Genomic DNA, 121,896 nt, shown 5'->3' on the forward strand with positions numbered 1-121,896 from the left:
CAGCAGCAACATTATGTTTGTGACTTTTTTTAAGAAACAGTGGATTTATGATTCAAGTTTTTTTAAGTGATATAAGTGATTTAAAACTGTCCATATTTTCCATTACCTTCTAAATTCTGTATTTAACTCAATCAATGGAACTATAATGGCCAATATAAAGGTAATGTTTCAACCATATACCTGTAAATGCAATTGCATAAACAAAATGGTAACCTTTGTACACCAGGAGATGGCAGCATAGTTTACATTTTTAGAGCCTATGAACAAACAGAACTCCCAGACCAATGCTGACCACCACTGCCTTCACTGGACATAAACCTGTAATGAACAGATCTGATCCATGCAATGCTGTCTTTTCTTCAGACCACATCTGGAAGCTTCATGCCATGTAACTGACTACAACAACCACTAATCCTTTCCTGGTTTATTCAAGAAATGTAACCTCTTAACCACCTTTAAATCCACACTGGCCGCTTTGCTCAATCTGGATTTTAGATTATTACCATCCGTAGACTTTAATGAGATAATGGCAGATGGATTCCTTCAAGAGCTGAGAACAACTTTGGATTTTTTCTTTGTGGGCAAAGGTTTCCTTTTTTTTCCTTTTTTCCCTTTTTTTAATGGTGTGATGAATTGAGAAATTAATGTTCACTTGAGCTTTTGATATATAAAAGGTCATAGTAATATAAGAATATCAGAGCTGAAAACGTCCTTGTTAGTCAAAGAAAAGCTTTTATAGATACTAGGCCCAGAAAACTATCATGTTTGCATCTTGACGTCATTGACTGACAAAACTCCGCCTCTACAGAATAATAAGCATGTGTAATTTAGTAGCCCCGCCCACTGACTCATGGAGCCGTTCAAATTGCGCTAGCCAACAGCAGTAACCAAGCCGAAGAATATAGCAAGATATTGAGGAAGATCACAGTCGCTGCATAAGCTTCCTTCAGATCCTAGTATTAGGAATGTATGGTTGAACTTCCTTGAAGTTCCAGCTAATGTGGGGAAGACATGGTGTTCAATTAATTTCACTGCGGAATCGTTTGTAAACAAATCTCAGGTCGAGCTGGATTTCCAGACATTTGATATTAAAACGCAATGCTATTTCTTCTATATTGGATTCGACAGGAGGAATGGTGCAACACACTTATGTGAGTAAAACGTGTTTTTTATATGTAATAGTATTGCATTGTTATAGATCGTTTTGCTTTTATTTGTACGTGTCTAAAAAGAACATACGCTGTATGGACAATGCTATCTGCTATTCTCTCTCTTGACTTGACATTTGACAGTGGGTATGCCCATCAAAACCCAGCGTTTTGAAGAGAGCCTGAAAAACAGTGTAGAAAATAGCCTATTACTTATTAGTTATGATGTTTTTGAATGTAAAAACCACACAAACGTCATTAGTTGACCTCAGACAACAGTATCATTTTTTTTTTAAAGCCAGTTTTTGACACGTTTAAGTCACTGTTGCAAGGTAGGTTTATTGCAACATGGTACTATTCCTAACAGATTGAAAACATGTAAAAAGAATTGAAGTGGTTGTTACAGAAGACAGTAAAACGACTTAAAGGGTTAGTTCACCCAAAAATGAAATATCTTTCATTGATGACTCACCCCAATGTCATTCCACACCCATAAGACCTCCGTTCATCCTCGGAACACAGTTAAAGATATTTTAGATTTAGTCAGAGGGCTTTCTGTCCTTTGAATGTAAGTGAATGCCCACTTGCTGTCCACGTCCAGAAGGCAATGAAAATATTATCAAAGTAGTTCATATGTGACATCAGTTGGTTAGTTAGACTCTTTTGAAGCGTCGACAATACATTTTGGTCCAAAAATAACAAAAAATACGACTTTATTCAGCATTGTCTTCTCTTCTGTTTGTTTTCAAATCTCAAATAAAGATTCAAACGGTGGCGAATCAGCAGATTAATTCGTGATTCATATCGCCAATGTCACGTGATTTAAGCAGTTTGCCAGTTTGACACGCAATCCGAATCATGATTCATGACCGTTTTAATCTTTATTTGAGGAACACGGAAGAGAAGACAATGCTGAATAAAGTCGTATTTTTTGTTATTTTTGGACCAAAATGTATTGTCGACGCTTCAAAAGAGTCTAACTAACCAACTGATGTCACATATGAACTACTTTGATAATATTTTCATTGCCTTCTGGACGTGGACAGCAAGTGGGCATTCACTTACATTCAAAGGACAGAAAGGCCTCGGACTGAATCTAAAATATCTTAAACTGTGTTCCGAGGATGAACGGAGGTTTTACGGGTGTGTAACGTCATTGGGGTGAGTCATTAACGAAAGAAATTTCATTTTTGGGTGAACTAACCCTTTAAGTTAAAGCGGTGATTGATTGCCCCTTTTTACATGTTTCTGAAAATAAGTCTCTGATGTCCCCAGACTGTGTATGTGAAGTTTTAGCTCAAATTATTTTTATAGCATGTTAAAATTGTCACTTTTTGAGGGTGAGCAAAAAAAATGCCATTTTTGTGTCCCTTTAAATGCAAATGAGCAGCTGCTCATGGGGCGGAGTTTCAATAACGTCAATAACTGGAGTCGGACAATAATGGAGAGACTCAGGAAGAATTGACAAGATGCAGAATGTAGCAACATGACATTTATTTGAATGGTTAGTTGATGAATTTATGTAGCTGATGTGGAGTTAACCATCTTTTCATTGATTAGCATATTCTGTCATGACAATCTCACCCCCTTTGTTGCGTGTTCCCGGGGGCAGGGTTTATGTACATTTCAGGTTTAGTGATGTCACTAACGCGGGAGTAGTGTTGTCAAAAATATCAATATTTCGATATGTATCGATACTGGAATATCTGAAACGATACGAATCTCAGTTTTTACAGTATCGATACCAGCTGCGCTCTCCTCTCCGACCGAAAGAGTGGACACACACCGGCATATTCTCACTCAGCCCGGGTAACCTCTCAAAACGGCGAACGCGCATTCTGTTGGACTTTTTCCTCATCACAGTGTGTTAGTGTTAGTGTGTGATCGGTCAGAATTTCGCGCGGGATTGCACATAAATTAATTCTACTAATCCCAGCAGATTTCGTGCTCACATCTGAAGCGCACACACACATAGCCTACCGTAATAAAGCCACCTCTGACATGATACAAGTGCAAACATTTACTTCTTTTTCCATCTTATTATTGGTCAAATACACTCAAAGAATTATCAGTGCACATCTGGAAGAGTATTAACGTAAACACAGTCGCAAACAGTTCAGGAAGAACGAGTAACAGGAACAGTGTTTAGGATCCATGCGTCTGTTAGTCTTAAAGGGACCGCAGTCATTTGTTATTCAAACTACAAAAAGACAAACGATCAACTGCTCTTGACTGATCAACTTGTGTAACTTTAATAGTTTCATCTGTAACCTATTACATTTTTTACAAAGAACATTATCCAATGTTGTTTTAAATGTAATAACTATGCATTTTTTTTAAATTCAGTTTCTTATCTGAATGTTAGACCTTCCTGAAAAAATAAAGCAGGCTATTTAATTTGTATCTTTTATTCTATTATATTTATTTGTGCTATTGTTTGTAATCTGTTTATTTGTTCTTATTTTATTACTGTTTACTCGTCTTTTTAAATTCAATTTACCATTCGAAATCAAGCTTTCTTGTGCTGTGTGTAAGCTATTGCAACAATTACCCCATTGTAATAAATACATTGAGATAGCAAAAATTTGTGAGATGATTTTAATAGTAATTGATCAATTGATCAATAATTGTTCAAATCAAAACGATGCCCGACCCTAAGAAACATGCTGGTCATGAATTTTTAGTAAAAAATAACAATGAATAATAACAAGTTCTGTTGACATATTAAGCATCTTATCTTTTTTAATTTTTTTTACTGTGGTATCGATTTAGTATTGATATATCGATATTTTAGTCTGGTATCGTATCAAAGTCATAATTTTGGCATCGTGACAACACTACACGGGAGGAAGCTCAAGTAGTTCCTACCAGCCGTTTCTATAAAATAAAAGATCTCCTTTTGCTTTTAACATCAACAGCAACATCACCAATAACTAAAGTTTAAAAAGTTAAAACATAAATCAACCATCCCTTTAATAGGGTTTTTCCTTTTTAGCCTAATGTTTTTGTGACATGACATCCATCTTCTCATGTCAGTTATTTCCTAATGTTTCAACTAATTAAAAAGCCATATAAAAAATATAGCTCCTCATTTATCTTTTAAATTTTTAAATGGAAGACCAGTGGCAGTCCTGGGTCACATTTTGCTCTTAAAAAAGATCTCAAACATCAGCTTCTCAGGAAAATGTTGTCTTCTTGTCACTCAGCTTCAATGGAAGTCAGCGAACCGTAAAATGGGCACAGACCAGTCAAACTGCCACAGAGTTACAGAGAAATGTGCAGCTAGCCCGTTGCATAAACCGTTAAGACTAGTCTTACAAGTTAGTCAATTGTTTTGACTGGAAGACTGTTCCTAACCTTTTTTGTTTTGTTTTTGTTTTTTAAGTCAGTTACATAAAAATATAGACTGAAAAGTAAGACTGCCTCTTGACTGACTGCCTGTGGGTCAAACTAGATCTTAAAAGGGATAGGTCACCCAAAAATGAAAATTAGCCTATGATTTACTCACCCTCAAGTCATCCTAGGTGTATATGACATTCTTCTTTCAGACAAATAAAAGCTGAGCTACGTTAAAAATCTCCTGGCTAATCCAAGTATTATAATGGCAGGGATTGTAGCTCTGTTTTTTGAAGTCCATTAAAATGCATCTGTCTGTGTGCTCAACACGGCTCCGGGAGGTTAATAAATGCCTTTAAAAGTAAATTAATGCATTTGTGTAAGAAAAAAATCCATATTTAAAACTTTATAAAGTAACAATTCAGCTGATTGCCTTCCGTATTCAGATTATGGAAAAAATTGTTGAAAGTACCTCTGCATTTCAAAGGTTTACGCTCATCCATAGAAATATATAATAAAGGCTAGATGTCTTATGGCGGAGTCACCATCTTCATCACCGGTGGCCATCTTGTCACAGGCAAGCTTTCTGTCGGGCTCTGTGGAACCTGATGTAAGGTGAGTGATCTGTACGAACATAAATACTCTTATCTCGCTGAAATCTTGATGGATTTACAAATGGTTTGGTATCTTACAAACGGTATTAACATTGCTACAAATCTAGATGCTTTAACACATTGAAATTGCAGCTTTTCGTTTAGATAAACGACTTAATCGTGCAGCTTGTGTATCACGGCTAACTTACGTGCACGTTATCAAGGCTGAGACCACAATCGAGCTGTTCAATTATATAGGTTTTATTGACACCAATAACGATTTAATGACAACCAATATTTTGTCTATTTAAAATAAACTTAGTTTGTCTGTTTGTTTGTTTGTTTTTTAATACAAATTATTTTATTATAATAGTGATATTCTATAATATATATATAAGACAAGTAGATTTTTTGAAGGGACAAGTGAAAGAGAATTTTACTTGCCTGACGGACAAGAGCCTGATTAAAACAAAAAATAACTAGCGAATCACCAAAGTGCAAGAATGATTGTGCATTAATTTAGTGTAAGTGGGGATCGATAGTGGATGATAATATATAATTAACTGAAGATAACAAGGTCAATCTGTTAACGGTCGTGCAGCCTCTCGAGGAGAAATTACAACACTACGTTAGTGCCTTTAAGCCATTTCCTGAATACCATCATGACTGAAAATGACACTGATTTCATATGACAGCTCCATAAACAATTAATTAACATTCACTTACATTTACATTCACTTAAAGTCACTTACATTTTTAGATGCAATATTGAGTGCTTTTGTTCTATTTCAGCAGCGAAAATTGTTCACAGCAGAACTGTAACGCATCTCACAGCAACAAGTGTGTTACGGAACGATTCAGCGTTTGAATGAATCGTTTAAATGAACGACTCAATGACTCACTCTTAAGACGGTCACCTGCTGCCACCTACTGGAGGTTTAGTTTCATGTTTAAACATACTTTCCAACATTTCTTTTTTATCTATTCAAAACTACAAATTTCAAAACATTATTTAATGCAGTTGTCATTTTTTTATTTATTTGATTGGTAAAAGCCCTTAATGTTTTATTTTAATGTAATGTATTGATCAAATTTAACAATATAAAATTAAACCTGAAGCATAGCCTATATTTAATAAGATTAGGAGGAAATGCCCTTTATAAAAAAAGAATTTCACAAATTTGAAATGGTTCAATAAAATATATATATATTTTTTTTAAATCACAAAATATGCAGATTTAAATATGTCAAAGCTGATTGAACACTGGTGAGAATATTGCTTCATAATAAATTATATTTACAACACACACACACACACAAAATAAAATAAAAAATCTAACTTTTTTTCCAGACAAGCAAATTTTTTACTCTTACGTTCACACACGAAAATGCTTAAGGTCGAGCCCTGTATATATATATATATATATATATATATATATATATATATATTATATATATATATATATATATATATATATATATATATATATATATATATATATATATATATATATATATATATATTATATATAATTTCTCATGCTGCCATTCGGTACACAGTTTTAGTAGCCTATATATTGATTTAACAAATACCTATTTTATTGCACCTATCTGTTCTGTTCAATGTTACTTTCATATTGAAGTCCATGGTTATAATTATTCATAAATATGTAGTGTCATCACTACATCTCTGACATTTATAACAAACGAAACAGTTTGAAAATCGGTTGAAAATTGAGCAAGTTATGGCTATTTAAAAGTACATGCACCATTAAAACACACTGTTACGAGTGAGCGAGCTGCCTGTGATAAGTTGTGGACGGCGACCTCCATTGGCCAACAACGCGCACGAGACATCTAGCCTTTATTATGTTTATCTTTCTGCTCGTCAGACATTGCGTACGCATCTTGAACTCTGAGAAAGCACTTTCAACACTTTTCCCATGGAAGGCGATCGGCCAGAACTTTAATTATAAAAAGTTTTAAATATGGATATTTTTGGATAACAATTTGCTTCAGAAGGCCTTTACCAACCTCCCAGAGCCATGTGGAGCACGTTATTTGACGGACAGTCGCATTTTAATGGTCTTCAAAAACAGAGCAACAATCCCTGCTATTATAAAGCTTGGATTAGCCAGGACTTTTTAAATATAACTCTGATTGTATTCATCTAAAAAAAAGAATGTCATATGCACCTAGGATGACTTGAGGGTGAGTAAATCATGGGCAAATGTACATTTTTGGGTGAACCATCCCTTTAAGTCACTGTCTTAACATAAATTAAATTGCATGTCTTGTTGCACAGATCCAATCTTCTGACCATATAGGATTTTTTGGCCCACCTATTTATATTCACTTTAGACATGACTGGTATCGAATTGATATCTGTGTTTGCATTCTGAAGTGAAATAAAGTAGTGCTGTAAGTTTACTTTTTTAATGAATTTGAATGAATTAATGAGACAGAGCAAGCAAAAGCGGGTAAGTAGCCAAATAGTAAAGGTTTTCGGTTTAATTATAGCAAAGCTATGAAACCATTGCTAAGAAATGTGAAGTTCAGTAGTGAAGCTGTTTTATTTATAAAACTCACGGGGCAGAGATTGAAAACCAGCTCCTGAATATTTCAGTGTGCACAATTTCTTTACTTTATAAAGTTTCCATCTCAATTTAAAAAAAAAAGCGAGTGAGCACATACAGGCACACCTGTTTCATAATACAGCATTAAAAAGTTTTTGAGGGCAAACGTGTAAAACTCACCTTGGGGTAGCTTGGAAGTCAAAGGGGATTCATACACGTGTAGACATAGGTCAGATGTCAAGATATTGGAAATGAATCTGATTTAAAACCACATTTAGAAGTGGCTCAGATCAGATGCGGAATCTCGTACAGATTTATGTTAACACGTGTGCAACAAATTCCAATCTGTGTCAGTGTAAATGCAGCTATAAAGGCAATGTTTATGCGACTGGTCCTTGATGCCACCCTAGAAAACCCTGTCACCATGAGCGATCATGAAAACAATATTTAATGACAGTTTTGGAATAATCAAAACTAATATCACAAGTTGAACTCAAGCTTAATATAAAAACACAATGTTAAATGTTACAGCTTAAAGATGTAGTTAAATGTGACTTAACAATAAATAAAGCAAATGCTAAACACACTGACAGCAGCTCATTAAAAAACTTACTTAACAGCTCTGACAAAAAACATCAATATGTTCTTGTAAGCTTGCACTTTTTTTTTTTTTTTGCATACGAATTCTGATTTTTACACTTCAGCTGTCATTGCCCTGAGGTGGCTGTCAAGTTTTGCTTACATTATTTGACATAATGAAAAGCTGCCAAAATCTGTGTGCGCAACCATAGTTACTTTAAGCATAACACAATAATTCAAACCACATTCATTGAATGATAGTTCAAGAAGATCAAATAGCTAGCATCTTATTTACTGGTTGATGACTTCTATGAAGCTGCATACCTTGCCTTCTATTCTCACATAGGTCTGGAAAGTATCTTTAAGTGACAGCATCTGATTAATGCTATGCAGTAGAGATGTATTAACCTCTCTGCCTGTATTCAGGATTTACAGACAAATCATTCATCACCTGGCAAATTAGTACCTAGCGGCTGTTATCTTTCAGGGAGGTCTCCAGCATGTCACTGCTTTCCATCGCATTCAATTTGACTGAAGCCGGATTCACACCATACGATTTTGGCCTCAATTTAGCTGTCTGAGGCAAATGCTGAGATACCTAAAAGATTCCTCTGATCCTAGGCCAAAATCTGAAATCTTTGATCTTAAGTTTAACATGTTTACCGACAGCCAATTAATGACCATTGCAATCAAATTTTGGCAGTATCAGAATGTTTTCTGATTTTTTATTTTATTTGAGGCTCAGTCCTATAGTGTGACTTCTCCTACGACAACCGTCAAATCAAAAACCAATAGAAGCGCCGAACCTGATGGCACAATTAGTGAGATGACAACAAAACTTTTTTTCAGTTTGCTTTTAAAGATAAAACTTACACCAGTGATTGTTTTTGTTTGCTAGCCACCATTTATATGCCATTTCTATTTCTATCCCACATGTAAATGCTCCTCACATCACTGATCATGTCACAGATAGGTGGCGTAACACTCCAGACAAGTCTTCTTGTGTGCGTTTGTTTTTAACACATCATGACTGTCATACAGTCTGATATTAATGACAACTGAGATCCTGGAAAGTATCTCAGTGTATATCTGTAGCCACTCATGGCTACAGAGTGGATCATGTTCTGACAGTCTGACAAGCAACAGTTGTAAAGGACTATTAAAAACTGTATAGTGTGAACCCAGCTTAAGGCCTGACAGTTCAGTCTAGGGGAACAGATGTACAGACGTTTTTCGGATGAGATGACACTGTTCTAAAATTCCACATTCACACAGATTCGGTTGTTTGCATTTTCAGGTCCCCAAAACAGTCCCCAAAAACTTAAATGAAAGTTTTTCCTTGTTAGTTGACAGGGTCGTGTAAACTGCCTCTGAACTGGAAGTTTTAAAGTCTCAAACTGTTGACCTTCCTCCAAAAGACAAAAGACATTTTTCCTCAAATTGCTAAAAATGTATAGTCTATTTGGATATTTCCTTTAATTTTCCCTTTAGAAATGAACGGAAACTTCATACAAATTACCGCTTTAAAGGTGCCTTAGAATGAGTTGAAACAATATGTTAAATTGGCTTATTTCGGTAGCTCACAGCACACAGCAGTTCAGTTGTTTAGTGAAGCGGCTCGTGAGTCCTGCCCGTCCTGACAGTACACAGACCAACTGAATGACACTTTAAGCAAAACATCTCAAATGGAGATTGCTAAAATGCAGCTTGTTTATTGGTGTTTTCAGATCATCCGCGTGCGAGAGAGAGCTTGCGTGCATATGGTTGCCAGATTGTACGTTTAGGTAAATCACCGGATAGTATACGTTTTCTTTTCACAGAAAAGCTCTGATTGAGGGATTTAAATTACTGAAATCTGGCAACCACAAGCACAAACGCTCTTCCTTCCCTCAGACAAAACCAAAACCAGAGATGACTCGTATTTTTTCGTCAACGATATTGCATGTTTATATAACGTTTAGTCACAATGTAGGCTACGCAGTGACTGTGATGTAGGCTACTCTGAAATACAAGCATGCAAAAACATCATACTTAAACTCTCAAAAATATGAATATATATACAGTCTTGTTCAAAATAATAGCAGTACAATGTGACTAGCCAGAATAATCAAGGTTTTTAGTATATTTTTTATTGCTACGTGGCAAACAAGTTACCAGTAGGTTCAGTAGATTCTCAGAAAACAAATGAGACCCAGCATTCATGATATGCACGCTCTTAAGGCTGTGCAATTGGGCAATTAGTTGAATTAGTTGAAAGGGGTGTGTTCAAAAAAATAGCAGTGTGGCATTCAATCACTGAGGTCATCAATTTTGTGAAGAAACAGGTGTGAATCAGGTGGCCCCTATTTAAGGATGAAGCCAACACTTGTTGAACATGCATTTGAAAGCTGAGGAAAATGGGTCGTTCAAGACATTGTTCAGAAGAACAGTGTACTTTGATTAAAAAGTTGATTAGAGAGGGGAAAACCTATAAAGAGGTGCAAAAAATGATAGGCTGTTCAGCTAAAATGATCTCCAATGCCTTAAAATGGAGAGCAAAACCAGAGAGCCGTGGAAGAAAACGGAAGACAACCATCAAAATGGATAGAAGAATAACCAGAAAGGCAAAGGCTCAGCCAATGATCACCTCCAGGATGATCAAAGACAGTCTGGAGTTACCTGTAAGTACTGTGACAGTTAGAAGACGTCTGTGTGAAGCTAATCTATTTTCAAGAATCCCCCGCAAAGTCCCTCTGTTAAAAAAAGGCATGTGCAGAAGAGGTTACAATTTGCCAAAGAACACATCAACTGGCCTAAGGAGAAATGGAGGAACATTTTGTGGACTGATGAGAGTAAAATTGCTCTTTTTGGGTCCAAGGGCCACAGGCAGTTTGTGAGACGACCCCCAAACTCTGAATTCAAGCCACAGTACACAGTGAAGACAGTGAAGCATGGAGGTGCAAGCATCATGATATGGGCATGTTTCTCCTACTATGGTGTTGGGCCTATTTATCGCATACCAGGGATCATGGATCAGTTTGCATATGTTAAAATACTTGAAGAGGTCATGTTGCCCTATGCTGAAGAGGACATGCCCTTGAAACGGTTGTTTCAACAAGACAATGACCCAAAACACACTAGTAAACGGGCAAAGTCTTGGTTCCAAACCAACAAAATTAATGTTATGGAGTGGCCAGCCCAATCTCCAGACCTTAATCCAATTGAGAACTTGTGAGGTGATATCAAAAATGATGTTTCTGAAGCAAAACCAAGAAATGTGAATGAATTATGGAATGTTGTTAAAGAATCATGGAGTGGAATAACAGCTGAGAGGTGCCACAAGTTGGTTGACTCCATGCCACACAGATGTCAAGCAGTTTTAAAAAACTGTGATTCACAGGATTGCTAAATCCCAGAAGAAAAAAAAATGTTTGTTCAAAATAGTTTTGAGTTTGTACAGTCAAAGGTAGACACTGCTATTTTTTTGAACACACCCCTTTCAACTAATTGCCCAACTGCACAGCCTTAAGAGCGTGCATATCATGAATGCTGGGTCTCGTTTGTTTTCTGACAATCTACTGAACCTACTGGTAACTTGTTTGCCACGTAGCAATAAAAAATATACTAAAAACCTTGATTATTCTGGTTAGTCACATTGTACTGCTATTATTTTGAACAAGACTGTATATATTTTTACAAAATGAATAGCCTTGTCAAATGACTGTAAGCAACGTATCTACAGTTGTATTTTGTAATACAAAATAATATTAACATTTGTCATTAGACACACTATTTAATTTTGTATGGTACTTGGTGTTTCCTATTGTTACTGTACTAGCATCTTGTGTTATCTAGACAATGCTGTCTCTCTAAAGCCCCTTTTACACTGCGATTCCGGCAAATGCACGGATAATGCGACCCAGCATTTGTTCCCGGGCCGCTAGATTTGGTCCATTCACACTGCCAGCGAAATACCGTAATATGTGCGCTTTCACACACAACCCGTAACGGTCCTGGATCGAGTTGACACGTGACATCCTGATGTAACGTATAATGGCGAGCGATCTCAGCTTCTCGACTTGTGTCCAGTTTGCGCACATTTCTGCTTGTTTTATTTTAGTTTCATTTGTATACGAACACTCTCTGCGTTTAAAACATCGACTAGCTCTTCTGGCACTGCAGGGTTGTATTATTGAAAAAACAAGCTCTAGGAGTCGCACGATAACTATGTACAAGTTACGGCATTAGTTTTGGCTTTTGTTCACACAACGCTCGTCCCGGATCGAACCCCGCAATGTTACTAGGTCCCTGACCCGGGTTCAGTTCGGTAATCAATTCCAGGACGAAGTTGCTTTCACACAGAAGGCGACCCGGCAATGTGCAGTGTGAAAGGGCCTTATGAAACTTTCAATTTAATCAGAAATTGTTTAAACAGTCAATAAGTGGATAAAATCGCTATTTACTGCTTGCAGGAATACAGTTGTAATTGCCACTTTCAGTTTAAGACGCTGAGCGAAGCTTGCTTGATATGGGCCAAACAAATGAACGATCTTGAATAAAATTCTTGTGGTATCCGATTATAATAAACATCAACCATGACTGTTGACAGTTTTTATCTGTGGGAAGGGTAGAAAGCCTGAACATGACATGTGTGTCCATGATCTGCTGTTTTTGCTATCCTCGAGTGAAGTTTGTTTACCTGCAGTCTCGATGATTCGGCTCCATCAGTTCTGCCTGACAATGCACATGTTTGGACAGATGCAAATGTTGGGGGCATGCATATAAATTATCCCTAATGATTGCGTCACGGTTGGCATTATGTTGAGAATTACTTATTTTTCTGTGGTGATTTTCATGCATCAGATTTACATAAGAAGTAGGAGGCAATGGTGTTTGAGACTCACAGTATGTGATGTCCATGTACTGACAGACATTTTAATTGCATTTTGTGTCTGTTAAGAGGCACAAAGACACCCTTTACGTGTATGCCCCCAAAGCTGCCGTTTTAGCTGGGGGGGGGGGGGGGGGGGGGGGGGGTTACTCCGCTCCGCGTTGCCTTTAATTCCGCGTTGCAAGAACCAATCCGGTTCGTTTTTTTTGTTTGTTTTTGTTTTTGTTTTTATAGACTGTACTCATAAAGATATAACGATCAAGATAAACGTAAAAATTCGCCGGAGTTGTCCTTTAAGGTCTGGATAGATAAAATGCTAAGCAAACAATCAGTTCTCCTAATCATTACTGGAGAAACAGGCAGGAATCTGAGCGACTTAGACAAGGGCCAGATTGTTATGGCAATGTGCCTTGGTCAGAGTATCTCTGAAATGTAAAGGTTTGTGGGTTGCTCTCCCACTTGTGAGATTTTCTAACAGTGGTCCAAGGAGAGACAAACCCCAAACCAGTGACAGGGTGTTGGGCACCTAAGGCTCATTGAGGCACAAGGGCTACTAAGGTTATATTGTCTGGTATGAGCCTTCAGAAGGTCTTCTATTGCAAAAATATTTGTTTTAACGATGGTTATGGGAGGAATATTTCACAACACACACATTTCGCATTTCACTCCTCTGTGTATGGGACTGCGTAGACACAAACCAATCGGAGAGCCTACTACAATGGTCATTCAAACATCTGAACTGGACAATTGAGCAGTGGAAGAAAGTGGTTTGGTCCAATCGATGATTCCCCTTTTCTTTTACAACATGCGGACGGCCGTGTACGCGCTTGTCATTTACCTGGGGAAGTGATGGCCTCAGGATGCACTGTGGAACACCATTAAGCCAATAGGAAGTGTGATACCAGGCGTCTTGTAGAGTCCATGCCTCTGCGGATCGTTGATTAAGATCCAAGGAGAGGCATTTTTGGCACTTGAAACTGAAAAAGTCATTTTTTAATGATAATGTGGGTCCTTTAAATAAATGCAATTTCATATAGCTTGACAAATCCTGTCCACACTCTATATCAAACTGTCCTTAAAACATTGAGCATAATTTTAAACTGTTCTCTCTTTATACTGTCCAGGAAGTGCTTCTGATGATTTTAAAAATTAACGAATGAGGTTTTCCAGAGGAACTCAATGTGCACTCCAGGGCTCAGTGGCATGGCCACCAAAAAAAAACAACAACAACAAAAAACAACCAACTCACCATAGCCTTATGGTCAGTGCCTAATTCTGAGTGCCATTTAGCTCTAAAAAAAAAAAAGTACAATTTCCACTCTTATGTGTTGTCTATGGAAGATAGGCTAAGTTTTTGTTGGCACTGTTTAACAGGATTGAATGTATGGGAAATGTCATGGTGGTAGCCTAGCTTAAGTAGACTAGACAGCAGTTCATTTGTCAAAATGTGAAGTGAATACCAGTCCCTAATAGTGCTTTAGGGGACTCTGCTGATCTGAGCCCTAATTATGAACAATTCCTCAATGATTATGGGATCAGTCACAGTTTACTTGTTTGTTTAATTTCTTATCAAAGATACAGGTGAAAAAAAATATTATTATAATATTATCCATTAAAAAAAAGCTTAGAGAGGACATAAGCCCTGGATATAAAAAAAAAAAAAAAAAAAAAAAAAAAAATTCCTAAAAGATTCCATTCTCAGTTCTCAGCGGGTCAGAGTGTTGTCCCCAGAAACAACAGTGATAGAGACCAGGGCTTTTGAGGCTGCTATTAGCGACATATCCTCTAATGTGGACCTCACAACCCCATATTGAGACATGTCAACAGCAGAGCACTTATTTAACTTCTGTGGGAAGTGGGAGTCAAGGATGTCTTTTCAGAGATCATTAAGCAGTGGATTGCTATTTATCATTAACCCTCATGTTCTGCTTTTATGTTTAGGTGCCATAAAGTAGTCTGGCACAGAAATGTCGCTTCTGTTTGGGGTAAATTTGGCCTAAAAATAAATAAAAATTTCATATATAAGTATACATAATCCAGAGAATCCTAAAGGCCTGTAATAATTATAAAAAAAATTGCATGCTTCATATTCATGGTACTTCAAATATAAGACATTTAATAAATAATACAGTAATAAAATACAATTTGGACAATTACTAAAGCATAAACCCAGTGGTTTTCAAACTAGGTCGCATAAAAAAGGAGTAGTCATGATTTAAGAAAAAAAAATAGTTTAGTGTTGTCACGATACCAGACTAAAATCCCTTGATACCGATACTAAATCGATACCACAGTAAAAAAAAGAAAAAAAAAAGAACTTATTATTCGTTGTTTTATTTTTTACTAAAAATTCACTTGGTCAGCATGTTCCTGCCCTGGTTTTTGACCATTCCCTCCTCTTATTGCTATAATAACTACATGCCCGTGTGAACTTCCTTACAGAGATCACATTATCAATCATGTTATCATTCACTAACCTTTCACTTCTCAACAGGTTGGGATGACCAAAATCTTATTTCATGATATGAGTAATTTCATATTTTTTTAATGTAATTTTATCATTATAATATAGATTTTTAATTGTCCATCCATCCATCCATCCATCATCTTCCGCTTATCCGGGGCCGGGTCGCGGGGGCAACAGTCTAAGCAGAGACGCCCAGACTTCCTTCTCTCTGGCCACTTCCTCCAGCTCCTCCGGGGGCACCCCGAGGCGTTCCCAGGCCAGCCTGGAGACATAATCCCTCCAGCGTGTCCTGGGTCTTCCCCGGGGCCTCCTCCCGGTGGGATGTGCCCGGAACACCTCCCTGGGAAGGCGTCCAGGGGGCATCCGAAATAGATGCCCGAGCCACCTCAGCTGGCTCCTCTCGATGTGAAGGAGCAACGGCTCTACTCTGAGCTCCTCCCGAGTGACCGAGCTTCTCACCCTATCTCTAAGGGAGCGCCCAGCCACCCTGCGGAGAAAGCTCATTTCAGCCGCCTGTATCCGGGATCTTGTCCTTTCGGTCATGACCCACAGCTCATGACCATAGGTGAGAGTAGGAACGTAGATTGACCGGTAAATCGAGAGCTTTGCCTTACGGCTCAGCTCCTTCACCACAACAGACCGGTACATCGCCCGCATTACTGCAGATGATGCACCGATCCGTCTGTCAATCTCCCGTTCCATCCTTCCCTCACTCGTGAACAAGACCCCAAGATACTTAAACTCCTCCACTTGAGGCAAGAACTCTCCACCAACCTGAAGTGAGCAAGCTACCCTTTTCCGACTGAGAACCATGGCCTCGGACTTGGAGGTGCTGATTCTCATCCCCGCCGCTTCACACTCGGCTGCAAACCGTCCCAATGCATGTTCAAGGTCCCGGTCTGAGGTTGCCAACACGACAACATCATCTGCAAAGAGCAGCGATGAAATCGCGTGGTCCCCAAACCGGACACTCTCCGGCCCTTGGCTGCGTCTAGAAATTCTGTCCATAAAAATTATGAACAGAACCGGTGACAAAGGGCAGCCCTGCCGGAGACCAACATGCACCGGGAACAAATTTGACCTACTGCCGGCAATGCGAACCAAGCTCCTGCTCTGGTTGTAAAGGGACCGTACTGCCCTAAGCAAGGGGCCCCGGACCCCATACTCCCAGAGCACCCCCCACAGGGTGCCACGGGGAACACAGTCGAATGCCTTCTCCAAATCCACAAAGCACATGTGGACCGGTTGGGCAAACTCCCATGAACCCTCCAGCACCCTGTGAAGGATATAGAGCTGGTCCAGCGTTCCACGACCGGGACGAAAACCATACTGCTCCTCCTGAATCCGAGGTTCCACTATCGGCCGAATTCTCCTCTCCAGTACCCTGGCATAGACTTTCCCAGGGAGGCTGAGGAGTGTGATCCCCCTGTAGTTGGAACACACTCTCCGGTCCCCCTTCTTGAAAAGAGGGACCACCACCCCGGTCTGCCAGTCCATAGGCACTGTCCCCAACCGCCACGCGATGCTGCAGAGGCGCGTCAGCCAAGACAGCCCCACAACATCCAGAGACTTAAGGTACTCAGGGCGAATCTCATCCACCCCCGGCGCCTTGCCACCGAGGAGCTTATTAACTACCTCGATGACTTCAGCCCGGGTGATGGACGAGTCCCCCTCCGAGCCCTCAGCCTCTGCTTCCTCAAAGGAAGACGTGTCGGTGGGATTGAGGAGATCCTCGAAGTATTCCTTCCACCGTTCAACAATATCCCCAGTTGAGGTCAGCAGCTGCCCATCTCCACTGTAGACAGTGTTGGTAGGGCACTGCTTCCCCCTCCTGAGGCGTCGAACGGTTTGCCAGAATCTCTTCGAGGCCAACCGATAGTCTTTCTCCATGGCCTCACCGAACTCCTCCCAGGCCCGAGTTTTTGCCTCCACAACCGCCCGGGCTGCCGTCCGCTTGGCCTGCCGGTACCTGTCCGCTGCCTCAGGAGCCCCACAAGCCAGCCAGGCCTGATAGGACTCCTTCTTCAGCTTGACGGCATTCCTTACTTCCGGTGTCCACCACCGGGTTCGGGGATTACCGCCTCGACAGGCACCGGAGACCTTACGGCCACAGCTCCGAGCGGCCGCGTCGACAATGGAGGTGGAGAACATGGTCCACTCGGACTCAATATCTCCAGACTCCCTCGGGATCTGGTCGAAGCTCTGCCGGAGGTGGGAGTTGAAGATCTCTCTGACAGGGGGTTCAGCCAAACGTTCCCAACAGACCCTCACAGTACGTTTGGGTCTGCCGAGTCTGTCCAGCTTCCTCCCCCGCCATCGGATCCAACTCACCACCAGGTAGTGATCGGTTGACAGCTCCGCCCCTCTCTTCACCCGAGTGTCCAAGACATACGGCCGGAGGTCAGATGAGACGACCACAAAGTCGATCATCGACCTTCGGCCTAGGGTGTCCTGGTGCCAAGTGCACTGATGGACACCCTTATGCTTGAACATGGTGTTCGTTATGGACAAGCCATGGTTAGCACAGAAGTCCAATAACAGAACACCGCTCGGGTTCAGATCAGGGGGGCCGTTCCTCCCAATCACGCCCCTCCAGGTGTCTCTGTCACTGCCCACATGGGCGTTGAAGTCCCCCAGTAGGACGATGGAGTCTCCAGTCGGAGCACTTTCTAGCACCCCTCCCAGAGACCCCAAGAGGGCCGGGTACTCTGCACTGCCATTCGGCCCGTAGGCACAAATGACAGTGAGAAACCTATCCCCGACTCGAAGGCGCAGGGAAGCAACCCTCTCGCTCACCGGGGTGAACTCCAACACATGGCGACTGAGCTGGGGGGCTATAAGCAAACCCACTCCAGCCCGCCGCCTCTCACCATGGGCAACTCCAGAGTGGTAGAGAGTCCAGCCTCTCTCGAGAAGTGTGGTTCCAGAGCCTAAGCTGTGTGTGGAGGTGAGCCCGACTATTTCTAGTCGGTATCTCTCGACCTCCCGCACAAGCTCAGGCTCCTTCCCCGCCAACGAGGTGACATTCCACGTCCCTAGGGCCAGTTTCCGTGTCCAGAGATCGGGTCGTCGGGGGCCTCGCCTTCGACTGTCGCCCGATCCACTATGCACCGGCCCCTTATGATCCCTCCTGCAGGTGGTGAGCCCACAGGAGGGCGGCCCCACGTCGCTCTTTCGGGCTGAGCCCGGCCGGGCCCCATGGGGGAAGGCCCGGCCACCAGGCGCTCGCATACGAGCCCCAACCCCGGGCCTGGCTCCAGGGTGGGGCCCCGGCTGCGCCATGCCGGGCGACGTCTCGGCCCTTGTTTTTAATTTTTTCATAATGGGCTTGTGAACTGCTCTTAGTCTGGCCCGTCACCAAGGACCTGTTTGCCTTGGGAGGCCCTACCAGGGGCATAAAGCCCCGGACAACATAGCTCCTAGGATCATTCAGGTACTCAAACCCCTCCACCACGATAAGGTGACAGTTCAAGGAGGAGATTTTTAATTGTATCTTTGTTTATTAAAAATAAGCAAAAAAGGCAAATTGCAAACAATATGACACTTTATTTTGAAAAAACTTTATTTTTCAGCATTAGGTCTATTTAACAGTAGCAAGTCAAGTAAAATAAATGATCAAATAAAAAACTGCTTACTTAGTCTTCACTCTATAATTTAACTATACACTGATTCTTAATAGATATATTTTAGTTATTTAGCCAAGCATGTGGTAGTTTTCTATTTTTCATTGGTGTTTGGTTAACATTAATCACACAGAATATTAGGTCTGACTCTGGCTTAAGACCTGGACGGATCTAATTATTACCTCAACTGTAAACGTTCACTAAAGACATCGACTGTGTTTACCTGAATAATCGCCAGACCGTGCATTTTTACATATTTTTGACCATTCAAACCCAAACAATAATCCGCGAAAGAACTGAAACGCGATTGCATGTTGTCTGAATGGCGTGTGTGTGTGTGTGTGTGTGTGTGTGTGTGTGTGTGTGCGGTTTGGGTCAGAGTCAGGCAGAGCGAGCATGTCCCGTGCCGCGCTTTTTCTTCTCATGCTCACATATTTCCGTTGCTTTCTTTGCAATGCGCTTTGCGTATATATTTAACTCTTCTACTTCCAATGTTTAGTGAATGGGGGAAGCAGAGCTCTGCACACACACGTCCTGACACCTAGTGTCACACATCGACGCAAATTAAGAAATACAGCTCATGTTAGTGCTGTCCTCCTTAAATTACTGGTACTAATACAATTCCATATCATACCATAGTAGCAGGGATTCACAATACTTTTCTAGTACCGGTATATCGTGCAACACTAATTTAGTTACATAAAAAATAAAATAAAAATAATATATTTTAATAAAATGTGTCTATAGGCCTATATAAAAGGACTAAATATGCTAAAGATATTTGCATTAAATAATTAACATAATTAACAAAACTAATACTGTGTGAGAGTGTGCTGCTGAGATTGGTTCATTTTTGTGAGGTGTGGCATTTCACTTAAAAGAAACCCAGACGCCAGAAACCACATCTTGTTTTCTTTATTTTAAAAATGCTGTTTTATTATAAGTGTACACAAGATGCTCATTTCGGTTACTTTTCCCGACTGACAACTGATGCTCATTAATCGATTATTAACGGTTAACTGATAAGATTATAATATTAAATTGGCATTAAATAAAAAATACAATTGACGAGTGTCTGTGACCCGTTAAAAATACTTTTTCCACGGGTTTATTTTACAGTGCAAACAGCAGAAAATACAGAACAGCTCAACAGAACTGCAGCATTTTTGACAACAAAGAAAAACAGAATAAAATCATATAAATAAAAAGCATGAAATACATAGGCCTACAAATAAATAATTACCTAATTAATATGACAAAACGAAAATACACTGAATCTGTTTGAAGCTTTGAACAACCTGAATAGTTCTTCGTCAAATGAAAATAGCAGGCCTACCACAATCCACACCCTGACTTATTTTGTAAAAAGTAACATCCTAAACGACCTGACCTGATTACTCTTAAGTGTGCGTCCTTACATGACGTGACAGCATGCGCCGCGCTCATGTTGACAAGAGAGGAAAGTTCCTTTTTCTGAGGGGTAAAAATTTTATTTCATAAGTTATGAAGATAATGTTGGAATAATGACACAGCGTATATTTCCCCAGGCAGTTTTTACTTTAACTGCGCCTGACAGAAGAATTGATTTTTTTCAGAGATGATTATTACACTTTAAAACAATTAAATAGCTTACACAATGCTGTAGTAGTCCTGGTGGCCATTAAGAGTTGATATGGCTACAGTAAACACATTCCAGCTGCTGGAGAAAACAGCGTTGACATTTTTGATGCGGCAGACAATCTGCATGTCACAAAATGATTGCAATTGAAAGTCATCACATGTAAACACCAGATTAGTTTAGATAACGTCTCATGTAAACAGTCCACTAAATCATTCAATCGGAATGACAAAAAAAGTGTGCTTGTAAACGTGGATAGTATCCCGCAAAAATTATTACTGTCCATCACTGACTTGGAGGAGCAAGTCCTACATCACCAGACTAATTTGCCTAATCTTCACGGAACTTTAGATCGTGGTGGAAACGCAGACAGTAGCAAGACTGGGGGGAGAAAAGTTCCTGTAAAAAAAGTTTCTGGTACAAATTGTTCCGGGTAATTTTGGTGGAAACGGGGCTATATAATGGTAAGGAACAATTTATTGTATACTGATGATGACACACAGAATGTCATTGATCATTTCACAAATTCACAGTTCACAAATATGGCTAGCATAAAAATATATTTAACTGCAGTTTATCATGGGCAATTGCACTATAGTAAGTGAGAGAAATATCCATCATACACCGACATCATTATGCATGACACACTGTCTGGCATTTGACCCAAGTAGTAACCACCACAGAGGCACCAGTAACTCATGACCAGCCCCCATATGTGTGATGCCGACATCACCTATGCCCATCTTCCTTCCACACTCATAGAAATCACTGCCTCTTAATCCTTAAGGCCCTTTATTCTTTTGCAGCCTGTGCTCAATTTCAAAACACATTTTTGTGACTAATAAGAGGCCTTCCACCAGGTTTTGGAGAGTCTCTGAACAATAGTGGAGCAAATATAGACATGATATTGCAGATTATTTACACAAACAGAACTTTTCTGCAGCAGGTTTTTTTTAAACTAAAAGTATTAGGTTGCATTGCAAACACTGATTTCTAGACTAAATATGTCATTTAAAATGCATTTATAATGTCTAGATAACAGATGACACATTGGACCTAGAAATAATGTTAAACAATACACTCACCTAAAGGATTATTAGGAACACCATACTAATACTGTGTTTGACCCTCTTTCGCCTTCAGAACTGCCTTAATTCTATGTGGCATTGATTCAACAAGGTGCTGAAAGCATTCTTTAGAAATGTTGGCCCATATTGATAGGATATCATCTTGCAGTTGATGGAGATTTGTACCACCACCGTACCACCACATCCCAAAGATGCTTTATTGGGTTGAGATCTGGTGACTGTGGGGGCCATTTTAGTACAGTGAACTCATTGTCATATCCAAGAAACCAATTTGAAATGATTTGAGCTTTGTGACATGGTTCATTATCCTGCTGGAAGTAGCCATCAGAGAAGTAGCTCTAAGAGGCCTAAAGTGTGCCAAGAAAACATCCCCCACACCATTTCACCACCACCAGCCAGAGTCCTGCACGGGTCCATTTTTGGAGACCCGCCCCCGCCCGTACCCGCAAGGTTTAGCACCAGATCCGACCCGTGACCCGTGAAAATATCAAAATTAAATCCGTACCCGCCCAGACCCGTTAATATTTGGCCCGTTACTCGACCCGTGCCCGCAATAAATCACACACGCTAAAACATTCAAATTAAAATGCTTTATTTTTTATCCTGCCCCTCTCTCAACATCAACAGCGTCATGAATGGGCTAATGAAACAGGCAAAAGTGCCTTTAAAGACTCATTGTCAACAATTTCATATAGCTACTCCACTCACCAACTTTACTTTTACTTCATCCATTGCTACTCCTGCAACGCTCGCTTCATCCGCGCTACGAGAGGCATCAACAAAGGTTTCAATGTCGCAGTGATGGTGACGTGATGGGTCAAATGGCATATCGTTGTTGCGTGTGTGTGTGTAATGATAATTTGGACATAGAAATTGTAAAAGCCTACAATATGTTCGATGGGGGAAGAGGGAGGCGGAAACCGGCGAACATTTAAAAGACTTTAACCAAACAAAACGAAAGTAACGTGGGCAGCCCCTCATAGACATCTGCCAAGCGCACACACATAATAAAAAGTAAACAACTCAACGTCAAATCCAGGTGTGGTGATCTCTCGTCCTTCTATGCTTCCGAGCTCCCTCAGAGGACTCGAGACCGGTGTGGCTCGCAGGTGACGCTCATTCACAATCACGCCCTGGTCTCGCTGTCGCTCTCGCTCTCTCTCTCTCATTCACTTTGCCACAGAAATATTGCACATATTTTTCATCCGCCCATACGCGCAACTACCCGCCCGCACAGAGTTAATTATCCGCCCGCATCCCCGCCCGTGAATTTTATAAATGTCACAATCCACCCGTTTTAGACACTTTTATGCGGGTACCCGCGGATACCGACCCGTTGCAGGACTCTGCCACCAGCAGCCTGCACAGTGGTAACAAGGGATGATGGATCCATGTTCTCATTCTGTTTACGCCAAATTCTGACTCGAACAGAAATCGTAACATTGTTACACCATGCAAATCGTAGCCGCTTTTTCCTATTTGTAGTGGAGATGAGTGGGACCCGGGGGGGTCTTCTGCTGTTGTATCCCATCCCAGAGTCCTGCAACGGGTCGGGTACCCACGGGGGGGGGGGGGGGGGGGGGGGGGAGGGGGGAAGAAAACCATTTGTTTGGTAAAAGTCTCTTAAATGTTCGCCGGTTCCCGCCTTCTTCTTCCCCCATCGAACATATTGTAGGCTATTACAATTGCTATGTTCAAATTACCATTACACATACACGCAACAACGATATGCCATTTGACCCAACACGTCACCACCACTGCGACATTGAAACTTTTGTTGATGCCTCTCGTAGCACAGATGGAGCGAGCGTTGCAGGAGTAGCAATGGATGAAGTAAAGTCGTTGAGTGGAGTAGCTATATGAAAATGTTGACAATGAGTCTTTAAAGGCACTTTTACCTGTTTCATTAAAACATTCATTTTAATTTGAATGTTTTATCGTGTGTGATTTGTCACGGGCACGGGTCGGGTAACGGGCAAATATTAACGGGTTTGGCCAGGTACGGATTTAATTTTTATCGGGTCACGGGTCATGGGTCGGATCTGGTGCTAAACCTTGCGGGTACGGGCAGGGGCGGGTCTCCAAAAATGGACCCTCTGGCCCATCCGCCTCAAGGTTGTGCTTGTTGTGGCTTCACAAATGCATACCTCGGTTGTAATGAGTGGTTATTTCAGTCAAAGTTGCACTTCTATCAGCTTGAATCAGTCGGCCCATTCTCGTCTGACCTCTAGCATCACAAAGGCATTTTCGCCCACAGGACTGCTGCATACTGGATGTTTATTCCTTTTTCACACCATTCTTTGTAAACCATACAAATGGTTGTGCATGAAAATCCCAGTGACTGAGCAGATTGTGGAATACTCAGACCGGCCCGTCTGGCACCAACAACCATGACACGCTCAAAATTGCTTAAATCACCTTTCTTTCCCATTTTGACATTCAGTTTGGAGTTCAGGAGATTGTCTTGACCAGGACCAGTTGCTATTTATTATTATAATATACACACCTAAATGCACTGAAGCAACTGCCATGTGATTGGTTGATTAGATAATTGCATTAATGAGGAATTGAACAGGTGTTACTAATAATCCTTTAGGTGTGTATATTATAATAATAAATAGCAACTGCTGCATAACGCAAATGTATATCGCAACGGCAAATCAATATCTGAATGATTTTAATCGGCTACTTCAACATTGTAAAAAAGTGTACGTTTTAGATCGAAGCTGCAATGCATATAGCAGAGAATAGACTAGGTACACAGCTTTTACTTATGTGACTTGCTTGATGTTAAAAAGATATTAAATGCAATAACTTGCGAAAAACAACAACTTGCAGTCTCACACTGTGTGACACACACTGAAACATGCACAAGTCGCCTCTCTGAAAGAGCGTGATCCCTTCAGTTCAGTTTCTTCTCTCAATTACATTTCTTGTTTGTTTAAATTGATGTTAAAATTATATTGTCAGATTTGTGACATTAATTTTTGCTAAAGCACTGGTGGTAACTTTCAGAAGTTGTAGCAATGCTTTCTTTTACCAGAAAGAATGTGAAACACATAAATGGTATCAGTCTCAGTTTAAAAAAAATATATATATAATTTAAATAGATTTTACACACCAATTGCAATATCGTATCGCATATTGCATTATTTAACAAAGTATCGTATATCGCATTTTTCTTCAACATCGCACAGCCCTTCAAATTGAATCAGCTCAGTAACATTTATACTTAAAAGTCAGTTAAGAATTTTCAGAGTGCATTAGTCTTTATGATTGAGAAAAAACATAAACAGCAGCTTTATATCAGAGGAGCAGGATACTGTAGCCAAACAACTGACATTTTCCTTGAGAAACAATCAGGTCCAAAGAAAGTAAGAACAGTCATTGTAGGTCATGAGAGTGGTATGACTCCCCAAAGGGTCCTTGAGGAAGCCACTCCAAATGGCTTGTGAAAAATGGCATTCCGGATCTTTTCCTACCAGACTTGTACTCCAGTGCAAAAAAAAAGAAACGAAAAAAGATTACAACTAAAAAGCTTCTTTCTACCGAGACGTATCATTACAGCTTAAAGCAGGGGTGTCCAAATTCTATCCTGGAGAGCCACTGCCATGCAGATTTTACCTCCACCTTGCCTCAACATACCTGCCTGGAAGTGTCTAGTATGGTCTTCCAGGACCAGGTTTGGACACCCCTGGCTCAAAGCATCAAGATACCTGTTTATTACTATGTTTAAGTACTTTTTCTTATCTCATATTAATATGTAGGATGGTTTTTGCAAAGTGAATCTGGCGCAACAACAACTGGCATGAATTTGGGGCGGAACTATTGGTTTGTTCAAACAATAGAAGACAGTGGAGCAGAGCTGTGCACAGACATTTTGAGGGGCAGTGGCCCAAACCAAAAAAAAAGGGCCACTATAAGGGGGATGAGTATCATAATATAGAGAATGAATAACAAACCTTCTACAATCATACTGTAAATACAACTGTTAGGCTTTAGTGCTAATTCAATGTATGTTGATGTAATTATGCTTCCAAAAAGTTGATTCTGCGCTTATTTGATTTCTTTTTTTTTCTTATTTTCTTTTTCTATTGGAGATTTAAGTAACAAATGAGAATCACTAAAATTATTGAATATATTTTGAGACAAAGGTCAAGAGGCATTTATTTGTCATTTGCATAGTTAACACTGGGGAAAACTGGGCATTGAAATGCTTGTGACAAGGCTCAGACATACAGTTACAATAACAAAACATAAGACATAGACTTACATGGAAGGCAATGAGGTTCTTAAATGACTACAGTACCCATAGACAGAAAGACGTGGACAGAGTATAATATGCCCATAAGTGGAAGTAACAAGTACAATAAAGGTAATCAGTGTTTAGAGTTATAGTGTACATAAGAAGTCCTGAGGTAATATTATGATTACTGGGGTAGAACGGTGTCTAAAATGTCTTTGTAGAGTGACGTAGAACTACATGGAGGAAAATTAAAGTGGCAGTGCAGATGCAATAAATAAACTTAAGAGCAGCACACATTCAAAATTGATTATAATCGGAAATATATTTTACAGGAGTTAAAGAGTGACAAACTGTCAGATAAATATTCAGTAAACAGTGTATGACGATATACACTCTGGCATGCTGGGGCTTTGAATCCATGTTTGCAATGTTGAAACAAACAAAAACTACCAAACTACTAATTCCGCGGTTTAATCCACATTAATTCTGTAATGTGGATTGTAGCCTAGTTTGTAATATACCTGTTAATGGGATGACATTCTGGAACTGCCGTGTCCGTTGAGAGCAGACACAGCAACAGACTTTGAACAATGTTGCGGAGCGAGCGAAAAAACACAGAACGGATTAGCGGAATTAGTGGATTTTCAGCGGAGCAGAACGCTTTTATGGGAATCTTCTGGGGGTGAGGGAGGGAAGGGGGCAAGAGGGGCACCTTAGCCGATGAGGGCAGAGGGGCAGTGGCTCTAGCCACCGGGACACCCCTCTGTGCAGTGGAGACTTAAAGAAATTAAAGATATTTTTTTTGCATGTTAGTGTCACATAAATTACAATTCCGTTACAGCATAGCAATGCAGCCTACTTGAAAATTATCAATATCTTTGTCATTACAGTCCCACTGAGATTTAAAACCTCAAAGCAGGCTAAGATGGGCAGCATGTTTCAAAAACAACAAAACACTCAAATGCTGAATATGGGACCTTAAGGAAATCCGGTCATCATTTAAAAATCCTAGGCATTTAGGGGTGGAAACCACTTTAGTTTGTTGACCTTGAGTAGCAACAATGCTTTCATTAAACCCTGATTTGAGTTAGAGGGGAAACATTTTGTTCGCTCTATATTCTAAACAAGGTTTGAATGACTAAGCAGACCTTGCACTCAATTAATAAAACTTTTTGAAAATAACTATAGCTCACTTTAAAAAAAAAGTCCTGTTATAAACTGCACTCTGTAAGAGATGTGTTTTGTGAAAGGTTTATAATGTGAGACAGGACTCTCTCTCTCCCTGGCCCATGTCCACAGAGCTGATTTATTTGAACTTCATGCAAAAACGTAAGGATAGGAGTGCAAGTTCTCTACTGGGGGTCTGGCTTGTGTTAGAATAAAGAGGTGAAATGGGTCTATTAAGGCTGCTGTTGCCATGGAGAGCACTACTGCAGTTGTTCAGATAAGGAATCGATGATAGAAATGCTGAAGGATGAGCTGCGAGTCAGTATTCTGCTTTGAGCTATGCAAACCGCCAAAATTTGACAACGTTTGTATTGTAATATTCCAACTTGTGGTTGACTTCCAAAGAATTTATAATAATGTTGCTCGGAAACTATACAGGCTAAGACGTTTTATTACATTTTTTATTTTATTACTCCTCTATCATGGAATACAAATAACAGAATGATCAATTTTTAATCTCATTAAAAGTCCTATATTTATATAATGTGAGTAGACAATGGCAAATAATTAATGTCAAATTCAATGCCAAAAAATGTACTAGTCCACCTTTACAAAATGCTGTAAGTTAACACGCAGCCATTCAAAACTAGGCTTTCACGGGAATGTAACAGAAGTTTAGTTTGCAGAACTCATTCAACTCGTTTCATTTTTACCATAGCACCATCTGGTGGGACCCGACCCCAACAGTACAGAGCATATAAAACACTAAAAAAACAAAAGATGGAAATGTACCTCCAAGAACAATACTAAGTTGATTCCCAGCGAAGAAACAAAAACTAAAGTGTGTTGCATACACCAGAGAGGTATACAGAAGGACATGACATGGAGTATGTCCTTGCCGCAAATACTTATTTTATTCAAATCACAGATCACTCAAAGCAATATAACCCTCTATCAAGAGGTATAATGTTGCTTGTAAATAGGAAGAACATTACAGCTGTGGAACATGCTGTTCCTCAGAGGAGAAATAATCATTCTGGAACATATGTTCATCAGCTTGTTTACAAACTGTGTCCATGCAAAATGACACTAAAGGCCAAACAAAACAAAGTCAGTGTTTCAGTAGTCATTAACTGTTTAGACACTGACTTATAAAACTGTGTGAACGAATGTTTAATGCTGTGTGTTTTTGTATCAATGTGCATTTGACTTCTGCAAGCATGTTTTAGCCGATGACCTTTGTCAGTTAACAGTTACACAATAAAACCATTTACGATTTTATGGGCAAAGGCAAATGAAATCATCTGAATAGTAACTCTTCCACTAAAAATAGTGCAGACTTTGACGTTATTTATTGGTGATGCATCAAGTAGAAAATCTCTAATCGGATTGCCTCAGTTAATTTTTTGATAATGGGGGGGGGGGGGGGGGGGGTACGTTTTATCATTGCTTTATCGTATAAACAACATTATACAAATGGCTGTTGTAAAATCACAAAATAATCAAAGAAATAAAAAGTGACTGCTTTGTAGAAGCAATATGCAAAGAATAGTTCACAAAAAAAAATGTGTAACTTACCCTGTCACTTGAAGCCACCGACGTTTTCATCCGTGAGAAAGTCAAGCTCCAAATTTAACAAAAAAAAGTCCATAAACAAGGCGAATGCTGCATTCTTCTTTAGTTATTCTAAAACGTTCGTGTAAAAAACAGACTCAATTTATTGAAATGGAACATAATCGTTATTGACCCAAAAAGCATCCACGCGGAGTTTGGCGCGCACGCGAGCAGTTGTAGGCTGCACTGCATAGCATAAGCGGTCCAGTGCCTCGACATCGAAGGAAGGAGAAACACGCAGCAATGCTATTATGAGATTACAAATTAAAAGTTGTGTAGTTAAAAAGAACATTCATTCTAATGACATTGCGTGAAATTTGAGGTTAAACTATATCAAATGGTGCTTTAGTGCCCCCTAGTGGTTAATACTTTGTTATTCTTGTAGGTTAGCAGAAAATAGCTGTCATTGCAATGGCTATGCTTGTTTCTTTTCTACCCTCTTTATTGTGTATAAAATGTGATAAAGTTGTGTTTAATATTAGTTCTTCGAAATGAAACATAATTATTAGTAGTGGCGAGATGAAGCCTTCTGAAGCATTGAAGCTTTTTAGCCAAGTGGTTCACAATAGTGAAGTTCTCTCAGTACCACTCTTGGCAGATGTCCCTGCTCCTGTATTGATAATGGCAGGTGACATAATGGTGAAGAAAAAATCAATTTCCACATAGACTAATCTATTTATGAGATTAAAATGTATTTTCTGGTGGTATACAATGATTGTATAAACTAAAAGATAAGATAAGGAGAATTCTTTCTTTCTGGCTCCATTAAAACGACAAGCAAAACAAATAACCGAAATTCACCACACATTTTGAGGGGATTCCACGCCAAGATTCAAACCACTTCCTGAACCAGTCAGGCAGCGAGGCTTCGGACGTCATCAATTACATAATTGGTCTAAACTTTACTCTAAAGAGATACAAGCCTCAATGCTTCACTGAATGCTTTCTCAACACATGATCCGAAGTCTCAGTAAGCACACAATGTAACATCACTAATGATTATATTAGCAAATGTACATTGCATTGTATTTCATTGGTTTATTTCCAATGTAATGTAATGATACAAATGTAAAAATAAAAAAGTCCATTACAAACGTTACTGCCACTCACTCATCAACAGCACAGTTGCTAGGCGACAAAATCAGTCCTCCCTAGACTAGATTGTCCCATGTAACAATGCTTGGTCCGACCCTTATTGCCTTTCGAAGGATGCAGCCTCTGAATTGGGACACAGCTGAGAGGCAGGTATAAGACATTGTATCACTGCATTCAGACCGGACGAACATCTTTGAGACACAAAAGACATATGTAGCCTACATATTTAAAAATTTAGATCACTTCTATTATTCATTAGAAGAGAGCTTCTTAAAAAATAATAATTATATAGGCCTACAGTGTATCACCTCTACTAAATAATAGAATATGCATTAATAATAATAACAACAAAAAGGTAGCAAGCACATTTTCACTAAACTGGAACAACAACAACAAAAAAGTTTGTTTGTTGTTTTCTGTTCAAGCAGGTTATATATAAGCATAATGTAAAAGTAGAACATAACACACTGAAGACCAAAATAGCAGATGTGAATGTTCAGTGGGGAGAGAATAAATAATTGTGCCCAGATGGAACCAAAAGGTATGGTGGCACATCTTACATTCTATAAATCAACTGACAATAAAAAAAATAAAAATAAGATGAAGAGAAGTTTCTTATTTGTGCCGTTTACTTTGAAGGTTGAAATGTGTCAATTTCCAAGGGTTTTATTCCCCATGCTCACATTTCAAGAACCTTTGTCTTCTTTGTCGTGAGACTTGCCACTTGTGTAATCACTCAGCGAATGAACTTAAAAGCAACCGGAATGTATCGAAATTGGTTCATTAGACTGAAACATTTGAAAAAAAGTGACCGGCTATATAACTATGTATGAATGTTAATAATTTCAGATTAAATAAGACAAAAAATATTCTGCCTTAAAACAGACAGATGAATTCACTACAAATGTGTCTCCTTATAAGTTTATTTGCGCTGTTTTTATACTTTTTTTAGTTCTCAATTCACAAAGGATTATGCAAAAGCGACCACCAAATCTGAGCTGAACACAAATGCTATTAATATTGACCAAAACATACCTAAAAACCATCTGTTTTAGTGCCTTTTTAAATTCCAGAATTCTACTGAAATAATACATTTCATCAAACAGATCTACAATTCTTTAATATTAAATCACATCACAGAGCAAAACCACAAGAGGTTTCCAGACAACCCTGGCATCTGAAGGGTCAAGAGCCTTAAGCAGATATATAGACGTGAAAAAGCTGACTTTGTACTTGTGTCTGGATGTGTTTTAAATGGTGTGTGACTACAGGAACATTAAATCTCAACCCACCCCTTGCCTCACCCCCCAACTTTACTGGAGTAATATAGTCTCTCTACATGAGGCAATATAAAACTCAAATATAGCAGTACCATGCAGTACACAAATCAAAAGGAATGTTCAGCCTTGTTGGAGCAAAAGCACCACTGACTCTTATGCCAAAAAATATACCTACTTTATGTAAAATGATGCAGGTTCTGTGCTAGGATTGACTTTACTCCTGAGTGTTTTCCAAGAACTAAAGAAAATTTGCTACAAGGATCAAACCTGTTAGCTCAATGCTTATTCATTTACCTGTTATGTTCTGCTTTACTATTAAAAATTATGTGAACAACATAAACTCTGCAAAATGTAACTGCAGTTGTTACCATAAGTTGCAATTTCTACAGAAACCATGACCCTGATAATTTCATTTTAGGAATTAAGATGTTTCTGTAATGCAGAACCTGACCTTCAAAAATTACTATTTTTATATGTATTTATGTATGGTTAGGTTTTAATACTGTATAAAACCTTTCAGTCATATTGACATAATTTGTATAGAATATGCAACAAAACAAATATAAAATATAAACAAAAATAAAATTGCAATACATATATGCACGTCTAATGCCAAACTTAAGTCTTATTTCATAAATGTATTTGTATTTATCAGTTTTACAGCTGAAACTTGATGAAAGTATGCACCGATGATTGATTGATGAAGACTCACGCAACAGAATAAGAAGCCTCTGTTCATATTAACCTTGGTCTACCTGGGGCCTGGACTTTCCGTTCAGTGGCTTCCCGTAAAATCCAGACCTTGACAGCTTTTCTGTGCAGCATGCTGACTTTGCATCATTACCGATTTATGAGAATTAAAATCTGAAAACCTTTACACAAGTGTACCTCCTTGCTGTCACCAGAAAGTGATGATAAATCACTCATCTCTCCCAAAACACCGGGGCAGAGTTAGCAAACAGTTTCTCTTCAGAGAACGTTTATGTTAAAAACATGCACTGCTCCTGCAAGACCTCTGTTGAAAGTTTACACATGTCTGAGAACAGTGTCTATGTCGCACTATGTCATCATTAAAGTTATGATTTGTATAAATCTAACATTCACTTTTACATTGAGCTGAGAGGATTCCGTGCTGTAGCATTATTTAAAGATAGTAGTTGGATCATAACTGTGTGAAATGTGAATATAGTACCATTTTCACTCCCCAAAAAATAGATTTAGCCACTTTTTTATATATAATTTGCTGTAGCGTGTCAGCAGAAATATCATTTTACATTTCCAACCATTAATTGTAATAATTCAATGGGATTTTTGAACAGCCGGTGTGCTCCACACGGGGATCTGATCTCACCATCATCAAGTCTGTATGTGATTATATAAAGAAACAGAAAAAACAGAGACAGACTAAATCCAGAAGAACTGCGACAACGTCTCCAAAACGCATGAAGAAACATTCCTGTAAATCTACAGTACTGTGAAAAGTTTTAGGCACTTGTGTAAGTGCTGTAAAGTTTGGATGCTGTAATGTCATAAATAGATTTTATTTATCAATTAACTTCTATTAACTAAATCAAATCAATATTTGTTATGTCCACCCACTGCATTTTACATTTACATTAAACATTTACATTTAATTATTTAGCAGACGCTTTTATCCAAAGCGACTTACAAAAAGGGGAGAGCAATAGAAGCAACGAAACAGACAAGGCCAACAACCTGTAAGAGCTGTAATTTTAAAAGCGTATGCCTATACACTAAGACAGTTTTTCAGCTAGCTTTGCAGGAAGGTTTCTTCAAGTGTCTTGGAGACGTTGTCGCAGTTCTTCTTAGTCTCAGTTTTTTTTCTTTTTATGTAATCACAGACGGACTCGATGATGGTGATATCCGATTTCTGTGTGGAGCACACTGACTGCCTAAGACTTGTACAGTTTTCTTCCACTTAAAGACAGAAGCTAAAGGGTATAATACATTTTACATTTGGTAGTAGCTACAGTTTAGTTGCACATATTAAAATAAAATGGAAAATGCACTCATATACACCTAATGTACATCCTATACTCGTATTTACATTGTATTATCAGTGCAATTTCTTGTGTAATTTTCCATGAGACCATGTTGCAATTGTGATTTCCAAACTCACAAGTAAGGACTTCCCAGGAGGACTTGAATTCAGCATTATTCAGATATAGCTATTTTTTTATGTACACTCACTGTGCCACTCATGCAGACCCTTTGTAAAATAACATTAATCTTGCAAAAGCTAAATAGACAACTATGAAACAGCAGAGGACCTCTATATGGTATGCTGCAGAGTAAATAAAAAACAGCCAAAAAGGATGATTTCATTGGTTTGGAATAATAATAACAGTGTCTCAGCACTGAACGTCTAGATGACTGTCCATAATGGATTCAGATCCAAAATAAAACCTACATAATCTCATTTCACGCATCACACACATATACTGACAGTCTAAAATAAAATGATAGACTGAAACACAAAGCATACTTTATTTAAATTGTATTTTGATGCTTTATATCTCCTTAAAAGATAAACATTTCCCAAGTTGAGTGCCGTGTTCCTTTAGTTTACCAAACCATGGTAATGAGGTCATGTTATCATTGAGAGCTATCACAGTAATGAAGAGCACCACGTCTGTTTTGACAGGTACTAATTTTGTTTGACTTTTTATTTATGCATTACAGAGATAAGAATTCTTTAGATTTCATTAAGTTCATTAGGGGGTCAAATGATGGATCTACCCAGGCCGAGGTGATCCCAAAATCAAGCCAGTGGTTTTGTCAGACAAAGTAACAATGAATTGGCATCACTGTAGATTAAATAACATCACAAAACCCACATATATAAACAAGATTGATTTAATAGTTGATAATACTGCCTAGTAATAATTCTCATTGATGAAGGATGAACACTTTATTGCAGACTAGATATACGAGTAAAAACCTGATTGGGCCTCAAGCCTCTAGCTGCTTACTAGTCTTTGTGTGGCTCACATGCAGATTTACATGCCTGAATTTGGCTATTACGTACATGCACCAATCTAAAGCTTGTTATTTGACGGAGTTATCTGTGTTAATGTGAAATAAACAAGCTCTTCAATGACTGAAAAGCTTGCTTCTCGGATAACTAAGCAGGTTGAGACATCAGTCTGTGCAGTCCCGAGGACAAGAAAAAAAAAGCCCATTTTCTCCTATTAGAGACTGAGGCAAGAATTCCTCATTACTTAACCAAAGCCCTGAAAGACACTGGGTTTGTTTTTTTCCCTGCGGATTAGTCCGACAGAACCTGGCAAATGTTCATGGGAAACATACCTCCTCAGCCTATCTCTATCTCTCTCTCTCTCTCTCACTCTCATCAGCTATAGTCTGGAGGGGTCGTTTTCCTAATCCACAAGTGATCTGACCTCAGCCTTTTGAAGAGTAACAGTAGGTTTTGTTGTTTGACTGGCAGGTGCTCTACCATTTCGCATATGATAAAATTCAGTCCATGAAGCCTAAACACGGCCAAATGAGTTGCTAACACTCCCACTGCATGGACAATTGGTCCTTCAAAATCATACACCGTCTATAAACATCATATCTACATTTACATTTACATTTAATCATTTAGCAGACGCTTTTATCCAAAGGGACTTACAAAAAAGGGGAGAGCAATAGAAGCAACGAAACAAACAAGGCCAACAACCTGTAAGAGCTGTAAGAAGTCTCAGTTAATTAGCACAGTACATTTTTTTTTTTTGCACAAACAAACAAAAATTAATGGATAGTTAAGTGCTATTCTTTATTGGTCAGGTGCAATTGGAAGAGATGTGTCTTAAGATGTTTTTTAAAAATGGCTACAGACTCATGGCTACACGCAGCACGAATTGAGATCGGCAGGTCATTCCACCAGGTGCGAACGGTCCAGGAAAATGTCAGTGAGAGTGATTTCATGCCTCTTTGGGATGGAACCACAAGGCGTCACTCACTCGCAGAACGCAAGCTTCTGGAGGGTGTGTAAGTCTGAGCAAGCGAGTTTAGGTATATTGGCGCAGAGCCAGTGGTTGTTTTGTAGGCGAGAACTAGTGCCTTGAATTTGATGCGAGCAGCCATTGGCAACCAGTGCAGTCTGATGAAGAGAGGCGTAACATGCGCTCTCTTCGGCTCATTAAAGACCACTCTTGCCGCTGCATTCTGGATCAGCTGCAAGGGTTTGATAGTGGATGCTGGAAGCCCAGCCAGAAGAGCATTACAATAGTCCAGTATGGAGAGAACAAGAGCTTGAACCAGGAGTTGTGCAGCCTGTTCTGATAGGAAGGGTCTAATCTTTCTAATGTTGTATAAAGCAAATCTGCAGGACTGGGCGGTTGCAGTAATGTGGTCAGTGAAGTTTAACTGGTCATCAATCACAACTCCAAGGTTCCTGGCTGTCCTGGATGGAGTTATGGTCGATGAACCAAGCTGAATGTAGAAATTTTGATGAAGTGCTGGGTTGGTTGAGAAAACAAGTAATTCTGTCTTTGCAAGATTGAGGTGAAGGTGATGCTCCTTCATCCACTCAGAAATGTCTGTCAGACAGGCAGCGATACGAACACTGACTGTAGGATCATCTGGTTGAAATGAGAAGTAGAGTTGAGTGTCATCAGCATAGCAGTGATAGGAGAAGCCATGTTTCTGAATGACAGAACCTAATGATGACATGTAGATGGAGAAGAGAAGTGGTCCAAGCACTGAGCCCTGGGGAGCCCCAGTAGCTAGATGATGTGAATTAGACACTTCACCTCTCCATGACACGCTGTAGGACCTACCAGAGAGGTAAGACCTAAACCACTGGAGAGCAGTTCCTGAGATCCCCGTCTTCTTAAGTGTTGACAGGAGGATCTGGTGGTTAACTGTGTCAAAAGCAGCAGACAGATCCAGCAGGATGAGCACTGAGGATTTGGAAGCAGCTTTTGCCAGTCTCAGTGCCTCAGTTACTGAGAGCAAGGCAGTCTCAGTCGAGTGGCCGCTTTTGAAGCCGGATTGGTTGTTGTCCAGGAGGTTGTTTTGTTCAAGAAACACAGAGAGTTGATTGAACACAACTCGCTAAAGTGTCTTTGCAATGAAAGGCAGATGGGATACCGGTCTGTAGTTTTCTAAAAGTGCTGGATTTAGAGAGGGTTTCTTAAGCAGTGGGGTTACCCGAGCCTGCTTAAATGCTGTGGGAAAGGTTCCAGTGTTAAGAGAAGTGTTGACAATGTGAGTGAGTGCAGGAGTGATTGAAGAAGAAATGGCCTGAAGGAGGTGAGTGGGTATAGGATCAAGTGGACAGGTAGTAGGGTGATTGGAAAGGATGAGTTTAGAAATATCTGCCTCGGAGAGTGGAGAGAAGGATGGAAGCGTGTTCGTGTTAGCTGTTAAGATGTGTGTGTCAGTTTGTGGTGAGGAGAACTGGATGCTGATGAGAGATGTTTTGTTTGTGAAAAATGATGCAAAGTCATCAGCTGTAAGAGTTAATGAAGGAGGGGGAGGAGGAGGACAAAGGAGAGAGGAGAATGTTTAAAAGAGTGTGCGGGAGTCAGAGCAATTGTTGATTTTGTTGTGGTAGTATGTTGTTTTAGCAGTGGTGACATTTGTAGAGAAAGAAGAGAGAAGAGACTGATACAAGGTAAGGTCAGTATAGTTTTTAGATTTCCGCCATTTCCTCTCTGCCGCCCTGAGTCCAGAGCGATGTTCACGGAGAACATCAAACAGCCAGGGGGCAGATGGAGTCAGGCGGGCTGGTCTGGATGAAAGGGGACAAAAACTGTCTAAGGGGGATGTTAGAGTGGAAAGAGTGTCAGTAGCACTGTTAGTGTCCAATGCTTAGAACTGAGCAGGTGGAGGGAGTGAAGAGGAAACCATAGTGGATAGGCGAGAGGGAGAGAGTGAGCGTAGATTACGCCGAAAGCTAATCTGTGTAGGAGTGCGTGTTGTATCAGGAGTCAGTATGAGGTTAAGAGTGATGAGAAAGTGGTCTGAGGTGTGTAATGGAGTAACTAAAGTGTTGTCCGTGGAGCAGTTGCGTGTGTAGACGAGGTCTAATTGGTTACCTGATTTCTGAGTAGCCGTAGTAGATACTAACTTAAGGTCAAATGAAGTCAGTAGAGTGCTGAAGTCTGTGGCTAGGTGTTTATCCAGATAGATGTTGAAGTCACCAAGCAGAATCAGTGGAGTGCCATCCTCAGGGAAGCTAGAAAGTAACACATCCAACTCCTTCACAAAGTTACCCAGGTGACCTGGAGGACGATAGACCACTATCACATGGATTTTAACAGAGTGAGCAATAGTGATTGAATGTGATTCAAATGAACTGGCCGATAGAGATGGTAAGGGATCAAATTTCCAATCATTTAAGATAATAAACCAGTACCCCCACCCCTCCCAATAGGCAGAGGGGTGTGTGAAAAAGTTAAATTGGTTGAGAGGGCTGCAGGAGTGGCAGTGTCCTCTGGTTTGATCCAGGTCTCAGTTAGGGCCATGAGGCTGAGCTGAGAATGAGTCCCAATAGATAATATAAGAAATAAAGTCTGCTTTGTTTACAGCAGACCGGCAATTCCAGAGACCAATTGGAATAGACAGTAAAGTAGCAGAGGATTTTTGTAGACTGCGCGAATTATTAGGATTGCGGCGTCTCGCACGTACAGAGCGTGATTTACGAGTGTTAGTAGTAATAGTTGAGATTTGAAAGCACATGGTTAATACAGAGCAGAGAAAAGGCCAGATAGAAATAAGAAAACCGAAAAGGAAAATGATACTCAAGAGCCTTGTTGGGGTCCTTGCTCGGGAGGAGTTGTACAGGGAAGAGTTGAATTCTTTACACTCGTCTGTCTTCACACAAGGAGGGCTTCACACTGCCGCTTCCGCTGCCTATCACGCTATTTACACTCATCTGAGTATCGTTACTGAAAGCAGCTGGCCACGCCCCAACAAACGCTCACTTACAACGTGGCAATGACCAAACAAATGCTAACTCCTCCACACACACACACCGCGAGAATACACCAAAACTAATAATACACACCACTGCACTACACAGACACACTTATCCAACAACAAATGAACAAACAATCAAATGAGAAAAGTTACAAACACTTACAGAGTAGTTGTCTATCAGTCAATCGATGCTTCATATCTACCCCTGATCTGGGAACAAACCCACATATTTTACACATTTGGCTCATGAGGCTTCAAAACACATATGGATTGGGGGTTATGTTAGTTGTACTGGGTGACCTTCAGACAAACTGTGGTTTATTAGTGTACATTTCAGTGTACATCATGACCACACAGTAATATGCCAGGCATATCTGTAGTAAAAAGCAAGGTCCTAAAAGACAATTGATGCCAAAATCATCTAGTATGTCATCAGTTTTACTGGCATTTCTGTCCTGTACACTTTTTTTGCTGCTTCAAATAGTTTTCTTTGGCAGCACTGCGTTTGATTTCATAAAATATCCCCCTCATATTTCTACATGCGGTTACACAACTTTTATATGAAGTGAAGGGGAAAAAATATTTGTAAAAATGAGTCACTTCTGTTATCTTCTTAGACCCATTCCAACTTTGTTTCTAAACTGCTGACACTCTGTTAGTTTCATATTATGTCAATTATGGAGACAATTGTTGATTTTGAGTGTCATTTGTTGGAAAAGACATTAGAGAACTATGCAAATTTTGTAAAGGTCAAACTCCAAATATCCATAATACTCTTCTGACTTCACTAAACTTTGCAATCTCTCTCTGACCTTGTGCAAGTCATGATGTGAGTCCTTGACAATGACTAGAAATATTAACATGTTATCAAATTACACACTCACCACCAATATTTTTGCCTAAAAGTCTTATCACTCTGACGTCCTGTCAAACTTGTTTCCACTGAGTCATGTTTAAAAGAAGAGGACATTCTATAGAAAAATCTCTAGACAAGAAACTGTAATCATTAGTGCAAATAGACATTTCATCCACAATTCTCTACATACTTCTTATGTTGGCTGAGAAGATCAAATGCTTAAACTGAGCTCTTAAAAATTACTTTTGAAATAAAAAAAATATACAAAAGGAATAAAGCACGGGTCCAGGCTGTAAAAGAGCTAGTTTGAGATGAGGTCATGAATAACCACCATGGGAACTGCTACAAACACTTCTATTGAATCAGAACTACTAAGACTTGCTTGATTACATCTTTAAGAAAACAGATTAAATCTCAATATATGTTAACACTGAAAGAAATGGCCCACTGTGTATGACCAGTAAAGCTTAAAAGGCCAGTTTGGACAAATCTGTCTGTTAGACAGATTACAGATTATCTTTTGTGAAAGTCTGAGGCGTCGTTCCTTCACACACACAGTGTGATCTATGTGAATGTTAGTATATAAACATTTAGACTAACCTGAGATACTACTTTTTTTTTCTTCAAATTTGTGAGATAAAATGTATGCTATCCGTCTTCGTAAAACATCTCCTTGCACCTATTATCATTCATAACAAGAAGTAAACAAAGGTGGGAGGCAGAAAAAAAGAATCCCAAACACATCTCAAGTCGCCATGAAACGTGTGGAAAACCTGTTCAGGACATTTAGTACTAAATTAATTTACTGTACCAAGAAATACAATTTGTTTGTGACTTTGAAATTTGTTTGTAGCAGGATAGGCAATATTTATACAGCCGGTCAGGCTGACGGAGATGTGTGCTCAGTAATTGCTTTGTTTAGTGAAGCGGGAGCCATGTTAATCCTCATTCAGAGTTTAACGTAAACTTCTCAAGAAGACTTATTTCCATACGAATACAAGCAGGCCAGAGGTGGAAGGTCTCTTTCTCTCTCTCTATCTTAGCCCTCTCCATTCTCTCACTCTTTAGCTTCTTTCGAATGTCAGAGTGTGTGTGTCAATATGTGTGTGAGCAGGAATGTTTTTACATGTGTAAAAGATCACCTTTAAGAGGTCACTTCACTGGTCCTTTACTTTTGAAAACCTTCTCAGTGAGGGTCATTTGCTAGGCAAATATGTCAATGAGCCGAGGGTCAAATGCCTCTATTGCCTGTGACAGGTTTGCACAATTTTTAATGAAGTGCTATCCAGTCATGAAACATTTCCTAACATGACTATGAGAAGTTGTGTTTTTTCGTCTACATTTTTTATTCTAGAACTGGGTGTTTTGACCATAAATGACACTAAGTGTATGTTGTTGAAGGCAGGATTGGTGGATGGACTTCTCTTAAAATACCCCAAAGAGAAGGTAGGGTGAAAGTATGGTAACAGGTGTCTTGAATGATTTACTATTTCATCTCTCAAAGCAAGCGTTAATCACCATATCTGCTTTCTTAAGTAGTTTCTTAACCACTTTCTTAAGTAGTTTGATGTTGTTTAACAGTTTTGCATTCTTTGTTATTCCACCAAAACTTTGAAGCTGTCAGTATTTTTTATTATTTTTACATTCAAATATTATTTTAGCTCTACATACCATTATGTATGGATGTATGTAGAATCAGCTAACTATGTACAGTAATATTGTGAAACTCTATTGCAATTTAAAATATCAATTTTATGTTAAAATGTGATTTATTTTCTGTAATGGAAGGCCACAAAGTTTCAGTATCATTATTCCTCCTGTTGTCAGTGTCCTCTTCAGAAATCCTTAAGAATGTAATTAATCCCTCGGAAATCATTCTAATATGCTGATTTGATGCTTAAGAAACATTTATTATTATTATCAACATTGAAAACAGTTTTTGCAACAATGTAAAATTCGTTATGATTGCTTTTATGATCAATTTAATTAATTCTTGATGAATACAAGTATCAATTTCTTATGGACCAAAACATTTGAATGGCTACATGCTGTATAAATGATCTCAGAAAAGTAAAACATAAATTAAAACATATACATCAGATTAATAAGAATACATCTGCTTTTAAATAAGATAATAATGTTGTTGGTGTCATGAGAACTAACATGGTTTTGTGGCTGTGAGTAGTTATTTCTAATTTAAGTCTACTGTCACACATTAGGCCACACACAACATGCTCTTGCTTGCATGGCTATTTTCCTTATTTGTTGGTTAATTAATTGTGTCAGCTGTCAACTGTGAAACAAAGACGCTTTAAAGCCACTACTTATCTCAGTCATAGCACGTTTCCCTTCTTAATCACTGAAACACGGGCCCTCCAATTGGTTTTCAATTCTATGGGGCCGTTTTTGAGAATGAAATACACTCAAAATTATGGTTCTTAAATGATTCTTTGGCAGGGTGTATGGTTCCATAAAGAACCTTTAATATCCAAAGAACCTTTCCATTGCACAAAAGGTTCTTTGTAGTGCAAAAAGGTTCTTTAGACTATAATGGTTAAAAAAAAAAGGTTCTTTAAAGAACCTTTCACAAAACGGTTCTTTGGGGAACCACAAATGGTTCTTCTATGGCATCACTGTGAAAACCCATTTTTGGTTTTTACTGGTACTTACTTTATTTTTAAGGGTAATAAGGGTTTTATTCATTTAACACAAAATACGGAAGTAGTTCTATATATGTTACTAGGCCTTCAATGTCAAAATACTACACTGTATCATTTATTACAAACAAACCAATGAGGATGCCAAGGAATGCTGGAGACTGCAAGATTAGGCCTAACCCCCCATGACCTCACCATCTTATCCTCATCGATCTACCCTACCCAACACAGTCGTTGTTTGAAACGTAAGGGACACCGTGAATTCCAGCATTAACAGGGTCCAGCGCTTCCCAAAGAAGCAGCTCCAGTCACAGGACTCCCACATCCATTGTTTCCCAGTTCCGGCAGGAGCAATTCCCAGTGTGTGGGAACAAGCTGTGCACACATGAGCAGACAAGCAAAAGTGTTAGACAGTGCTGGGTCACTGTGCCATGAGGACCCTCATAAATTCCTATCGTGGTGCATTTACTTTTCAGGCCGCAGACAGACACAAGTGCGCGTTGGTGGCATAGAATTATGGGCCTGTTCATACTATAATAGTATTTTAATGAACACAATATAAAAGTGCATTTTAAGGGAACTACACATAGCAATACATGAAAATGAAAATTAAGTTAAAGTTATGTGGCTTTGATTTCATGCTAGTTTGGAGCAAATATATAGTATTCTTCTAAACATTGACAAAATTCTCTTTTTTGCATTTAAAAGACGTTTAAATATCTCTTCTCATACACAGACTTTTGTCTAAAAATACTCTCAAAAATGGAAAGTCCCTCTCTCAATTCCACCCACAAATGACTAGAAAGAACATCATGATTCCTGGTTGTGATGTAACTAAAGCATTAGTGTGATTTCATCTTTCTTTCTTTCTTTCTTTCTTTCTTTCTTTCTTTCTTTCTTTCTTTCTTTCTTTCTTTCTTTCTTTCTTTCTTTCTTTCTTTCTTTCTTTCTTTCTTTCTTTCTTTCTTTCTTTCTTTCTTTCTTTCTTTCTTTCTTTTAAAAAGCACTGAAAAAAGAAACAACGTCAGACAAAATCCTCAGATCAGCTTTAATGGGCAAAAATCAGTAACTTCTTATAATTAAGGCATTAAACAACTTATACGCAAAGCTGATTTCATTTGTAAAGAGTTCTGGAGAACAAAGCGGAGAGTTTAAATAAGGACACAGATTCCAGATTACTTGGTATGTGTAGGCCGATTGAGGAAAAAATGGGGAAGGGTGTAAATGGTCATGAAGAACAAAAGCATGGAAATTATAGTCAGCTTCTGAAACTCTTTTTTGAGACTAAAGCTAAGTATGTCAAAAGTCCAACTGAGGAAATCAAATGCCTTCTAAATAAGATTATATCAGTTGTGGCTAAATTTTTAAAGCAGCACCAGACGTCTGGCTGACGGTGTTATAACTTCTAGCATGAAGTAATGTGTTTAGTAACGTCAAAGCAAAAGTAACTCCTGTTAATCCTTATAAAACCAGACTGAACTTTGACCTTTTAGAATTAGACTAATCAAAGCATTCAGGGAAGCAGAATGAGACAGATCCTGAGCAATGCGAAGTCAAATAACTGGGCAACTGCCAAGTATGATTGACAAACATTTAGTTTGCTTCAAATTTGTGATAAGTTCTGCAAGTTTGCATTGCTTTGGAAATATTACATCTTCTTACAGAATTGTTTGGCACAGCCACCATCATATTTGTATGGTTATTAATTTGGTGCAATTATTTATCATTATAACTTTTTTTTAACACAAAGCAGAACTTTTCTCTCAATTGCCCTGAAAAACATTTAGCCAGCAATTTCAATGTGCATTGTTATGTATTTTCGTACTGAAGAATTCAATAGAGGCATGGCTAATTAGTTTATCATTCACAAACCCTTAGCCCCTGAGCCTATTCAAACTAGACCTTTAGTGTTAACACTGAATGCATTTGACAGTGCATGTTTAGCCTGCTACTTGAAGAAGTATTTGAGAAGATCACAAAATGAAATGCAACCATTTGACAGCGGTGAATGGAACACAATGACTCAAGTGGGACTTGCATTCCACAGCATTAGAAGAGCACTCAGTGAACTTGAGAACTGAGACCCCCTATGGAGAAAAACCCTCCAACAGAATTAAAACTTCCCCAAAGAAGCTCATTATGAGTAGGGTGAGTTCAGGTAAATTATTCACTTTTTTGACAGTCATCCCAATTTATCCAGCCCCAATCAAGGTGGCCCATTAAAGCCACAATATGTAATTTTTCGCCGCTAGAGGTCGCTTATTCAAAAAAAAAAAAAAAAAAAAAGCCTGGATTTCGAGCTTTTGCAGCAGATGACTGCTTCCACCTTTTCCGGTCATGCATATGTGAAGTAATGCAGGGCTGTTTAATCATATTAGATACATTTGAGAGTGTTGAAAGTTATGTTATAGTGCTACTCCGTGCATTTGCTCGGCGGCTACTGTGAGTCATTGTGAGGCACACTGCAGTAAATTAGATCAATATTAGGCATGGTAAAACATGGTACTCGCGGTGAATCATGAAAACAAGATTTAAACGATAAGACTATTGAGCTATATAACAATAATTTGTTTTCTGTTTATGAATGTATCCAAACAGTTGCTTACCTGTCTATTAAATATAATATATTAAACTGTCTTTGATCCATGGTTTCTACAAAATAAAACCAGAAAACAAAGGTAATGTCATTGGTATGATGTCATTGATAGTCGATGGACACCGTGTCCTGGTTAGAATATTATTTTAAATATAAAAAAATATATATTTCTAAAGTTTTAATAATATATTTTAATATTATAAAAATTATAATACTTATTTCTCTAAATTTAAACATTCTTTGAAACATTTAGGATAATTTAAATAAATACAAAAGTCCACAAAATATATAATGTTCTTCTAGTGGTTTTTGGATATTTTAATTATTTTTTTCTTTTTCTTTTATTTTTTACATATTGTGCTTTTAACCACAACCACAACACAAATAAGTGTTATTATTTCGTGTCTGGGTTACCATGGTTATGCTACTCTTGTTATATACATTTTATATAAATAAATAAATAAATAAATAAATAAATAAATAAATAAATAAATAAATAAATAAATAAATAAATAAATAAATTCAGTGTGCTGAAAGTGAAACTTTTCATTGTCAACCCAGCTAAATTTGTATAGGCTACTTTTTAAGTCTTCATTTAATAGTAACATGAACTACTTTTATGCTATATATATATATTTTTTTAGCATGCATTTTTAAGCTTGTCCGTGTTCATTGTAACAGTAGGCCGATGAAAAAGTCCGATCTGCATATTCATAAAAAAAGAGGTTCTATTGAGAAACTATTCCTTTATGAACTACCCTTTCACCTTACACAAAAAACGGCAACCGCAGAGGTCCATTCAGTGCGCTCGTGAGTGAATTGCTCACAAGTCCAACGTTTGACGTGCTGTATTCGACACCTGAGAAAGCGCGCGTGCCATGACTCATATTCCTCTCTTGATGTCTCGGAATGTGTCTAACAGCGACCGACGAGTCAGGCTGGGGAAAACGGAGAGGGGGAGGAGAAGGAGTCAAAGTAACAGCGTGCAATTGCATAAAACATGCCATAGAGAGCTCAGCGCACAGAGTGGATGTTCACAGGCGCTTGTGAAGGGAAGAGTTCAAAGTTTATTCCATGGACCAGTGTCGAAGTGTCTTCTTAAAATGTTGGATGTATACATGGGTATTATTTTAGTTTAAGGACAGAGTTTTCTAGAAACCTGCTGCTGAAAGCTGAAAAAGAGGAACATTCAACAGACTCTGCTCAGACTTCAGAGAGATTTTTTTTCTTCTAAAATGCACTTATTTGGAATTTCTGTCCTCTGTCTCTCATTGTTTTATGCAAACCTTGCTTTGGAGTCAAGTCACGACTACTATGATTATGACCAAGATCAAGGAGATGCCATGGTAAGCACCGGCAAGCTCATTTTCAAGTTTTAAAAGTAGAGAAATTGGTTATGCATTAGTTGTGATTTGTTGCCCTAAACTCAGCATGAAGGAAACTCATACTAAATAATCTCTTCAGTCATTTTCAAGCTTAGTTGCACTTCTTGGAGCTTTGAGATGAAACAAATCAACAGCCAACATCACTGGCACTGGTGGCTTTATGTACTTAGGCTAGATTCTACAGTTTTAGAATAAGGGTTTCTTGCAAAAACACATGAATGGAACTTGTATAATCCAAAGAGGCATTTTAATCTCGGAAGCTTGGACAGATCTTTAAAAGCCACTATTTTAACCATTTATGGCGTGTTGGTATAAATATAAATTCAACTAATTGTTAAGTACCCATTACCCTTGGAATATACCATTTCAACTATTTATCATATGGAAGTCATTTTGAGAGAACTTCATTCCCACATCTATGGTTTAAGGGAATTCATTTGAGAGCAAAATTGTAATAAGAAGTGGAAGCAGGTGTCATTGGGTCAGCACGTTTTGAAGTCTCCCCCCTGAGAAAGAATGAAAAGAGTTTTTTTCTTTGATTATATTTGATGATAAATATACTCAATGGTTGCAATTAAATTGAATATCTCTATTACTTTAGGAGCTCCAATGTGACCTTTCTGAAATCAAGAAAGATGTCTGTTAATTATTTGGCTCACACACTCAGCCACATCATGTTTTAAATGACACTGCTATACTTTGACACAACATTCTATCTTTTCATATACAGCGGCAGAAGAATTTTACTATGCGCAGTGTATAAATGATACCATATGCTAGGCGCAGCAATCTTGACAAGGTCTTGAAATGCTTCCCATTGGTAATGCGCGACATGGGCCGTACACTAATCACGATTGCCTAAAATTAGACTTGCTTTGTTTTCACTGCTCTCTCTCTTAAACTCCTTGGGGTCGCTGTGAAATTCGATGGTTATTAAGATTCATTTAGCTGGAATTCACAGAGAGAAGCAAAAGTCAATCGTAAGTACAACAGCAACAACATAAAAAGCTGCTGAATTTCTAATGGTTTATTTTCAGTCCACTTGGGGGATATTTGTCTTGCACTTATGCCATGAAATTGAATAATTGTTCTGTAATTGCACATGTGGCTGTATACTATATTAATGTATGGGATGGTTGACTCAATAATTCATTGGGCGTCAGTCAGCGCTCGGCTAATATACTGACCTTGTTTCTCTCCCTTGGACTTTTCCGTCATGGGCATCTTTCATCTGTTTGGCAAAGCTGTCCTGTAAATCATGAGTAATTGTGATTGTAATTGTAAATCATGCGGATTGTACACATATAGAGAGTTATTGTCTAGTAAGTCTATCTTTCTGAAGGGGTCACCTGGGAAATGTGGGTGCTTGGTGAGTACACATGAGGTGCTGGGACCACTGATTTGTAGTTTTAAAGGCTCAGCTGCAGTCTTGACCTCATTTATTGGGACTGATGAATGGTTTTGTCATGTGGCTTTACAAAAACTCCATCATTTTAACTGGTATTTTGACTGCTTTGGGAACGTCTTTTTTGTATTATTAGCCGCTATGTTGCAAGTCTCTTGAGACACTCTGGTTTAAGTAAGCATTATATTTCAGCCTCTATGAGCGTGTCTTTAAGCTAGTGATGAATTGCCTCAGAATAAACCATCCATGATAAAGCACCTCCGCCTCCTCTTTTAAACCATATTTATTTCTGCCCTTTGGTGATAACCAAGGGATTCCCCAGGGACCTCTTCGCCAGTTTGAGTGTGTGGTCATGTGTACTTCCCAGGTAGGAAATGTAGCGCAGGTGGAATAGATTACTCACTTCTGCCTCTCTTATCTTCACCACTCACATAGCTACTCCACCTGCCAGATCCGCTCATCCTTTAACTTCAGATTTAGCACAACCACCTTTCACAACTTTAAAGGAGCTTTCATGGGGGTTGGGAAGGGAGAGTCAGAGGTTGTGATGACGTAAGCAAGAACACTTCATGTCTTTGGGGAGTTCAGCAGTTCAACCATTCTTTGAATTGGGCAACTTCTGCAAATGGGGTGTTTCAGAAACGGTTACTTCTAAGAATCTGTTTTCATAATGCAATGCTGTAAAGGACTGACATGTTTGAAAGGCTTTAAAGCAGGGGTCACAAACTCAATTTACATTGAGGTAGACTCTGGGTCAGGCTGGGCCGCATCAAGTATTCCAAAAAAAAAAAGAAAAAAAAAGAGCACAATTGATCCAATCTTCAGGTCTTCAGCATGAATTTTTCTTCTGAACATAAACTTTTCCTCTGCATTTGAACATTCCTTTCTGAACATGAATGGTTCATATAGGATTGTCTTGCCTACTCTGTTTTTTTTAAGCCTATATAAATTAAGTCATTATGTAATACTGAAATAATAAATGTTTTTATTTTTATTTAACATAATAGACGAATTTAAAGGTGCACTATGCAACTTTCCGTCCACTGGAGGGCGCCTATTCTAAAAAAAGGCGTAGTTTGATGACGCCAAGTGTGAGCGCAGTATCTTGGGACATGTGGTTTTCACCTCACAGCCGGTGGAAAAACAGGACTCGGGCAGATATCATGTGGATGTATGTGATTATTAACTTTACTGTAGTGTAAAGCAGAGCAGGACCGAGTGTGGAGCTGAGCATGGCCACTGGAGCGAATGTTATACAAACACACGGTTCGCGAGTACTGGTACTTTTATAATGTCGGGACAGGACACAGTCGCCGGACGCGCGCACATCCGCCTTTTCTGGTCATGATTATAAGGTAAAGCAGCTCTGTTTATCATATGATAATTTTAATGTTATTTTTCAAAATTATGTTATGACGTTACTTTGTGCGTTCGCTTGGCGCTGCTGTGACATGTTCTCACTGCTAAGAGAAAAGCGCTTCTGCAGAATAAAACCGAGGGTAACACAGATATGACGCGATTGACAGGCGACTCGCTCAAACGCTATGCTGAAACGTCCCGGTCCTTAGTTAAAATAGCAATTTTCTCACAATTAACAAATCAGTCGGAAACATTTGGGATATAGTAAGTACTTAACTGAACAAAATATATAACACTGGCCTAGTGGTTTTTGGATATTTTACTGCAAAAATACTACATAGTGCACCTTTAAAGCAAGCCTTTTAGAATTACGGTAACGGTTTAATGCAAAAACAAACAAAAAAACTGAAATTATTGTCCATTCTGTCCTTATGGTCGCATCTTTTGACCTCATGTCCCGTTTTTGGTTTGTTTACATGTCTTTGGTCCATGTTGTGATAATATATCATTTAAAGCGCACCAAGTTCGTTTGGAAGCGAACAGAGACCCATCTTTTCAGGGGTCTCGGTCCGCTTGTTTGCGCACCAGGGTTCGGTTTGCAGCATTCACGCTTATTCAAATGAATCGCACTAACAGAGCAATCATAATTTTTATCGAACCAAACATGCCAAGTGTGAACACACCCTTAATGGTTTGAATAAGCTGCAGTGGCAACAGTTACTGTAAATCTAAAGGTTTTTTATAATTTGTGTTTTGGTTTTGATTGTCAGTTTAGTTTGTTATTTCAATATTAGTTAGACTTTTCATCTCTTAGCTATGGTGGACCAGTAGTGCAGCCGTACTAAATCAAACCACAACACAACAGAAACAAGGCACAACACAACGAAATTGCCACAACACAGCGAAATCACCACAACACAACGGAAATGCTCCCGACTACGAGGGGGCTCTCAGAGTGAAATAAAGTTTGTTTCCCTTGCCATTGCCCTATAGATTGGCCAGTCTTACAAAAATATAAACACTACGATCAGTTTTAAGTGTGTAACCATTGAACAGCGACATGACATCAATTCAAATTCACCTACAGGTATTATAGCTGCATATTTATACTTGTGAGCGTTTTTACTCGCGATCACGGTGCTTGATGCCCAAGGGAACGTCTGCCAATTTAATTTAGTACGGCTGCACTACTGGGCCACCGTACTTAGCACCACCAAGAGAAAAAAACTTAAAAGCTTACAAGCAAACTTTGCTTGTTTTATGTGGCCACTCTAATTGGTTTGAGTAGGCTTGATAGATTTCTTGTTTCATAATGACTTAAATGTCTTTTTCTTAAATGTAATTGTATTGCACTTTTTCATATTTTAGTGTACACCTAAAGTATTAGTTTAGTTTTCAGGCAACTTTTTTGATATTTATTATTTTCTTTGACTTTTTTTTTTTTGTAACAGTTTTCGTTAACAATAATCTTGGTATAGAGCCAATCGAACATTTCTTCACTCACTCACTCACTCACTCACTCAGACACAGGAGCAAAAAATACTTCTTAGTTTGGACATCTGTAAAAATCTGTTGTGATTGCATGTTTAATTTGAGTAGCTGTCTCTTTCTTTTTGCGCTGTCTATAAACTGGCTGTAGATCTCAGTCCCCTTCAGCAGAGGAATTCAGCTCTGACTGTGGCCCAGCAGTGTGCCTAAAGCAGCTGGGGGACAGATTTTTTTGTTTTGCACTTTTTTTCAGATTTGAGACCGCTTTTGCAATTTCCTCTGCAAGGAGAAGCACTGGAATGTGTGTTACACTGAAAAAAGGTTTTCAAGCAGTACTTCATCCAATTAATAATTTATCTTTCAATTCAATTCACTATTATTTGTTTTATTTTTCAAGTAAATTTTTTTTAGTTCAAAACTTTGCTAAACCTAAATACTTTTCATTAAGAGTTCAACTAAGAAATATTTGTTTTGACGAATGTAAAGTTTTAAGGTTACACTCAGGCCCGCGCATGCGCATTAAACACAGATCTCGACCAGTTATCCGGCCGCGCTGTTCAAATCTACGATCGCAGAGCACTTCACTTTCCTCCTCCTGCAGACCTTCAACAGAGAAAACCAAGATTCATCGTGGATAAACTCTGGTAAGTTAAACAACCATTTATTATGTGATGCTGTATTTAGTAGTTTGTTAATTGTATGCCAGACATTATGTAGCAGCTCTAACGTTACTGACTTTTCTCTTAGTTAAATTGTTAACTTGGTGTCAGGTAACGTTAACGTTAGGGCCTATAGTTCCTCAGTTTACATTAACTATAGTTAACGTAATTTACCATGTCGACTTTAATCATTGCCTGACCGATTGCTAAAGGGAACATAAGTAAGAAAATCATCAAATTTTACCATGGTAAACGTGAACGTTTAAGCGTTGAATTGAATATATCTTATGACAGCGCCATTTTTCACTGTGTTGAACGACTCTCCAGTCACTCATTAATATTTTTTTAAGCTTCGTAAAATACTTTGGAATGATTATAAAAATAAATTCTTGATGTTTTAACGTTGTCTGTTCATGTAGACATTTTGTACGGCGCTTGCCTACATAACGTTAACGTTAGTAATGGCGCTGGAGACCAGACCACATGTCTGATGGCGATCAATTTCGAATAATTCGCGATCTTGCTCCTTACTCTACTTTAAGGTGAGACAGAGTATTAAATATTCCTTGCACTTTTTTTACTGAAACTAAATATATTTTAATGTTACAGCTGATAGAACACTGGTGTGAATATGGCGTAATTATATTTACACAAAATACATATACATAACGTTATATACATATACATATATTACACACACACACACACACACACACACACACACACACACACACACACACACACACACACAAGGGTATAAATACTTCGGACATGTAAATATGTCATTCACTTGTCAGGGTAAAATATGTGCTTGTCTGGAAAAAAATATTTTTTTTGTGTTCTGAAGCAATCAGCTTGGACATATTTAAATCTGCATATTTGTGATATTTCCACCTTTTTATAAAGGGCATTTTCCCTAATCTTATTAAATAAGATTTTTCTATGTTTAAATTTATAATTAAAATATAAAAACTAGAATAAGACACTATAGGGTTGTTAGAAAATCAAATTACATTTTTATTATTATTATCCACTATCAATTGCCACTTAAAATAAATTCAGAATCATTCTTATATTTTGGTGATTCCCTAGTTATTTTTTGTTATTGACCTATTTATCAGCTTGTCCGGTCCGGCAAGTTAAATTCTTTCACTTGCCCTTAAAGAAATCCAGTTGCCCCAGACAAGCATTTATGTTAAGCCCTGAACACACACACAATGAATGGGTCGACGACTGAACCAGTTATATACATCTTTACTATCTTTGCAGGATACTGACACTGCTACAAAGAGGGAGATTGTACTTAAATGTCTCGTCCTTAACATGGGAGAAGCAGTGGAGGACCTCATCAAAGATTTCCTGGTAAGGCAAGGTTACTTTAGAAATGTAAAAATGCTAGCTAAGGCTGTCCACTTTAAAGTTAGCTGTCAGACTGTTCAGATGTATGTCTGAAAACAGTCTGAACGCTAATTTCTTATAGAAAAAGCAATTCCTTTTGCAAGTCCCATGTGCTGGTAAATTTTTGTGTCTGTTAAAGGGGTGGTTGATGTATGATTTTACTTTTTTATTTTTATTTAGTTGTGTAATGTTGCTGTTTGAGCATAAACCAAATCTGCAATGTTTGTTTTAAGATAGTGTTTATTAAAGGGATAGGTCATCAAAAATTAAAATGTGTTTATCTGCTTACCCCCAGGGCATCAGAGATATTGGTGACTTTGTTTCTTCAGTAGAACATAAATTACATTTTTTTTTTTAACTCCAACTGTTTCAGTGTGTCATTCGTTTAATGCATGTTAATGGGGTGTAATTCTATGAGAGTAAAAAATAAAAACATGCACCAACAACTTCATAATAAACCGTGCAACTCATAATACCTCAAATACAACACCATGTCCAACAGCCGTGAGTGTGCCATCTCTTCCACTGGGTGAGGTCAAAATACACAATATGGTTTATCTCAATGGGATACAAGCGGCGGAAGTCTCGCCCGTATTTCTACGCCATATCGTGTACATTTGACCTCGGTGAACAATGTGAACGATGGAGTACATAGTGTTGTATTTGAGGTAAAAAATATATAAATACTGTTCAGTTTCTCACACAAACCAATCATTTCTTGTCTTAAGACATCGTTTCGTCATGAGCCGCAGGGTTTTAGAACCAAATACACATGTTTGTGTCTGATTATTTTGACTCTAGTCCAGTTATAAAGAATATAACCACCCCCCTATATTATTTTCCAGGTTTCGGAGAAGGAAGGGGCTGAACAAATTCTCCAACAGGAAACCATGGCCATCTTCGTCATCAGAGATGCACAAGCTGTACCCAAAGACATTGGCATCATACTCGAGGGACAAGAGGTTCTGAGCAAGTTGGCATCAGTCGCAAATGCTGTTTCCATTCTCCTGGGCCTCCTTTATTCTCTCAATCTAGAGTATCCCAAGAGTTTGAAACTGACATTTGAATATATCCAGATAGTCATCATGGAGCTAGACCCAAAAGGCATGTCCAACAAAGTGAGGAGGCTCTATGACCAGCTCTACAATTGTGCTTAATGAGGGGCTCCCAGTTTAAACCTGCAAGTTGCAGTACTACGTTCTGCGGCATTCTAAAAGCTGCTTGTTTACGAGACGGGACTTTTTAATTCCTGACTTTAACAATATTTGTTTTTACAGTTGGATAACATTTGTAGCCTAAAATACAATGAGAATTGAGATAGTGAGATGCTTTATACAGCTTGCATTTCCCTAATTCACTGCATTGTTCTCAATTTAAGGCTGTTTTCTTAGGGCAATGTTTGCCTACAAATCTGACCCTTAAATACTTTTGTGGATGTGAAAGTAAAAGTTAATAAATATAGATGCCTTAAATTATTGATGTGTTTTTGATTCATTTTAATAAGAATAACGGGAAAAAATGTTTGATTAAAACTATATTTTTATTTGTTTAAATTTATTTTTATTTGTTTAAATATATTCTATTAACTCAAATGAGAAATACTTGTTCAATTGAATCTATATCTATTTGATTGGATAAAGCAAATCATTTCTAATACATATTTCTTAAATGAGAAAACAACTGTTTAATTAAATCTATATATTTTTGTTTAGATCAAAAATCTAATTTAAATTAATTAACTTTCTTCAACAAGAAAATTATACTTTGTGCCAAATTATATAAATTAGCTTTTAAAGACATAGAAAATATTGTTTAGGGCAAGTAATTTATTTTTCATTGGCTCAAGATATAAAATATAGATGTGAACCATTACCCTAAAATTTTTTAATTGGTTGAATGAAAATCTTTTTTCAGTGTAGAGCAGAAAATAGTAGATCACTAAAAATAAGTAAACTTTTAAAAAAAATTTTTTTTAACCTGCCTTGTTCTAGAAAACTTATTACAACCGATGTGTGGGCCACTATTTTGTCTTGTGTACCCCCAGAGCCCTATCTGTAAGCCTTAAGTTCTCCTTCATTGACACTAAATGAAAGTGTTTCTTTTTACACATTATACAGGATATAATTTAACATTATCATTAATGTTGTAAAATTGGTCCCCTCCACAGTGATTCATTTAAGCTAAAACATGTAGTTAATGTAAAAAAATAAAATAAAATAATAACCTGCCATTCATCTCCCTTTAATGAAATGCCTGAGCATGTTTAACTGTTCGGTGAGCAGTCATGCAGAAACATTCCCTAAGACTAAATGGCAGATTTATTTATAATTCAAATTTAGATGTGAAATTTGACAAAAATAAAGTCATTAGTGCTTTTTGAAATACCACAGAAGCAGGATATTTCAGCCAAGAGTGGCTATGCAATCATTTTTACAGATCTTAATGAGAAGTCAAGACTTGCAGTGTTACAAAGACTTACAGATTAGACTTACAAAGGAAATGGAAATCTTTCTAAACCCCTGGAATCACTGTTCTAAAGGATAAAACTGGTTATGTGAAGTGACCCGTTCATTTAGTCAGAGTGAGACGGCTAAAGAAGCAAGTTGTGCACATGTAGGCTGAGGCCAGAATGATCATCTTAAAAAAGACTATGTAACATCAACTGCTTTTTTATTTGCTTATTTTCATTATATTGCCAGTTTATACAGTACATTACCTCATTCAATATTTCCTACAGTAGTCCACTAATATAGTTCACTTGAAGCCGGGAATGAAAAGGTGTGAGTGAATTCAGACACTGGCTGGTAGGGCTGCTGCTTTTGCATAGTTTGTGCTTACTGTTTAATAGTTATTTGACATCAGTTAAAAAGGAATTTATACCTTTATGCTGTAGCCACATTAGACCAGCAGTGTGGAAAATGGATGGATGGTTCAGCTGCGGGTGCCATCTTCTGATCAGACCTAGGAATTAATTTGATGCGCGATTCTCACAGTGCATTATGGGTATTCTTTAGCTGTTGAGCGCACATCGATTGTATGTTCATTACTGCGGTGAATTGTCATTTAATATGTGCACTCAATAATTTCCACTATGGTTTCGGACACCACTACAAATGGCTGTCCCCTTAAATAGTGCCCTATATAAGAGTGTAGGTAGCGAATTCATACACGGTCCTGAAAACCGACACTAAAAAGTCCAATGTATCAGCACAATAAGTGTTATCAATTTTGAAAATGGAATCAAGAGAGTAGTCCATTAGTCTACAGTTTTTGTTTTTTTCTACATGACGCAAATGTGGGGGGAGTCCTTATCATTTTGCATTGTTTTGTAAGTCACAGGTAATACATATAGGTTGGTACAAAAATGATATAAAAATTCTGTCATTGATTACTCCTTCCAAACACATACGACTTTTGTTAATCTTTGGGAAAAAAAACGTGGAATTTGATGAAATCTGGGAGCTTTCTGTCCCTTTGTTGACAGCTATGCAATACCATTTTGATGCTTAAAAAGTTCATAAAGAGATCAGAAAACAAATCCATATGAATTGAGTGGTTTACTCCAAATTTTCTGACAAGACACTTTATATGATGAGAACCAGCGAGGTTCATTATCGTGTTAGGAAGTGTGTTTAAGCTTTATGTTTTGCTGATCAATGTTTATTATGTGAAATAAAATCTGGTCATCTTATAAAGTTATCTTGTCTCTTCAGAAAATTTGGACTAAACCGCAATTCATAAATCTTTTTGAAGCATCAACATGGTATGTGAAATAAGAAGCAGAAACAGTGTATCTAGAAAAAGATCAGCTTGGAATTCCAGCTAAAAACTGCTTATGTGTTTCACACAGAAAAGAAAGTCATGCAGGTTTTGGAGCCACATTAGGGTGAGAAAATTATGATAGAGTATTCATTTTTAGGCAAACAAATCTTTTAAAGCTTTCTTAAGACTTTAGAAGAGATGTGTGACTCCACATGCCAAGACCTATGGCTACTCGCTTAGTGGATGCTGCTTAACTTACTAATGTTGCTCTTGACAGTTTCTGTCCTGGCTGGATATTTGCTTCATATAATACTTTAAGTATGCCAAAACAAGAACCCCTCCTGCCCCCACTGTATCTGTGTAGCTTTTTTAAAATGTGTCTACAGGGAGTTTAATTGGGATTTCATGTAGAGCTCTGTTATGTTTTGGAGAGCTCAAGAATTGGGTTAGAGAACATTAGAACTAATATCCCTGTGGTCTTATTGAGTAGTAGGCAACCCTCCAGGCTAATAGCTTTATTGCACCACAGAAACCTTAACCAAGTACGCGTCAGAAGTGCACAGTAATTGCATCCTGACACACGCCCGCTTCGACACGTGAAACGAATCAGACTAAGAAAGCAAGTCTTTCTTAAAAAAGAAGAGAGGTTCTTATGGGACTCAGATCAATCTCTAGATTATTTATTTTAAGTCAACATGAAATCTAAATGGCACATTGGTCTTAATGTGCATGATTCATTGGTGCATGTTGCTTCACAAATTGTTTGCCTTCATAATCTTTTGTTAAAATGCAATGACTTATCTGCCCCTGAAATGACTTTTCATTTTGGCTGAAATTCAGAGCCAAATGAATGTGAAAACGGATATCAATTCAATCAAAAACGTTTTTTTTTTTTTTTTTTTTAAAAAGCTCTAGCATTGGCATAGTTAGCAATGGTGCAAAGCAAAGTGTAAACACTGTAATGCAACCCGAGGCAATGTGGAGCTTGTTAGCTGTTTATACTGCAAATTGGACTGGGAAAGCACTGTTTTTGAATTGTTTTTGATTCAGACATCGACAGCACTCTTTGTTACGTGCTCTGTGTTGTATCCAATGCTCCTCGTCATTTTAATGGATCTAGCAGATACTAGGCTAAAGACTGGGAAAATGATTTCCATGCTGATGGTCTGGTCTCAAGAGCGCATTCATATGTGCATTAGTGTGTGTACTGAATCCAGCGGTTAGTTTAGAATCATATGAGAGGCTGTAATATAGAATTCATGAGATTCAAAGTTGAGTCCTCTACCTTGGGGTGCATCTCAATTGCTTTAGGGAAATGTGACAGATTAGGATTGTTTGTCTGAAATGTGGGAAGCTTGGACGTTGAAGAGGGTCTCAGTTACTCTTCAGGCTTGTGGCCAGACTTATTCTCCAAGGGACTGGTTCTCCCCTAGGTCAAAGGCTCAAAGCTCGCAGTCAGTTCTAGGGTTTCTAGGAGATCATTAGGGGGTTAATGATATTTTAGATCCTCCACCTCTCCTTCTGAGTGTTGGCAAACATAGACCCAGACATGCTCCCAGCAGACTTCAGCGACATCATTCAAGTTCAGTGAGCACAGCACCATTTTCAAGCCTGCTCTCTGGAGTCCAATACTGAGGATGAAAGGTATGTCTGGAACAGATGCAACATGTGTTCTTGTGCACATGCACCACAGCTATAGTGTTCACAACTATAGTGTTCATGTTCCACCTGAGTTCAATGAGCATGTGTGATGCTCTGTGATGATGTCTGTAATACTCCCCAGTGACCCAGTGAGTTTTTTTCATTGTGTTGAAAGTAGAAATCAGTACAATAATGGCTTTGACTTTACCTTTTATTTACTTGAAAATATAACCTATTGCAAGTGTGCAGAAGCAATCTGGTTAAGGACTGTTATGATTATAATCTCTGTCTGGCCCTCTCTTCACAATTGCATTACTGCCCATTATAGATAATAAGCCATATGTGACTGCATGAGAGGCCTCTGTACCATTAAAATGGCTTATTTTATTTTGTTTCTAAATGGTTAGCTTAGCTATTAAATAAATGTATCAGAGTATATAAAAATTTAACTTGTAAATCATGAACTTGTGAAATCTGACTTTCGGATTACGTTTTATGGGGTGACTGTAATGGAAATGGAACTGTATAATCGTGGCCTAAATATGAAGCCTTTTGACTCAGACTAAAGGAATTCATTCAGTGAGTGTGCCTTCCAGAAACATCATCCAAAATAGCTCCGGATGCTGGTATCAGCTAAGGTTATAAACTATAACCTCATTGCCAAAAAGGATCTAGTTGTTTGTGTCATTGTGTCAGTTTTGTGGTTTGCTTCAGGAAACACTAAGCCATCAAGAGACTGTGTGTGTTGCTTCAGGGTATCTGAAATGAGCCTGTGTCTAATGATGCACATTTTGTAGTTGGCATCAAACTTGTTGATTCACATTTGAACTTTAAAATAATGGTAGTCATGATGGCATCATCATCATTATTGGGATTACGTGCGTGTGAGGCATCCAAAATCCATTGATTTGTTATTGTGGAGATGACATCCTGTCCTCTGTGTTAAACCCAGCTGCTTGCTTTTGTGGTTAATTCAATGAGACATACTTTTTAGCATGGTGAAGTATTTTTTATTGGTTAACAGCACAATGTGGCCCATGTTTGGCCTCTGAGGTTGTGCGTTTCTAACATCAGGTCATCATCTCAATATGAATCACCATTCTTCTGAGAGTATGCAGTCTTGTATTGATGTCATTTTCCTTTCAACTTGATTAATCAGATGTTTACTCAATCTAATTATTTACTCACCCTGGTGTGGTTCTAATGCAGTATGGCGTTCTTTGGTGGTGTTCTAATGCAATACGGTGTTCTTTATTTGTCGAACCACGAAAACAGAAATTAAAAAAATGTCCCACTCATACACGTCCATATAATGGCAGTTAATTAGCGACCAGCCTCAAGCTTTTAAACAAAAAATGCAAAGGTATTACTGAATGAAAAAATTATGAAAATCTCAAACAACGTGTCATATATTCCAAGTTTTATGGGGGCAAATGATACAAAGTTTGGTGAAAAACAAACCGAAATGTATTATTTAATGAAAATGTATGGCACTCTAGTTGTGAGAAATCGAGATTAATAAAAAATATATATAATTGATCTATAGCTGCAAGTTGTTAAATGCAATGTGAATTTGATCTTTATATGGAATTAAATTTGCATTTAACATATTTATATTGAGTCTGACAGGTAAATGTGGATTAAATATAATTGAGTAAATATTAATAATATTAAAAATTTATTATTTTTTATTATGCATTGAAATTGATTGTTTCTTTTGTAATAATATAATAAAGGTAGCCCTTATATTATGAATTGGATCAAAAGGGTGAAACAATGAATGCATTTTTGGGTCAAGTGCTCTCAGACTTGACGGTTCCCATTTGTATCGTTCTCCCATCAGTGTCTTTTTTTAGTTGCCACTAAAACATAAAAATAGGGCATTGTATCAGCATTTTTACAATTACTAAACCTGAAATTTGGGCCTGACTCACGTGTGAATATGTCTGTGTTCTGTGCACCACACATAATTTTCTCAGTCTCCATTGTTTCTGATAGGAAACAGACCAGTGTGTTATCTCAGGAATCACTGTAAACAAAGGCATGGAAGAGGCCACATACAATAGTCTTGTTCATACTCTTTTTGTGGTATTTGGGTTTCCTGAATAAACAGCAGGGAGTCAATGCAGAAGCAGTCATTTCCTACAAGGATTATATTTTTCCTCTTTCCACGATTAGAGCTATTTTCCTTGGTGTGCGGTAAAACTGAATATTTGCAGGTAACAGTATGGGTTTAGTTTTTTTTTCAGCTATACTGTGTGTCAAAGGTTTTAAGATAACATTTGAAACAACGCAATCTTATATTTCACACAAATGGTTATAATTTTATTGTTGAGGGTCAGATTCTGGCACAGCAAAGTGTCCTGTATCATGAAAAATGGCCTTCAAGAATAGCCACAGGAACATATTTTATCAGGGAGGTGGCAGGAGGGCAGGGCTTGATATTGCGGGGCGGTGCCGAAGTGAAGGATTTTAAACTAAATCCTAATATTAAACACTTACAGATGAACATACAAATGAATGAGGACAGAGTCCTGTGAGAACACTCAGAACTCATGATTAAATAAATGTTAAAAATACTGCACTACACGGCGACAGCATAAAGATCTACATCTTACGTTTGGGTCGTTCTTTGTGAACGGCCCCTGATGCATATGAATGCTTTATTCAAGACCTCTATATTTCGTTTTTCACCGATGTTTGCGTGAACATGCAAAAGGGGCCCTTCACACAATGCGTTTTTCCATTCCACTGCGCTAATTTTTCATTGTTTTTAAATGTGATTATGCCTTAGACAAATTTCTTTAACCATTGCCCTCACACCTGGGGCGGCAGTGGCTTAGTGGTTCATGTAGGTTGTCTACAAACCAGAAGGTTGATGGTTCAATCCCCGGTTCCACCTGACCAAGTGTCGAAGTGTCCATTAGCAAGACACCTAACCCCAGCTGCTCCCGACGAGCTGGATGGCGCCCTACATGGCTGACATCACCGTCGGTGTATGAATGGGTGAATGAGAGGCAAAATGTAAAGCGCTTTGGATAAAAGCGCTATATAAATGCAGTCCATTTTCCATTAAATGCAGTCCACACCGTTGCAGCGTCTCACGCATATCTAGTCATTCTAAAAATGTGGCGCTCAAACTAAAATAAGTTAAATAAAATAAAAACGTATCTAGACCTGGCTTGGCTTGCTCAGTTGGGGACACTAAATTTCAATCTAAGTTATTTAACTAAATATACTAATAAAATCAATTCATTAGGTCTTATTAAATTCTATAAACAATAATACTTATCTGCCAACATTGTCGCTATAGACGGTTTCAACGGTAACAACATAAACAAACGCTACTGCGCATGCGCGCTTTTGTGGCCCAAACTTAACTTCCGGTAGACATCAATAACACCAGAGGATGCGTTATCTTTCTTATGCGTTAGCATCTTTAATTTTGATTGTGCACCATTATCTTAATGTATAGATTTTTTTTTGTTTCAGCATGTTTATTATAAATAATCTCCCATTTATGTCTTTAATATAGAGTGGGAAAACGCCCCACTTAAAGGATAGGTCACCCAAAACTGAAAATCCTGTCATTCATTACTCACCGTCACGTTGATCCCAGAGTTTCCGCTAGAAAAAAATGGTGCCGGTCAAAGTGACCGGCAGAGGTTTCGTTTTCCGGACATTTTGATGATATGCCGGTCAAAAACTCCTGAAAGCAGTTTATGTAACTTATATACAAAAAAAATGACCATGTTTATTAGCCGAACTTTCAAATAGACGGAAAAAAAACATGAACGTCCGATTGGCGTCAATCAACCAATTTTTTTTTACTTATAGGCGTAATTTGCGGGTGGGACAGGTGGGACATGTCCCTACCACTTTTTTAAAACATCTTGCTTCACGGATTAACCTAACTAATACAAACAATGCAGTTCAATGCAGCAAACGCGGCTCATGCAGTCTTCACACAGACGAGCGCTTTAATCTAACGCTTAACGCCGTTGCAGAGACTTTCTGTTTGTTCCGGTCAGATCGCGAAACAAAACGCACAAAAACTGTTCCTGCTCTTGATGTTCAACCACTGATGGTATTCGGTTTTGATGAGAGAAAAAATAGACCAGGAGGGCAGATTAGAAACGAGAACTTCTGACAAGTTTAACAGACTAGACCAGTGATTAAGCAAAGTGTGCAAATCTATTTGCCTTTATTCACGTGAAAAATCTTTAGATGCAATAATTAAACGCAATTAATAAATTTAATTATAAATTCAGTATGTCTCATTTAGTTGGTAACATTTAAATTGGCCACAGTGTGAAATGACAAAGTCATTTAATAGAATATAACAGTATACTGATAACTAGCCTACAAGCAGGTGCACTACAAGATGATTTTGAAATCATTAGAGAAAACGACAAAATTACTTATTCACAAAATTACGTGTGAATAAGTGCCACCTGTTTAAAATGTGCTTGCACCCGATCATATTCAGTGGAAGGTAAAAAAAAAAAAAAAAAAAATCCCTTAAACTTATCCCACTCATGCCCATCGCCGTGATCATCTGTATAACGCTGGTTGTTTACCGTGAGTTCTGAACACTGCACCATGTGCAAATCTTTTCGTTTCTACACATACTAGGCTACATATTCCTCATGTCTGAGGCAAGCCTGCCGAGTTTCAGTTTATTTGAGACGCGCTTCGGTTCATGATGAAAGCGATGGCTTCCGCGACCTAGTCTACTTATTTATTTCTTATTAATTAAATACATGCAATTAACCGAAGAACCCTTTATTAAAATTAAGAGACAATTTGTACAAAACGAAAGAAAGGCTTTTTACAAAACAAAACTTAATATTAAACTAAATATAACCACCAAAATCATTTCTGACCCACTCGCATCTTTGCACTTATAGCCTATCATAATCAGATGAAATCTAAAAATAATATTATAATATTTAAACATGAATATGAAGGAAAAAAAACATTGTTTAATGGCTACAACAAGTATAGTAAGCTACAGATTTATGTCATGTCTGAGCTGGATTTGAACGAACATCATTTTACCGGTGGGTTCACAGTAGCCTATATAAACCCTTGTGAAAAAAAAGTGCACTTTAGTGTACTTTTATAAAGTGCACTTATTACACAGATAATGTACTTATACTAAATACACTTAATTGTGCAATTAAATGCAATGTTTTCGGTGTACTTAACACACATTATATGTAATTGATTTCAAATTTATCACATATTAAGTTGAAATAAAATACAATAAGTTGCAATTAAGAGTGATTTTTTGGAACAACTTAAGTGGTACTTAAATACAACTTTATATGTACTTTCATAATCGCTTCTAGTGTATTAAAATTGTAATTAAAGTGCACTGCTCAATGTACTGACAAGCAATTAATGTGAACTAAAACATACTTTAATGTCAGCTAAATATACACTTAAGTGTGAATTAAATGCAATGTTTTCGGTGTACTTAACACACATTATATGTAATTGATTTCAAATTTATCACATATTAAGTTGAAATAAAATACAATAAGTTGCAATTAAGAGTGATTTTTTGGAACAACTTAAGTGGTACTTAAATACAACTTTATATGTACTTTCATAATCACTTCTAGTGCATTAAAATTGTAATTAAAGTGCACTGCTCAATGTACTGACAAGCAATTAATGTGAACTAAAACATACTTTAATGTCAGCTAAATATACACTTAAGTGTGAATTAAATGCAATGTTTTCGGTGTACTTAACACACATTATATGTAATTGATTTCAAATTTATCACATATTAAGTTGAAATAAAATACAATAAGTTGCAATTAAGAGTGATTTTTTGGAACAACTTAAGTGGTACTTAAATACAACTTTATATGTACTTTCATAATCGCTTCTAGTGCATTAAAATTGTAATTAAAGTGCACTGCTCAATGTACTGACAAGCAATTAATGTGAACTAAAACATACTTTAATGTCAGCTAAATATACACTTAAGTGTGAATTAAATGCAATGTTTTCGGTGTACTTAACACACATTATATGTAATTGATTTCAAATTTATCACATATTAAGTTGAAATAAAATACAATAAGTTGCAATTAAGAGTGATTTTTTGGAACAACTTAAGTGGTACTTAAATACCACTTTATATGTACTTTCATAATCGCTTCTAGTGTATTAAAATTGTAATTAAAGTGCACTGCTCAATGTACTGACATCCATTCTACTGTCTTAAAAACAAGCAATTAATATGAACTAAAATATACCTTAACGTAATTTACATGTACACTCTAATATAATGAAATACACTCATAATAACATTTTTCAAATAATACAGCTGCAATTTCGTATAATAAACACATCCAAATTTAAATCCTCTACATTTATTGACAAAACGATCTGTAAAACAAATATACAAAAAAAACTTTTTTTTGATGCCCAAGAAAAACCCAAAAAACTATTTACACAAACACAAATTCATTTAGAAAGAGTCTGGAGGACAATGAGGATTATATGCAATTATATGTAATTATATGCATTATTATATATGTCCCTCATTCAAAGGTACCTAAATCTACCCATCACAGAAAATTACCTCACACAACAGATGAATAAATACAAACAAATGGAAAGAAAAGAATCGTTTCATGTACAACACTAAGATTCAAAACTTTGGGTAACGTTTAATTAGTTAACTACTTAATTTAACATGAACTTAGAATGAATAATAATATAAACATTTATTTATCTTAGTTAATGTTAATTTCAACATTTACTAATTAGGGGTGTAACGGCACATGTATTCATACCGAACCGGTTCGGTAAAGGACTTCCGGTACAGTGCACGTGTGTACCGAGCGGTACGAATGCAATCTTTAACAGTTAACAGACGGCTTGTTTAATGAGTGGAACACACTTCAATACAAGTTTTCATAAGAACATATGTATTCTGTCAATTTTATCATTAAATTCAAGTGATGCCATATTGATGCTCTTTAATGTGACATGACAGATCACTGTAAAGACATCAGTTCAAGCAGCAACGCGGCACGAGTGAATGTGATCACCTTGTCATAGTCAAAGAATAAACATGAATTAACATCAGAAGGTATGTTAAGGATACATTACAACTTACTAAAATGTATCACATTGTGTAATCGTTCAGTGTTTCAACAGCAGAAAGACGTCGATAAAACACGAGAGAGATGAACTCTTTCACTAAATGTATGCATTATATTAGCCTATATATTCATCATATTCTACTTAACCTGAAAACCTGAAAAAAATCTAACCTATAATTAGATTTATAAGTTAATGCAAAAACGGTCTTATGAGAAGTATACACGTTTGCATACAATGCGAGTGCAAGTAAGGCCTCCCTATATAGTCTACACTATACAGCATTCTTTGTCATTTGAGTAAACAGAAACAACAAGGCAATTATATATTACATTCTGAATCAAATTATAATCTTTGTGTGCCCTTTGTTAGAGTTAAGCTTGGTGAAACATCCTTCAGATATGTCTCAGCCTCAGATTGGAATTTGCTCCAGACTGAGTTGAAGCTAAAAGATCTGGTGACATTTAGTCATTTTAAAATTTTACTACATCATTTTGAGAGTAAATGAATGGTGTGTAATTGTTTTTGACTGGTTGTATGTTTTATGTTTTTTATGTGACTTTTTATGTATAACTGTACATGCAAACACAGCTGCCTATCTTGGCCAGGACAGGACATTTTAATCTCGGTGAGTTTTTCTCCTGGTTAAATAAAGGTAATAATAATAATAATTAGTAGAGATATTTTTTATATTATATTTTTAATTCTTTAAGAAACCTTTAGATTAGGATAATTACAATTTGTTCAGTAAACCAATAAAAAAAAAGAAGCATTTTTATATTTAGTTTTCCTCCCCGAACTGTCAGCTTTGTGTACTGTTACACCCCTATTATTAATGCAATCTTAAATGTTAATTATTTAATGCATTGTTAACTTGCATGAACAATGACTATAAATTTAATTAACTAGCTTTGAACTATAATTTATTAAGCAAGGTCAACAACTATTAATAAACACTGTAAAAAATTAAATAAAAAAAATAAATAAAAAGAAATCACTGTTAGATCATGTTGGTCAATACATTAAATAAAGTTAACAAATTAGATCTTATTGTAAAGTGTTACTGAACTTATAAGCTCTTAAACCTTTACTAGCACCAAAATTAGGACCAAAAGGTTTATTCTAAAATCTTATTCCAGCATTAGTGAATGAAAAAAAAAAAAAAAAAAAAAAACTGAAGAACTCCAAAGGCACACAAAATTGTTTGTCACCAACTATTTTCAAGTTGTTTGGAAAGTGCTGTTTATGTCAATGTCCGAGAAGCTCTCCATCAGTAGGAAACAGGCGCACCATCTCTCCACAGTAGATGTGAATGGACATGTTCCAAAGAGGCAGGAAAGCAAAAAAATATATATACCTTGAGGAAAGAAAAAGAAAACGCAAAGAAAAAACTTGTTTATAAAACAGATCTATCCATTATTATAATTGGCTCAATTAAATTAAAACGATAGATGTACAGTTTATATTCACACAGCAGTATCTGTATGAAAAAAAGAAGAAAAAAAAGAAATAGCCATAAGAGGGATCATAAAAATGAGCATGTTGTCTCTTTTTAATCTAGTACTGCCCTGATGAAGCAGTTTATTCTGCACGGTGTGTGTAAGCTTTTGACCACACCTGCATCCCCTATGTGATGAATTACCTCAGTGGTCAGGGTAGAATGATTGGAGAGGTTCCTTCACGTATCCCACTGAGCACATCATCTTCACTGACACTGGACCTTAAAAATAGAGAACATTTTAATAATGGTTTTTATTCCTACTTTACAGGGAATTAAACATAACTTAAATATAGATAAATAACCCAAGACCAATGTAAATTGAGAAAAGTATTCTTGAATTTTCCTCATCTTGCCTTGCAAGTTTCAGCTTACCGCACCATCTCCATGAAGGATGTTCCTGTATTTACCACGCCTGGCACAGCAATGCTGCGGCTCCATTCCTTTGGGTGTGTGGCCTGTAAAATATATAATGATTAGGGGATCTGTAAATGCACAAGTGGGAATGTATTACTTACAAATGGACAAGATGCAAAGCATTTAAAAGCTAAAGACTTTATAGTTATGTTTTAGCTTGTGTGATCAGTGTCATGGCTGGGCATAAATTCATAATTAACATTAACTTGACCTCATCAAGATGGCTCCGTGATTCCACACAGCTTGCACTGGATCTCCAATAACACATCTGTATTGATCCTACAAAATAAAAAATAAAATAAGCACAAAATATTAAAAACACAAATAGTACTTTAACATCTTACTCTCCAAATGCAAAAAGAAAAGAACATATTAAAATCATTATTTCATTACTGGTTGTTGTTATACGTTAAGTTAATATATGAAATAAATGTATATAACGTTAAATGTCTTCTGTCCATTTAAAAAGTAGGAGATCGATTAAAATATTGTATTTACAGCAGGCAAATTCATTGAACATGCCCACACCGGCGATCACATTCCGATTTAATAAATTATTATAATGCAATCTTAGATACATGAATATGAATAATACAATCTTAGATACATAGGAAACATGATTAATGTTAATTCACCTCCCGAGTCCATATTGCGTCTATCCTATCTGCGATTAAACTAAATAACTACTACACTGTAATAGAGAGCTACCATGTTACGGTGAAAATGTAAAATCAAGAGAGCTTATATCAAGATATACTTACTTGACTCGTTATTTGTAGCATATAACGTCTCATCTGTAATGATCCAAACGGTTCGTTCCTCTGTTGTCTGTTCTCTTCAGCTTCTTTTTCCTCACGCATCGAGATGACGCAATCATGGCGCACCGCGCATTTTTCAAAATCATGACGTAGTATTTTTGGCGCATGCGCATTGAAATATTAAGTATAAATATAAAATAAGATATTTCGTGCATTAAATGTTGATTATAAATCACTTATTAATTATCCATTTCTGTTCAGGTTGTTCTAACACACTGTGTAGTTGGACTGTATTTCAGAGAACTTGACTCATTCACCTAACTAAAAGTCAATCATGTTGAGAGTCTGATTAAAATTAAATGTAGCCTATTTTAACTGAATTTTAATGCAAATTAATTTGGTTTAGATTTGTTCTTTTTCTTGGAATTAATGCAATTAAATGTGTGTTTAATCGCCATACAACAACATAATATTGAAAGTAGGTTATTCTACACAGATGTAAAGTAGCCTACAGTACATTAGACAACTCCTCTCATAAAGATTGACAATGTCAAATTATGTAGAAAACTGACACTTGGAGATGAGTTCATATGAGAAATTTGGACAACTAATTTTTAAAAAAAAATCATTTATTTTCCATGTGCTTTGTCATTAGTAAAATAAGTGCACTTTATGAAACAAACTCATAATTAAAATGGTTTAAGTAAATTTAGGTGTAGACATTACAAGGTGCATTTTTAAAAAGTGCACTTAAGTGTGTTTATAAATATTGTCATACAAGTGTACTTTCTTTAAGTGAAAATTAATTATATATTATTACAAAGCGCACTTATTAAAAGTGCACTAAAGTGTGTTTATAAATATTGTCATGAAAGTGTACTTTTTTAAAGTACAAATTAATTATATATTATTACAAAGCGCACTTATTATAAGTGTACTAAAGTGTGTTTATAAATATTGTCATGAAAGTGTACTTTGTTAAAGTACAAATTAATTAGATATTATTATAAAGTGCACTAATTAAAAGTGCACTAAAGTGTGTTTATAAATATCGTCATGAAAGTGTATTTTGTTAAAGTACAAATTAATTAGATATTATTATAAAGTGCACTAATTAAAAGTGCACTAAAGTGTGTTTATAAATATCGTCATGAAAGTGTATTTTGTTAAAGTACAAATTAATTAGATATTATTATAAAGTGCACTTATTGTAAGTGTACTAAAGTGTGTTTATAAATATCGTCATGAAAGTGTATTTTGTTAAAGTACAAATTAATTAGATATTATTATAAAGTGCACTTATTGTAAGTGTACTAAAGTGTGTTTATAAATATTGTCATGAAAGTGTACTTTTTAAAAATACAAATTAATTAGATATTATTATAAAGTGAATTTTAAAAAAGTGTACTTAAGTGTGTTTAGAAATATTGTCATTAAAGTGTATTCTCTTTAAGTACACTTAAGTGGCACTTAATTTTAATCATATCATATTATCTACAAGTGCAGTTTTTAAAAAATATACTTTAAATATATTAAGTGCACAAAAAATACACTTTCAATACAATTAAGCACACTTCTTTTTCACAAGGGAATGCATGCGCACTCGCCTTTCAATTATGCAATGCGTCGGCATAACATGTTTCTTTGTTTCATAATATAAGAATAATGTTGGGAAACTTCTGTCATGTGCTCTCTGCTTGATTTTTAATATTTATATCATGTTAACCAAGAATAGTACTTTAAAATGTATTTCTACTCAGTAGTGCGCCATACAAACAGACACAGACCGGAAGTTAACTTCGGGCCAGGCGCGTAACCGTAGCAACGCGCGTGCGTTCGATGAAACCGTCTATAGGATAAATTAAAATAAGCTGATAACATCACTTTTTTCTCCAGAACGACTGTACAGCATAATCAAATTTTGTTGCAATATTGTCCTGTTTAACACTGTGAAGCTGCTTTGAAACAATTGTCATTGTAAAATCGCTATATAAATAAAGATAATTGATTGATTGATTGATAGAGTAATTTTATGAATTAAGGTGAAAAAAACTACTTTTTCAAAGTCATGTCATCTTAAAGGTGCAGTGTGTAGTATTTATGAAAATCTATTGACAGAAATGCAATATAATATACATAAATTTGTTTTCAGTGGAGTATAAAGACTGTACGTAATGAACCATTATGTTTTTATAACCTTAGAATGAGCCATTTATATCTACATACACTGCGAGTACCCTTACAGTGAAGACGCCATTTTGCGCAACCGTCTTTCTACAGTAGCCCTAAATAGACAAAACTGCTCTACCGAGCACTAGCTACTACCTGCTGTCTCAGACAACATCTTTGTCCCGTGTCAGCCACCGTAGCTTCTCTGTGATTCAAAAGAGAGGGGTCAGCGGTGGGTCTCCCCGCTAGATGCCGACAGAGCACCTTCAAAAATTCCAATATAGTGAAACAGCTGTCGGCGGGGGATGCTACAGCACCCTTAGTTTCAGCGGCCATGCCTTCAAGTTTATACTTTCAAAAAATGTTCAGGTTGTTTGTTCTGAGGATCTTTGAAAAGTAGGGAGGCCTAGACAAGCATTGTTTGTACTTATCCGGCCCCCCAAAAATATTTGATGTAAATAATACGTTTTACAGAAATGCAACAGTAAGAGATAGCTCATTCCCTATCTTTTGAGATGACAAATTGTCTGCTGTAAACTTGGTGGTTTGCCTAATGGGATTTCGATAAAACAAAAGTATGTTTATTCACCAGTCAAATGTGATACAGACTGGCTGGGCCAGTACCAAACACTGGCCTTCTGAAAAGTGGAATTCTGTTGAGGCTCAATTCAAGTTGTGTTTTTCTCATTTTTTAACACCTCTACAAAAGGGGGAGGGTGCTTTTTTTATCGACAGCCATGATCAGCTATGTGGGTAAACTGGGCATGTTTCCTGGAATGTCCCAGACAGCAGTATCATTTTCCATCAGGGACTTCAGGCTGTTTCAGGCGCTGTTGGTGTTTTCACACTTCTTGCAAACGTTCATTCCGCTGAGGATTGTGGGAAGGTCAAGACTTTGGGGGTTTGATTGCGTGTGCTGGGGTGTCTCTTGCTGCAGACAGACATAGCTCGGTCTTTACAGGCAACCCTGGATCCCACCCATCAGCCTACTGAGTGAGCAATACTGTCAGTTGGCTGGGTCGAGACCATTGTGTTCTGACCATTCCATCCATTAAAGCATGATACGCATGTCTCAGTTTCACTTTTTAACATTCATACATTTTGAGACGGGAAACCTTTACATAAATCTGTGGATTGATTGTTTAACATTCATTTTAAAACCCCATCTGATGAATAAATTATGATTTGTAGTTTCAGTTTGATTAAGGTGCCCTAGAATGAGTTGAAACAATATGTTAAATTGTTCTCTGAAATCTACATGAAATCTACAATCAAGGGGAATGTGGCTTAAATAAGTTTTACAGGTCCATTTACAACCCTATAAATTGTCCCTAGGATGTAAGGCTGATGTATTTGACTTATTTGGAAGAGTCATGAATATTAATGTTGTATATCCTGATTGGCTTATTTCAGCAGCTCACAGCACACAGCAGTTGTTCAGCGAAGCGGCTTGTGTATCCTGACCGTCCTGACAGAACACAGACCGACTGAATGACACTTTAAGCAGAACATCTCAAATGGAGATGGCTAAAATGCAGCTTACTTTTTCAGTAAAACGTTTTCAGATCATCCGCATGTGCGAGAGAGCTCGGGTGCATATGGTTGCCAGATTGCAAATGTTTAGGTAAAACACCGGATAGTATATGTGTTCTTTTCACAGAAAAGCTCTTGTTGGGGTTTTAAATTACTGAAATCTGGCAACTGCACGAACGCTCTTCTTTTCCCCAGACAAAACCAAAACCAGTATACTATCTGGTGTTTTGGTTATACATGGTACTTGGAGTTTCCTGTTGTTACTGTACTAGAATCTTGCGTTATCGAGGCAATGCTGTCTCTCTAATAAACTTTCAATTTAATCAGAGATTGTTTAAACAGTCAATAAGTGGATAAATCACTACTTACTTCTTGCAGGAATATAGTTGTAATTGCCCCTTTCTCCAGTTTAAGACGCTGAGCGAAGCTTGCTTGAAATGGTCAGAGCAAATGAACGTTTTTGAATTAAATTGTTGCGGTATCCGATTATAAAAAACATCAACCAAGACTGTTGACATTTTTTTGTCTATGGGAAGACTATGAAAAGTCCTCACGTCCCCTGCACATCCGCGAGTGAAGCTTGTACACCTGCAGTCTCGATGATTCGGCTCCGTCAGTTCCGCCTGACAATGAGCATGTTCGGACATATGCAAATATTGGGGGTGTACATATTGATGATCCCAGCGATTTTGTCACAGTTGCCATTATGTTGAGAATCACTTATTTTTTTGTGGAGTTTTTCATCCATAAGATTTTCATAAGAATTAGGAGGCAATGGTGTTTGAGACTCACAGTATGTGATGTCATCTTAGTATTTCACTATGGTAAGGTTACATTTTTCATTCAAGTGCACCTTTTAATGCAAAATGTAAGGCTACTGGCATACAGTTGGCCATTGTAATTGTCTAGTGATAAGAAAATAAAAAATTGGAAAAGTTAATAACGTGTTTATAATCACTGATTGGAACCCAGTTCACGCCCCCCCCCCCCCAACACACACACACACACACACACACACACACACACACACACACACACACACACACACACACACACACACACACACACACACACACACACACACACACACACACACACACACACACACACACACACACACACACACACATACACATAAAACACTGTATGACTTTCTTTGGAACATATGAATCTCAGTTTTTTTGTCCATACAGTGAAAGAAATGGGTAACCAAAAATGTTTGGCTTACCTATATGACCGAATTTTCATTTTAGTGTGAACTATCATGTTATGTGTTACTTATATCTCTCTTAAAAATAGTTCTTTGTGCAGATTTTGGACCAAATTTACATAAGTCAGTGGGAACCAAAACTGTTTGGTCACCAACATTCTTTTAAATATCTTATTTTATGTTTCTCAGAAGAAAGAGAGTCAAACAGTTTTGGAATGACATGAGGAATATGATGACATAATTATCATTTTTGGGTGGACTATTCTTTTAAGCAAGAGTAATTTTCAAATTTTTTCAGGTATGTAGTATTTCCAAGAAGTCTCATAAATTGTCATTCCCTAAGAAAAAGTGTTTGACAAAATAAATATGATGCATGTGACTGAAGAATCTTTTCTAGCATAAGCTGATTTTTATTCTTTCTCTTTGTCTTGTCTTAGGAGCATTCAGAGCCAGACCTGGTGGAACAGTTACGTTCAGCGGGTAGTGTGGATGAACTTATGAGGATAGTTTACCCCAGCTACTGGAGCATGCTGAAGTGTCGTTCCAAGGCGGGATCACGCTTACCTCACAGAGATTACAGCTCCACAGAAACAAGGTCGGAGGAGGCCTCCTTTGCGGCTGCTGTCCTCAATCTTGAAATTATTAAAAGTGAGTGACTATTAATTTAAAACCGGCATAGATTGTGCTGGCAGTGTTTTGTCTTACAGCCAATAATTTTTCATGCTTTTTGACAGTCCTGACACAAAGTTTCTTTAGGATGCCAAGAATGTGTCAGACACTGATCTGCAATAATTGCAGTGTATACAAATCCTTGTATTTCACTGCCGGTCTTTTTTTAATGTGCCTCTTCTTCCTGTCTCGCTGCGCTTCCTCCAGGTATTGAGACAGAGTGGAGAAAGACCCTGTGCATGCCACGCCAAGTTTGTTTAGATGTGGGGAAAGAGTTTGGGGCAGCTACAAACACCTTCTATAAACCACCCTGCGTGTCTGTCTACAGATGTGGGGGCTGCTGTAACAGTGAGGAGCATCAGTGCGTGAACATCAGCACTTCATACATCAGCAAGACGGTGAGTGACTCTTTCAGCATGTTAATCTGTGTGAAGCTTTGTATTGTTACAATATCAGTAAATTGCTGTATGTAAATTAACAAGGTTTACACATTCTCCATGTTACCTGGACTGAGAAATTCATGTTTATTTGTCAGCAAAAGTCATCCGACTGACTTTTGACAGCTCCAGGACTTTCATGAAAATCACAGATTATACTTCTGCCTTTTTGTATCGCCGCCCACAGACAGTCGGATCGGAAGAGGGTTATTTACAAAACAGTTATTGTAAGGGTAGGTTTAGGTCTACTCTTAACAGCATTCTGGTAAAATGTAACACTATGGTGGCAACTTTCTTACCTGTACATTATGGCTTTTTGCTTCTGGGATGTTGGGCAGAATGTTTTGTGCAGAACTAATTAAAAATGTCCCCTCCTTTTTGCATAAAACACTGTGTTCATGGTCACCCATTTTAAAATGTTGACTACAAACACGGATGCTTGTCAGATTTTCCATTGCACTGTTCTCTCCGTATTTACGATTCTCTGCACCTTTTACCGACTGCCTACAATGCTCTCTTCCACTGGGAACCGAAAATAACTTACTCCCACTAAATGCTTACACTTTGAATTGCACCCAGAAATAATACAAGTCGACCATTATAACTAAAAGTGTGCCAAGAGGTATGTCTTACTAAAGCAAGGTGCTATTTGACTGGTAAGTGTATCCATAGCCGACTGGTGGGAGTGACCTTTGGCGGCAACATGCCCAGTGCATTATGGGTGTTGAAGTTTTCCTACTTATTTGGTAGCAGGAAAAACATCAGCCTTTTTTCCTTTAGTCAGGTAGCCTTTTTAATTTAGTCAAGCTTTGTTGAAAGTCCATTTTGCCAGTGGTGAAGTACCACTTAAATATGAACACTAGGGAATGCAGGAATAACTTCAAAATGAATACCTAATTATATTGAATAAAAATATTAATTGGAATGAAAATCAGAATTACATGGATAAAGTGATATATAGTATATATATTGTTAATTTATGAAACCTATAAATATACTATAAATGAAATGCAATTATTTCTAAAAACAGGATTTTCATTTAAATTTGACACGTCCAGTCTGAATACAGTTGCAGATCATTTTTTTCATTGCATCAAATACAGATCCATATGCAGGTATATATTTTGCTGCATACGTCCTCCTAACTAACACTTTAAGTCCATTTCTCACTCTATATAATAAAATTGTAAAATTGAAATACTGCTTTAAATAAAAGAGTGTCTGCTTTTGTTTTAAAGCCTACTCCCCGGTGCAGAGAGAACTGATCTGTTAAGCTTTGATTTAGAGAGTTGTGGACAAGGCAGGACTTTGGTTGGGAGGTCATGGCTGTGAATTATTTGTAAGAAGGCCTCCTTTAATTGCCCACTTATTTTGGGTGGGCTGACCTTAGCAAGCAGTGGGATCTTCTCTTGTGATTTAAACCATGACGCCCTCCCACCAGTTGAGCATCTGAGCAGGTCAAGGTCTCCATGTCCACGCTACTGCACCAGAGACGTAACACTCCCATTCTGGGCACAAAGCCTGAATAACAGATGCAATGTGAAGATGTTTCAAAATTTTAAGGAAGATTTGGATTATGAAATTACAAGCTCAAGGTTTTATTAACAAAATGACTGGGTCAAAAGTAAAATATGCATCAGATGAACATGGTTGGATTTTGGATGAATGGTATTAGTATTGATTAGCTATTGAGCACAATATAATGTAATGACGACAAGACTTCAAGAGTGAAATTTCAAGTTTATATCTGTGATGTAACTGTGACAAGGGAACCTGTTAGCTAAGAAAACAAAACATTAAATGGACTTCTGGTTTCGCCTGACCCTTGTCTCACCTGCACATGTGTAATACTCAGGCCTAGTAGACTTTTAATACTGCAGTAAAGTCATTTTATCATCAAGACTGGTGGGATGACAGATTTACAGAGTGATCAAGTGAAGCTTTTGGGATCACTTGTCTTGGTAAAAGCAGTTAACAACTAAATAATGGAGTTCTGTAAACATCAAAGAGCAACACGATCTCATGGTCATGCGTATAAATAGTACGAGTTTGCAATCTCGTGGAATGTATACGCCAAAATGAGTTTTGGCGTGCGTATGGTACGCGTTTTTTCGCGTGCATATGATATGCACTTTATGGCGTGCATATGACACGCTCTTGGGTAGGTTTAGGGTGGTGGGGTGGGGGGTTCGTATGTACAGTCCCTGACAAAAGTCTTGTCGCTTACCTATTTTCTAGAAATACCTGATATTAACCTGACTTTTAATTAATTCATTGGTGTTAGAAATAGCTCATATGAAAAGCTAAAACCCTCCCAAATGATGTTTAATGCACTGAAATAAATAATTTTCACAGAAAAAATATTTATCATTTAATCAAGACAGAAAGGTCAAATTTTGGCAAGACAAAAGTTTTGTCGCCTATACAGAAATTGAACAAATTTACTACAAATACAAAAATATGTCAGCAAATTAAGTTGTGGTGCTGTGAGATCCAAATTTAATATCTTGTATGACTTCCATGAGCTTGAAGGACTGCATCCATGCGGTTTGGCAAGGATTCATACAATTTATTGATGAAGTCATCAGGAATAGCTAAGAAAGCAGTCTTGCATGCCCCCCAGAGTTCATCAATATTCTTTGGTTTCGTCTTCCATGTGTCCTCTTTCATCCTACCCCACATATGCTCAATGATGTTCATGTCTGGTGACTGGGATGGCCAATCCTGGAGCATCTTGATCTTCTTTGCCTTGAGGAACTTTGATGTGGAGATGGAAGTATGCGATGGAGCACCGTCCTGCTGCAGAATTTGGCCTCTTTTATGGTTGGGAATATAAGAGGTAGCTAAGATTCTTGGTATTTTAGACTATTGATGTTGCCTTCCACCCTGCTGATCTCTCGCACACCCCCATACTGGATGTAACCCCAGACCATGATTTTTCCGCCACCAAACTTCACTGTTTTCTGGGTGAATCTCGGATCCATTCGGGCACCAGAAGGTCTCCTGTAATATTTGTGGCGACTGTGGTGTAATTCAACAGAAGATTCATCTGAAAAATCCACCTTCTACCACTTTTCCTGCGTCCATCCTTTAAGCAGGCTGTGGGCCTTGGCAAATGCCAAACGGTTTTTCAATTGCCTTTTGTTTAGTGCTGGCTTCTGGGCACTGATTCGACCATGGAGGCCATTTCGAGACAGAATCCGACAAACTGTTCTGGTTGACACAGGGACTTCAGGTGACCAGGTCTCGTGGAGCTCTGCTGCAATGGATAATGGGCTGGCCTTGGATTTTCGAGCCAACAAACGGTCCTCTCGAGCAGTTGTCTTGTGGGGTCTGCCTGACCTGGGCTTGTCAAAAACGTCTCCAGTCTCTTCAAATCTTTTTTTTATCCTCTGTACTTGACGCTGAGACACATTGAAGGTGTCTGCCACATCAGCAATGGATCTGGTCTTCAGCCTCTTGATAATCAAAACTTTAGTCTCAGGGTGAATCTTAGGCATGTTTGCAGAGGTCTAGTTGCAGTTGATGTGAAGGTCTAGTGTACTGGGGTTCTTTTTATACACACTTGAGACCTAATTGATCCATTATCAGTCACAGGTGAAGCTCATATGACAAGGTTACAACACTTATGTCTTTGCAAAAATTGACTCAATGGGCTTTACCAAGCTGTGAATATTAGAATACTTTTTGAAAGTTTAGTTTTTCCCTGAAACATTATCACAAAAGCTGGTGGGATTAAAATGAGCCATTTCTTGTAAAAAAATCTTGATTAGAAATATATTTCAGCGGCACTTTAGGTCAATTTGTACACAAGCGACAAGACTTTTGTCAGGGACTGTATAATACGCCATAAAGTGCGTATCATATGCACGCGAAAAACCGCGTACCATACGCACACCAAAACTCATTTTGGCGTATACATTCCACGAGATTGCAAACTCGTACTATTTATACGCATTTTCGTGAGATCCGTCTCCAAAGAGAGATGGTATTCACAAGCATTTGGCCCCATTCCATTTAACTAGTTCAATCTTCTGTTTGCTGCTAGTTTGATTGGCAGTCTGATACTGTACATTTTCACATATTTTGAATGCTAAAGCAGTTATCTTCAGATGTACTGTAGCTATGCAATTAGAAAGTGGATATATGATGCTTCTGTGTACCTAAGAGGCATATAAGAAGATAAGTCCAAGGAGAGGCTGAAAAGAATCTCTGCCAAGTGAAGTAGGCCAACCAGGGGGTCGGGGATGAGACTGGAATATTCCATAATTCTCTTCCTCATCAGACAAAATTAATTTATGTGTGCTTTGAGAGTGATTTGTTAATCTAACAGGGGCTGTAATGATAGGTTTAACATTCCAGAATGTTTGGAAGCTTGTTTGTTTGCTTATCCTACTGAAAGAATTTGCTGCCTTGGTTCATGAAGGTTTCTATAGCAGCCACAATTCATGTCAAAAAGATTGCACTGGAAGAGTGGAAATAAGATTTGATGAGTAGACAAGATAATACAGAAAAAAAAAAGAATTTATGTCATCTATGACTCATGCCGTTCCTGTTGGCCTGTATGACTTTTATTTCCATGTTCTTTTCCATGCAACTACAATTATGTCAACAGAAGCTTTAAAGCTTCAAAATCACCATCAAATTATCCTAAAGGTGGTATCCTAACAGCTCACTAAATGGAAAGTTTATTAGTGAAGTTTATGAGTTAGATTGGTTTTTAAATTTACTGATGCTATTTTATAGCATCAGAACATGTGGAATATAGCACACGTCACATGGTGCTTCAAAGCCCATTCTTCAGAAATTCTACTTTTATGTTCCACAGTGGAAAGAAAGGCATATGCATTTGAAGCAGCATTAGGGTGAAAAAAAAAATAGGACAGATTTTTAATTTCTGGGTAAACGGTCCCATTAAGGAATTAACTGAAGATGAAGATCAGTCAGATCCAGATTTGTTTTTTGAAAGCACACCTCCTTTCCTAATGTTCTCAATCTAATGGACAGTTGAAAACTTATTCTCATAAAAAATCAACAATGATACTCATTGTCTTTTATGATATATTTTATGACATGAAACATAAAAATAAGACTTTAAGCAGAAAAAAAAAATGTACTTTAAGCAGCCCATTCCCATCACTACCCCTTATGATTGCACATTTAACATGATGTTAATGTTTCCCCATAACAGGAGGAAGTTTTGATTTATTGGTCTAACAGTATTTGCCTTCCTTGCAAATTATCTTGCACGAGTTCCCCATTACCCATTTCCCCTTACCAGTTTGTTTAATCAGACTGTAGTTGTGGTTGTGTCTGTACACTGATTTCACAGAAAGGCTGTGCAACCGCAGTTGCACAATTCCTTTAGACATAAATCCATTCATTAATCTTGATTTAGATATATTTGACTGCCCACAATTAATTTCGACATCTAGCAAACTCCTTAAGGTATAGCATTTCATGCGGTCTTACCTCTTACGTCAGTAATTCTCTGTTAGTCTGATTTTATTGAAAATAAAATGACGTTTCTTCTATTTTCCACAGTTGTTTGAAATCACAGTTCCTATCAAGCAAGGGACCAAGCCAGTCACCATAAGCTTTGTCAACCACACTTCCTGCAGCTGTTTGTCAAAACTGGATGTGTACCGACAGCGGCACTCAATCATACGAAGGGCCCTACCAGAGTAAGTGCTCACACTTCAAATCTCCCTAAGCACTTTTTTTTTTGAAGTGTCAACCCAAATGTTTTTTTTTTTTTGTCAAGGGTTTTAACATGTTAAGTATTGAAGATTACATTATTATCTTATTTCTCTTTTCTTTTGAATGTTTGAGAGGTTAGAATAGAATGTCAGTATTACACAGGGCTCGACTGATGTCATGTTGCATAATGCCGCAACATCTTGAGGCTGTCTGCGCTGAATGTGACAAACCATAGTTCCAAATCCATTTGTACTTTTGTCAGAAGTAGTGCAAGGAAATGGAGTTAAGTTAGAACTAGAAAAGAGAATCAGTTTATTGTCAGATCCATGTGTTGACAGCATCACTGATTATAATGGCTATAAGAGGGACATTTTGAATATCAATATAAAACTGTAGAGTTTTGTTGTTGTTGAAGGTTTGGCACATTTTAGGTTCCAGCACCTAAATAGGCAGCCAATAAACATCATGGAACATCATAAATGATGCATTTGGAACTCTCTAGGTAGCAATGCTGCACACCACATAAGAGACTAAATGAAATTAGTATGTGGGGTAACATTTTATTTTAAAGCTACACTGTGTGATATTTCCCCCCATCTAGCAGTGAAAAGGTATATGACCATCCAGGGAATAATAGTTTCTGTTCCTCTCAATTCCGATTTCGTTTTAACTCCTACGGTGGCCGATTTAGTCCAAGATTAACATGGCAATCCCCCTCTTCACATTCGACACGGTGCCATTGAGTGTTAAAACGCGAAAGGCGAAGCTTGAATTTATGGGTATGTCCCTCTTTGGCTAATGTTCTTTCAAGATGGAGGGGCAACATGGCAACCGGCATTCGAACCCCTCACCCGTATGTATTTTCAATGGCATATTATAAACTTACGAGAATACTTTATTACTTGAAATAAGTAAATACATTAATGAGCACATATATTTTTGAAAGAACTAAGTGTTTTTAGCAAAGAATAAACTAAAAAAGTTACACAGTGTAGCTTTAAAGTATTCTTGTTACACATAGTTACTAAAATGTACTAAAATGTAGTTAATGTTAATATTACTCAGTACTTAAATGTCTATAATAACACTGGACCAAGGACACCTTAAAATAAAGTTGCTTTTGCAGAATGAAACCAAATTTTCAATTTTTTATTTTAGTAGGAAGGGAGAAAAATGTTGATTTTGCAACAGCTTCAAGCTGGTTATGTGGTTTCCGAGTGTTGTCTAACAGAAAGCTGCTTGATTTTAAAGTAGCTTTTGAATGAGCTGTGCATCATATATCTTTACACTACTGACATAGACCCTGGTTCAAATTTGCACTAATGTGACTGAGCCTTTATGAGCTAATAATCTATGACACCCTGATGAAGGCTTATTAGCCGCAATGCATTGGTGTGCTGTTTTTCTGATTGTTTTGAATGCCTAAGCCATAATAAATAAAGGCCTTTTATATTTTTTATAAACCCGAGTGCCTTGGTTTGATATGTTTTATGAGTTGGATTATCGCTGGGAGCACTGGGATACATATTCTACACCTCACCCAGAACCTTTTTGCATTTCTTGTTTTATGAGCTAATAATATAATTGATTATCAAAACAAACACAGCAGCACATACAAAAAGAGTAACATTTTAAATCCCACTGAACTTTTTTTGTTATTATTACCTTTAATCGGTAAGGTATTTGAATTAACTGTTTTTTTACACAAATATTATGATAGGGTAAGTTATATAAAGAAATTAAGTATTATCACTCTAAGGCATTCAAGATATTGACTTTATATGTGCTTTGGCCCTGCGTAGCGTCTCATCAGCGGATATGTGGTTGCACTAATGTGTGTATTTTGGATGTAATGGCACACTCAATGACGTACAGTAGCTCATCACACTGATTTTCATATTGGCGGTGTGGTGTGGCCACCCATTGTTAAGGCTGACAGAGAACTTCCTGTTCATCTGTTGTTTTAGGATTTCTAGCAGGAAAATCCCTGTAGAGAATCCTAATGAACTTACCGTGCAGTGTACAGACTTGATTAACTAATCAGCTCTCACAAGTGTGCTACAAAACAAATTTGTTAGCTAATTAAAAAAAATCCTACATTTGTTATTTGCAAGGAAATTTTGAATTTTGTTTTATTAATTTGAGGTTGGTGTTACCTGTCAATACTGGTAGTATTGTTTGATTCCAGGTGTTTTTGACTCAGTGAATCTCTTTTAATATATTGAAAGCTGCTTTGAATCCAAGCGTTGGCTAATAAAATAAGAAAACTGTTAATAGAACATGAATTTTATGCATTATACAATGTATATTAATTACAGTATAGATGAAGAACTAGATATTCAGAATTAACCATTGTAGGGTTACTATATACTGTTATAATGACCCCCCTGACTCATACTGCATGTACAGTTTAAAAGGCTTGAAATAGTTCAGCGGGGCTGAGAGTGTATTTATTGCTTTCTTAAACTCAATCCAATATTGCCTACTGTGGATCACACTGTATCATTTTAAGCGTATTGAAATGCTTAATTTGATACACAAAGCAACATTGGTGGCCTCGAGTTTTAACCACCAGAGATAAAGAGAGAGTTATAAGCCTAAACATAAAGCATAAACCCAATTTCTTTATCTCCAATGCCTTCGCCTCTTTCTTTGCCGTCACAGTGAAGGATAGATAAGTCATTCTAATGAGAACAGAGCCACACAGCAAGAACCGTGAACTTAGAAAGACAAATAAACTGTGACTCTATCTTCAATTTCTTGCTGCATCAGCCCAAAAGTTCAGCTGAGCTGAACATATTTAGCATTTTTATATTATGCAGTACTTAATCATTATATAATGTATACATTCAGTTCAGAAATTCATGAAACACAGACTAATCAGGCATAACATTGACATAATGTAATGTATCTTTTGCTGCCAAAACAGCCCTGGCCCGTTGAGGCATTAACTCCACTAGACCTCTGAAGGTGTGATGTGGTATCTGGCACCAAGATGTTAGCAGCAGATCCTTAAAGTCCTGTAAGTTGCAAGGTGGGGCCTCTATGGATCATACTTGTTTGTTCAGCATATCCTACAGATGCTCGGATTGATATTTTAGGACTTTGGAGGCCAAGTCAACACCTCAAACTCGTTGGGCTCCTCAAGCCATTCCTGAGTCCTGCTTTATGGCAGGGCACATTATCTTGCTGAAAAGGCCACAGCCACCAGGGAATACTGTTTTTTATGAAAGGGTGTACATGGTCTGCAACAATGCTCAAGTAGGTGGTACATGTCACTATGCACCCCCATACACAACCAACAAACTGCGATGCACAGCATTAACTTCTTGAGCAATGTGCTTGAGTAGCTCATCTGTTTGATTGGACAGCACAGGCCAACCATTTGCTCCCCACGTACATTAATGAGCCTTGGCCACCTATGACCCTGTCGGCAGTTCACCACTGTTTCTTCCTTGGACCTCTTTTGATAGATACTGACAACTGCAGACCAAGAACACCACTCATGTATATGTATATGAACTGATCATTTAAGCATTATATGCATATCTAACTGCTGTTTTAATCTGCTTTCATTTCAATATTTAGTAAATGTTTCTTATGATACCAGAGGCTTGGCTTGGCATACTACTAAACTCTCTATTTTTTAATTTTGCCAATCATTTAATGTTGTTATACAAAAGCAATGTCACTGTAGATTGTGCTTCATTGTGGTTATTGGCATGGCTGAGCTGTGGTGTCATTTTTTTGCATGCCAGTAACCACAATGTAGCTCGACCTCCAGTGTGTTTTTGCATAAACATTACAGGTGTTGATCGCATAAAACATCCTGGAAATGGCTTGCACAATACTGTCTTGAATAGAATGGGAACCCTGAGTCTGTTTTCTATCATTCAATATTTTTTTAGAATGAACCACAGCCCGTTTTCAATCCTGCGTTGTTCCCTCGCATACTTTGTGTAAATGTTTATCATTTTATCCCCTCACAGAACGAAGGATTAGCCCATTCGCCTGTTCGTGACAGTAGTCAACGTGCTAAACACTGACTAATTGGCAAACATACTCAGAGGAAAGGAGAGAAAAAGAGTGAAAAAGACTTGTTAATAATGTACGCTTTGTGTGCAAAAACAGTGCCTGCTCTTTCTGTGTGGAGGAGACGTATCGATCCCACATGTGGCATTGGAAGCCAGTACGTTACGCCATTGCTTAGAGATCTGTTTGCAAACAGGAGGGGAAGCACGCATACAGTGCAGTGCCGTCGTTAAACATGTGATGACTTTGTTTAATAAAACACTCCCTGTCAGATGGAAAGAGAGAGGCATTATGTCAGTAATGAAATATGAACTGGTCAACAATTTTTACTTGAGTCTTAAAGGTGTCATGAACTGGCTTTCTAATTTTTTTATACTGTTGTCTAAGGTCAACTAATGACGTTTATGTGGTTTTAACATTCAAAAACATCATAACTAATAAGTAATAGGCTATTTTCTACACTGGTTTTGAGGCTCTCTCCAAGGCGTTGAGTTTTGATGGGCGTGCAGCACTGGAGACTTGGAAGTAAGACACGTACACATAAGCAAAACAATCTATAACAATGCAATACTATTACACATAAAAAACACGTTTTACTCACATAAGTGTGTTGCACATTTCCTCCAGTCAGATCCAATATAGAAGAAATAGCATTGTGTTTTAATTTCAGATGTCTTTAAATCAACCTGCGATTTGTTTACAAACGATTCCGCAGTGAAATGAAGTGAACATGTCTTCCCCCACGTCAGCTGGAACTTCATTAAAAATAAAGTTCAACCACACATTCCTAATATTAGGATCTGAAAGAAGCTTATTCTTCGGCATGTTTACTGCTGTTGGCTAGCGCAATTCAACCGGCTCGGTGGGCGGGGCTACTAAATATATATATATATATATATATATATATATATATATATATATATATATATATATATATATATATATATATAAGGAAAGTTGATTTCTCAATTCATCACTCATTTAATGCTAGTTAGTTATTTGCATTGTGTATTTGATGCTATGTAGTGCATTCAAGGCAAAATATTATATAGAGATTTTTGACCTCTCAAAGTTTCGACCTTTGAAAGTCAGTTTCACCAAAAGGTCCACAAAGACATTAAACGTAATCCATTTGAATTGAGAGGTTTAATCTTAGTCTTCTGAAGAGACACAGTCACTTTATAAAATGAACAGATTGAATTCAGATTTATTCACATATCAATGCACATATCATATTGATCAATGCACATACACAGAGCACATCAAACATAGAAACGGAAGCTCAAACATACTTAATTGACTTGCGAGAACAAACTCGCACATCAACCAAGCACATTTGATCCATTCCGTTTACCATATCTGATGTGCCCGTGTATGAGATTAACATAGAGAATTGCATGAGGGTGACTAATTGATGACAGGATTTTTTTCGTTTTTGGGTGAGCTAAACCTTTCATTATTGATTGTACATCAAATCAAACCATGTTAAATGTTTAAAAGCAACTCATGAGTCCCTCTTTGATGAATTGGAGAAAAGAACTGTTTATTGTTATGCGTTTCAGCGCTGTTTTTTCTTAAGCCATCCCCTGTCAAAGTGATTTGCGGTAGGGGGAGTGAAAAGGAAAGAGGCATCATCCCCCCACTAGGTCCTGCACAGCCAGGCCTTGCTTAAGAAAAAGCAGATGTGTTCCTAGGGCGACCTGCACTGTGGAAGTGTGTTATATGTTGTTTTGGTTTCCTGGACACACTGAGGCTTCATCTCCTCATTCCTCTCGTGCTTTCACGCAAGTGGGGACAACATAGCGTCTGCGCAAGCGAGGTTGCCGTTTTTCTTTTATAGACAGAGAGTTCAGATTTACCTTCAGCTGACATCATTTGCTTTGCGTTTGTCTTTTACACTGTTTAATTTTTTTTACTGCTGTAAAGGTCAACACCCATGTTGGGGACTTGCTGTCTTGCGTTTTGGTCTGTGCTTTCTGAATTTGTTCTTGAATAAGCTACGACTCCAAGGCCAGATTAATTCAAGATCCCTCCAGGTCAGCCTTGAATGCTTTTAGCTTGATTCTAATCTTATATTTGGAAAAATCCTGCTCAAACTTGTGCCATCTGATAAAGAAAAGGGCAGTCTGTGCCACCAGGAGGGTTAACGCAGGGTGGTCCGCTTCAAGCACCCGGCTTTGTACCTCAAGGTGTTAACAAAGTCTCGCCGCTCCCGCTGTTTGTTGTGAAGGAGAAAATGTGCATGTTTAACCTCAGATGTGTGGTCTAGAGAGTAACGTACCATATAAACGCTATTGGTGTTATCAACGCTTGTGCAATGAAATGGCAGAGGGCTGGTAGTGATTATCAGCAGTTGGCTCGTCATTGCATTTCACTTTCTCTCACTCTGTAATTGTATTGTTTGAGATTTGATGACTCACTGTGTTAGGAAAGTAGAGGCTCTTCAGGAGGAGAAACATTGAGACATCCCAACTCAAACTTACCTAACGACTTTTGACCCCTAATTGCTCTTTACATGCCAATATGTCTGTGTTTGTCATTAGTTCATCAAGATTTTGCTATTGTTTTTCCACTCTATCTCGTAAACTACTTAGTTCTTATATAACAGCTTCTCTTGTAGTGGCGTCTGGTGGGTTTTAAAATAGAGGAGGCACACCAAATTTAGCAGTCGGACCCCCTTCCAAGGATTTTTTTAACTGCATTAAAATGGCTTTTTTGGTCACTTTTAGACAGAAAAAATACAGAAAACGACATGTATGCAAAACAGTATAATTTGACTCACCTAGCCTATCACTTGAAGCAGAAATCCACCATTCCTAATTAATATTAAAATATGTTAATATAAAAATCTATTAAAAAAAATATATATATATTTTTAAAGTAAACATTCTGAAAGCATTAAATGAGATGCCATAATAAAACTTCACAGTAGTAACAAATAAATATATTTTTATTATATGATATATTTGTCATATTTTTAAATCTGATGGTTTCAATATAAATATGATGGTTATCTCTAAGGTGGACAACCAACTTAATAAATGATATTTATCATCTGAATCTAACCATTCATGTCAACAAATGGAAAAGTCAACTGGCTGTTTATTATTATGTTAACTAATGTGCCTTTTACCCCATATGCCATACTTTTACATAATTTTCCGTTATTGAAAAACTGTTACTTTATTTACTTTGAACAAAACTGAAAATCATTAACAAGACCTTTGTCTCAAAATATATTCAATAATTTTAGCGATTCTCATTGGCTACATAAATTTACAACATAAAAAAAACCATGAAATATAATATCAAATTATTGCAGAATCTTTTTGGCTTTTTGGAAGCATAATTACACCAACATACATTGAATGAATTAGCTCTAAAGTCTAACAATTGTATGTACAATATGACTGTAAAATGTTTGTTATTCAATCTCCCCATTAAGATGATATTCAACCTCATTATCGGTAAATGATTTTTGATGATTGGTTGATATACCAAGTGAGGTGAGCCTCTTCTGCAATGTTCCTTTTCTTAACACTCCTAAGTACTGAAATTGAAATACGCAATTGTAATGGGCTAATATTTCATTTGTTTTACCAAAGAAGGCTCCAGCTATGGATTTGCCCATGGGCGTAGATTACGCGGGGGACGCGGGGGACGTGTCCCCCTCACTTTTAATAAAATGTACTTTCTTCCCCCGCACTTTTACTGGGTCTCACCGATCCTAGTCGAGCGGGATTCGAAGGACCGGCGCGACCCCCCTTGTGAAAAAGAAGTGTGCTTAATTGTATTGAAAGTGTATTTTTTGTGCACTTAATATATTTAAAGTATATTTTTTTAAAACTGCACTTGTAGATAATATGATATAATTAAAATTAAGTGCCACTTAAGTGTACTTAAAGAGAATACACTTTAATGACAATATTTCTAAACACACTTAAGTACACTTTTTTAAAATTCACTTTGTAATAATATCGAATTAATTTGTATTTTTAAAAAGTACACTTTCATGACAATATTTATAAACACACTTTAGTGTACTTATAATAAGCATACTTTGTAATAATATATAATTAATTTGTACTTTAACAAAGTACACTTTCATGACGATATTTATAAACACACTTTAGTACACTTTTAATAAGTGCACTTTAAAATAATATCTAATTAATTTGTACTTTAAAAAGTACACTTTCATGACAATATTTATAAACACACTTTAGTGTACTTATAATAAGCATACTTTGTAATAATATATAATTAATTTGTACTTTAACAAAGTACACTTTCATGACGATATTTATAAACACACTTTAGTACACTTTTAATAAGTGCACTTTAAAATAATATCTAATTAATTTGTACTTTAAAAAGTACACTTTCATGACAATATTTATAAACACACTTTAGTACACTTATAATAAGTGCACTTTGTAATAATATATAATTAATTTGTACTTTAAAAAGTACACTTTCATGACAATATTTATAAACACACTTTAGTGTACTTTTAATAAGTGCACTTTGTAATAATATCTAGTTAATTTTCACTTAAAGAAAGTACACTTGTATGACAATATTTATAAACACACTTAAGTGCACTTTTTAAAAATGCACCTTGTAATAATGTCTACACCTAAATTTACTTAAACCATTTTAATTATGAGTTTGTTTCATAAAGTGCACTTATTTTACTAATGACAAAGCACATGGAAAATAAATGATTTAAAAAAAGAATGAGTTGTCCAAATTTACATTGGTTAATTTATTTTTCTTCAAAATTTCACACGCTTACACTCCAGTACAACATACTGTTGAAATGTTATAACTAGCTCATATGAACCCAACTACAAGTGTCAGTTTTCTACATAATTTGACATTGTCAATCTTTATGAGAGGAGTTGTCTAATGTACTGTAGGCTACTTTACATCTGTGTACAGAATAACCTACTTTAAATATTATGTTGTTGTATGGCAATTAAACACACATTTAATTGCATTAATTGCAAGAAAAAAGTTGAACAAATCTAAACCAAATTAATTATTATTATTATTAATTATTAATTTGCATTAAAATTCAGTTAAAATAGGCTACATTTCATTTTAATCAGACTCACTGTAAACATGATTGACTTTTAGTTAGGTGAATGAGTCAAGTTCTCTGAAATACAGTCTAACTACACAGTGTGTTAGAACAACCTCAACAGAAATGGATAATTAATACGTCATTTATAATCAACATTTAATGCACGAAATATCTAATTTTTTATTTATACTTAATATTTCAATGCGCATGCGCCAAAAATACTACGTCATGATTTTGAAAAATGCGCTGTCTGCCGCCATGTTTGCGTCATCGCGATGCGTAAGGAAAATGAAGCTGAAGGACAACAGACAACAGAGGAGTGAACCGTTTGGATCATTACAGATGAGACGTTATATGCTACAAATAACGAGTCAAGTAAGTATATCTTGATATAAACTCTCTTGATTTTACATTTTCACCGTAACATGGTAGCTCTCTATTACGGTGTAAGTTAACTTAACTTAGTTATTTAGTTTAATCGCAGATAGGATAGACGCACTATGGACTCGGGAGGTGAATTAACGTTAATCATGTTTCCTATGTATCTAAGATTGTATTATTCATGTTCATGTATCTAAGATTGCATTATAATAATTTCTTAAATCGGAATGTGATCGCCGGTGTGGGCATGTTCAATGAATCTGCCTGCAGCTGTAATATTTTAATCGAACTCCTACTTTTTAAATGGACAGAAGACATTTAACGTTATATACATTTATTCCATATATTAACTTATAACAACCAGTAATGAAATAATGATTTTAATATGTTCTTTTCTTTTTGCATTTGGAGAGTAAGATGTTAAAGTACTATTTGTGTTTTTAATATTTTGTGCTTATCTTATTTTATATTTTATTTTGTAGGATCAATACAGATTTGTTATTGGAGATCCAGTGCAAGCTGTGTGGAATTACAGAGCCATCTTGATGAGGTCAAGTTAATGTTAATTATGAATTTATGCCCAGCCTTGACACTGATCACACAAGCTAAAACATTGCTATCAAGTCTTTAGCTTTCAAATGCTTTGCATCTTGTCCATTTGTAAGTAATACATTCCCACTTGTGCATTTCCAGATCCCCTAATCATTATATATTTTACAGGCCACACACCCAAAGGAAAGGAGCCGCAGCATTGCTGTGCCAGGCGTGGTAAATACAGGAACATCCTTCATGGAGATGGGCGAGGTAAGCTGAAACTTGCAAGGCAAGATGAGGAAAAATGCAAGAATACTTTTCTCAATTTACATTGGTCTTGGGTTATTTATCTATATTTAAGCTATGTTTAATTCCCTGTAAAGTAGGAATAAAAAACATTATTAAAATGTTCTCTATTTTTAAAGTCCAGTGTCAGTGAAGATGATGTGCTCAGTGGGATACGTGAAGGAACCTCTCCAATCATTCTACCCTGACGACTGAGGTAATTCATCACATAGGGGTTGCAGTTGTGGTCAAAAGCTTACACACACCGTGCAGAATAAACTGCTTCATCAGGGCAGTACTAGATAAAAAAGAGACAACATGCTCATTTTTATGATTTCTTTATTTTTCTTCTTTTTTTCATACAGATACTGCTGTGTGAATATAAACTTTGGAGCACAACTGTACATCTATCGTTTTAATTTAATTGAGCCAATAATGGATAGATCTGTTTTATAAACAAGTTTTTTCTTTGCGTTTTCTTTTTCTTTCCTCAAGGTATATATTTTTTTGCTTTCCTGCCTCTTTGGAACATGTCCATTCACATCTACTGTGGAGAGATGGTGCGCCAGTTTCCTACTGATGGAGAGCTTCTGGGACATTGACATAAACAGCACTTTCCAAACAACTTGAAAATAGTTGGTGACAAACAATTTTGTGTGCCTTTGGAGTTCTTCAGTTTTTTTTTCTTTTTTTTTTTTTTTCTTTCACTGTAATGCTGGAATAAGATTTTAGAATAAACCTTTTGGTCCTAATTTTGGTGCTAGTAAAGGTTTAAGAGCTTTTAAGTTCAGTAACACTTTACAAAAGATCTAATTTGTTAACGTTATTTAATGTATTGGCCGATATGATCTAACGGTGATTTCTTTTTATTTATTTCTTTTATTTAATTTTTTACAGTGTTTATTAATAGTTGTTGACCTTGCTTAATAAATTATAGTTCAAAGCTGGTTAATTAAATTTATAGTCATTGTTCATGCAAGTTAAAAATGCATTAAATAATTAACATATATACAACTTTTGATTTTAAGATTGCATTAATAATAGGGGTGTAACAGTACACAAAGCTGACAGTTCGGGGAGGAACACTAAATATAAAAATGCTTTCTTTTTTTTTATTGGTTTACTGAACAAATTGTAATTGTCCTAAACTAAAGGTTTCTTAAAGAATTAAAAATATAATATAAAAAATATCTCTACTAATTATTATTATTATTACCTTTATTTAACCAGGAGAAAAACTCACTGAGATTAAAATGTCCTGTCCTGGCCAAGATAGGCAGCTCTGTTTGCATGTACAGTTATACATAAAAAGTCACATAAAAAACATAAAACATACAACCAGTCAAAAACAATTACACACCATTAATTTACTCTCAAAATGATGAAGTAAAATTTTAAAATGACTAAATGTCACCAGATCTTTTAGCTTCAACTCAGTCTGGAGCAAATTCCAATCTGAGGCTGCGACATATTTGAAGGACGTTTTACCAAGCTTAACTCTAACAAAGGGCACACAAAGATTATAATTTGATTCAGAATGTAATATATAATTGCCTTGTTGTTTCTTGTTTAATCAAACGACAAAGAATGCTGTATAGTGTAGACTATATAGGGAGGCCTTACTTGCACTTGCATTGTATGCAAACGTGTAAACTTCTCATGCATTAACTTATAAATCTAATTATAGGTTAGATTTTTTTCAGGTTTTCAGGTTAAGTAGAATATGATGAATATATAGGCTAATATAATGCATACATTTAGTGAAAGAGTTCATCTCTCTCGTGTTTTATCGACATCTTTCTGCTGTTAAAAAACACTGAACGATTACACAATGTGATACATTTTATTAAGTTGTAATGTATCCTTAACATACCTTCTGATGTTAATTCATGTTAATTCTTTGACTATGACAAGGTGATCACATTCACTCGTGTCGCAGTGCTGCTTGAACTGATGTCTTTACAGTGATCTGTCATGTCACATTAAAGAGCATCAATATGGCATCACTTGAATTTAATGATAAAATTGACAAAATACATATGTTCTTGTGTTTGTGTAAATAGTTTTTTGGGTTTTTCTTGGGCATCAAAAAAAAGTTTTTTTTGTATATTTGTTTTACAGATTGTTTTGTCAATAAATGTAGAGGATTTAAATTTGGATGTGTTTATTATAGGAAATTGCAGCTGTATTATTTGAAAAATGTAATTATGAATGTATTTCATTATATTAGAGTGTACATGTAAACTACGTTAAGGTATATTTTAGTTCATATTAATTGCTTGTTTTTAAGACAGTAGAATGGATGTCAGTACATTGAGCAGTGCACTTTAATTACAATTTTAATACACTAGAAGCGATTATGAAAGTACATATAAAGTTGTATTTAAGTACCACTTAAGTTGTTCCAAAAAATCACTCTTAATTGCAACTTATTGTATTTTATTTCAACTTAATATGTGATAAATTTGAAATCAATTACATATAATGTGTGTTAAGTACACCGAAAACATTGCATTTAATTCACACTTAAGTGTATATTTAGCTGACATTAAAGTATGTTTTAATTCACATTAATTGCTTGTCAGTACATTGAGCAGTGCACTTTAATTACAATTTTAATACACTAGAAGTGATTATGAAAGTACATATAAAGTTGTATTTAAGTACCACTTAAGTTGTTCCAAAAAATCACTCTTAATTGCAACTTATTGTATTTTATTTCAACTTAATATGTGATAAATTTGAAATTAATTACATATAATGTGTGTTAAGTACACCGAAAACATTGCATTTAATTCACACTTAAGTGTATATTTAGCTGACATTAAAGTATGTTTTAGTTCACATTAATTGCTTGTCAGTACATTGAGCAGTGCACTTTAATTACAATTTTAATACACTAGAAGTGATTATGAAAGTACATATAAAGTTGTATTTAAGTACCACTTAAGTTGTTCCAAAAAATCACTCTTAATTGCAACTTATTGTATTTTATTTCAACTTAATATGTGATAAATTTGAAATCAATTACATATAATGTGTGTTAAGTACACCGAAAATATTGCATTTAATTGCACAATTAAGTGTATTTAGTATAAGTATATTATCTGTGTAATAAGTACACTTTATAAAAGTACACTAAAGTGCACTTTTTTTTCACAAGGGCCTGCGCGGGGGCGGGCAAGTTAACAGGGACGCTAAAGACAGCCTTCTCTAATCTCGGTTGATAGCGCGCTTCTTGAGGTCACGGGCAAGTGTATTTACATAGAAACCAATGTGAATACATCAAGATTTAAATTCAGAGACAAAAAATTATCTATGCATGACCTGTAATTTTTCTCAATATGAGGAGGGGGCTCTCTCACAGAAAGTCCAAAAGCGGATCGCAGAGGTAATACCCTGTCACGCTGGAGCTGCAGCTGAAGGAAAACAATCGTTATGAGTGATGAAACGTGACGACGACAATCAGACGATTGCGACAATATATGCTTTATGTGTGTTTTTCAAGTCATCTCAATGTAGGCTATTTATTGACAATAAAGTAGGCTATCATATGAATAATGCAGCTTTTAATGTTATCTTCTGCTCACCACGGCTGCATTTATGTAATGAAAAATAGTTAAAACAGTAATATTTTGAAACATTATTACAAATTAAAACAGCTTTTTTCCTATGTGATTATATAGTAATTTATTCCTGTGATCAAAGCTGAATTTATCATCATTACTCGAGTCTTCAGTGTCACATGATCCTTCACTAATTATTCTCATATGAGGATTTCATAATCAAGAAACATTTATGATTATTATCTGTGTTGAAAACAGTTGTGCTGCTTAAAAATGTTGTGGAAACCATGATAGCCTACATGTTATTTTTCAGGATTCTTTAATGAGTAGAAAGTTCAATGGACAGCATTTATTTGCATTTATTAAATAAATTATTATCTAATTTATAATATTAAAAATATCACTTGTGATCAATTTAATGCATGTCCGATCAATAAAAGTATTAATTTAGCTCTTTTTTTTAATTTTACCACAAATGTTTAGATGGTTTCCACAAAAAATAAGCAGCACTATGAGCAGCACAACTGATAATAATCCTAAATGTGTGTTGATGATCAGATCCTCATCTGAGAATGATCAGTGAAGGGTCATGTGACACTGAAGACTGGAGTAATGATGATAAATTCAGCTTTGATCACAGGAATAAATTACACTTTACTATATCTTCACATAGAGAACAGCTGGTTTACATCAGAATATATATATTTTTTTACATTGCATAAAATCTGTGGAGTCTTAATGCAGAAGTGTTTGTAGTATATAAACCAATCATAAAATTGGCATAAAAAATAGGAGAATAGTATTATAGATATTAATTATTGGTTATTGTTCAGCAGTGTATTTGATATCTTGCCCAATTAAAAGCAAGAGATGCGATAAATTATATTGGTCCAAAAAAAAAAACGGTATTACGACATTTCTGTCCCCCTCACTTCTGAAAAGATGGCTACGCCCATTTGCCTCTCTATTTCCTCAGACTCACATTTTGCAGATTCTGCACATTTGGGGGGGAGAGCAAGTTGTTACAGTTGAAATTACAAACAATGAATCATGATATGAATAACTGGGAATTATATTAACATTAAATTGTCCCGAAAATTCAGCCTGACGAGCCATCACTGTGCTCTAAAAAATACTTGACACACAAAGAACAAATGTATAGTATAAAACTTAAAAACCTGTTGTCTACCTTCTGTATTGCAATGCAGACCACTCCATTGATTACAAAGGAAGTTTTGACATGGTGTTACCTGACTCAGCTGTAGGCTGTTTACAGTTGCCAAGCAAACAATGCAGCATCTTAGCACATTCATTTAGATCTATTCAGCTGATGTAATGATGTATTCCGGCCATATTAAATTGACCAATATAAACTGGATTGCGCGGAAAACACCGCAAGATCTTTTAGCACAGCGCATGACAGAAAACGTGGAGTGGATTTTAGTGTTTTACGGCCAATAACGAGATTCACCACCCCATCAACGCTCAAAATAGAACTTTTTAATGCACAATCCCTCACAAATAAGTCATCTTTCATCCAAGACCACATCATTGATAAGAGATTAGACCTTAATGGAAACATGGCATCAGCCTGCAGTTTACTCAGCACTTAATGATACCTCTCCTCCTGGTTACAGCTACCTGGAGAAAGCCCGCTACACTGGTCGTGGTGGTGGCTTAGCTGTAATTCATAGACAATCATTGGAGCTGCCTTTTCTCCCTCTGCCCACAGTGTCATCATTTGAATTCCTTGCTTTTAAATGTAAACCCCCTTTTTCTTTGACAATACTGCTTATTTATCGGCCCCCAAAAACAAATTCTGTTTTTATCTCTGAGATGGATGACTTTCTCACAACACCCTGCTCTACTTCTGCCAACATTTTAATATTAGGAGATTTTAATATATATGAAGATACCCCCTCCTGCCACCTGGCAACTGAGTTTCTGCAATTATTGGACTGCCTCAATCTCCAACAGCACGTGGTTGGCCCCACTCATTCTAGGGGGCACACTCTGGACTTGGTCATTTCCAACTCTCCTCATATTAGAAACCTCTTGATGTATGATCTGGGTGTGTCTGACGACCAGGCCATCTCATTGGAGCTGCCGCGCCCCTCTTCCCTTACCAAAGATACCCGTCAAATTTGCTTCAGGAACCTGAAAAAAAACCCCAAGTCTCTTTAACTACAGACCTTCAGCAATTCTCCTCTGTTGATCTCTCCTCAGTCTCTGAGTCGGTTGACTTCTACAACAAGTCTCTGAGCTGCCTTCTAGATCTTCACGCACCTGTCAAAACTAGAATGGTCACCTTCTCGCGCTCAGCACCCTGGTACACCAGCGAACTGCGGAAGATGAAGATGGTTGGGCGTGTACTTGAGAGGCGTCTCAAGCTCTCAGGACTCACTGTTCATAGGCAAGCCTATCCACAACTTTCCCGAACTCTGAACTTTTCCATGATCGCTATGGCAACGTAGAACACGCCGGTAACGAACTTCCGGTTTACGTTAGTCTGTACTGTTATTTGCTAAACGTTGGTTGTATTATGAGGACTCAGGAGTAGACTTTTATAACAATGCTTCAGTCAAAATGATCAGATGTTCCAGATGGTCGCATGGATCTGACTATCTTACAAGAACTTACTAATATCTGTAGCACTAAGCGGTTCACCTGAGTTATGCGGTGCAGACATTTTGCCAGTGTTAGGCTTGGCTGTTCCTATGAACCACGCGAGAATTACCTTCCGTCCATGCGCCTGTAAATTGATTTTATTTTATTATAAATAAAAGTTTATTTGTTTCTAGTTATTTATTTTTGTTCACCCGCATCCACATTCACCCATCAAATATTATCCCGCGCCGCACTCGGTTGTGCTGGGTCCCGCGGGAGTGGTCTCTATTTGGATAGTAACGTTGGGTTGTTAGAGCGGTCTTGCTACACATTAAATCTGTAAATTATTGAAAACAATAAACATACCCCTTGCAAAAAATTAAACAGCTTTACTGCAGTATTTTAAATAGGTTAAACTAATAATCTCAATAATTACATTTACAGCAATTAAATGTAAATTTTTATTACAATGCATTTAAATTAATTGAAGTTCATGCATCTATTTTGTTGATAAAAAAAAGTACTGACAATGTCTGACATGAACATTTCAACAATTACAAATATTAATATCACAATTCTCGAGTTTATTTGAAGCTCGTTGGTCATTGAATGGAAGGTGTAGGGTGGTGCTAGGCAACATGTCAAACGGGTCCGTTTATGTTGCATGGTTTATGGAAGCAAGGTTTCGGAGGTGTGAGACCCAGGCGCTCAGCGGCACTCAGCGCTCATTAACCCCGGTGAGAGCAGCCTTTACTCGGCTCGTCCTTCTGACGACTGCCGCTGCCTGGCAGAAACCCCTCCCATGACGCAAATTCGCGTCTGTTGTGTAGTGAATGAAGCGAATGGATTCATGTTTACGCGTCCAACTTCGCACGAATTGCACTATTTATTCGTGTGTCACTCGCGTCTGGTGTAACTAAGCAGCATAACTGTTATGTGTGCTAAACCGGAACTGAGATACCGTCAACCGGAAGTATCGAGTGTCATGGCGACGCCCACTAAGACTTGCAGGAAAGTTGTGGATAGAGATCATCAGAAGGCCTACGCAAGGTCCTTGAGAGATGCTCAGTCACAGTTCTACTCTTGCATCATCAACAATAACCCTGGAAACTCCAAGAAGCTTTTCTCCACTATAAATCACATCCTCAAACTGCAAACTCACTCTTTTTCAGAAGCCACAGAAGAGAGGTGCAATAAGTTCATGACCTAGGAACAAAGTAGACAACATCCACTTGCTTCTATCTAGCACCTCCCCTCTGCCTGTCCCGTCTGTTGATCCACAGCCAGGGACCTTCCAACATCTCTGCTGCTTCTCCATCATCACACAGCTTGAGGTTGAGGACATCATCAGAAAAATGAAACCATCCACCTGTGCACTGGATCCTTTTCCTACAGCCTTGGTAAAATCTAACCTCTGTGTCTTAAGTCCATTTTAACCAAGATTATTAATAATTCCCTCCAGGCTGGCCTTGTTCCTTCATCTCTAAAAACTGCTATCATCAGACCACTTCTAAAAAAACCTACTTTAGACCCAGATGTTATTGACAACTACAGGCCCATCTCCAACCTCACAAACCTCTCTAAGGTGCTGGGAAAAGTTGTTGCTGCACAGCTTCAGGTCCATTTGGAGCATAACAATCTTTTTGTGAAATTTCAGTCTGGTTTCCGCTCAGGACACAGCACAGAAACAGCTTTGGTCAGGGTCACAAACGATCTTTTGATGGCGGCAGATGCTGGTTCCCCATCCCTTCTCATCCTCCTGGACTTAACTGCAGCTTTCGATACAATTGACCATAACATCCTCCTTCACCATTTACATTCCACCATCGGTCTCTCTGACTCGGCCCACAACTGGTTTTCTTCTTATCTAACTGGCGTTAGGAGAAGCTACATCCCTGTCACACAATGTCACCTGCGGTGTCCCTCAAGGCTCTGTGCTCGGACCCACCCTATTCATACTCTACATGCTCCCCCTTGGCCGTCTCATCAGCCGGCATGGGATTTCTTTTCACTGCTATGCTGATGACACTCAACTTTACTTTAGGACAAGTTCATCTCCCTCTGTTGACCTCACAACATCCACTTTGATCACTTGCCTGGATGAGATAAAGGCGTGGATGGAGCAAAACTTTCTGCAGCTAAACAGCTCCAAGACTGAAGCTATCCTAGTCGGCACTCCACTTCAGGTCCAGAAGTCGGTTATCACCAGCATTGCTTTCTCTGATCAGGTCATTCCACTTTCCACTTCAGTCACCAATCTGGGGGTCAGAATGGAATCGCAGCTTACTTTTGAAGCTCACATCAATCACCTGTTTAAGACCTCATTCTTCCACCTCAGAAACATTGCCAAACTTCGTACCATTCTAACACTGGCAGATGCAGAGAAGCTTGTCCACGCCTTTATCTCCTCCAGGCTGGACTACTGCAATGTGCTCCTTATTGGCATCCCTAGCAAAAATCTCCAGAATCTGCAGTGTATTCAGAACAGTGCTGCTAGGATCCTCATGAGGGTGCACAAATACGACCACATCACCCCCATTCTAAAATCACTCCACTGGCTTCCTGTGTTGTTCATGATCGAGTACAAGATCTCTCCTTACGCACCAGTGCATCCATGGTGATGCTCCCTCCTATCTCAAGGAACTCCTCACCACACAAACAGCCACTCGTAACCTCCGCTCTGTTTCTCTGTTTCGTCTTAAAACTCCCTCGACCAATCTGCGTACTATGCGAGATCGGGCCTTCTGCTCTGCAGACTCCACAGACTATAGATGCTTTTAAGTGTGGTCTTAAAACCCACCTTTTTAGCAGAGCTTTTAATTGACTTGTTACTTCTTTATTTTATCTTTTTCAGTTTTATTTATATTATTTTATTCATTTACTTATTTATTTATTGTTGTTGATTGTTTTTAATTCTGTAGCACTTTGAGATTTTGTGCATTATAAATAACCTGTATTATTATTATTATTATTATTATTATTATTATTATTATTATTATTATTATTATTATTATTATTATTATTATTAATTATATTAAGGCTTCTAATGTGGCTTGTCCAATCATGTAATGTGTTACTGCTTTGAGTTTGTTTTAGTTAAAGTGTTGTAAGTGACTTTATTTGTATTTGTCCGTGTTTGTTTTCAAACCTCAAATAAAGATTCAAACTGTTATGAATCAGCGTATTGATTCATGAGTCGGATCGCCAATGTCATGTGATTTCAGCAGTTTACCATTTTGAAACACGATACAAATCATGAATCAATACGCTTCATAACCGTTTGAATCTTTATTTGAGGTTTGAAAAAAAACGCGGAAGAGAAGATAATGCTGAATAAAGTTGTATTTTTATTCAAATCTTCATTCTTTATACAGCTATACTGAAAAATGTATTTTTAATGCTTCAAGAGATTCTAATTAACTAACTGATGTCACATATGGACTACTTTGATTATGTTTGTCAGGGTTGGTTAAATGGATGCGGAGTGAGGACTCAATTGAAGGAAGAATGGGCTCTTTATTATAAAAATCAAACAAGACAAACAAAAACAACCTCGAGGGGGAAAACAAGACTTGACTTGACTTGAGGCTCAGGGAAACATGAGGTAAGACGACGATCCAGCACAGGACTGCAAACACAAGGAGTTTAAATGGGGAGCAAACAAACGAGGGTAATGAGAGAAGACAGGTGAGGCAAATCAACCAATAATCAGGAAACAAGGTGGGTGGGGTTGGACAATCGACATGAGAGCACATGGGACAAAGAAACACATGAACATGCTCACACCAAACGTGACATGAACATGCAGCCAATGAAGACTCATAAACTGCATGTTCACACAAAACATGACAACAATGAAGCATGCAGCAAGTGAAACACCAGCTGCATGCTACACAAAACAAACACACAGACAGGAGGGCGCACACTCACGTGACAAAAGAGTGCACAAGAATGAGCGAATGCTCATTCTGTGCACTCATAACAGAAGACAAAACACAAGGAGCATGAATGTCCGAATCCCAACGCAAAACCGAAACCCAACTAGACAGAAGAGCTGGGACCCGAACACCACGCCCCACACAGAATACTACAAGGACAGAAGAGCACGCAGCTCGAGCATGCTCAAAGCCGTGTGCTCACACAAGACAAAATACAGGAGTGTCAGGACTCTGTCACAAAACCAAGAGAAAGCTAGACCGAAGTGACAGAACCCTGACAATGTTTTTATTCCCTTTCTGGACATGGACAGTATAGTGTGCATACACTAAGATACGCTCTCGGACTAAATATAAAATATCCTAAATTGTATTCTGAGGACATTAGGGTGAGTCATTAATGACAAAAATTTCATTTTTGGGTGACTATACCTATAAAATGACCTACCTACCACCATCTGCTTTATGCTGTTGAAAATATCTCTTGTTTATATTACTGATTTCAATCTCTTGCACAGTTTGTATTAATGGATTGTTTAGCAGTCCATTATTTTAGGTATGATAAGTGTTGTCAGCATTGAGAAATAGAGTGAAGAGGTTGTGAAATATGTTAGTTTGAACTGACTTTGATTTTGGCATTTTAACATGATTCAAAATGAATGCTGACTATCCCTTGTAGCGTAGTTTACATTAACATATGGAGAGTGGATATTTATATCCTCTTTAACCTTTTAAATGTAAATCAGTTGAGCTGCAGAACTCTTCAGATAGCCCCCAGCAATAAACGAATCAGATCTGTGTAACAAACAACATATGGGCTTTATTGACCAGGCAGTTGAATTACTGTAGAGGTGGGAATGCGGATTTGTTTCAATGCGGCCTAGGGACGTGTACGAGTGTTGTTTTACTAGAAACATGCTCTCTAAGTTATCTTAGCTTATATATTATCTTCCTGACACCTTGCTAGACTAAATGGACTCGTCTGTTTTACGTTACGCAAGGTGCAAGTGCACCACCTCGCGTGGACCATATCATAAGTCCTTTTTATCCCCCCTCTCTGTTCTCAGGAATGTGCTGTCTTATGCCACTGAGCATATGGTAATTGAAAACACATTGAGAACCTTGTACTTGTGTAGTTTACCACTGAACCATTTCAGGGCTAGTCGGCAATTTGCTTTATTTCACGGTTCTGATATTCAACAACCTGTTTCTCTTTTTCTAAGTAAACAACTCACAACGCTAATCATGCCGACATCTGTTTGAATAGCGTGCGTGGTATGTTTGGAGTTTAATATGCACACTGGATTGATATGTTGTTATGATGTGTTGTGTCATAAAGCTTGTTGTTCTGTCATCAGGTACATAAGCATATATACTGCGCTTAGTAGGATGCAATATCAACACTTGTGTCAGTTACATATACTGTTGCTTTTATTGCCATAAACAAGTTTATTTAATGTTTACTCCAGTTTTCATTATATGCCTTCAGACAGGCAGCAATATTCTGATATTATGGAGTATTCGCTTAAATTCATGTAGTTGTTTGCAGTCAGAACAGCAAAGAAACGTATATTTTTACATACCAGGTACAAACCCCATTTTTTGCATCAAATGGTTTAATCAGAGCTAGTTTTGCACTTTGCTAATGTTGTCTCATGCATTTTGTGAGATGGTCACAAGAGGCTAGTTTTCAGTTCTCAATTTGTTGGTCTCTTTCAACACTAATGAATTAATAACTGATAGAGCAATCAATATTGGATAATTAATTGTACATGCTCATTTCCATTATTTTGACATTTAGACTATTTTATATCATATCATTTAATTTTAATGTTATCACTTTATAGCACTGTTAAATATTTTAATAAGTAAGTCTCAAAATGAATATCCATTTTTCATACTGTATGTTTTAGTGCTGTAATGCCAACATTTATATGCAGACAACATAGTGTGGAAATGTAATATTAGCCATTTATTGTTATCAGCCATAACATCATTACTATAACAACTCAGTTATATACACTGCTTATTGACTAAACAAACAGATCAGATTTCATCATTTGCTAAATTAAAAGTGTAGACTGATCAAATTTGAAACCCAAATCAGACTGGTGTGCAGCGTGAATAAACCCTTACTGACAAGCAGTTCTACATGGGTAATACATCACCCATGCTGTCTAGATGGAAAAGCAGTGATTTCATAGACAGCCAGACAGGAGGGATGATCTATGCCTGAGAATGGTCCTTTTCTGGGCCTGATCCAGCCTTAGGTCATGCTAACTGGTCCTGACCTGTCACCTTTTAGCCAAGGGAGGTTAATGATAGTGGACCTGTAACTGGAGCTGTTACATCCGAGTCAGTTCTCAGCAGGGTGTAAGACTGAACACACACGCACACACACTTGCACACAGACACGCATATCTTCTAGTGCAAAGGTTGAGGGCAGACCGTGAAGTCTCGTGTCTCTCTGATCTAGAGAGGAAACCCACATCTGAGCCTGGTGTTTTGCTGGATAAATCTGAGCCCAAATCTGCCTGGGGACCTGACATTACGCCTGAGCCACTTAAACTCATGAAAACAGAGAGAAGAGAGAGAGAGAGAGAGAGTGGTTTTGGGAAGGGGAGGGAGAAAAGGAGGTGACAAAGTAATAAACAGAGTGGGTTTGAAAATACAGAACAGAATGGCCCCAACATGATTGTTCACATCCACATTTTTTTTTTTCAGGAAAAAAAAAAAGTTTGCTCTCTGAGGACTGGTCTATGATTGGTATTTCCTCAGGTTAGACTTGGAGAGAGGGTAGGTAGGTCTAAATTTGACTTTGTAATTAGCTGAGTTCAAAGTTAACCCACAATACAGCTACATCTGGTTGTGCGCACAATTCAGTTCTTCACCTCTTCAAAAAATAGACGTTTCAGTAATATTGTATCTATATTGCTATATTTATCACATACTCCACTGAATGTAACCTTAACCTTTTGTGTGCTTCTATCTTAATTCTTTCAAACTCGATGAATTTAGTCATGTACATGTGCTGGTTATATAATAAGAATATCATCAAAAAGTTGATTTATTTCACTAATTCCATTCAAAAAGTGAAACTTGTATATAATATTCATTCACTACACACATACTTATATATTTTAAATGTTTATTTATTTTAATTTTGATGATTATAACTGACAACTAAGGGAAATCCCAAAATCAGTATCTCATAAAATTAGAATATTATAAAAAGGTTCAATATTGAAGAAAGCTGGTGCCATACTCTAATCAGCTAATTAACTCAAAACACATGAAAAGGCCTTTAAATTATCTCTAAGTCTAGTTCTGTAGGCTACAAAATCATGGGGAAGACTGCTGGCTTGACAGTTGTCCAAAATTCGACCATTGATAATACCATTGACACAAAAGGTCAAAAGAGGCTGGCTGTTCACAGAGCTCTGTGTCCAAGCACATTAATAGAGAGGCGACTGGAAGAAAAAGATGTGGTAGAAAAAAAGTGTACAAGCAATAGGGATAACCACACCCTGGAGAGGATTGTGAAACAAAACCCATTCAAAAATTGGGGGAGATTCACTAAGAGTTGACTGCAGCTGGAGTCAGTTCTTCAAGAACGACTTCACACAGACGTATGCAAGACATGGGTTTCAGCTGTCGCATTCCTTGTGTCAAGCCACTCTTGGAAAAACAGTGGTCCAAAGTTATGTTCCCTGATGAAAGTAAATTTTGCATTTCCTTTGGGAAATCAGGGTCCCTGAGTCTGGAGGAAGAGGGGAGAGGCACACAATCAATGTTGCTTGAGGTCCGGTGTAAAGTTTCCACAGTCAGTGATGGTTTGGGGTGCCATGTCACCTGCTGGTGTTGGTTCAACTGTGTTTTCTGAGGTCCATGGTCAACACAACAGTATACCAGGAAGTTTTAGAGCACTTCGTGCTTCCTGCTGCTGACCAACTTTATTAATTTTCCAACAGGACTTGGAACCTGCAAACGGTGCCAAAGCAACCAGTACCTGGTTTAAGGACCATGGTATCCCTGTTCTTAATTAGCCAACAAACTCACCTGACCTTAACCCCATAGAAAATTATGAAGAGGAAGATGTGTTAGTTATTCCTTCTGTCTGCTATACTGAAAATGTGGACATTTGAAGTATAAAGTAAACATTAATATTACTATTTCTTTATTTTGACCACCTCTTCATAGTGAGCCACTACATTAAATTTTTTAGAGTATTTCTAGGGGTCAGGGAAGGCATTGCTCTTGGCCTTTCAGTTTCATTGGACTGTATGGATTGTGGCAGTTTTACCGAGTATTACTGTTGCTTCAGTTTTTGATATGTTAATAATGAATTTAAAAAAAATTGCATACTACATTCTATGTTTTATGGCTTGACTCCCAACATTGATGGTCAAATAATCTACGGATGGAGTTGTGATTAAAAATAAATCTGTGGAAGTGTAGAAGTTTATAGATGCCTTACAGCTGTGGATATATGTAAATGCTTTACAGATGTTTATAGCCATATGCATATACGCTGATTACATTTCATGCAAATGGAAAAGATTCCTTGAAATTCAAAGGGTTTAGAAATGACCTCCTCACACAGTTTAATAGAACAGGACTCTCCTCGATAAGTTTCTCCATATCATTTTTCTTGCCTGCAGGAAATTTTAAATCCCAGACGATTTGCACTCCGCACTTAATGGAAAAGCAAAGAAACGTTTCACACCAGTGTTGATCCACTCTTAGCATAGCACTCACTTTCCAATTTTGTAGATTCATATCACTTCAAAAAAGAGAAGCCAGAGTAAAGTTTATCTTGGGGGACGCCTATGATTTCACTGCCCAGTAGCTGCAGCCTGGACTTAAAATCTGAGGTCATGAGAAGATAGATGGATAATGGATCAGACAAGAAGATAGGCTCGACCGAGTCTGTGACTTCAGTTTGGATCCTCCTAGGAGGATCAGTATTTATTTATTTATTACAAAATACATTACCTCTGAAGTTTGTTCCACTTGGGGGAAAAAGTGTTTAAAAGAAAAGGCTTGGTGTAAAATGTATTTTGCAAGCAACAGTGAACGAAACTCACATACTCCATACTCAATTTTTTTTTTTTTGCGGTTAACAATTTAAGAAATCACATTGCAGATTGCAGAAATGATTCGCAATACATAGTGTATTACGCAAGTTTAAGAGAATTACAATAGCTATTTTGGGACCCAAGTATAGGAAAGTCTTGAAACATCAGATTGCTGGCAAATCCCACCCCTACCTGCAGTAGATCCTGGCACATCTATGACGTAACATGGCAGTGAAAGATATCATGTGAAAGTCCTTTAACCATGTCTTGTTATTGATGTTGCACTGGGTTTCATGAAAATGTCCTGTTGGAAATAATGGTTCGCTTGTTTCCAGAGTGTTAGCAGTTTCATGTAGATGGCAAAATTACAAAATCCATATGAACACTCATGGCAAAATTTCTTCCAATGAAAAACCATTAATATAGAACAGTGATTAAACTGATTTGGAACTACCTTCCAGCTAATCAGAATCAAGTATTCAGACGGACCATGGTTTAAGTTTTATTTATTACTTATGAACCGAAGACATTAGCCTACATTTTGAAAGGAAACTATTATATTTAGAGTTCTGTATTGCAGTATTCTGGCATCTTAATAAGCAATTGGTAAGAATATGACCAGTTCTGTTCATAATTTAAAGGAGTTGTTGTGTCCTTCTACTTTATTGAACATGACCTCCATGCCAACTACACCATGTGCTGCTGGTTAGCAGGACAGCAAGAGACTCTGATAGCATCGCTCCCTCCTTCCTTCTCTCTTAAATAGCTCAGACTCTTCCATCCTGTTGATAGACTGCCAAAGTCATGCCAAACCAAGAACACAGTACAAAAGGGTTTTTTTCCAGAAAAGGAAAGCTCTTTTGAGTTGTGTTGATCTGATTAAAATATATTTGTAGACAGTGAGGTCACCTTCCATGTCCTCTTTGGTCTATTCAAACAGGCTAATTTGCAGCAAGGTTAAGACACACACCCTGTGATCAAAAAAGAGATGTCCATGAAATATAATTTTCTGAGTTATAATAGTTAAGTAAACATCTATTTTTTTTGTTTGGGTGAGTCAGCGCTTGTTAAACTGTTATTTTGCCATTTATTGTGGATTTTTTTTTAAATCCCACGCTACCGTCTGTCTCCTTGCTAATCACTTATTTCCTCCACAGATGTCATGTGGCAAATAAAACATGCCCAAAAAATCACAGCTGGAGTAATCGCTTATGCAGATGTGTGCCGCTGCCCGATACCATTCTTTCAAAACCACATTCTGGTAAGTGCTAATGCACATTTACAGCCTTGCATTGTTTTGCATGTGTGTCTAAATGTGACTGTACGATAGACAGACAAACCAACAGAAAGAAGGACCCGTAAAGGGATTGGTGACAGATTTTTTGTTGCCGCATAGCACCCTATCATCACTACAAAAATACACTCACCAGCCACTTACTTCGGGACACCTGTTCAACTGCTTGTTAACGCAAATGTCTAATCAGCCAATCACATGGCAGCAACTCAATGCATTTAGGCATGTGGACATTGGGAGGAAAAGGTGATTTAAGTTACTTAGAACGTTGCATAGCTGTTGGTGCCATATGGGCTGGTATGAGTATATCAGAAACTTTTCATGCACAACCATCTCTAGGGTTTACTGATAATGGTTAGAAAAAGAGAAAATATTCAGTGAGCGGTAGTTCTGTGGGTAAAAATGCCCTTGATGCCAGAGGTCAGAGGAGAACAGCCACACTGGCTTGAACTGATTAAAAGGCAACAGTAACTCAAAATAACCACTTGTTACAGCTGAGTTTTTCAGAAGAGCATCTCTGAACACAACACATCGAGCCTTGAAGCAGATGGACTACAGCAGAGGAGATTTAAAAAAGGGTGCCACTTGTCAGCTAAGAAAGAACAGGAAACTGAGGCTACAATTCGCACAGGCTCACCAAAATTGGACAATGGAAGATTGGAAAAATGTTGCCTGATCTGAGGAGTCTTGATTTCTGCTGCAAACTTTTGATGGTAGGGTCACAATTTGGTGTAAACAAAAAAGCATGGATCCATTCTGCCTTGGATCAACAGTTCATGCTGCTTCTGCTGGTGGTGTAATGGTGTGGGGGATCATGTATCGGCCTCTTAGTACCAACTGAGTGTTGTTTAAATGCCATAGCCTACCTGAGTATTGTTGCTGACCATGTGCATCCCTTTATGACAACAGTGTACCAATCTTCTAATGGCTGCTTCCAGCAGAAAATCGCCCCTTCAAAAAGCTCAAATCATTGCAAACTGGTTTCTTGAACATGACAGTTCACTACTCAAATGGTCTCCACAGTCACCAGAGCTCTAGCCAAAAGAGCACCTTTGGGATGTGGTGGAACAGGAGATTTGCATCATAGATGTGCAGTCGACAAATCTGCAGCAACTGTGTATCATGGCAACATGGACCAAAATCTCAGAGGAATGTTTACAGCACCTTGTTGAATCTATGCCACAAAGAATTAAGACAGTTCTGAAGGTAAAAGTGGGTCCAACCATGTACTAGCAAGGTGTGCCCAATAAAGTGGCTGGTGAGTGTATATCTATTTACAAGAAAAAAAAATATTGTTTGTAGAATTTTCATATTGCGGGTTTTGGCTAGTTGATTCATGTCCGTATTCTCAAATGTTGTGACTTTCACTGAAATTATTTGAAGCATTTTAGTATGTTTTGACAAATTTTACTTTCCCTGTAATCAGCGGTCCCCTCAGTTTTTTATTTGGGTAAATCCCAAGTATCCCAGACCACTTCAGTGTTCACTGTGGCATTCTTTACAAATAAATTGTATATATCTAATGTAAAAGGGCTCATTACATTTCTTTGGACTTGCAGTAACTTTAATTAATTAATCAATGTACTAATTCATTCAAAAAAAAAGAAAAAAGAAATGTGTATGTATTCATATGTATAATTTGTTTCATTTAAACAAAAACATCAACAAACAAATTAATGAATAAATATGCAGTTCTTTGAATGGGTGGTGCCAGTGCCATTCTACAATATGGTAGTTTGTCATGAAGGCAAATCCCAATCACAGACTAAACCCCTTAATTGTTGCCAGAAAATCAAAATCTCGACTATCAACACCATTGACTATGTGTCAACAAAAGAAGCCCTACAAAAACACGGTTGAGTTTCTGTGCAGTTTAAAACTGCCGTAATAGCTGCTTTTGCCTTCGTAGGAATCATTTAAACCAAACAAAAACATCCCCAGCAAAGTATGCTCAGTTATGATGAAATGATTTCTCATTCTCACCCTTCTAATCAACCTCACACCAGAGTTCTAGTTCAAGTGGAGAATGATAGCCTGGATGTCAGCCGAACTCAGCCCTGTCCACAACATTTGAGCTCGGGCAGTTCGGTCTGGACTTGATCCATAGAGGAGTTATTATGGCCAAACAGAAACCTTTCTGACCAATGAAATTGTTAGGTTGGGCTTTAGACGATGATGGACAGAAAATAAACAGTAACGCAATCATCCACATCATCAAAGGCGCTTGGTTGAATTTGTTCAAATCCTAAACAGAGAGCTTGTTTGTATTTGCATTCACACTATTTCTCTCTGAAATTATCATGTTGGTAAGTAACTGTGTATCCTTAAATTATTTTTTTACAACACCGGCAAAGATCGTTTATTCCAGCGCGCGTGCAGACAGGGTTGCCAAGTTTTTCAACAAAACCTGCCAACTACTAGCCCTAAACAATAGCTTCTCAGGGGGTTCTCCGGGGAAAAAATGACGTTTGGGGGTAAAATGTGTTATTTTGGCAAATATTGTAAAATTCGCATTCCTGGGTCCATATATCACATAATTGAGGTCGCTTTAGACATGGAAAACAACCCGCGGAAAAAACGCGGACTGGGCAACACATTGCAGTTGAGTTCTGTTAACATTTGACAACTAACGTTATGCGTCGCTTCGTTGCTCTGATTGGTTGTAGGTCTATCCAATTTATGTCTTTCCTGGTTTGGTTGAAACACGCCCCATTATTACAGCCCAATGGAGCAGTATCAGACTCATATTCTGACTAGAATTGAGTATGACAGCGTCAGGCTAGGAGAATGATGTATTTGAGGTTCAATGCAATGACATTGACACACTTGTCTTCTTTACGCTTAGTAAATGTGACAGGTCAATCCCAAGGTGGATATAGCAGTCGGCTAGTTTATGCACACAGCATAAGAATGCATGAGCTATGCAGTCAGAAGACCCTAAGGCTAACATGTAGTCCTGAGTCTTAAGAGGAGCAGATTTTTTTTTTTTTTTTTAATAGACAATACATATATACTGCATGTGAGTGCAAACTGCTGCACACATATTTGGGCACTATATTACATTTGAAAAGACAGGTTGATTTAGTGTAGATGTTTATGTTGCTATAGCATGCAGGACAATTTTGTTGACTGTCAAAGTGAAGTGGAATAATACATTTGCATTCAGCTCCACTGTTGTGGTTGGGGTGAAAAGAAAGAAAGAAAGGTAAAATGAATCTTTGCTAAAGCAGATACACTAAGAGGAATGTGTCGAGGTTGTTATCCTTTTTGCTTTCTTCATGGAAATGTACCACATCACCTTTTACTTGGCTCAGTCCTTGACAGAAAAGCTTTATAGTACACCCTTCTAGCACATTAGCTTGCAGGTCAGATTACTTTACTACTAATAGCTAAGCACTACGGATTTACCACTTTCCAGCTGTGTAATTTCATATGTTCAAACATATAACTGCTCACTTCAAAGGAAACAAGATACTACAGTTCATCTGCTACAGTGGCAGGTTAAGAGGAACTGATGCTATACTGATATAAAGTAAAGATCTCTCTCTCTCTCTCTCTCTCTCTCTCTCTCTCTCTCTCTCTCTCTCTCTCTCTCTCTCTCTCTCCCTCCCATCTCTCTCTCTCCCTCCCATCTCTCCCATCCCTTTCTCTCCCATCTCCTCCCCAAGTCTGTTCTGTATGTGTTTTGAGCCGCATAAACATAGCTGAAATGCTTTAGAGCAGTTGTGTGGCTTGACCAGGACAGAGCACCATTTCAAAACACAGATTGCTGTCAGAACATGCAACTTTGGCTGGATTTTGTTTGGTGCTTGTGAAGCAGCCTTTTGCAGGATACAATATTATCTTTTTTTAATGTATATTTACATTTTGATTTGTGTGACTGTGTGATTGAAGAGCGTCCAAGATAAGGAAATAATCTAGTATGCAACTCTAGTAATGTTTTTCAAAATCATAGTAAACCACCACAAAAACCTCATTTTCAATAAATGTTTTTTTTTTTTTTTTTTTGACATTTTAACAAAAAAAAAACTAATAAAACTCAAGTTTCAAGATACTATGCTGAATTTCAGTTTGGGTTGTATTTTTTAATGCTTTAATGGGTACAGACAAAATGTGTCATGTCAAAGCAGTTGCACAAACGTTCTCTTGCACTGATTGCATCTGGTTTAATGAACCAAGTAATATATCCAACCTCATAATACCCTAAAAGTGTTTCAGAACAACTGTCTAAATCCAACACCTGCAAAAATGTGATCTCTGTGCTATTTTAACCCATATGAATGCTGACTTGAATCTCAAGTATGGTAAATGAGGTAAACCTCATATCTCTCAAAGGGATTACATTCTATGAAATCATATATGTGAGTTAAATCCAGTAACATAAAAAAATCCCTCGTTTTTTAAATGATGGTCACTGCAACAAAACCAGACCAGTATGGGACCTTTCCAGTGAAAACCAAATAGTTTTTATTTACTGTAACTGAGCAGTTTCCCAAGTGAAATGTCTTGAAACAGCAATGGCAAACCACACTGCAAAAATACCATTGACATGCAATGCATTTGACAACATAAACGTTAAAATAATTCTGGTTTAAATGGTTTTGTCTATTTTGCAAGAATCCCTGCACATGTGGTACAACAACATGCTAACAAAAAGCATATTAGGCAGTTTATACACTCTTTCCACACAAGCTTGATTCTCTGTAATGCGGCCACTATGTGTTTAATTATTAGCAAACACAAACACTGGTGACAGGAATTCACTCTCTCTCATTAGTCAAGTTTATAGGCCATTTCGTACAGTCCAAAACAAAGAAAGGAATATACTGAGTTGAATTAGCCACTGAATTTGTTTTCATCAAGTTGTAAAGAAAAACATCTGTTTAGGCCTTCGGGGGTAGCATAAGGAATGCTGGGTAGAAACACTGTATTGCTAAACAGTGTATCATGTCTGACAAATGTGCATGCTGGACATTGTTCTTTACTTGCGTAACACTTTGGGAATTGGACAGGCATTCCATAGCATTTACTTAAGATTTCCTCACAAGTGTAAAAATAAGTTATAATGTAAAATAAAAAAAATACCAAGTTATGTCAGATTGGAGGGACCTTAATGCAACCGATGATAGTTACATTGTTAACTGCATGACACAAGCTGTTTGGTTCATGTTGCAAATGCAGCAAAATAACTTGCTGCTCAACATTTCAATAGTTGGTTAGCGTTCACTATATTCAGAGTTCCTCTGAAACCCTCCACCTTCCCCAGCTCCACCTGTATAGATCCGTTATGGGTAATTTTACATGTGCTATTTAAGCTGAAGCAGTATGTCACGTCTTGCATGCTCAGCAGCAAAGTGTCGGTTTATCCATTGGCAGCAGCCTGTTCCTGTACTTGCTTTGCAGCAGCAATAACCTATGACAAAAAATCAATCACAGCAATACTCTACAGTGGCAGCCATTCAGGAGCAGCAGCGTAGCAGATCTATTCTGCCAAGACCAAATACGTTAACATTGTCATATCTATTACCAAGTTAAAAATCTTCTGAAAGTTCTCATGATATAACTTCTATTTCTCTTTTCTCCTTCTGCAGACATTGAACAGGACTTTTGCGGCCCAGAGAAAGAGCTGGATGAGGAGACCTGTCAGTGTGTATGCCGAAAAGAGCTGAGAACGGCAGGCTGTGGACCACTCCGCTACCTGGACAAGAATACCTGTCAGTGTACATGTAAAGCGCAGCCCTCCTCCTGCGGACCTCGGCAGAGCTTCAACAAGGACACCTGCCAGTGCACCTGCGCCAAGGTGTGTCCTAAGAGTCAGCCTCTCAACCACACCAAATGTGTGTGTGAATGCACAGAGTCTCCTAACAAGTGCTTCTTAAAAGGGAGTCGGTTCCACCCAGGGACATGCAGGTGAGAAAAGTTCTCTGTTATTTATCAAATGTTAAATGATTACCTTGTGGGTAAAATTAAGTTTGAAAAACCTTCCTGGCATCGCCTACGCTGCTGAGAGCGGCGTTTAGATTAATATGTGAAAATGTAAATATGTGATGCGTACTTTCCTCTACACAACAAAAATGATAGCAGATAAAAGCATCTGTTTATGTTTTTACTTGCGCCTGACCTCGATGGACTAACCAGAAGAAAAGAACAAGAGAATACTTCCACTTCAAGAAGGTGGAGCCTCAAGGTGATGATACATGGAGTCATGTTCCTTGGGCACTTTCCCGTTGAGAATGGGTAACACATTTCTATCTGGATACTTTAGATCGGTTGTGGGCACTGTGGGACCGTGTTGCCTGTTGGCTTAAAAAGTTGCCCCATGTATCATCATCTTCAGTGCCACACCTACCTATTATGCAATTACCTAGGACCCAACCAAGGTGTTTACCAACCGGAGCAAACCTTTCTGTTTGCAAAAGTTCTCTTTGGCAAACTGTTTTGAATTCCACAAACAAACTCCAAACAAACTTAATTCTGGGCAGATTTTGTTCGAAATTACATCACACCAGTTCTGTGTGGTCATTTTGGAAAAAAATGTAAACCTTCCTTGAGGTGCACTTAGGGCTGGGCGGTAAAACGATAACGATAATTATCACGATATAATTGTCCTTGATAAAATGATAACAACAGATAACAACTTCTTCGAAGTTCTTCCATATAACATTGAGCCCAACACAGCGCTAAATCTACATTAACTACATTCACGAACAGGCTTAACCTTGTTAGTTGTAGTGGGCAACAAGCTAACGTTACCAAATTATAATCACTAAAACATCGGACTTGTACATCGCTATCATAATTGTTTGTCTTTGGTGATGTATTAATGACTCAGCTTTGCCTGTATTAAAAGAGAAATAATTTCATCCGATGTTTAAAATTAATAAAGTAGACTTGCTTACTGGAGTTCCACATCTACTGAACTTTGCTCTCTCCCAACCAGCCCACTGTTGGTAAGGTGTGTGTGTGTGTCAGTGAGATGTGTGTGAGTGTGAGATGCACTATGGACCACTGTGAGGCAAGAGAGGGGGGACTCAAAATGTTTCTGAACTAAAAGGCTTTTTTTTTTTTTTTTTTTCACGTTTGCGTTTTTAGTGTTTGACTACTTACACAATTAAGTATATATAATGATATTATTGATATGTAGAGTAAAAAATTATGACCACAGTAGGGCTGACCCCTAATTGTCGAAGATTCGATGCATCGATATGCAGGACCGGATTCGACGACTGATCTCATGGTCTAATCTTCATGGGTGTTATGAAACGAGGATCATACCATTTTGGCAATGTAGGGGTGCCCAATATTAGTGTTATAAAGACGTGTCACGGCGCTGAGCGATCGCCCCTTTAAGGGCACTGAGCTTCGCACCGGACCTGCCGCGCCTTTAAAATTCGAACACATATACACCGACGGCGGCATTCGACGCCTGTCCGCGGCGATTAAATGTATATTTCCCTCAAATCGTGAATGTACATACTGACTTCACCGTGTGCTACAAGATACACTCATCGTGCAGCTCTTCTGTCAGAAGTTGATTCAAAATTGAGCTTAAGCGTATTTAATGTTCACGTCTGTCTGGTGTGAGATACCTGAGACACGGCGCTGAGCTTCAGTCCGGTGTGCGACCCCCTTTAGGCACAATCAGCTTAAGAACGTGCATATAAACGCACTCAAAGTGTTCTTTTCCTCTCTAGGCAGGTTTTTTTTTTAGGTTTATTTATCAAAATGTTCTTTTATATATTTGTGTGATGTCTGTGTTTCGATCGCGGCTTTTAAATGTTATGAGAGAACAGTTAATTTACGAATGCGTAGTGTATAGTTTTGATCACTTTTATTAAGTGGTGTCTGTGTGCCGTGTGTAAAGTAAAATAAAAATAGTCTTAGCCAACTGCTGACTAGTGTCCTGCCCTTTCCAACCCGTTTATACCGTTTATTTTTTACAGTCTATGGTTTACACATACACAGATGATTCGACTATCGGTCGACCATAGAGAGATTCGAAAATTCTGATTCGAATGTGTAAATCCTTAGTCGAGGACACCCCTATACCACAGTTAAGATTTTAATAAATAAATCTACCTCAGTTTTAATATATATTTTCATCTGTTTGGGAAGTGTTTGTCATGTTTTGACAATAAAGGATAGTTTCAAAAAAGGCAAAAATATGCCTTTAAACTTTAAAGAAATAAAGATTTTACATTAATCTGGATATTTATCGATATCGACTGATATGGCAAATTATATCGTGATCATTTTTTTGGGCCATTTCGCCCAGCCCTAGGGACACTTGAAGTATATTCAGGCTTTAAAGGCATTTGTAACTTAAGTTTAATCACGTAAGGATGAGTAAAGTTAAAATACTAAATGTTGTTATCGCGCCATATGCTATTCACACAAATAGTAAAAATGTTGATGGATTTAATGTATTTACAGTAAGTACATTAAGGCCTTTCATCACAATAGTCACCCCTAATTTCATTAAATGATTTAACACAGTAGAAAGCAGGGAAAAAAACTATTGCTTGTCACTTGGTTTAAACGTGTTCCAAGATAAATAACTAAATGTTTAGTATAACATGATTTTTCATGCTCTTTCCCTCTCTGACCTGTGTAACTGATATAAAAATATAGCATTTTTTAAAATTAAATGTCGTTTTCCAACCCCAAGGCCCTGCACCATTACCTCATTTAAGTTGATTTATGCTGTATATGTGAGAGCAGGAATCAAATGTCTATCGTCAGGGCCTAAAGGTTGTGGTGTAGCACTTTACAATAAGGTCACATTTAATGCATTAGGTAACATGAACTACAGTAATAGTTTTTTTTTTTTTTTTTTTTTTTTACTTTGTTAAAGCTATTTGATAAAAAATACAGTTGTCTATTTTTTGTTAATGTTAGTTCACAGTGCATTATCATCAACATAAAAATGTATTATTAAATGTTTAAATTAACATTTAAATAAGATTATTGAATTAAGTATTGTTCATCGTTAGTTCATGTTAATGTAGTTTTGTTTTTGTTACCATTTGTGGAAATGTTTTATTTCATATAGCATTACAGTGTAGTTAATTTTGTATATTTATATATGTTTAGCTTACTGCCTTTACTTTGTCAATCGGATATTAATTATTTTTTTCCCTTTCTTATTGTTAGTTGTTTCTCCGCGCCATGTCACATGGAACCCAGGAAAAAGAGATGTAAGGATAATGAGTATTTCAGTGAGCAACTGTGTCGCTGTATACCCACATACTTGGGGAGACTGAACTAAATACAATCAACAGTGCAGGTAGCGCTGAATGCTTACGGACACGCTGGCATTCGGAGCAGTGCTAATGTTCGGCTGCTGCTTATTGGACTCTCGTGCTAGTCATGTGGACTAGCGTGGAGTACGTGGGAGAACAGAAATGTCCACATTCAACCCCACATATCAAGCATGTGGTGAGCTATTAAGGACTGAGAGAGATTTCTTAAGGCTGGAGCCATGTTTTTTCATTGTTTTAATGGAATTGTCTATTCGTTATTTGTCAGATAATGCTTATATAATTTATTGCCATGAAATGTTTTGAATCTCCCTTGTTCATAGCATTCATTTCAAATCTCTGCAAAGAAAAAAACCACTGTGATCAATATTTTTGTATCATGTCAAGTCCCGTAAAATAAAGTATAAAGTATAAAGTTGTATTATATATTGTTAACTTATTTATAATCTTATTGAAATAATACTGCACATGATTCAAATGTATTCAGTTTTGACTACCAAATATATGCACCTATCATTCCAGATACATTCTATCAAACTGACAGTTCAAGCCGGCAAAGAAACGTTTTGTGCTGGAAGCATTGCTTGTTGACAATCTAAAACCATCACCCAAGTCACCTACAATATCGAAGACCCTGAACAGGGAAATACAGCATGGTTTTACCAGGAAAAAAGCCTGGATATCCATTAACAGCAGAAAACTGGTGCTACATGTATGCCGTAAGAGTTACATGAGTGACAATGTACACTTGGATGAATGGATTCCACTTACGTCACATCCAGCACGTCCTTGAGTAAAAGCAGTATAGAGTGATCAAGTGGTGTGTGGAACAGTCTCTAAGTTTGGAGACCTTTAGGACTTTTAACCCCGATGGATTTGTAAATAGGAGCAATGTGATTGGCCCAACTCCACTTGTTATCGGCCCACTGTTTCAGCTTGACACTGTAAATATAATAAATCACCTCTGCTTCCATCCCTTGTGTCTGTGTTTGCCAAAAGTGTGTGTATGTGTGAATTTTTTTCCTCATTCCATAGAAACCCCCTGTAGATCCATAATGGAACAATAATCTTCAGCCATCGGATGGAAAGGATCAGAAACCAGCTCTGAAGTAGCACATCTTTTGTCTTCTATCATATTCTGGCTTCTTTCCCATGTGTTTTAACCCCAGTACAGACATTGTCTAAATTCACACATATCCCTGCTTCTTTTCTGTAGGGCTCTTCAGATCTAGTTGCATCACTTTTGGATCTGGACTATGTTACCCCTTCCTTTTTTAAAATACTCTGAAATGCTATTGACTTAATGCTGTACAATTGTGCACTATTTATCTGTTTCCATCTGAATCAAGGGTTTCCCAGTAACCTGGTTTGCAACAGATTGTACCATAGCCATCTGCATCCGCTGCACAATCCCAGGAGAGACCTGATAAAAATAACATGTGTGGACTCAGAGTGAATCACCGTGAAATAACTAGAAACAGCCATCCGGTCAGTGGATATGAATATTTGAGAATGAGGGGGAAAGCCATGTCTAGCCTGATTTTCCCCTCTGCGTTGGCTTGCTTACCTAGTTCGTAGCGGTGAATGAAGATGAGGTTTACATTTCAACATGTAGCTGACATTGGGTTTTCGTCTTTTGCTTGTATATTCCAATGAACTAGAAACGAAAACAAGTACGGACATGTAAATAAATGAGTGGTTTGTTCTGTTAATTTAAAGGACTAGAGTTTCAGACATCCCAGCTAGCATGTTTATACAATGCAAACAAAAATAAGCGACGACCGAAACGCAGCACAACAATGAATTTACGGAAACGTAAATTTCATTATGCATAGAAAAAACTTGTAGTAGCCAGAACATGTCAATAAGCAGAAATATGTTACGCTGCTAAAGAAATATCTGTCCCTGTGTGTGGTCCTGGGAACATCAGCTAGTGGTCATCAAATCCTAAAAGTCCATAAAAGCTATAATTTCTGCCCGTATTTTTCACCTGAATGGGCTCCAGTATCATGCACCTGGCATCGGTTAGGTCTGCTGCATTGCTAGGCTTTTCATTGCAGTTGAGATTACTCTCTCCATTATGTGCTGTTTTATCACAAACTGGATGGTATGTAACTTAAGTCACCTGTGCATGATTTTCATATAAATTCTGATGTACAAAATGCAATGGGTTATGGGCTTATTATTACCTTCATGTACATTATTCACACAGCATACCCACAGGTCTGCATTATATGTACCTTTAGGGGATCAAGTTGGTAATTTTAATCTAAATGTATGAATTAGCTTACTCATTTGAAGTTAAGAACAATTAAAATGTTTTAGAACAAAATAAAGTTCTGCTTACTTAAAATTGACTTTGCAACTTAAAAATATATGATTGCCTCAAATGTTTTGAGTTTTGCCAACTCAAATATGTTATGTGCTTTCCACAAAACATATGCACATTTCATTTATGGTTATACAAAGTAAAAACTAATTCCTGGAATGTTAGTCAGTTGTTTTTATAATGTAGAATAAATGTAAGGCTACGTCTACACTAATCCGGATAAATTTAAAAACAGAGTTTTCATCTAAAAACGCTCCGCGTCCACACCATCATTTTCAATCGTTTTCCAAAAAATGTTCATCTGCACTGAAACGTCTGAAAACACTTACATCGACGTACTGCACATGAGCAAATCCAAGACGCTTCGACTTGCGTCATTTCCGCTACTCGTTTATTTACTCTTTGAAATTTTGTGGCAATGTCGAGAGTTTTTTAAATGGGTTGACAGTGTGGTGGAGTTGTTGTGACGATTAACACATTGGTACGTCTCCCAGTCTACATTTTCACTTGCTTTTAGTGAAAATGTAGACTGGGAGATGTACCAAAATAAATACGGCGTGAATTGGTCATATGACTGCATCACATGGCTAAAAATGCGTCATCGTATTAAAAAGCCTCCGTTTTCACAGTCCACACTACGATGCGAAGACGGCGTTTTCAAATGTATCCGCTTTGGAGAGCGTTTTCAAAATGATACGTTTTCATTGACTTAAAACGCTGTCTCAGTGTGGACGGAAGGCCAAAACGGAGAGAAAAATATACGTTTTCAAATGAAAACGAATTAGTGTGGACATGGCCTAAATCGGAATGTTCTGTATGTGCTGGGTTTGCTCTTCAAATGATTGAGACATGGAATGACTCCCTCTCAGTGTCCCTGACAGACCCAAGAGCAAATACACAGAGGCAGAATGTGGAATGACTGACTGGCCCAGAAAACAGACCCCATTTCTTTCTCTTCTCTCAGAGGCCATAAATCATGGATATTTCAGACTGAGTTCCTGAGAGGTCACAGTTTTTGGCCTCTTTGCTGCTTTTATGGATCCGGCAGCACTGGGAGTCATGGTTGTCCTGCTGTCACTCAAAGTTGCATGTTAGTAAGTTTAGTCATATTATACAGTGCATGTTACAGTACAATAAGGCTGGTCAACCTGACCTACAGGATGCAAGACCCTCTATAGCACCTCACCCTCTTCCTGCACAGCTAGTCGAGCCAGAGCGCCCCCTCCTACTTTTTCCTCCTGGTCTGAAACCACCAAACCGCCACAATAAACACACAAGTGTAAGAAGGTAAACACCTCCCGACCACTCCTCAGCTGAGAGATTAAGACTTCCTCTAAATTACACCCACTGCTGGAGTATAGCTCGCGAAGGGAAAAGGAGGACGTCGCCTTATTTCCCACGTCTCCGCCTTTCAGCAAATCAATCAGTCACAGGCCTACTCCAACACACGGTATCCCACACAAGTCTCAGGATGATGGCTGGGGCCCGTGTCAGAAGAGGTCTAAATGTTCATCTCTTGAGAATGATAGCAGCTTCAGCGTGCTGAAAAATGAACTGTCTATATTAAACAGCAGCCAACTTCATCTCCTCAGCGAGTCAGTCCGGCATGAATTCCGCTGAGGCCTGGCTGTGAGAGAGGCCAGAATAAGGATCAGTGTGCCCTGATGGGCCTGTTTTTTTAGCCTGTGGGAAAAGGAAACCATTAAGTGATTATGAAAAATTAATTGAAAGGGCAAGAAAGAGAGGATGTGGATATTGGCAAGTTGGGAGGGTGTTTTCCTTTCAACAATTTAAGCCACCCTATGTACGTCCGTGAAGAAAAAGCCAGGGGTCAACAGACGCCCCGCTATAGACTCAGACTTCTCAGAATCCATCACAGTACTGTCTCTATAGTTTATGTCATTTAAACTTAAACATGACATTCCTTCTTTTTGTAGAGCCTTAAATAGTTATAATTCATCAAGATAAGCTTTCAAAGCGGATGGCATTTCAAGCCATTAGGTCTGTGATGCTTTGGAAAATATGGCCCAGAATAAACAACTTGTGCATTAGGATCCAGCAGATATATTAAGCTTTTAGCAGTTATGAATTTTGTTCACATTCACTTTTTAGCACGTCTTTGTTCATGTCAAGGAGATTAAGTATGGAACAAAAATAAATAAATAAAAGCACATTTCACACAGGTGGTCTAAACCAATCCAATCATCAGATTGCAGTCAAAATAAAAACAATGGTTTTGGACGGAAATATCAGTGACCGGTTCAACCTGCAACAAGATCTACAATACGATATTTTGACAATCAGAGGTAAAGTACATTTTAAATTGATCTAATTTCACACTTTGATAGCCGAAGCCTCAATTTGGTGTCGTCCTATTTTTACAGTCATGCCGTTTATTTTCCTTGGCTGCATTAGGATGTTTTAGTTTGATCAATTTTTAATTTTACAACATTTGCTCTGCCATGGATAAAGACTGAGTAACATTTGAGAAAATAAATTCTCTTTTTACCCACTATAAACTGTTCTCTGAGAATAGCTGACGTATTAATGGTTATTATTATTTCATGTTATCTTATAATTAGTTCAAGCAGTGTAGTTCTAATTTAAATTTTTTATATCTGGTTGAGTCCATTCCCTTTTCTGGAGGTGTTTGAAAAAAAGAAAAAAGACACGTTTTTCAGCATAGAGTCTTCTGCTGGTGCAGGCAGGAAATAACATATTTAGTCAATACAAACCACTGTTCCAGCACTGTCACATCTTCAGAGTATTTGTTCATGAGCTCACTAGATCTGCTGAAACTTGAGACAAAGATGATATTGACCATGTGGATTTTAATATTCACTAAAACAATCATTTAATTAAAAGTTCAAGTCAGAACACAATTGACCATTTTAGATTTAATACTTAGTTTATCTTTTGTCAGTATGAGAATTACCAGATGTCACATCACTGCGCGATAAAAATGGCATCAGATTCAATCAATACAAACGTGTGAATAAACGAAAAAGTAAATAGACCTCAGTTTGTACAATGATAGTATTAATGCCACTTTAAAGGTCAAAACCAAAGACAGTGTGGTTACATATTCATCCACAATGCAAAATGTACTATACAATCAGACATTCTGCATCATCTAAGTAGAATTATCTGGAGCCTTTATGAAAATGATCCATTGTTTCTGATAATTTCCATCTGTTCTCAGCCACCGGCGTATTTGACTATGTGTGCTACTTGGAACAAATGTCAAATATGACCAGTTGAATGCACTGCAACACAAAAGAGAAAGCTGCACCCTTACTTCTGGAATTGCTTTGTGTCATCTGGGAATTGTTTGATTATATTAGGTTGGAGACTAACTTTTTGAAGTGTTTTTTTTTCTCACAGGTCGCTCACACAAACAAGAGGAGATTTACCATTGCTCTCCACTGAGGTTCACAACTATATTGGAGTCTACAATGGTTGTTAAAACTTTGAGAATGAGCTAAGTCACAGGCAGGATCTATAAATGAATGGCTTCAGGCTGTTCGGGGCTACTATAGCATGTAAATGTAAATGGCACAATCCAGATGTAGTTCATGAACGTCTGAATCCATCTGAAACAGCCTGTGGTGCCCAACAACACCCACACACAAACGCACAGACTTGCTTTTCACACTTTCAACTTTATTGCTCTGAAGAAAGCCAGTTTGCAACACATTTTCACAACCAAGCTCCATGTGGGAGACAAGCCACTGTGTGGCTTCATGAAACAAAACTAGCCAAGATGAGAGGTTTATTGAAAGCATTGTTTTTTCGTTAACAACTGAGTTAACCCAGATAACCTCAGCCAACCTGCTTTATCTTTAGAACACTTTATCTTATAGCCCAGTAGCAAAAAGCTCATCAGTCTTAATCAGAATTTTGGAGCAATCAATAATGACTGATAGTTTATTCAAAATATAAAAATACTAAATATACAATCATAATGCATATAATGATTTGAATGCATTTTTACAATATTCATGTTCAAAAAAACTATTTGAAATGATTCGAGCTCTGTGACATGGTGCATTATCCTGATGGAAGTAGCCATCAGAGGATGGCTACATGGTGGTCATAAAGGGATGGGCATGGTCAGAAACAATGCTCAGGTAAGGCGTGGCATTTAAACAATGCCCAATTGGCACAAAGGGGCCTAAAGAGTACCAAGAAAACATCCCCCACACCATTTCACCACCACCAGAAGCCTGCACAGTGGTAACAAGGCATGATGGATCCATGTTCTCATTCTGTTTACGCCAAATTCTGACTCTACCATCTGAATGTCTCAACAGAAATCGAGACTCATCAGACCCAGCAACATTTTTCCAGTCTTCAACTGTCCAATTTTCGTGAGCTTGTGCAAATTGTAGCCTCTTTTTCCTATTTGTAGTGGAGATGAGTGGTACCCAGTGGGGTCTTCTGCTGTGTTAGCCCATCCTAGGTTGTGCTTGTTGTGGCTTCACAAATGCTTTGCTGCATACCTCGGTTGTAATGAGTGGTTATTTCAGT

The 121,896-nt window shown here is 37.5% G+C and overlaps 1 protein-coding gene and 2 long non-coding RNA genes across 3 annotated transcripts; 2 read left to right on the forward strand and 1 right to left on the reverse strand.

Annotated features, from left to right (window-relative positions):
• The first annotated feature begins 45,152 nt into the window (after window positions 1-45,152).
• vegfc (vascular endothelial growth factor c) lies at window positions 45,153-115,694 on the forward strand. The gene is made up of 7 exons (XM_067441309.1): window positions 45,153-45,706; window positions 72,608-72,818; window positions 73,047-73,237; window positions 78,821-78,960; window positions 105,641-105,744; window positions 111,369-111,687; window positions 114,931-115,694. Exons 1-7 carry the CDS (start codon window positions 45,596-45,598, stop codon window positions 115,043-115,045), a joined length of 1,191 nt encoding a protein of 396 aa, XP_067297410.1. The 5' UTR covers window positions 45,153-45,595; the 3' UTR covers window positions 115,046-115,694.
• Window positions 64,845-67,389, reverse strand: LOC137073969 (uncharacterized). The gene is made up of 4 exons (XR_010904836.1): window positions 67,262-67,389; window positions 66,459-66,779; window positions 66,228-66,305; window positions 64,845-65,942 (listed from the first exon to the last, which is right to left on the reverse strand). It is a non-coding gene; the product is annotated as an uncharacterized lncRNA (long non-coding RNA).
• On the forward strand, window positions 88,315-91,450 carry LOC137073129 (uncharacterized). Its single transcript, XR_010904734.1, has 4 exons — window positions 88,315-88,472; window positions 88,961-89,282; window positions 89,438-89,514; window positions 89,793-91,450. It is a non-coding gene; the product is annotated as an uncharacterized lncRNA (long non-coding RNA).
• Window positions 115,695-121,896: the final 6,202 nt, after the last annotated feature.

This window comes from Pseudorasbora parva, chromosome 4, assembly GCF_024679245.1.
Source record: "Pseudorasbora parva isolate DD20220531a chromosome 4, ASM2467924v1, whole genome shotgun sequence".
NCBI lineage: Eukaryota > Metazoa > Chordata > Actinopteri > Cypriniformes > Gobionidae > Pseudorasbora > Pseudorasbora parva.

What these genes read in the sequence shown, in the direction of transcription:
- vegfc (XM_067441309.1), top strand. Translation starts at nt 45,596, where the DNA reads ATGCACTTATTTGGAATTTCTGTCCTCTGTCTCTCATTGTTTTATGCA. An exon ending in CTTCATACATCAGCAAGACG is followed by an intron (nt 73,238 to 78,820) that starts GTGAGTGACTCT and finishes TATTTTCCACAG; the next exon opens with TTGTTTGAAATCACAGTTCC. An exon ending in ATACGAAGGGCCCTACCAGA is followed by an intron (nt 78,961 to 105,640) that starts GTAAGTGCTCAC and finishes TTTCCTCCACAG; the next exon opens with ATGTCATGTGGCAAATAAAA.